This window comes from Malania oleifera, chromosome 5 (genome assembly GCF_029873635.1).
Source record: "Malania oleifera isolate guangnan ecotype guangnan chromosome 5, ASM2987363v1, whole genome shotgun sequence".
NCBI lineage: Eukaryota > Viridiplantae > Streptophyta > Magnoliopsida > Santalales > Ximeniaceae > Malania > Malania oleifera.
The window spans coordinates 42,448,610-42,592,788 of NC_080421.1; the positions used below are offsets into that span (position 1 = coordinate 42,448,610).

At 37.6% G+C, this 144,179-nt stretch overlaps 1 protein-coding gene across 5 annotated transcripts; it reads right to left on the reverse strand.

Moving 5' to 3' along the window:
• Positions 1-46,418: 46,418 nt before the first annotated feature.
• On the reverse strand, positions 46,419-96,590 carry LOC131154809 (transcription initiation factor TFIID subunit 11). 5 transcript variants are annotated; one of them, XR_009136670.1, is made up of 7 exons: positions 96,282-96,590; positions 95,037-95,373; positions 67,864-67,951; positions 50,026-50,125; positions 48,907-49,072; positions 46,945-47,061; positions 46,419-46,784 (listed from the first exon to the last, which is right to left on the reverse strand). XR_009136670.1 is itself a non-coding variant. In XM_058107572.1 (6 exons), the coding sequence occupies exons 2-5, from the start codon at positions 95,363-95,365 to the stop codon at positions 48,945-48,947; spliced, it is 645 nt and encodes a 214-aa protein (XP_057963555.1). In that variant the 5' UTR covers positions 95,366-95,373; positions 96,282-96,585; the 3' UTR covers positions 46,419-46,784; positions 48,907-48,944. The 5 variants fall into 5 exon arrangements, 2 of the variants coding, with proteins under 2 accessions (XP_057963555.1, XP_057963556.1); XR_009136669.1 differs by having other exon boundaries at positions 46,945-49,072; XR_009136671.1 differs by lacking the exon at positions 46,945-47,061 and having other exon boundaries at positions 48,907-49,085; positions 96,282-96,569.
• Between the last annotated feature and the right edge of the window lie 47,589 nt (positions 96,591-144,179).

Here is a 144,179-nt window from a genome sequence, read left to right on the forward strand (position 1 = left end):
CCCTTGTTAATCAAAGTCCCCCCAAATCATTTTTATTGCAAAAGTCTCTTCTTTGGGACAAAATTTTTCAAACAAATCTCTCCAACTCTCTTCCATTCTTTTATTTCAAAAATCCTTTTAAAAAGAGAACATTTATTTTTGGGCATTCGTATTGTTGATCCTTAGCTTTTACTCTCACTTAAGTTTTGTTTTGAAAATCATCTTTGAGAGTATTACTTGGGTTTCTCCCTATTATTTTAATAATAAATATTATTGGAAGAAATTATTTATAGCACAAATATTTTCTTAAACTTAAAATCCCAAATTCTCTAAATATTTTAATTTGCAAAAAACTTTGTTGGAGAACATATTTATAATATTCACATATATTTTTTTTGTGCATTAACTATTTGAAAAACTCCCTTACTCTACTGAGCATATTTCATATTATATTAGAGTGCATTGTAGAACTTTAATGTGTACATCTTTGTTTGTATTTTTAGAAGCATTATCTTGTACAAAAATATTTTTATTGTACCGGTTGGGTTCAGCCCGTTAATTGACTTGGGGAGTCTCAGCCCCGTAAGTGAGACTGATTCGGTTCAGACCAAAAATTGATCTGGGGTGTCTCCGCCCCATAAGGGAGACCAGTTGGGCTCAGCCTGATAATTGAGTTTGGATTTACCTTGCCCCGCAAGGAAAGGTTGTAAATGGCTTCTACTCCGCCTATTTAAGTGAGCAGGGATAGTGGAATCCTTGGGGGGTATGCCCAAGGCGAGGATGTAGGCTGGTTTGGTCGAACCTCGATAACAAATACCTTGTTTCACTCACTCTCTTTCTCATTTAAATACTGAACTTTAAATCTGCATATGTGTATGCTTGTTTATTCATAGTTCTAATTATTTGCATGCACACTTTTATTTAAATGAGATATGCAGCACGTGTATGTTCACACTCATAACTTAATCATTTTACATACACGTTGTAATATAAAATGAGATATGATATGTGGTGAATTGACATATGTTTAAATTAGTTAAAAAATTTTAAAACCCAATTCACCCCCTCTTGGGATCACACCATTTCCAACACTCTCACTTTAATCCTTTATTTTGAAAATCATTTTTAGAGAGTAAAGCTTGAGTTTCTCCATATATTTTTCTTGATAAATATTTTTGGAGAAACCTTACTTAGCTTGTGAATCTTTGAGCATCTTCATTACAAGATTCAAAAGCTCATTTTGTTCTTTATTGCAAAAATTTATTTTGAGCAAAACCTAAGCTTCTCCTACACTTACGTTGAAATATATTTTAGGAGAAAATCTTTGGTTAAGTCCAGAGAACCTTGAGTATATATCCATCTATATATCTTTGCTTGAAAGGTCTCTTACTCTTTGATATTGAGAAAATCATTTTTCATGCTCTTGGTTTCAATTGAAAATTATTTTTGAGAGAAAAATATATCTACTCTACTGGGTTTAACTTCATATCATTAGAGAGTGCATATAGAACTTTAATTTGTACATCCTTACTTATTTGAGAAGCAATTTATTTGTACAAAAATTTTATACTTGTAATCGATTTAACTCCACCCGATAAGTGAGTTAGGGAGACTTTGCCCTATAAGGAGAAACGGTTTGGCTCCGCCTTGTAAGTGAGTTAGGGAGACTCCGCTCTGTAAGGAGAAACGGTTTGGCTTCGCTCGGCAAGTGAGTTAGGGAGACTCCACCCTGTAAGGAGAAACGGTTTGGCTTCGCCTAGTAAGTGAGTTAGGGGGACTCCACCTTATAAGAAGAAACGGTTTGGTTTCGCCCAGTTAAGTGAGTTGGGGAAACTTTGCCTAATAAGGAGAATTGTAAACAACGTCGCTCTGTCCGATTAAGTGAGCAAGGTAGTGGAATTCTTGGGTGGTTTTTCCAAGGTGGGGACATAGGCAGGATTGACCAAACCTTGATAAAAATATTGTGTCTGCATTCTCTTGCCTACTCTATTTAATTTCCGCACTTTATATAATTTCTGTACATGTATGTTTGATCATTTATTGCATTGTTTGCTTTATATACATGCTTTAAATATTCGTGGGATTTTAGATTGTATAGAAAGACCTTAGGTCGTGTAATACTGCTTGTGAATTTTTTTTTTAAGAAAAAGGGTAAATTGATCTATAATTTTTAAATACCTAATTCACCCTCCCTTTTGGGATTACGTCATAACTGTCAGGTCATTCAACATCCCCCCCTATGCAATATCTTCTTTTTGTGGCTTTAACTCAATTCTCAAGTTATTTAACTGTGTTATGAAATGTTTGACAAAAAAATGGCTATCAACAACATGTACCCAAGCTAATTATCCAACAACACTAACAAAAACCAGGCTAGCAACTCTGTTGAAGTCCATTGGTCCTAACCATGTCCATCTCTGACCTTACTGAGTATCTTTTCAGCTTCTATATGCTTCCTCCTTAGCAGCATAGAAAGTCAATCCACTAAATCCTACAAGATAACCCATGATAAGTTATCTTCTACTGTTATCTTGGCAAATGAGTTGGTATTGTCTAGGCAATTAAGTGTATGATATTCAACTAGTATAATATATATACATTATAAATTGATTGATACAGTGTCGTTTGGTATCAGTATTAAAAATTATGGAAAGGAGAACTTAAAACTAGAAATAAAAACTAAAATCCAAAATTAGTAACTTGTTTGGTTAATATTTTTAAAATTAAATCGAATTTAAAACTTGATTAAACAAATATTCATTTAGTCCTTAAATAAAATAATAATTAAAAATATATGTTGACCCTATGGGTTATTCTCAGTTTTGATAATGACAAATACTCTGGTATTTGATGACTTTCAAGTTTGTATGTAGGATTATACTAAACTGGATCACATTGACAGCATGTGGTAACTTGAAGAAAAGGAAGACCCCGACATATTTATTTGTTGTAATTTCTGTTTGGGTCTATAATCTTAATTAATAAAAAGTTTGTAATAATTTGCATATCATGCATGTAGGACTATAAGCTCAATACTTTAGAAAGATCTTAGGGATCACCCTTCGGTCGACCGTTGCCGGATTTTTTTTGGGTAGACCTCAAAAAGACCTAGACTGACCTTAGGTCTCCCATGCAATGCATAAAAGTGTGCCTTATTAAAACTAAGTTAATTATCATATGAATCGGGACAACATTTTAAAGTAAAAAGGACCAAAAATTCCCAAATTGGAATGTTTGGTCAATCAAACTCAGTTACACTGAGATCCTCGGTCGACCGAACCCCTACCTAGTCAATAAGTTGACCGCTCGATCGACCGACCAGAAGTATATAGGCAAGCCCTGGTCGACTGAATCTTCTTGGGTCAACAAATTGACTGCTCGGTCGACCGAACAAGATTATATAGGAAATGCCCTAGTCGACCGAACCCCCACGTGGGAAATGCCAACCGCCCGGTCGATCGAACCTCTTAGTTAAAAATGACCTGGTTGACTGAACTGCACGGATTTGGAAATCGCCTTTAAAACCTTCAATTTTGGCTGACCATCCTTCTAATTCAAATTTCTCTCGGTTGACCGAACCCAGCCATTCGGTCAACCAAACCTTAAGTTCGGTCAACTGGTGCTCTTAGGTTGGCGAGAATTACCGAGGTTAAAACACAGTTAAAATTTATTAACCTTAGTTAAACTTTTTCTAAAATGACTAATATGTCTTAGACGGTTATAATTTTGGGGAATTCTATTTATACCCCCTTATTTGCAAAAATTAGTAATGGATTAGCAAAATCATTAAGCCAAAATTCTCTCAAAATTTTCAAAACCTATTTGGCTCATACTACTCTCATTCACTCTCATACACTTATTCCTTGATTATCCAATTATTGTGAGAGTTTCTAGATTGCTTGTCCTCCATTCTAAAAAGCCTACAACTTTCATTTGAAGTTTGTATTGTTTAATTTTTATCTTGAGAGTTAGGCTAGAGCTGTTCCCACTGATTTTATCAAATAAATCTTGTGTGGGAAAATTCAGTAGCTTGATGGTCTTTGCATTGATATTGCAAGATTCCTTAGGCTTATATTTTGTGTGCAAAAAAAAAATATTTTACGAGCTCGTTTTCAAACAACTCTTGTGCTTGCTACATTGAAAAAAATATTTTAGAATTTGTTTGAATATTATTGTTAGCATTTTTGATACACTGATCTGACATTGAGATTTGGTATACTTGTTTTCAAAGAAGCATTTCCGTGTACACAAAAATTTACATTTGTTGTATTCTAGGTGTGAGCCTGAAAAGGGAGACTAACCATGTTGAATAGTCCCGGATTGACTTAGACCCGGTTAGGAAAGTTAGGTGCACCATTTTGGTAAAGTGTAAGTTGAGGTCAACCCCGTGAATTGACCTGATTGTAATTGGTGCTGCTCCACCCGTTAAGTGAGCATTAATGGAATCCTTGGGCTTGCGAGTTAGAAGCAAGGACGTAGGCATAGTTGGCAGAACCCCGATAACATATCGTGTGTCTATTTATATTTCCGCAATTTATATTCCTGTACGTGTATGTTATTGAATGAATGATGCGCATGATTTAAATTTCTACATATTATACTTATCCGCGCATTTGAGATTACATAGACAGACTCTAGGTTATGTACTACTGCAAATGTCTGGTTAAACCTAGGGAGAAATTTTAAATACCCAATTCACCTCCCCTCCTATGAATACACCAAAGCTAACAATAGATAATTAAAATAATAAAAGAACAAAATATACAAACTAAAAATATTATAATAAAAATAATAATTATTATAATTATTTTATTTGATTATTGTATTCCAAATTCACTTTAGAAGAATAATCTTATTGTAGACGACAATCTAAAAATATTCAAAATATTTAGTAAATGACCTTTATTATTTTTTATTTTTTTGAAAATTTATGGACATTTTTATTTTAATTATATTTTAAAATCATACAATCACTCTATTTTAATTTTTAATTAAAATTATGAATAAAATTAATTATTTGATCCAAAAAAGTTAATTCTAGATACAAAATATTTTAGAAACAAGTTGTCAAAATAAATGAAAATAAAAAATTTGATTTTTAGTTTTTTCGTACACAGTTGAAAACTAACAACAAAAACATAAAACTGATAATGTAAACAAACATGTTTTTATAAAATGTTTCTTCACTGTACATAAATGGAATAGAAAATAGAAAAAAAAAATAATGACAATAAACAAACCCTGCAATTTTCTTATGAGGACACTATTTTGATGTAATATTATACTATATTTACTAATAGTTCAAAATGTTCTTAAGATTCCAAATTTAAATTTGAAAATAAGGGAATACTTTGTAATGCCTAGTGGCTCGATATTGGCAAGTGAGGCATAAATTGGGTGTAAAGTAAAATTTTCAAGCTAATTTAATTAAAATAATATGCAAAAGCATTCCCACATTTTAGAGATTGAATAGGAATTTAAATCTTAGAAATATGTAGATAAGGGAGACGACAAAATGTGATTTTATAGTAATTTGATCACATATAACCAATGTTGAAAGTGTGAGAAAAAAAATAATACTTCTGACATTAGTAAAGAAAACTCAGTTTTAGAAGGGAAAAATAAGTTAAAAGAGATTGCAATCCTATTTTATTTTTTAAAATAAATAAAAATAATTATGATTTAGAAAATGATAATCTATAAATTAGAGAAAATGAATTCAGAAGTCTAATGGTACATAAGGCAGTCACTTCGACAATTGAACACTAATGCCATCATTTATTGAGAGTAAAACACTAACTATCATTGAATAATGTGTTTACACAAAAGAGATTTTCAAAAAAGTACGGTGCTTTCTACAAAAAGGGGCAAATATTGAGAAAATATTTTCAATATGGTTTTTGGATGTATGGGGAGCAGCTGATATGAAAATGAACCATCTTGTGGCCCATTATATGACTAGCAATAATGATTGTATCTTCTAAGTTTGAAGAGAAAGAGAATTAAATATTATTTGTTTGTTTCTCTTATCCCAAGAATATTACTAAGAGAAACTTCCAAGAACTAACTAATATATGAAGAGATGGGTCGCTTAATATGTACTTGAGGATAAAAATCACGGCCATTATTCGACCATATTAAGAACCACTTCAGTTTTTTTTAACTTTAAGAAAGAGATTTTGAAATTCATTATGAAATAAGAAGGGATAAAATAAGGATTATGCTACTTGAGCAACCCAATTCTTAGGCTCTTTCTATTTAAGGGGCCTCTTCTCTTTCTTTCTTTGTGCCTTTTTTTTTTTCATGTTTGACATTATTGTAATCACTCTTGAACATTAATGGAACTAAATTTGTTATTTTATTTCCTTTAATTTTTGTACGCCTTCTATCTTTTTTGCACTCTCACCCATCTCCACACTAGCTCTAGGCCCATGTGAATTTATGAGGCTAAAAATGACTTGAATAATTTTTAACCCCAGACCCTTTTCTAGGATCATGGCCTTTGGGTTGTGAGGCTCAAAATTGCTTTGTAATTTAAACCCTCTCCAAGCTTATGGCCTTGGGGATTTTGTGAAGCTCAAACCCCTAAGTAATTAACTCCCTCTCCAAGCTTATGGCCCTTTGGAATTTGAGAGGCTTGCGATTTGTGTTAATTAGATAGTTGAAGTTTGGGCCTCTAGGGTATGTCAATATACCACTAGTTGGGATCACATTTTTGGATGAATTTCTAGGCATCCTTTTGCAAGTTTAATGTTTAATGTAAATAGTCATTCCTTTTGTTCATTGAAATTTATGAAAGGAATGAAGTAAATACCCAAAGGCCATGAGCCTTGAGAGGTGGTTAAATTACTTGAGATGTTTTAAGCCAGCCATGAATCTGGAGTGGGTTATTACTTAAGGCATTTTGAGCCTCATAAAATCCCAAGGGCCATGAACCTAGAGAGCGACTTAAATTCTTAAATCATTTTGAGCCTTGTAATTCGAAGGCCATGATCCCAAAAAAAAGGGTTAAAAATTATTCAAGGAATTTTAGCCTCCCAAGTTCACTAGGGCCTAGAGCATGGAGATGATGAGAATGAGCGACAAAAAAGGCATACGGAAACTAAAAGTAAATAAATTTAGTTCCATTAATGTTCAAAAGAAAGTTGGTGGTGCGATCAAGAAGTTAAAAAAGATGTTAAGACAAAAATAAGTTGTTATAAAATATGACAAAAGTGTAGAAATATAGAAAATCTTGAAAGAAATAAAGAAGCGAGAAAGAATGCAAAAAAACTATTAGTGAAGCTAAACAAAGAGTTTATGATACTTGGTAAGCTAAACTAGATATAAAAGAAGGAGAAAAAGACATTTATAAACTTTTTAGAGATAGAAAAAGAAAATGTAAAGATTTAGGTGATGTGAAATGTATAAAGGATGAGAATGATAATGTCTTAATTAGAGAAAAAGATATAAAAGAGAGGTGGCAAAGATACTTTGATAAGTTGTATCGATGCCCATTTTAACCTATAGGGTATTACTTAGGAGAATTGATACTAATAGATCTTTAAAAGGGTTATTCTCAATGGAGATGGTCCTTCAAGGGACTCGTGCATCTTATTGGATTTAATTGGGGGCTCAAGGAGTCTTTTTGGGGTCTCAAGGGGCCTCTTTGAAGCTTAAAAAGACTCTTTGTAGTATGAGGGGCCCAATTGGGCCACAAGGGACCTAATGTAAATTAAAAAAGGATCATTGTAGTCTAAGGAGCCCAATTGGGCCATAACTATGGGTACAAGAGCTCAAATATGTGAAGCCCCAGAGCATAACGGAGGTCAAGCTTGCCTCCAAAGACACTTTTGTCCCTTAAATTATTTTAAGAAAACCTTAACTCCTCCTTATTGCTTGTAAATAGGAGGGAGGAGAGCAAGGAAAGGGGGATCCAAATTAGAGAGAAAGAGAAGGGGGTAGGGTTTAGAATAGAGTCCAGAGAGAGAGAGAGAGAGAGGGGTGGCCACATAAGAAGAAGGAAAGGAAGAAGAAAAGCTAGGGCTTCAAACCAACAAAAAAAGAAGAAAAAAAAGAAAGCACACATAGGAAAATCTTCAAAAGGTATGAGTTTTCATGCTAAAGTAGTGTTATTTTTTGTTTAGATTTTGATTCTTGAAATTTGTTTGGCTTCTAGTTTCTGTGTGTGTTCGAGTTAGGGTTTGTATGGGGTTTGAAACAACTATATTGAGGAGAGGAGTGGATGGTGGCAAATGGGTGTTTCTTTATGCAAAAGTTAGAGTTCTTTAGGCTCTTTTTTTGGTTATGGCAACACGCATAAGTTGCTGTGTGCGCTGTGCTTGGGGGCTGATAGTGTCTAGGGTTTATTGTTTTCTTTTACAACAAGAAGCTAAGGTGTAGGGGGAGGTTATGCGGTTGTGACAACATGCACAATTGTTGTAGGTCACAACAGGGGTTGCTGCAAGAAGAACGGCGGCTGCAACTAAGAAGAACTAGGGTTTTTCGTGTGTAGGGGGCAACACAAGACGGTTGTTGGCCCTCATTTTTTTTTTTTCTAGTTCCATAGGTCTATAAATACCCACAAGGGCAGCTACTGGTCGTTGGTCTTTATGGTTTTCTAGGGGCTATTTTACAACAAATAAAGGGGGTAGCTTGTGTCTGTATCACCCCAAAAATTTTGGCTATATATATCCATAGAATATTCTAGGGACTTACACAAAATCTCTCTTCTAACTCAAATACCTACCCTACAGCTAAGGCAGTACTTAATCCTCCTCTATCTCGGAACTCACTCCGCTCGTCTGTCTAGATTTTCTGAAGTGTTTGAATTCTAGGGTGAGACACCTCTCAGTTAGTGGGATAGATTAGCATTAGTGTGTGGCACATGAGTTCTATTGTGTTATAAACATATACCGTACATAATTAACTGCATCTTATAAATCAAGTAAATTTGTTCTGTATAAATATGAAGAAATCATATTTCAACATAGACATACTATGTCATAATAAATTTTTGTATGCACATAAATCTGTATAATACTAAAATTTCTATATGCATATAAAATATTTGCTATATCTGTATAATACTGAAATTCTCCTCTGGATGGATAGTTAGCTAATATCATGTATTACCCCCACATGATTGGGTTATGCAGCTTGTGGGCGGGACTTAGCAATGGTTGGCCTACCATGCTAAGCCAAAACTGGCCAGCCTGTAAGTCTGTAAGTACGATTGTCCTGGCCAACCTGCTCCAAACTACTAGGGGGCACACTACTACACTAGGCTTAATCGATTATCCATACACCGACACTCTATTTGAGACATGTGGTGGCACTAATCTGAACTGATAGCTACAGTACCATGCTCTGAAACTAAACTAAACCATCCGAGTTCTGCTAACATATAGTACATTTCATAAATAACTGTAATGTAACTGTTTCATGGTTCTGTGTAAAATATGTCATAATAATGTTTTCGAATAAACTGCTATAAATATATGTAGTCACAGCATCTGGGCCGGTTGAAATATCATGACATCTAGACTGATTGAATTATCATGACATCTGGGCTGACTAAATTATCATGGCATTTGAGCTAGCTGAATTACCATAATATACTAAAAATATCATAAGTTCTGTACTGTTTATAGATTTTCTAAAATTCATTATAAAAACATGCTTGTTCTATGTAACTATAAAATAATCTGACATGCTAATGTCTGTAATAAAGTATTTGTATTTATGCCACTCAAGTGAGTGCTATTTTATAATTTGTTGGTTGTCTGTGAAGATTATATTTTTTCTAAGAAATAACATTAAATCTGTTTCCATAAATATGAATATCCATATAATTCATATATATATAATTTCTGAATTAAATACTATATTTTAAACAGTGAACTTTCTGAAAATTCGTGACATAATCTATCCCCTTACCTGTTTCCTGGAACTATGCTTGCAAGGAATTCAATACTTTGCCTACGACGCCCGCACAAAGCCTGTATCCATAAACCCTAACTCAATCAACTTAACCCCAGAAAAAATGGCCATTCAACATACCTAGGCCCACATATTACCAATAACTAGCTAAACTTTTAAAAATAATCTCCTTACCCTCGTTTTGGAGTGGTGCCTGAAATGCCTGATTCTCAAAATTAGTCTGGTTAAATTGCAGAGAACATTGCCAGGATCCCGAAATGGTGCTCCTTCTTCAATTTAGGCTTAAACGAGCGAGAAAATGAAGAGAAAGAGAGAGAGAGAGAGAGAGAGAGAGAGAGAGAGAGAGAGAGAGAGAGAGAGAGAGAGAGAGTTGGTCATAGCCCTAAGAGAAAGAAATAGAGAGATTTGATTTCTAAACAAATAAAATCACTTAAACCATTTATATAGGGTTGCTGGTGTAGGGGAAATTGTTGAAAGTTTCCCTGAAACTGTCGACAATTTGGTCTTTTAACCAAGTCATTTTCACTGATTTACTGTTATTGAGCCGCAGTAATTACAAAACCGTCGACGATTTTCTGCTTCCCCCACCAAACTATTGACGATTTGGTCCACACCAAACCAAAATTCTCTTTTTCTTTATTTTTCTTATTATTCCCATTTTATGGGTTGCTTACTAAAGTGCTAAGTTACTCATTTTTATTCATAACTTTCATTTGCTCTCTCTCTCTCTCTCTCTCTCTCTCTCTCTCTAGCTTGGGAAGTTTCCGCAAGTGCTCTCCGGTCCTCTCTCCCTTCTCCTGACACATAGGTCATCGATCTTCGACGGATTCGTGCGGTTAGGTTTTCGTGGTTTTAAAGGTTTTAGGCTATTTCTTCAGGAACAGGTAAGGAGATTATATTATGTTAGTTGTTTTTGAATTATGGACCGATTAAATTGCAATTTATGTTTACAGAAACAATATATATTATTTTTTGAACAAATCGAGTATATGGAAATGACTGTTTGGACTTTTATATGTTTTTGGGGAAAATTAATGTGAATGGTTTGAACATCTACTATTTTCAATAAAATATGTAGTTTGAGTGAAATAAAACCCTGGAGATGCTCATACCTCTGTGTTTAGCTACTTGTATACTTTCTCAAACAGTTTACTTTATTTATGATTTATTAGGTGAAAAATTGTGTGGCATGAGTATGGTTTAATTGGCATAAATAAACAGACTATGTAAACTACTGTTATGTGACGACTATAAGCTGATGTGAGAAATGATGACTATAAGCCGATGTGAGAAATGACGGCTATAAGCCGATATATGATGTGATGGCTATAAGTCGATATTTGATGTGACAGCTATAAGCCAAGATTTAAGATGCTTGTTTTATACCAAGACAGAAAAATGACAGAATTATGAACAACATATGTTTTATATATATTTATAGAAATAAATTATGATTTCCGTATTATTATGTAAATTTCTATATATGATTCTAGAACCTTGTGGATATGCGATGTGATATTATGAGCACGATATCGTAGCTATGTGTTGGTAGTGAGTGCAATCACACGAGGATGAAAGTGTGATATAGGATAGTCAATTGGAGACCTAGGTACAACACTACTCCGAGGTAGTTCAGGGGCCCCATCTGATGCAGTTCCAAGTGACCCTTTTGGGTAGGCACAATCGTACTTACAACCTTTTTCTAACTTAACTATGGTCAGCTAGCCATATGTTGAGTCCAGCCTTCGAGCCGCACAACCCATCATGGGGAAGCATATCTTATGAGTATGTGATAGCATGATGACACTAATTCAGCATTCCAGGCTATGTCTTTTATGCATATATGGGAAACTTTACTATTTATGGGCTATAATGAGCAAATAGTACAATTTAAATGCCATATCTTTATATATAGTGAAATAATGGAAGTTTTATATTCACACGGGAACTCATGCTAGCCACACATTGATAATAATATAATCCGTCTTACTGAGAAGTGTCTCACCCCATTATACAAATCATATATCAGGTCCTTCAGGGAATCGTGTCTAGCTTACTATGAGGCAGGGATTAGACTTTTGGGGGTGATAGAAAAAGCTGGTGAGCCACCAGATGTTACCTTTTGCTATTTTGTTGGGTTGTATTATATAGACAGGTAGTTTTATGTATGTATTTAGGAACAGTTAGAACTCTAGTAAAGTGTTTTGATGTTTTAGCATCTTCCACTGTATGGTTTTTAATTCCAGTAATGACAGGTGCACTCGGGATTCCTTGGTTAGGGCAGGTTGCAATATATATATGTGGTATCAGAGAGTATTTTAGGTATTTTAGCAAGTTAAATTTTCGGGTTGCTACAAGTGGTATTAGAGCCTAGGTTACCAGGTTCTGCATGTAACGCCCCGACCCTCTACGTGGGCCCGGAGTGCTACTAATCCATTCATTTACCTGATAATCCACATACTAATATCATGTAAGTAGCGGAAAACATAAATATAATCTCCAATTGTATAATACCAAAGTTTACTATTCCTATCCATAATCTAAATTAACTATTCACCACCTGTACTCACATATATATATATATATATATATATATATATATATATATATATATATATATATATATATATATATGTCTCCAAAACATTACCCACAAATACCAGTAATCTCAACCATCCATATCTCAGAAAACTTAAAACATAAAATATAAAACATAAATTTATACATTTCAAAATTAACATAAAAATATACCCTTTTCTCTTTCTATTTTCCAAAAATGCTATAAAACCTCGAGCTCCCTAAACTTGATCTCGAGGAAATCCTAAAAAAGATAAATTCATATTCGGGTGTTACAAATCTCAGTAAGGGAAGAAACAATATATTTAAACAGCGTGTGGCTAACATGAGTTTATATAACAACATAATTTAATATTTCAAAATCATTAAAATAAATTTTGAAATCATTCTCTGAACCTAATTAATCACATGCAAAATATTTAACCCACGAGATTACCCAAGGATAGGGGTGATTACCTGCCCATACAAGTAGCACCCCTCTGATATATTTGGCAACTCGAAGGTCACTACTGAAGCATATTAAGGCACTCACCTTACTTAGTAAGCCCTCAAGTATTAAATTGATCTTGTACTCATAGAGTTCAAATAAAGGTTTACCAGAAAATATAACCTATTTACTTAATTCCCCAAATCTCACTTTGGCTTTGGAGTGGGGTCTAGAAAACCCAAATTGAAAATTTACTCCAGCCAAAATAATGACGATCGCGACTAGGATCCTGTAGTGGTGCCCGATCATCGATTTGACGGAAGATCTAAGGAGAAATTGAGTAAATTGGAAAAAGATACCTTACCCTAGGAATGATACCTACACCGCTCCTACGACAAATATGCTCTAATAGAAATGTTGGTGGCGGAGTTAGGAATCTAGCGGTACCTTCCGTTTTACGATTGGTCGAACATTCGCCAAGAAATGAGGAAAGAGAGAAATGGAGACGGAGGAGTGAAATGAGAAACTAAAAGAGAAAAGTAACATCAAATAAAATGCAAAGAGGCAACTGAAGGAGATGGAAATGAATTTCAAATTGAAATCCAATCCATCCTATTACATTTAATATATATTATTTTAATATTATATATATATATATTTACTTTAACTTATATTATATAATAACCTTATATATATATATATATATATCTTTATTTCAATTTTTTTTCTTTTCCACACTATTTCTTTTATTTTTTAATTAATTAATTAATTTAATTTAATAATAATTAATTAGTTAATAATAATTATTTTATTTTATTTTTTGGGTCTTTACATTCTCCCCTCCTTTAGAAAATTTCGTCCTTGAAATTCGCTACCCAATCATTGTTCACATTTTTCTACCCGATCATTGTTCACATTTTTTTTAAAAATTATTAACTAACTATCTCACACTATCTAATACATATCATTATATAAATTCCTATATTATCCATAATTAAATAAAACTATCATTTATTTAAACATAAACTCATACATGCCCCCCTTGGCAATATTTACCTAAGTCGAGATCAACAAGTACACTCGTGCTTGTACACCTCTACCTAGAGGTACTTACTAGTTTACCCTAATACTATAACCTCTGAAATCAACTAACCAACCTCATGCCACACTTTTCCATATACTCCAATTTAAATATCAAACACCCAAGTTGACTATAAACCGTTAAACCACAACACCTAAATTATTCTTCTTCAAAGATTTTTCTCCTTAAATCAACCAACCTAACCATTGAATTCAAATTCCAAGTTCTAATTTCTCTGCTCGGAAACATCACCATCAATGGATTTATCATGATTTTCTGAAACTAGCGACTTCTTCAGAAAAACACAGGAGACTATCAAGGGATTTCTGCCCCTAAGCTTACGAAACACAACTTAGAATTCCTAACGGTATCTTAATCTACTCATCCTTATCCTTATCGAAACTCAATCCTATACTATGGTATAAATCATTCCTAACCTAATACTCTAATATTTCCATAACCAGGCGATGTGAATTTAATCACACTTCCAGTTGGACATTTCTCTGATACCATCTGTGACGCCCCGACCCTCTATGTGAGCTCGGAGTGCTACTAATCCATTCATTTACCTGATAATCCACATACTAATATCATGTATGCAGCGGAAAACATAAATATAATCTCCAATTATATAATACTAGAGTTTACTATTCCTATCCATAATCCAAATTAACTATTTCTCACCTGTACTCACATATATACATGTCTCCAAAACATTATCCACAAATACCAGTATTCTCAACTATCCATATCTCAGAAAACTTAAAACATAAAACATAAAACATAAATTTATACATCTCAAAATTAACATAAAAGTTTACCCTTTTCTCTTTCTATTTTTCAAAAATGCTATAAAACCTGGAGCTTTCTAAGCTCGATCTCTAGGAAATCCTGAAAAAGATAAATTCATATTTGGGTGTGACACATCTCAGTAAGGGAAGAAACAATATATTAAAATAGCATGGGATTAACATGAGTTTATATAACAACATAATATTTAACATTTGAAAATCGTTAACATAATTTTTGAAATCATTCTCTGAACCTAATCAATCACATGCAAAAAATTTAACCCATGAGATTACCCAAGGATAGGGGTGATTATCCACCCATATAAGTAGCACCCCTCTACTTTGATACATTTGGCAACCCGAAGGTCACTACTGAAGCATATTAGGGCACTCACCTTACTTAGTAAGCCCTCAAGTATTAGATTGATCTCATACTCACACAATTCAAATAAAGGTTTACCAACTAAGGCCCCAAGGATAGAAAAATCTACCAGTACATACAAGTAAGTTCCCTCTACCCTAGTATGTTATGCAGTCACTGCCACATTTGAAGTTACTAGCACACTCGCCTTTCTCAGCAAGTCCTCAGGCGAAGAGTATGCCCCGCCAATCGTAACATGTTCTACGAGCATAGATACTTCTAATATCATAATACGTTATTCTTTCTGTCATTATTTAACCATTCACATATGTTCATGGTCATAGCTTAAACATTGCATTGCATTTCATTTTAAGTGACTCTTTCGTATTGACATCGTTCACATTTCACATTTCATTCCATTTTCATTTCATTCCATTTTCATCTCATTCATTCGTACTACAATCGTTCTTTAGCCGTCATTAGCTAGTCCGCATAGAAATGCGCTAAAATCTACTAACGCAACTTATTTTATCTGTCATCAATTAGTCCACCTAGAAATGCACTAGAATCTGTTAACACAGCTTTCAGTTGTCATACATTAACATGGTTGCATTAACATACACAAGCAACATGATTCATATCATATTTCATTCTTAATGCTTTACTTACTTAGCTTGCATCTCATACATTTAACATATATTTGCACAGAACTTACCTTTACTCATGCCACACAATTTAGCAATATAATTCATACATTGCCTGTAAAATAGGCCAACCAACATTTAACGTTTATATACTGAAAATACCTTTCATTTCTTGCATAATTATCTTGAAAATATTTTTCACTTTCATCAGTTTATTTTCGTATATACGTATCTAATAAACAACCCTAAACTCTAAAAAACATAATTTAAATGGTTGACATTTTAAACCCATACAGACACATATACACGTATATATAACACAATTTATTTTTCATTAAATTCATAAAAATTCTAGTTTAATATATATTTTTCCTCTTACTTGATTTCTTGAACTACGCCAATAAGGACCCCGAAAAATAACTGCGGTGCTCACCTGGACCCTGAATAAAAAATCCTAATTCCATTAAATCAACCCTAAATAAAATACTATTTTAACATTTCTTAAGCCCATAAATTCTAAATAAATAATTATACCCTCAAATATAACCAATTTACTTAATTTCCCAAATCCCACTCTCGCTTTGGAGTGTGGCCTAGAAAACCCAAATTGAAAATTTAATTCAACCAAAATGACGACGATTGTGACTAGGACCCCATGGTGGTACCCGATCGTCGATTTGGCTAAAGATCTAAGGAGAAATTGAGTAAATTGGGAAAAGTTACCTTACCTGAGGAATGGTACCTATGTCGCTCCCACGACAAATTTGCTCCAGTAGAAATATTGGCGGCGGAGTTAGGAATCCAGCGGTACCTTCCTTTTTATGATCGGCCGAATATTCGCCAAGGAATGAGAAAAGAGAGAGACGGAGACAGAGTGAAATGAAAAACTGAGAGAGAAAAGTAACATCAAATAAAATGCAGAGAGGAGGCTGAAGGAGATGGAAATGGATTTCAAATTGAAATCAAACCATCCTATTACATTTGATATATATTATATTAATATTATATATATATATATATATCTACTTTAACTTATATTATATAATAACCTTATATATATATATTTATTTATATATCTTTATTTCAATTTTTTTCTTGTCCACACTATTCCTTTTTGTTTGTTTAATTAATTAATTAATTTAAAATAATAATTAATTAGTTAATAATTATTATTTTATTTTATTTTTCGGGTCTTTACACTACAGACTATGTCGGATGATATTACCAGAGTATAGGTTCAACTTGGATGAGGCTAGGAATGGGTAGAATAGGAATTTTGAGTTTTGCTTAGTAAGCCTAGAGGCAGAATTTCCTTTATGGACTTCTGTATTTTTCTGAATCAATCGATAGGTTCAGAAAACCACGACAATGCATCGACGGTTTAGTTTCCAAGTGGAAGGGTAGGAACTTGGAACTAGAATGGGAATATGAAATTGGTAGAGTATGTCGTAAATTAGGGGAGAAAATTTAGGCTGATATTTGGAATTTATTTAAAGTGAGCATTTTAGTGTTATAATTGCACCAGACATACTAGGATATTATAATTCTAAATTCGTTTTGGTTTTATCTTTAAGATGGATCTCAGGGATAGTAACGCTATCGCTGGAAGGAGTAGCAGTGAGGGGGCTGCCCATGAGGGTGGCAGTGATTCTATAGTGGCGCTTTGGGATTTCTCCCAACAATTTATGGCTGAAGTTATGTGGAGTTCTCGGGGGCAGGATCATCCCACTATTGAGTTGAGAGGTTCTATCGACCAGTTCACTCACTTGAAGCCTCCTACCTTCGCGGGAAGTACTGACCTGATCCTTGGGAAGAATTGGATTCGAGAAATTGAAAAGATCTTGGTCGTACTACAATGCACAGATGAGTAGAAGGTGCTCTATACCACGTTTAAGCTGATTGGAGAGGTCAAGGGATGGTGGGAACTGGGAAGCGGTAAAGCTGCTAGAGGATCAGAGATTAGTACCAGTGGTAATGACGTGGAGTTGCTTCAGAGAGGTTTTCTTTGATTGGTATTTTCCAGCCTCGATCAGAAAAGCAAAGGCAGAGGAGTTCCTGAACCTGACTCAGGGACAGCTGACTATTCAGTAGTACGCCACCCGATTTGTGGAATTGTCACGTTTTGCTCCCTATATGGTACTTGATGAGTCCACGAAGGCTTGGAAATTTGAGAGGGGTTTGAGGTAGGAGATTATAAAGTAGGTGGCTATATTATAGGTGCAGGAGTTCACTACACTAGTGGATAAGGTCACTGTGGTAGAGGCGAGCCTACAGGGAGATGTGGAGGTTTAGAACCCAAAGAAGAGGCTAATGCCTTCTAGTTCTCATAAGGGTGCGAGGCAAGGTCCTTGGATGAGGTATGGTAACGACAAAGGCCAGCGACGGGATATGGATGGTAGAGCATTTTAGGATACCTCATCATACCCTGTTTGCCCCACATATGGCAAGAGGTATTTGGGAGAGTGCAGAGTGGACTAGGTGACTTTTTTTGGTGTGGTAAGCTTGGACACATGGTGCAAGATTGCCGCGCAATGTTGAATTTCGCACCTCCACAACATCAGTATCGGGGTGGTAACTAGGCATCTCGACGTGGTTACCAGAGGGGCATCGTCCTAGCGCAGATGTACTCGCTTACGCCGGGAGATGCAGAGAACGCTGGCGTGGTGACAGGTACTATTTCCATTTTGTCAAATAGTGTTGTAGTGTTGTTTGATTCAGGTGCGATGCACTCTTTGTGTTTTGGGGATTTATTAAATTGTGTAGGGTAGAAAGAAAATTGTTAGATGCCGAGTTAGAGGTGGTCACACCGACAGGGGAGGTGGTAGTATGCAGCAAAGTGATTAGAGACTACCCAGTGGAGATTCAAGGGAGAATGCTGCCTGCTAACTTGATTGTTTTTGACATGCATGGTTTTGATATCATTCTAGGGATGGACTAGTTAGCATCCAGTTACATGAGTATTGATTGCCACAGGAAGGAGGTAATGTTCAGACCTCTTGGGGAACAGGAGTTTAAATTTGTTGGGTCGTGTGTGCGCTCTGCACCACAGATTCTTTCAGCCATTCAGGCAAAGAGGTTACTCCTAGAGGGATGCCAGGGGAGCCTAGAATTTGTGAAAGAAGCACTGAGGGAGGAACTTAAACTAAAGGATATCCTCGTGGTAAGAGAGTTCTCAAATGTTTTATGAAAGGATTTACCAGGATTGCCTCCTGATCGCGAGGTGGAATTTTCCATTGAGTTGCTTCCAAGGACAGTGTCAATTTCTAAGGCTCCATACAGAATGACTCCAGCTAAACTAAAGGAGTTAAAGGAGCAACTGTAGGAACTTCTTGAAAAAGGGTTTATCAAATCGAGCGTATCACCTTGGGAAGCACTAGTGTTGTTTGTAAAGAAGAAGGATGAGTCGATGAGGATGTGCATTGACTATAGAAAGATTAACAAAGTGGAAATAAAGAATAAGTACCCATTACCCCGAATTGACGATCTGTTCGATCAGTTACAGGGCACACAGGTCTTTTCCAAGATTGATCTGTGATTCGGGTATCATCAGGTAAGAGTTAAAACAGAGGATGTACCAAAGACAGCCTTCCGTACTAGGTATGGCTCCTACGAATTTCTAGTTATGCCTTTCGGATTGACCAATGCTCATGCGGCATTCATGGACATGATGAATAGGGTATTCCACGAGTACTTAGATCAATTTGTGGTAGTATTCATCGATGACATCCTGATTTATTCAAGGAATCCTGAAGAGTATGCAACTCATTTGAGGTTGGTACTTCAGGTACTTAGAGGGAAAAATTTGTTTGCAAAGTTCAAGAAATGTGAATTCTGATTAGAGCAAGTGGCATTTTTGGGACATATAGTATCCAGAGAAGGTGTCTTAGTGGACCCGAGCAAAATAGAAGCGGTAGTTAATTGGGCGAGATCGAAGAATGTGCATAAGGTTAGAAGTTTCTTGGGTTTGGTAGGTTATTACGGCTGGTTTGTAGTGGGATTTTCTAGACAATCTGGTTCGTTGACATGACTCACAAGGAAGAACACGAGGTTCAAGTGGACTAGTGAGTGCAAGCAGAGTTTTTAGGAACTGAAGCAGTGACTAGTTATTGCCCAAGTTTTGACCATTCCATCAAGAGATCATGGATTTGTGATCTACAGTGACACATCTAAGAAAGGACTCAGGTGTGTCTTAATGTAGCAGGGAACGGTTATTGCGTACACTTCTCACCAACTCAAGGAGTACGAGAAGAACTATTCTACCCATGACATGGAATTGACAGTAGTAGGCACTACCTGTATGGTGAAAGGTGCAAGATCTTTACTGATCACAAGAGTCTTAAGTAATTTTTCACTTAAAAGGAGTTAAATATAAGGCAGTGGAGATGGCTTGTGTTGATAAAGGACTATGACTGTACCATTAGTTACCACCCAAGAAAAGCTAATGTGGTAGTAGATACTTTGAGTTGAAAGTCAGTGAATGCATCAGTCTCAGTAGTTGGAATTCAACATCGAATCAGGATGGACCTGGAAAGGTTGGGTGTGCAGTTAGTGGAAGGAAATCACCAGGTATTCATTGCTAGCCTAGTAGTGCAACCGACCTTAAGGGAAAGGATCAGGGCAGCTCAGACGAAAGATGCATAGTTGGTAGAGATTGTGAATGGAGTACAGGATGGGTTGAAGGCAGATTTCAATGTCTCAAGCGACGGGGTGTTGAGATTTCACACTAGGATATGCGTACTGAATGATACTGAGATTAAATGAACCATCCTGGATGTTGAATTAGGTGTAATCCCAAGAGGGGGGGGGGATGAATTGGGTATTTTAAAATTCTTTAAAACCTATTTACCTCTTAGTCCCTATAGTAACCCGACCTCGAAAAAAAAAAAAAAAGATATTTTGGAGAAGATATTTTGAAAAGAGATATTTTGAGATATTTATATATTAATATCTTGGAGGAGATATTTATTTAGATTACTTAAGGGCTAAGTTAGGATTTATTCTATAAATTCTCTTATTCTCTCTCATTCTCTCATTCTCTCTCTCTCTCTCTCTCTCTCTCTCTCTCTCTCTAAGATCATTCACCGTTCGTCGTCCGTTTCCAAAAACAGAGGATACTGCGTGGATCAGAAGAGGAAACTCTACACTTTTAGTAGATCAGATTGTCGTTTTGGAGAGTTTCGGGTTTTCCCAAGAATCGAGGTAGGAATCTGATCCTAATTTTGGTTGGATATTTAGATAGCAGTAGAAAACATAGTAAGGTTATGTTCTATGGTTTTTGGTTTTCGGGATCTCGGGTTGTCGTTTTGAATCGTTTTCGTATGAAGTTTCATTTCAAATATAAGGTAAGGGGAATTTGATTACAACAGCATATTTGAAAAACTAAACCGCTGAAAAACTAGTTTATGTTATTATTTATGATTTAACTGCTTATTTGTGAAATTCTACCGAACAGAGATGCCGGTTTGACGATTTTACGATTTTTGGTAAAAACGAGGATTTTGATGTGTGATCTCCAAATTTTACAAATATTGTTTATTTGTATTTACACTATAGTAGGAGATGCTCAAATCCTTTATTTATTCAGTTAAACAATGTATATTGAATTTCTATCATTTAGCGGGTTTTTGTATTAAACTTGTGTGATATATGTTGAAATGGAAATGAATGTATTTTCTATACTACTGATATAGAATATGGGAATGAAATTCCAATTTTTTATACTGACAATGTGATAAACAGAGGTAGGCTGGTGATACACCGAACTGCATTAGTAAACAAAGAGGGGTAAACTGAGTGGAAAGACGCCGGTTTGAACCCGCTGGAATTATTTCTATACTATTGATATAGATTATGGGAGATAAAATCATATTTGTATAAATTGAATTTATGATACACGGAACCACAGCTTGAGAGTCCCGGGAGGGTTGAAAAATACTTTCTTTGCAGAGTTGAAATAAACTACTGTTATATGATACGGCACGATATCACAGCTAGATGTACACGTGCAACCACACGTATTAAACGATGTGGGTACCAAGATGGTCGGCTAGCAGGGTGAAACCATTGGCTGATATTGGGCCAATGGGGGCAATCGGATCGTATGTAGGTACTCGACAGTGCCTGCACGAACAGGGCATTGGACGAGTATCAGTGCACAACTCGGGCCATGGGGTAAAACTGGTCATAGGGATATTTTGCTGTTGGTCATCTGATAAATCATTAAATGGTCGAAAGACAGATGTGAGAATTTTGTAATATGAATAATGATATACCTGATGCATTACTGTATTAAAAATATTTGATTTATATTCTAAATGTTGAATGAAAATATGCATGTATGCAGTCACACACTGTTGTAACTCCTTCTTCCTTACTGAGAGGTGTCTCACCCTATCTTACAACCTTTATCTTCAGGTCCGTCCGTGCGTTGGTCCTAGTAGATAAAGGGACTGGGGTGGTTATTTTGGTTAGCTTACGTAAGCATCTAAATTTTGTACTACACTTGATGAAAGTTTTTTTTTTTTTTTTTTAGGGTTGTAATATGACGATTACTCTAAGTCCGAATGTATGTAAATTATGGATGTATTAGTGAACTCTGGTATAAGGTTAGTAGTAATCCCAATGGATGTTTATGTTTTTCCGCAACATTTACATCATGATTATGTATGTTTTACACCCGTATGTCCCTGTTTAGGGCGGGTTATTACCATATCTTGAACAGGTATAGGTGTTTGATGTATGTGAGTGACACCTGAGTCTGTGTAAAGGGTTGGGTCGTTACAGTCCCTCCTTCTAAATTTAACAAATTAGATGCAAGAGTTTGAGGCTGATTTAAATTTATTTTATCAATGAATCCTTTTTACCCAATTAAGTGCGTGTGGAGTTATTCATTATACATGTGCAATATGAGTAATTAAATGCAATGCGAAAAATAAAAAGATAAGGGAAGAGAGAATGCAAACACGATTTTATGAGGTTTAGCCAACCCGGCCTGTGTCCTCGCCTTGAGCAACCCACTTAAGGATTCCACTATAATCCCTTGCTTCTTAAATGTGGATGGAGCTTCCCTTACATCCGCTGCTTATAAAAGGTACAATTTCCTTATAATCCGCTACTTACGAGAGATATAGCTCTCTCCTCAAACCTGGTTCACAACCTGAACCTTGATTACAACATAATATCAAATCTGCAAAATACTCAATGTAGCTCAATACCAAAATGAAATCAAGATTTGTATATGAAGTCCCTTTGTTTTTCTAAGTTGATTTGCCCAAACTTGATGAGTATGAGCTGAAGTGCAGGTAATCGTATAGCAATATGTTCAAGTTTCTCAATTTTCTTTCAAAAAGATGTTCTATTCTCTTCTTCTTTCAAAAGTCTTAAGCACTAGGGTTTAGATGTTCAATATATAGGTGTCTTATCATTAGAATCATTCCTAACCATTGGATCAAAGAAATAGCTCATGCGTTCTCTTATTAAAAATTAAAATTTTAAACTTTCTTGCAGGTTCAGACGACTGAGGTTGAGAGCTCAGATGACTAAAGTTCCATAGAGCTTCAAAAAATTAACCTAGACATAGGGTCAGACGACTGAAGTTGGGGTTCAGTCTTCTGAAGTGTCGGGTTCAGATGACTGAAGTCTGAGTTCAGTCTTTTGAGGTTCTTCTGCCAGGTTCTATGTTTCACCGTTAATTCTTCAAGCGACTGAACTTAATCTTTGATCTTCTAAAAAAATTCTTCAGATGACTGAGCTTAACTTCGGTCTTTTGAAGTTGCAACTTCAAGCGACTAAACGTTGAGTTCGGTCTACTAAAGTGACCAATTTCAAAATTTTTTCTTTCTAGTTTAAAATTCTACTTTGCTCTCTTTCTTGGCTTTTTTATAAAAATATTTTCCGCGGTTTTGAAAATATATATAAGTCCATAGATATCCCCTAATGATGTTCATGAAATGCATGAGTCCTGAGGTCATTCTAGGGTATATATTGAGCCTCAAATTAAATCATATGAAATGTAAGTACATTTAGTTCTAAATACCCATTCCCATGATGATATTGAACTTACTGCTTGCATCTTCATTCTTATATTCTTTTAATTCCATGGATTGTGCCAAGATATGTAGATTTTACCAAGATGTGTATGATTTAATCTTCATGGCTTTCATGACTTGTTATCCTTCTGTGCATGCTAAATATAGTTCCTGTTCACAATCTCAATGCACATATTAAATACCAAGTGATTTGTCTTTATCAAAACCGGATTAGACTCATAGAGTTAACACTGGAAGAGGCACATCACTCTCTATATAAAGTGCATCCAGGGAGCACAAAGACGTACAAAGATCTGTGAAAATCTTTTTGGTGGTCTAACATTAAAATAGAGATTGCCCATTTTGTTGAGCAGTACCTAATAGGGGTGAGCAAACGGTCGGTTCGGTTAAATTCGGGTAATTAACCGAATTAACCGAAAAATTTGGTTAAATAAAACCATTAACCGAACCGACCGAATTGACGATGGAAACCAAACCGACCCCGACCGAATTGCCCATTCGGGTAATTCGGTTAACCGATTTTAACTGAAATCATTTAAAATTAATTGTTAGAAATATAATACAATTATAAATTTTTTTTAAAACCAAATCTAACTTAATTAAATACCTTATTTATTAATTTTATTAATGAAAATAATATTTTACCGTAAAACAAAGAATCGAAATATGTTAATTAAACTCCTTCATGCACTTGCATAAGCAAAATTTATATTCATAAATTATATTTAAAATCTAATTAATTAGTAATTCGGTTAATTCGGTTAACCGAAATTTTTTTACCCTTAACCGAACCGAAACCGATTAACCAAAATTTTGTGGAATTATAACCGAATCGACCGAACCGGGATTTTTACCCGAACCGAGCCGACCAATTTCGGCCGGTTAATTCGGTTAATTCGGTTTTCACCGAATTTTGCTCACCCCTAGTACCTAACGTGTCAACAAGTGAAGGCCGAGCACTAGAGGTCAGCAGGACTGTTGCAACCATTTCTCATTCCTAAGTGGAAGTGGGAGCATATTTCCATGGACTTTGTTATGGGATTGCCATCGGCACTTCACGGACAGAATGCTATCTGGGTAGTTGTTAACAGATTGACGAAGACTTCCCATTTCATTCTGGTTAAATTCAGTTATTCCATAAATAGGTTAGCAGAACTCTATATGCAAGAGATAGTCAGATTGCACGGGGTGCTTGTATCCATCATTTTAGATAGGGACCCGCGGTGTACTTCCCAGTTTTGGAAGAGTCTACAGGAAGCATTGAGAGCTCAACTCACTTTCAGTACTGCTTTTCACCTGCAAATTGATGGTCAGTCAGAGAGGACCATTCAGATCTTAGAGGATATGCGGGCGTGTGTACTGCATTTCGGGGGTAGTTCGATTAAATATCTGCTGTTAGTTGAGTTCGCATACAATAACAATTATCAGGCCAGTATCGGGATAGCATTATATGAGGCACTGTATGGTTGACGGTGCCGATCTTCATTGCACTGGGATGAGGTTGGTGAGTGGCAGATTTTGGGGCTGGAACTTATTTAGCAGACCTCTAAGAAGGTCCAGCTTATTATGGAAAGATTTAAGACAACACAAAGTCGGTAGAAAAGCTATGCAGATATACACCAGTGAGAGTTAGAGTTTGAGATAGTGGATGCCATATTTTTTAGGATTGCTCCAATGAAAGAGGTAATGAGATTTAGGAAAAAGGGGAAGCTAAGCCCTAGATACATTAGGCTATTCGAGATTCTGGAGAAAGTTGGTCCGGTGGCATACATAATAGAATTTCTCCCAGCATTGTCTAGGATTCACGACGTGTTCCACGTGTCCATGCTAAGGAAGTATGTTTTGGATCCTTCGCATGTGATCAGTTATGAGTGTTTGGAGCTCAGGGACACTTTGGAATATAAGGAGATACTAGTACAAATCTTAGACTATAAGGAACAAGGGCTACGTACTAAAGGATTCTGCTTGTAAAGGTGCTTTGGCATAATCATGTAGTGGAGGAAGCATCATAGGAATTAATTACAAAGATACGTCAAAAGTATCCACAACTGTTCAGAGAAGCTCTGCACTAAATAGGTAAGTAGAACGATAGGTAAGTGTGGTTTTGTACATAGGTTGCTTAGAGTAGGCTTGTTAGCTTCATCAGCTGTTGTTGTTTTGTTCATGGTTGGTATTTGGGAGGGTTTTGCATGGGTATTGTAATCTCTCGAGAAAGCATGTGCAACCACGATATTCCTCTGCCATAAGTGAGGGTAATTAATAAATTTGGGATAGGGCTGCTATGTGGGTGGCCGCCGACTTTTCTTAGAGTTGGATTAGCAAATCAGTAATCATTATATGGATGTGATGGAAATCAGTTAGCAAATTTCGAGGACAAAATTTTTGTAAGGAGGGGAGATTGTAGTAACTCGAACTAAGAAAATAAAGAAATAAATAAAAGAAAAGAGAAAGGAAAGGAAAAAGAGGAAAGAGGGTTTGGCTAGGACCCAATCGTCGCCAATTTTGTTAGGATCAGAAAAATCATCGCTGGTTTTGAGAGGATCAGAAAAACTATTGACGGTTTTCTCATAGGTAAACAACCTAGAGTTGTTTAAAGGCCAAACTGTCGATGGTTTTGTCAAGCCTAGAAAAACCGTCAACAATTTTCCTACGGGTCTACATACTTAAGGGCTAAGTTACTCATTTTTGTTCATAGCTTTCATTTGCTCTCTCTCTCTCTCTCTCAAAGTTAGGTTTTGACTCTCTCTCTCTCTAGCTCGAGAAGTCTCCGCAAGTGCTCTCCGGTCCTCTCTCCATTCTCCCGGCACGTAGGCCATCGATCTTCGGCAAATTCGTGCCATTAGGTTTTCGTGGTTTTGAAGGTTTTAGGTTTTTTATTTAGAAACAGGTAAGGGGATTATATTATGTCAATTGCTTTTGAATTATGTACTAATTAAATTGCAATTTGTATTTACAGAAATAGTATATATGATTTTATGTACGAATTGGGTATATGGAAATGGTTGTTTGGACTTTTATACGTTTTTGGGGAAAACTAACGTGAATGGTTTGAACATCTCCCATTTTCAATAAAATATGTAATTTGAGTGGAATAAAACCCTGAAGATGCTCATACCTTTGTGTTTAGCTACTTGTACACTTTCTCAAACAGTTTACTTTATTTATGATTTATGAGGTGAAAAATTGTGTGGTATGAGTATGGTTTAATTGGCATAAATAAATAGACTATGTAAACTATTATGATGTGACAGATATAAGTCAATGTGAGAAATGACAGCTATAAGCCGATGTGAGAAATGACGACTATAAGCCAATATGTGATGGGACGACTATAAGCCAAGATTTGATGTGAAGACTATAAGCCGAAATTTGAGATGCCGATTTTATACGGAGACAGAAAATGACAAAATTATGAACAACATATGTTTTATACAGATTTATAGAAATGAATTATGATTTTTGTATTATTATGTAAATTGCCATATATGATTCTAGAACCCTGTGGATATGCGATGTGATATTATGACCATTGTATCGTAGTTATGTGTTGGCAGTGAGTACAATCACACGGGGATGGAAATGTGTTATGGGATAGTCGATTGGAGACGTGGGTGCAGTACTACTCTGAGGCACTTCCGGGGCCCCATCCGATGCAATTCTGGGTGACCCTTTAGGATAGGCACAATCGTACTTACAACCTTTTTCTGACTCAACTATGGTCGGCCGACCATATGTTGAGTCCAGCCTTCAGGCCACACAACCCGTTATGGGGTAAAGCATGTCGTATGACTATGTGATATCGTGACGACGCTAATTCAGCAGTCCAGGTTGTGTCTTTTATGCATATATGGGCAAATTTACTATTTATGGGTTATATTGAGCCAATAGAACAAATTAAATGTCATATCTTTATATATAATGAAATAATGGAAGTTTTATATTCACCCGGGAACTCATGCTAGCCACACATTGATAATAATATAATCCGTCTTACTGAGAAGTGTGTCACCCCATTATACAAATCATATTTTAGGTACTTTAGGGAATCGTGCCTAACTTACTACGGGATAGGGATTAGACTTTTGAAGGTGATAGATAGAGCTGGTGAGCCATCAGCTGTTACCTTTTGCTATTTTGTTGCGTTGTATTATATAGACAAGTAGTTTTATGTATGTATTTGGGAATAGTTAGAACTCTAGTAAAGTGTTTTTATGTTTTAGCATCTTCCGTTGTATGGTTTTTAATTCCAATAATGACAGGTGTACCCGAGATTCCTTGGTTAGGGTGGGTTGCGATATATATATATATATATATATATATATATATATATATGTGTGTGTGTGTGTGTGTGTGTGTGTGTGTGTGTGTGTGTGTGTGTGTGTATGTGTGTGTGTGTGTGTGTGTGTGTATGTGTGTGTGTGGTATTAGAGAGTATTTAGATATTTTACCAGGTTAAATTTTTGGATTACTACACTACTTATAATTTAGTGTCTAGCGATTGATTTTCTATCCCACATAACTTGATATACCCCATAGATACAAAATAGTGTGTGGCCCCTGAATCAAATAAAACAATACCTTTAATTGAAAGCATGGTAATAAAACCTGTCACCACATTGCTAGCTGCCTCAGCCACCCCTGGTACCAGTGCGTAGACCTGCGCTTGCACGGTATTCCTCTACTGGTCATCTCAGGGTGCCTAATTGTTTCCCCAGAATTGTCTAAAGGCGAGAGCATTGCTTGGCTGCACATGACAATCTTGTGCCAAGTGAACCGGTTTACCATACTAATAGCAGGTATTCTTTCCCACTCGGCACTCACCCATGTGCCTCCTGCTACAACTAGGGAAAATAGGATTAGTTAGTTCGCCCTGAAATCCATGGTTTCCTATTTCCTGCCTTTGTCCCTCACTGTATCTACCTCTCCTTTATGGGCCCCAGCTAATACTTGCCTAAAATCCAGGAGGCGTGGGCCTCTTCCTCTAACTCTGCACCTCGACACCCCTCTGCCTACTCATCTCTGCTACGACAGCCCTATCTACCAATTTTGCAAAAACTTGCACCTTTAAAATAACCACCTGTTCATAAATTTCTTACCTCAAGCCTCTCTCAAATTTTCTTGCCTTTTTTTCCTCATCTGGGACTATGTATGGGGTAAAGCGAGACATCTCAACAAACTTTGCCGCATACTGCTGAATTATCAGGTGCCCCTAGGTCAGATTCAAGAACTCCTCCATTTTAACTTCTCTAGTGGTGGTAGGGAAATATCGGTTGAAAAACATCTCTTTAAACCAACTCCAAGTCATGGCTATAGGTACTGGTCTCTGCTCCTCCAAGAGTCTCACAGCAGACCAGTCTCCCCTGTTAGTTTGAATGTGCCATACAAAACTCTCTGTTCATCAGTGCAGTGCAGCACTGTCAGTATTTTTCTCAATCTTTTGGACCTAGTTTTCAGCCATAATCGGGTCTGCAATCCCTGAAAAGGCCAAAGGATTCATCCTGGTTGTAACACCCTAGAAAATTAATATGCATGGAAGTGTTAAAAAAAAAAATTAAATAATTAAATTTATTAAATAATAATTATTAATTAAATAATATAATATATTAATATATTAATTAAATAATATAATATAATATAATAATAGTAATAATAATAATATTATTATTATATATATATATATATCTTTCTCTTTTAAATAGCTTTAGGAGGTTATAACATTACAATCTGAGGAGCAGCGCCCCCCCAGACGCGTCTCTCACTCTCCGTCTCTCTCCTCGTATTCTCTCTCTCTCTCTCTCTCTCTCTCTCTCTCTCTCCTCGATTTTCTTGACCAAACAGGCGCCGATCGAGAAACGAAAGATACCCCTAGATTCCATTCTCCGCCACCAACATTTTTACCAGAGTGGATTTATCATAGGAGTGATGTAGGTACCACTCCTACTGTAAGGTAACCTCTCTCTCTCCTCAATTTTTCCTTAAATCTCTAGGAAAATTGAAGATCGGACACCACCATAGGGTCCCAGGTTCGATCCTTATCATGTTAGTTGGAATAGATTTTTAATTTGGGTTTCCTAGGCACCACTCCAAGGCTAGGATAGGGTAGTGGAAATATATCTGTTAATTATTTTTAAAGTTTAATTAGTATGGGAGTGTGTGGGCTTAGGAAATGTTAAAATAATTGTAATTCTGGTGTTGAGTTAATTGAATTGAGAAAAATATGATTTTAGGATTTTGAGTTCTATACGCCGCGGGCGTGGATCTATAGTTTTTAGCAGGCTTCTTAGTAAGCAAGTAAGGGGAATAAATTATACTAGTTATTGAGAACTATTAGTTGAATTAATACGTGAAAATGAGAATATGATATTTTGTCTGAAATTATTATGATACGAATATCAGAGAAAATTGTGTGACATATGATTTATACTGAATTGTGATGTTTTGGGATTTGAAATATGGGAAATGATGAAAAGTGGTAAATAAAATTGTTTTATTGAGAATGATAAATTATGTTGTATCAACGTGTATTTTACTAGGAAGTGATGAAATATGAAATATGAATATAGAAATTTTTTTTATGATAAATAAGGAAATATAAAATGATGATATGTTTTATTGAGAAATATTGAAATACATGAAATGAAATATGTACTGAAATGTGAATACTGCAATGTAAATTTTGCAATATGAATACTGAGTTGTGAATATTGAAATGTGAACACTGAACAGCATGATTTATGAGAATTATGAAATTATATGTTTACTCAGCTATGTTATGATCAATGTTTTCCAGTATGTGAAATGTACTATATATCTACTATAGTATTAAATATTCATGTTGTCACACAACTGAATTTAGTTTATTTTCCCTTACTAAGAGGTGTCTCACCCTAGCTTAAATAATTTTCAGGAAACCTAGAAAGACCAGCGGATTGAGGCCGTCGTTGAGTTAATTGTGCTACCCCGCTAGGAGGGTAAGTTTGAAACTAGGATCAGGAGATTTTTGTTGTGAAATCGTAGATATATTTTTGAATGTTTTTGAGATCGTATATAAACACGGTATTATTGTGGATTGCAGTTAACTCTGGTATTATGCACTATATGGTTTGGTGAATGTAATTTATTTTACTGCTGCTTAGGTTTTCGTTGTGCATGACAGGTGTGTCCCCATTACCCATGAGTTCGAGTTGACTATATTATATATGATTTATTATGTAGTAAGTTAAGCAGGTCATTACAGTTTGGTATCAGAGCCTAGGATGCTAGGTTCTGTAGACTCTAGAATACATTAATAATGATACCAGGGTATAGGATAAGGGAATTTGAGGTCTGGTTTTGTAGTCTAGATGTAGGACTTTTGTGACGGTTTGTGTGATTTTCCTAGGGTGACGATTTCAGGAAAACCATGGTAAACTATCGTTGGGTTAGGTATCTAGGTTGCAAGATTGAACCTTGAATCTAGATCAGGGGTGATAAATTAGTTTAAGATGTAATATATTAATTAGATGACATGTTACGATGATAGGGTCCTAAGTTAAGTTTATTGTCTTTCAGGATGGACCTTGGAGGTAGTAATGCCTATGCTAGTAGGAATGAGGGTGTTGGACCCTCAGGCGCTGTAGGTGGTGATTCAGATGCAATACTGCATAGCATAGCACAACAAGTTAAGGTTGAAATTGCTAGGAGTTCTAGAGAACATGGTGGTCCATTGGTAGGCCACGACAGCTCGATTGAGAAATTCTTTAAGATGAATCCTTCGACTTTCTCGGGAGGAATTGATCCTACAGTCGCTAAAAACTGGTTGCAGAATATTGAGAAAGTGTACTGAGGAGTAGAGGGTGTTGTTCGTTATATGTAAACTGACTGAAGAGGTCGAGAGATAGTGGATAGCAATGAAACTTATAGAGCCATAGAGGACAGTACCTATGGAGATGACATGGAAACGATTTAAGGAGGTTATTTTTTGACAGGTATTTTCCAGCCTCGTCCAGGGAAGCTAAGATTGAGGAATTCCTGATTCTGAAGTAGGGACAGCAGATGGTGCAACAGTACGCGGTGAGGTTTATTGAACTATATCGCTTCACCCCGTACATCATTATGGATGAGACGAAAAAGGTACGACAGTTTGAAAGAGGTATAAGGAAAGAAATATATAAGCAGGTGTTGATACTAAAGTTGTAGGATTTTACTGAGTTGGTAGATAGGGCCACTATAGCAGAAATTGGAGAGCGGTTGGAAGCTGAGGAGCAGAGACAGAGGAAGAGATCCACTCCGTCTAGTTCCCAATAGAGGTTTAGTCGTGGTTTGTGGAAGAGAGGTGGCTACTACAGAGACCAGAGGCAGGAGACAAGGAATCGTGGTTTTTCCAAGGTATGCAGCCACTTCTAGCTTGCTCGACTTGTGGGAAGAGGCACCTGGGGGAGTGTCATGCCGGGCGAGTATTTGCTACCAGTGTGGGGAGCCAAGGCATGTGATGAGAGATCGTTAGGCTCAGATTGGTGCCGTTCCCACTCCTAGACTTGTTGGAGAAGGCTATCAAGCGCCACGTGGAGGCCAGTAGAGGAATATGGCTCCAGTTAGGGTTTTTGCTTTGACGTTGGGTGATGCTGAGACACTCGACGATGTGGTGACAGGTATGGTTAATATGTTTTTATTTAAAGTTATTGCATTATTTGAATCAGGGGCCACACACTCTTTGGTGTCTATGGGGTGTATTAAATTATATGAGGCAGAAACACAGTTACTAGATGTTGAATTGATAGTGACTACACCAACTGAGTCAGTAGTAAGGTGTAGTAGGGTGCTTCATGGTTGTCCAGTTGATATTCAGGGGAGAATTTTATCTGCTGATTTGATAGTGCTGAACATGCATGGGTTTGATGTCATATTCGGCATGGATTGGCTAGCAGCTAACTTTACTAGTATAGATTGCCATTGAGAGAATTGATATTTAGACCCCCAGGAAGACCAGAATTCAGATTTATAAGATCACAAGTGCAATCTTTACCTCAGATGGTTTCAACTGTCCAGGAGAGAAGACTGCTCTTGAATGGTTGTCAGGGATTCGTGGCCTTTGTGAAGGAAAGATTAGGGAATGAGTTGAAGCTCACTAGTACGCTAGTAGTGAAATAATTTACAGATATTTTTAGAGATGAATTACCAGGTTTGCCACCTGATTGTGAGGTAGATTTTCCTATTAATCTACTTCTAGGTACAACACCGATCTCTAAAGCACCTTACCAAATGGTGCCAGTAGAGTTGGCAGAATTAAAGAATCAGTTGCAGGATTTGCTTGATAAAGGTTTTATACAACCTAGTGTATCTCCGTGGGGAGCTCCAGTATTATTTGTGAAGAAGAAAGATGGGTCCATGAGGATGTGTATAGATCATAGGGAAATTAACAAAGTGACAATAAAGAACAAGTATCCTCTACCCCGTATAGATGAGTTTTGACCAGCTCCAAGATACACGGGTGTATTATAAGATTGATCTTGGATCAAGCTACCATCAAGTAAAGGTAAGGGCAGAAGATGTATCGAAGACAACCTTCAGGACTAGGTATGGGCATTACGAGTTTCTTGTTATGTCGTTTGGTCTGATGAATGCTCCTGTAATATTTATGGATTTGATGAATAGGATTTTCCATCCATATTAAGACTAGTTTGTTGTTATTTTTATTGATGATTTGCTAGTTTATTCGAGAAGCTATGAGGAGCATGAGATACATTTGAGGCAAGTTTTACAGACGCTCAGGGAAAAGAAGTCGTATGCCAAGTTCAGTAAATGTGAGTTCTGGCACGAGAAAGTTGTGTTTTTGGGGCACGTTATCTCAACGAATGGAATTTCTGTGGATCCTAGTAAAATTGATGCGGTAGTGAATTGGGTTAGACCAAGAAATGTCCAGGAGATCTTGAGTTTCTTGGGGTTGGCTGGTTATTACTGTCATTTGGTTAAGGGATTCTCAGCTTTATTAGGGCCTCTAACGCGACTAACTAGGAAGAACATCAGATTTGAATGAGATGACAGCTGTGAGCAGAGTTTTCAAGAATTGAAGTAAAGGCTAGTCATAGCACTAGTACTGGTCAGATGGTAGGGTAGTAGCGTATGCTTCTAGGTAGCTGAAAGAGTATGAGAAGAACTATCCTGCCCATGATCTTGAATTAGCTGCAGTAGTACATGCATTGAAAATTTGGAGGCATTACCTGTATGGCGAGCAATGTGAAATTTTCTCCAACCGTAAGAGTTTAAAGTATTTCTTCACTCAGAAGGAATTGAATATGAGACAGAGAAGGTGGTTGGATCTAATTAAAGATTTTGATTGCACTATCAGTTACCACCCAAGAAAAGCAAACGTGGTAGCAGATGCATTAAACAGGAAATCTGTAGGGCCAGCGTTGACAGCTATGGAGATTTAGTATCCGATTATAATGCATCTGGAGAGACTCAGCATAGAATTAGTCGAGAGTGACCCTCAGGCATGTATTGCTAGTTTAGTGGTCCAGCCAACTCTGCAGGAAAGGATTAAAGTTGCACAGAAGGAAGAACCAGAATTAGTAGAGATGATGGTCAGAGTACAGAATGGTCAGGGAGAGGAATTTTGCTTTTCAAATGATGGAGCCCTGCGTTTCCATTCCATATTGTGTGTTCCAACTGATGCTAATATCAGGAAGACCATTTTAGAAGAGGCTCATAGATCTTTATACATGGTTCATCCCGACAGTACGAAAATGTATAGGGATCTGCGAGAGTTTTATTGGTGGAGCAGTATGAAGAAAGAGATCACTGAATATGTAGCACAGTGTTTGACGTGCCAGCAGGTAAAAGCTAAGCATAAGAGGCCGTCAGGTCAGTTGCAGCCGCTATTTATCCCAAAGTGGAAGTGGGATTATATATCCATGGATTTTGTTTCAGGACTACCATCGAAATTGCATAGCCAGAAAACAATTTGGGTGATTGTAGACCATTTGACTAAGAGCACCCATTTCTTACCTATTAAGATCAACTATTCCCTTAACCATTTGGCGGAGATTTATATTTAGGAGATAGTTCATTCTCATGGAGTGCCAGTATCTATAGTGTTAGATCGAGACCCGCGTTGCACGTCACATTTTTGGAAAAGGTTGTCGGAAACTTTAGGGTCTCAATTATCTTTTAGTATGACATTCTATCCTCAATCTGATGGGCAAACTGAGACGATGATACAAATATTAGAAGATATGCTTTGAGCATGCATGCTAAACTTTGGGGGTAGTTGGACTTAGTTTATGCCGCTGGTAGAGTTTGGGTATAATAATAGTTATCAGGCCAGCATTGGTATGACACCGTTTGAGGTACTGTACAGTAGGTGATGTCGTTCTCCTTTATATTGAGACGAGATGGGTGAGCGGCGAGTTGTAGGACCAGAGTTAGTGCAGAAAGCGTATGATATGGTTCGGCTCATCAGAGATAGAATTAGTGCAGCTCAGAGCCGACATAAGAGTTATGTCGATAATCGCCATAGAAAATTGGAATTTGATATTGGTGACCATGTATTTTTGAAAATATTTCCGTTAAAAAGGGTTATAAGATTTGAAAGGAAAGGTAAACTTAGCCCTACGTTCATCGGTCTATTTGAGATTCTAGAGAAAGTGGGGCTGGTTGCCTATAGGTTAGTTTTACCACCTGTGTTGTCCAGGATACACAACGTATTTCACGTTTCCATGTTGAAGAAATACGTTCCAAACCCTTCTCATATAATCAGTTATGGTGAACTAGAGCTCAGTGATTCACTAGTTTATGAGGAGGTACTAGTATAGATTCTAGATAGAAGATAACATGAATTACGTAATAAGAAAATTCCTTTAGTAAAAGTTTTATGGAGAAATCATGTAATAGAAGAGGCGTCTTGGGAGCTTGAGGAACAGATAAGACGAAAATACCCACAATTATTCCAAGAAGTTTAATTATAACCAAGTAAAGTATAGACAGTTATGCGGTGTTTTTTTTGCAGGTACTTGTAGTAATTTAGTTAGTAAGTAATATTTTAGTTTTGGGGAAAATTTTATTTTATATATGTAATCTCCCAGAACTTGGAATTTAACCATGGTATTCCTCCACCATAAGTGAGGGTAAGTAATAAAATAAGTAGACCGTTTATTTTTCTAAAGGAATGATGAATCATATGAATAGTAAATTTTGAGGACGAAATTTTATAAGGAGGGGAGAATGTAGAGACCCGGATAATTATCATAATTCAATAATAGGAGAATGAGAGAAAAAGAATTAAAATTTGGAAAATTAAACAGGGTCTCATCGACGAACATAGGGGATTCATTGACGAGCACACATGAGGGGCTCGTCGACGGGGACGTGTCTCGTTGATGAGAGGATACTGAGGGGCTATATTTCAGTTCTAAATTTCATCGACGAGGAGTAGGCATTCGTCGACAAACTTCCTTCTTGACCTCGTCGACGAAGTGACATGGCTCGTCAATGAAGGCCAATGTATAAAAAGCCTAAACCTCATTTTTCAGCCATAATTCATGCAAAAAATCCCTCTCCTGTTCGTCTCTCCCACCTTCTCTCTAAGTTTTCGGGTTAGATTCTTGCCGGTTCGATGATCCGAGGCCACCACGACATTCTTGGGAAAGTTCTCTTCAAGTCTGCCGTAGTGAATCGTTGGTGAGGCTGCCTTAAATTTCATCCCAAATTCAAGGTAAGACCTTTTATTCAATATTTGGTTTTACCATAGTTATAAGAAATGTAGTACATAGAAAAATACTGAAGTTTTGTTTTGGGGGATGTTGTTTTCAAAGTGTTGAACGGGGAACCCTGTGGGTGCAGGACTAAAATTTCATAAGGGCTTTTTCAGTTGTCAGGTGAGGGAAGAAACTAAAGTAGTAATTTTTCATGAAAATTATTATTAAAGTACTAGTAGATTTATGTTCAGAAAACATGTATTATATCTGAGTATTTTTTGGGTAAATGCATATTTGGGAAAATACTGCTATTTCACCGAAATGCATGTTTTTAGTATAAAATGCCATAAAATATGATTTCACATTAGAATGTATGATTTTATTCAACATTGTGTGGTATGAATATTATTTTACGCAAATTGTATCATGTTAAGGTAATTTTACAGATAAAGTATATTACAGTGATTTTCAGGAATTATGGAATAATGCAGTACATTATGATTTTAGAATACATGATAAAATATATATTTATTTAGATTAATATGTATGAAATGTTCGGCGCAAGGCCGTGATTGATAGCTGGCGCAAGGCCGTGTATTATGTATGATTTCGGCGCGAGGTCGTATTTATGAATGATTTCGACGCAAGGCCGCAAATATGAAAGTAATCGGTGCAAGACCATATTTATTTATGTTATTACAGAAAATGCTATCAATCTATTTACGTTAAATAGTATATTATCATATATTATATGTTATCAAAACCCAGATGATTGTTCATTTCAGTTTCAGGAGCATGGTACCGTAGCTATATAGTTCAGATTATTACAGTTCAAACTTGTGCTAACCGCCCTTGCAAGAAGAGGGGGTGGGAGATGGATAGTAGATGTGGCTTTTAGTGTAGAGTTGTAGACATCCACCTGACAGTCCGGACCAGGGTGTGGCAGGCCCATCGTACTTACAGACATTTTTGACGCGGCGGTGGTCAACCAACCATTGTCGGGTCCCGCCTTCGGGCTGCACAACCCGTTATGGGGGTAATACATGACATCAGATAGCTATACATCCTGGGTAAATTTCAGTATTATTAGTTATATCAGACAATTCGTGAATAGTATGATTTATGAGAATTATGAAATTATATGTTTACTCAGCTATGTTATGATCAATGTTTTCCAGTATGTGAAATATACTATATATCTACTATAGTATTAAATATTCATGTTGCCACACAGTTGTATTTAGTTTATTTTCCCTTACTGAGAGGTGTCTCACACCAGCTTAAATAATTTTTAGGAAACCCAGAAAGACCGGCGAATCAGGGCCGCCGTTGAGTTAGTTGTGCTACCCCACTAGAAGGGTAAGTTTGAAACTAGGATCAGGAGAATTTTGTTGTGGGATCCTATATATATTTTTGAATGTTTTGGAGATTGTATATAAACACGGTATTATTGTGGATTGTTGTTAACTTTGGTATTATGCACTATATGGTTTGGTGAATGTAATTTATTTTACTGCTTCTTAGGTTTCCGCTGTGCATAACAGGTATGTCCCCGTTACCTACGAGTTTGGGTTGATTATATTATATGTGATTTATTATGTAGTAAGTTAAGCAAGTCGTTACAATATCTGTATAATATTGAAATTTTCCCCTAGATGGATAGTTAGCTGATATCATGTATTATCCCACATGATTGGGTTGTGCAACCCATAGGCGAGACCTAACAATGGTTGGCCTGCTATGCTAAGACAAAACTGACTCATCTATAAGTACGATTGGCCTAGCCAGCCTGGTTTGGACTGCCAGGGGGCACACCACTACACTGGGCTTAATCAACTATCCATACACCGCGCTCTATCGGAGACGTGTGGTGGCACTAATCTCAACTGATAGCTACGGTATTGTGCTCTGAAACTAAACTAAGCCATCTGAGTTCTGCTAACATATAGTAAATAACTATAATATAACTATTTCATGAATCTGTGTAAAATCTATCATAATAATGTTTCTAAATAAACTGTTATAAATATATCTAGTCACGACATCTAAGCCTGCTGAAATATCACGACATCTGGGCTAGTTGAAATATCATGGCATCTGGGCTAACTGAATTATCACGCCATCTAGGCCTGCTGAATTATCACGGCATCTGGGCCGGCTGAATAATCACGGCATCTGGGCCAGATGAATTATCATAATATACTGAAAATTTCATAAGTTCTATACTGTTTATAGATTTTCTAAAAATTCGTTATAAAAACATTCTTGTTCTATGTAACCATAAAATAATATGACATGCCAATGTCTGCAATAAAGTATTTATACTCATGTCACATAAGTGAGTTCTATTCTATAATATGTTGACTGTTTGGGAAGATAATATTTTTTCTGAGAAATATTATTAAATCTGTTTCCATAAATTTGAATATTCAAATAATTCATATATATATATATATATATATATATATATATATATAAAATTTTTGACTTAAATATTGTATTTTAAACAGTGAACTTTCTAAAAATACTTGACATAATCTGTCCCCTTATCCGTTTCCTAGAATTATGCTTGCAGGGAATTCAATAATATGCCTATGGTGCCCGCACAAAGCTTGTATCCATATACCCTAACTCAATCAACTTAACCTTAGAATAACGACCATTCAACATACCTAGGTCCACATATTACCAATAACTAGCTAATGTTTTAAAAATAATCTCCTTACCCTGGTTTTGGAGTGGTGCCCGAAATACCTGATTCTCAAAATTGCTCCAGTTAAATTGCAGAAAACATCGCTAGGATCTCGAAATGACATTCCTTCTTTGATTCGGGCTTAAACCAAGCGAGAAAATGAAAAGAGAGAGAGAGAGAGAGAGAGAGAGAGAGAGAGAGAGAGAGAGAGAGAGAGAGAGAGAGAGAGAGAGAGAGATTTGATTTTTAAACAAATAAAATCACTTAAACCCTTTATATAGGGTTGCTGGTGCGGGAGAAACCATCTATGGTTTCCTTGAAACCATCGATGGTTTGGTTTTTTAACTAAGCCGTTTTCACTGATTTATTGTTACTGAGCCATGGTAATTACAAAATCGTCGACTGTTTTTTGCTTCCCCCACCAAACCGTCGACGGTTTGGTTTACACCAAATCAAAATCCTCTTTTTCTTTGTTTTTCTTGTTATTCCCATTTTCCGGATCGCGGCACTTTCCTTTTGGGGGTTGTTTTAGGGTTAAAATGGAAGCCAAAGGAAGGCTTCTAAGGTGCTTGGTGGCTATTTAGAAGGCTGCCATAGTGCTGCAAACAGTAACACAACCAAAGCCGCAAAAGTAATAGGGGGCTAGGCTTTGTAGTTGGCTTGGCAATGGAAGAAGGTTATGGATGCATGGTTGTTTTAAGGGCTGCTTTAGGTTTATTTTATGGCAGCTTAAGGAAGGTTGTTAGGGTGTTTCGTGGCCATTTTAGGGGCTGCAACAGTCCTGCAAATAGCATCAACAGCAGCAGCAGTAAGGGTTGCAGAAGGCTGGAGTTTAAGGTTGGTTGGTAGGGTTACAAGGAAATAAATACATGGCTTGTTTGGGAATTGTTTTGAGCTGCATAGATATTAGGATTAGGCTTCTTTTTTTATTTTTAATTTTGTATGATTGAAACCTTTCTTTGATCTTGGATTGATTAACATGCCCTTCTTAACTTTGAATAGATGCATGGAGGTAACTTGATTTTTCTAGTTTGAACACTAATGAAACTTTACATGTTTTGTATGCACAAATCGTCCTTTATTTTGCTTATTGAATAAATGAAAGGAGCATAATTATGAATTGGTTGCTGCCCTTGTGATTAATTTGGTGACTTATAGGGATGTAATGTATTCCCTTATTTCTTACTTGGTGAAATATGGCTTTAAAAGGTTCTCATGAGATGTATATAATTGATTTTATTAATGAGAGCTAATTGTGAACATTAAAAATTTGTTTCAATCATGAATTAAAATTTTTTTTCTCACATCATAGGTAATCTCTAATGTGCTTTAGATTGTTTGTGCTTTCTCATTAAGAGTATGTACTGTCCTACCCCCCTTTATGTTAGCATATTTGTCGGCCTCCAATTTTGTTTTAAGACTTTAATTTGATTAATGATGGGATGGTCAGGGGAGTCTCAATGTATGGTACTCTCCCCTTTCTCAACCCTAGGCATGGGGCATGTGCTCTCATTAAACCCGTATGGGTGAACAGAGTTGACATTTGCACCACAAGATTAAAGAGAGGAGCGAATTTGGAATCTTCTCTTCCTAAAGGAAAAATGTCTTAAAAAAAAAAAAAAAACTTTTTCATATTAACAACTTTCCAAAACTTCTCTTTTGAAAAAAATTTAAAACTTTCCTTTTCCAAAATTCTCAAATCCTTACCTTTAATGGCTGATGATGAATTTTGTAGTTTTTCAAAACTTTCGTTTTTATCAAAATTGAAACTTTCCTTTTTTTTTTTTTTTTTTTCAAAAGTTCAAATCCTTTCTATTAATGGACACTAAAAGTTTAGTAGTTTTTTTTTTAGAAAAAAGACATTCCATTTTTGTCAAAATAAAAACCTTCCTTTTTAAAAAATGTCAAAATCTTTTTTTGTAAATGATGATTGCCTTACTTAAAGATGCTCAATCCAATCAAAATAAGTGACACATCCAAGATTCCCAAGCTTTCAATTAGAGAGTTCACTAAATCCCTACATTAAAACCCTGATTTTCAATTAGATATTTTCAAAATCCTCCATTAGGGAGTGACTCTATCTTGGCATTAAAACCCTGGTCTCCAAGTTGGGATTTTCAATCTCCAATCAAGGGTTGACCCTATTTTACATTAAAACCTTGATTATAAATTGACTCCATTTTTGCATTAAAACCCTAATTATCAATTAGGGATTTTCAAAATCCTCCATTAAGAGTCAACCCTATCTTGACATTAAACCACGATAGTCAATCCAAGATTTTAAATCTTCATAAATGATGGATTATTTCAACTCTTTATCAATGCTTGGTGTCAATCAAGGAATCCTTTACTCCATAAACATTAATTCCTTTATTTTCAATCCCTTATTCAAAATTCAAACTAGAAACCTCATTCACATTATCCAATCCATGATTGAAACTAAAACTTTGATGTTAAGGTTTTCTAAATCATATTTTCAAAGGAATGAATTATCTTTGAATCTAAGGCAATCAATTAAAACCTTTTTTCATTATCTTTTTTTTTTTTTTGTTCAAAACTTAGGATATTATGAGGTCAATTCCTCTATCAAAAAAGAGTAGGTTAGGACTTTTAGCCCTATTTATTTGGACTCTTGGACCGTGATTCTTCATTGGATGATCAAAGGGTATTTTCCTTCCTTTCTCCCTATTCATTTTTATTTCTTAATTAGGATACCCATACACATAGCGGTAATCGTTTTTCGAATGGGTGTTGTAGGGTGCTGGATGGCTGATCCCCCTTAGAATGGTTGGTCTACCACCTTTCCTACACACAAATGTACCCTCGAACCCGTTTTTTTTATAGACTATAGACCTCTTTAGGTTTTTTTTTTTCCATATAGAAAATAATTAAGGTGGCAACTCTGCATTTTCTATTTTTTTTTATTTGAGTCTATCCCATCCCCCATTTAACTATCTTGTTTGGGGATTGCCATGCATAAGCAATTCCCCACTCGTCGGTGTATCCTAGACCAAAGTCATGTGTCGACAAGTTGTTTAATGAAGACAAAAATGAAAGACTAAACTTAGAAGTGACAAATGAAAAGAAGATTGAAAATAAGAGATTTATTAGCAAAATTAGAGTCCTATTATAGTCCTTAAAGTTAGGATGACATTAAAAAAGATGAAAGTGGGAAATCAATAGGACCAGATAAAATACCAATTGAAGTTTGAAAATTTTTAGGGATGAAGGAATTATTTGGTTAATTAATCTATTCAACACTGTTATAAAAACCAAAAAAATGCCAGAAGAATCGAGGAAAAGTAAGTTAGTACCTTTATCGAAAAATAATGGCGATATTCAAAACAATAATAATTATCATGGAATTAAGATTATGAATCATAAAATGAGATTATGGGAAAGGGTAATTGAACATAGAATAAGCCTAGAAATGAAGAGTTTAGAAAATCAATTTGGTTTTATGCTAAGGAGATCAACGACATAAGCTATTTATTTTTTAATAAGTTTAATGGAAAAGTTTAAGGAAAAGAAGAGGGACTTTCATATGGTTGTTATTGACCTAGAGAAAGCACATGATAGAGTACCTAGAGAAGTTCTTTAGCGAACCTTTAGAAAATAAGGGGATTTGCAGTAGATATACTAAGGTCATTAAGGATATCTATGATAGAGTTGGGACTAGCATTAGGATTGTAGGAGGGGTATAGGGGTATCTAGAGATTTTCCGATCATAATAGGTGTATATCAAAGCTCTACTTTAAATCCTCATCTTTTTGCTTTAGCAATTATTGAACTTAATCAAAATATCCAAAATGAGATTCCTTGGTATATGTTGTTTGCAGATGATATTGTGTTAACTGATGATAGTAGGAGTGAAGTAGAATCAAAGTTAGAACTTTGGAAGACATATTAGAGTTTAAATGGTTTAGGATAAGTAGGACTAAGACAAATTATATGAAATGTAATTTTGTTAAGGCAAGGAGTAGTAATGAGAGTAGATTAAACTGGGTAATCAAGAGATTAAAAGTACTAATAGATTCAGATATTTTGGATCTATCATGCAAGCTAAAGGGAAAATTGAAGAAGATGTGGTACATAAAATTAAAATAGGTTGGGTAAAATAGAGGAGTGCGTAAGGTGTGTTGTGTGATCATAAAATACCCTTAAAATTAAAAGGAAAGTTTTATAAGACAACTATAAGGTCGACTATGTTATATGACTTTCTTAGTTTAGTCAACCGAGGTCAAATGACCTTGCGATGGTTGGCCGACAAAGATCGACCGAGACTTTTAATTAAGCCCAAAAACATAGCGTTGGTCGACCAAAATTTTTGTAAACTTCGTTTTAGTCATAATCTTTAGCCCTGACCAGTTAGTTATTTAAGAAATGAGTTTCTGTGTAAAGTGTTGGTCCCTAGGGTCGGTTTATGATCATTTTGAGCTTACATCGACATCATGCATGCCATGCAATTATTACAAACCAAATTAAAACAAAATGCAATACAATTGAAAGCAAATGTCTTCTTCTATCTTGCTCTTCAATTCCATGGAATGCACCAGATTGATGTGACCTTTAAGTTCCTGCCGACTTTCATTTTTCGGTATCTTATTCCTATGCTGAAATGAAGACTTGTTCACGCACTAAATACACAAATAAGATACAGATGCTTTGTTAGCACCAAAACAAGGACTAGACTCAAAAAGTCAACATATTATTTACATGATGGTTACCCATCCCATATACACAAAGAAAGCGGTTATAGGAAAGCCAAATTCCTTGAACAAGCTTAGCTTGTGACGTTTAGTGATGATATAAGCCTATGTTGGATGGTGCAAAAATGGCAAGGTTGATATTAGGAAGTCCACTTTGGATACTTCATGACTTTTTTAGGTGAAGAGGCATCATGGCAATATACTATAAAAAGTGATGCTTTCTCTATGATTGAGGTAAGAAAAATTTAGGCCTGACAGTCAAAATGTTATCCATCTCATTAAAAACCCCACATTGCATTTGAGATTGAGGTATGTTGATGTCATTTATCACTAGATTCAAGATGCTTTCAAGATAGACTTATTAGAACTAGAGAAAAACCATATTGATTAAAATGAATTCAATATTTGTCCTTGCCAATGGGGAAAAAATGGTTGTTTACATGAAAGTGGCATGCTTGGTGGAATTCTTCACATAGGCATAAGGGGATGTTTTTTGAGTGGTGTCCCGCCCATGTGGTAGGACCCACCTTCTCTAGCAACATTAAAAAAAGGGAAAGAAAAGTCATAGTGATTAGTGGGATTACATAGGAACTTGCCATACAATTATATAGTTGGTTAGAATGTTTTGTAATGTATGTTGGGAGCAAGAAGTGAAGAAAAAAGTTTTGAGTTTTTGTTCACTATATCTACATCTTTGAATCCAATTAGAAGGTCATTTGAAGCCTGACTTAGATGAAATATTAGTATGTTGCTCTCGATAGTACGGATATTATTTCTACCAGACTTGATCGTCCATCGATATTCTTGTTTGCTTGCTGAAAATGCCTACTTAGTGCGACCTTTTCTGATTTTTTTTTTTTCTAAAATCCACATTAGGGTTACAAATATTGTTGTTATTCAAGTGCTTACACACTATTGAAGATCTTACATGTTGTCTCTTTTTGAGTTAATTTGTGGTTGTTCATGTATGTTTGATTTATGTGATTTGATTGCTTGGTGAATGATCATCTCATTTAATTTGCACAAAATTTTTTAGTCCCTGCAATTTTGGTGGCACTCCAATATACTGTAATTCATAGATTCAAGACATCTTGACTATTCAAGGTGTTTCATTTGTTGTAAATTTTTGTTACTAAAGGATAGGACAATTGCAGCAGAAAATAAGACCCAAAAATAAAAATTGTGCAATTTAAAAGAAATACCACAAGAAAAGTCACTAAGAATCCTATATGGAGCAAAGCAAAAAGGAGAGGAAAACTAAGAGATGACATAATGAGAGCTTCTTTCTTCAATTTTCGGCTTTTTTTGTTAGCTCGTCTTCTAGCCTATCTTTTCTCAAGAGAAAAAAATTAAGTCGTTCTAGTCCTCCCTGGCCAACATGGTCCTCTCATCAAGCCTTTTCAACCAATGAAATTACACCAAATAATTTCATGTGGCTCCCACCTAATAAGGTCCACATGTAGTGGGAGTGGGACTCACTTAGGGTGACCTCTTGGAATAGGTCCCATGTGTATTCACTTGTCAAGTCCACGTGTAGCATAACGAGACTCATTATTTGAAGTGATTTTATTAATTGAGAATGTATGATTAGCCGTCCCTCAAGAAGACCTAATTTTTTTCTCACCTCATACATAACTTAAATTCTGTGTTTTCAAATTTTGACTCTTTTAATTATATTTTCCAGTCAGAAAGCAACAAAATTAATGAAGAATTTTATTTATTCACATAGCACAGAGAGAGAGAGAGAGAGAGAGAGAGAGAAAAGAGGGAGTTATTCGAAAGAAAAGGTACCTCCCTAAGCACAGCAAAGCTCACTCAACAAAAAGTGACAGTTGGGAGTTGGAGTTGATTCTAAACTCAGACTTCACAAACAAGCACCTTTCTCTGGTTTTTCTTGAAGGAATAAGGTTGAAGATTGCTGTCGGGTCATCTGGGTTTTTCTGGCATCCGCAAGGTTATCAAGCGATTTCACCAAACACTCAAAAAGAGAGGTTGCCTGACTAGCAATAGTAGCGCAAAGTGAGCCTGACAAAACTAAATTATCAAGTTTAAAAAAGGATGCAAGTTAATCAAGCCAAACCTTCTGCATAACCCAACTTTGTTCACTCGAGTTTAAGCAAATGGAAAAGCTTTCTAAGTTCAAATTTTACAGTATTACTTGAGAGCATAATTGAATTTTATCAATCTTTTTTGGTATTTTATTATTTTTCATATTATGTAAGTAATCATGTCCGTAAACCCCTTTACTAGAATGTCTAATAAATACAATATTATATATTTTATAAATGTGTTCAGTATTATTTTAGTCTAAGCTTCAATTCCAAGATCTTGCAGTAAAAGACAATTTCAATTCTACGATGTTACAATCGAGAAAATTTCACTTACTGGAGTGGGCTTTGAGTTTGGAACGTTCTGAATCAAGTTTAGGTACCTCATTGTGTCCTAGGCATTTTTTTTTCCCACTCTTGTAGTTGAATTTGTATGGATTTAAAAGAAATCAAATCGTACTCCTAATTTCATGCTCCCAAATGTAAGATAAGAAATAAATACTGTTGGGTTCTTAGCAATATTAACTCAAAACATCTGAAATGCCATTTATGTCAGAGTAGGCTAACCAGCATTTCAGAGGGGACCCTTCTTTCATGATGGCTACTCGCAATCCCAACTGCATGAGAGAGAGAGAGAGAGAGAGAGATGTAGCAGTTTTGTGGTCATAACAGAAGGCCCGCGGGGATAGTCTTTATATTTACAAATACTTTTGCTCAAAGAAACAACCAGTTTAACTTCATTCAGAAGGTAGATACACAGAATGGCAAACCCAGACTGGCCTCTCTCGACAGCAGGCTGCAGCAGTTGTTGAAAGCCCAAATGCTGACCCATCTAAGAACCAAAGCACTAAACAAAATTAGTACCCAAGAAAGTAACAAAAAAAACTGCATATGGATTACAAAATTCTTATTTTTACTTATGTTTTGTCTGTAATTTATATGTACGCAGATGAAAACAGAATACACAAGACAGACTCGGGACAGCTTTCTACCCATTAAATCAACGATTGAGACTCTTCAAGAAACTAATGGGATGGTCCTTGATATCTGGTTTCTTCGAGAAGAATCTCTGAGTTGCCACTTTCCACACAACCCCAATACTAGAGTACCTTGTCAAAAATTACAACATATAAATTTATTGGGTACAGCTCATCTATTAGGCATTACATGTATTCAAATCATGTTATTACTCCAGACTCTAGAGTTCCGGACGAGATTTTGTTATTCTACAAGAGCATTTTCTTTTTACCCTCAGTCGTCCACACCTCCAAGATCTCCCCATGAACTACACTCATGCAGAACTACAATGAATCCTACAAACAAAATGATCTACTGACAAAAACTTTAATGCGGTCATTAAGCAGGAGGAGATGGAAGAAGAAATATATAGTGGCACCAAGTAGTTCAGTTACAAAAAATTAAACAATGAACTTAACAAACCCCCAAGAAAGCAACCCAAAAAAGAATTCAGATGCTAGAACCAAAAATAAAATCTGATAAAAAATAGAAAGACCCTTCTAATCCGTACACAAATAAGAGGTAAGTCCACAGATGCTGTCTTCTGCGCCCCGTGTATTCTCCTAATATGAGGGGCTCGCTTACATCATTACATCCTCAGACAATGGGATAATCCTCTCATCCTTCTGGCCAAAAAAGGATCAAAAGAGCTCTTGATGTAATCAATCATAAATGGCACTTCAAAAAGTTGCACAGTTGGCAATACAACACTTTGCTGCTATTTAGGAAGTATGCACAAGGGCAAACAATTACTGTATCGCATTGGGATAATCCTCTCATCCTTCTGGCCAAAAAAGGATCAAAAGAGCTCTTGATGTAATCAATCATAAATGGCACTTCAAAAAGTTGCACAGTTGGCAATACAACACTTTGCTGCCATTTAGGAAGTATGCACAAGGGCAAACAATTACTGTATCGCATTCTGACAAAGAAAATATGCACATACACACTATTACCATATCATATTCTATCAAACAAATCAATCCCTCAATGATACAATTCCAATTTCCAAGCTATTAACATGCTGTCACCCATTATTTTGCTTATGTCATTATTTTTGGCCTTCTGTTTTTTGGTTTGTTTGTCAAGTTTTGCAGGGCTCTAGACATTTAGTAGTCAACCTCTTAAGCCTAAACCATGGCAAAAGCAATGGAACATTCAATACTGCTTATGATTTAAACACTTCCAACCCAATTATTTTGTGAAGAGCACAACAATGACAAGACAGTCCCAGAATGAAAGTAACATCAATTTGTACCTCCTAACACTAAAGCAATGTCCCTAAATAATGTGAGGTTTTATTCTCTCCAGTGCTATCCTTATAAAAACTCCTACATTATCAAGTTTGTTTAGTTTCATTGAGATCTTGCTCCAAAAATATAAATTCATTAATATCTGTTATACGCTGTCTGGATAAGTTATTGTCAGAGTTTACAACAAAATCGCAGCTCAGGTTTGAAGGACCTCTTAATTGCACATAAGAACAGTTCCATGTCTTCTAACATGCAAAAAAATGACACTTGTACTTACTTGAACTGTTTATTATTATTTTTAAACGATTTTACTTCGGTTTCCAATGCTTCAGTTTGTTCCCTGTAAAATTTCTCAGCTAAAAAATATCAGTCAATAAGCCACTTCAAAACTCCTTCAGACAAAACAACCAAGCAGATATTGTTTCAATATCTAAAACAAATAGATACTAACTGACCATAAAACTATAGTACAATCAGAAGAACATCTGCCTTCCTAAATTCACAGGAGCACACAGGTGTATGAGTTCAAGTCCAGCTATGCTGCGGTATTCGAGTGGGGAAAGATGCCAGCCCATTAGCCGTCCCTTAAGGTATTTAACTTAACAGCTTTAAATATGTAGAGGATGTGAGCAATATGGAAATGCAAAACACACATTTGGATGCCAAATGGTCAACAATAAAAACCTTAAGAGTGAACAGCTACAGAACTCCCTCTTGTTGATTTATCGGAAAAGCCGTGGCACTGATCTCTTTGGCACTTTGCCTTCAAGCTTTAATCTTCTGTATGCTTCTCTGATGTGGCAGGGCCTGATTGGTCCAGTCTCCTTTCTCTCTGCCATGACCATTCTAGCTGCAAACAACACCTCAATAGAAGATAAGCAGAGGTTAATCTAGACAAGTTCTGAATAATTGGATTTTAACGCCAGTAAGCCAAGAACTAAATAATTAAAGACCGTAAAACAATTTACTACCGAATTTAACTGAGGATCATGTTGTTGCAACAAAATACGAGTATAGTACAGTTCAGTCATTCCTTCTTCTTTTCATACAGGTATAGGGTCAGTCCACCCCCCCACCCCCCCTTTTTTTTTTTTCCTCAACTTCTCCTTTTTAAAAATAAAAGCTGGGTCTATCATGTTTGGTAAATAGCTTTTCCAGTTTTTTAAAGCTAATTTTTAGCTTTTTGGGGGAGCTTTAAAAGTTAGGAATTTGAAGCTTATAAAAGCAAAAAATTGACTTTTTTGTTGGAAGATAATTTTGTTCCATGGATGTCCATGATAATTTTTTAATATTACAAAATTACCCACTCACCTCCCCCCACCCTCTCTTGCCCATATTTTTTTCCTTCTTTTTTCATAAAATAAAAAACGTAGGATCTATATTGGTAATGATATTGTTTTACACAAATAATTTTTTTGATAAATAATTTAATAACCATTTAAATCATATTATTCATATATGTTAATTTCATGTTATTCATGTTTTTGATAAATAATTTAACAAAAACACTCATAAATTGGAATACCTTTTTAGTCATTTTAAACATTTCAGTCAGCTTATAACTTTTTTTATCAAACACTCAATACCAGCTTTTTGTTTTCAACAGCTCCTTTTTCACAGAGGGGCCAAACAACTTTTGCAGTTATTTGAAAAGCTCCTTTTCATCAGCTCCTTTTAAAAAGTCACAGAAGGGCCAAACTAAGCCATAGTCCTTTTTAATTCCCTATTGTTGAAATTTTTAAGAGTATATATCATACTGAAATTGTGATTCTAACACCAAATTCAGAAAGTTAGCATGCATACCTGTTTCAACAAGCTCACCAATAAACATTTTTGCTATCCCCGAAACTACAATTGTCATGGGTACAGAAATTTTCTGGCTTCCAGTTATGCTGGCTAACAGCTGCATTGACATCAGCAGGGTGTTACTGATGAAGTTCAAATAAGATAAAAATGTTTTAATTCATGCATAAACTCATTAAAAGCTCAAACAAACGTATTAACAACTTGTATCTCCCAAAAAGAAAATTTTAGCTCAACAAATGCCTGCCAGCCACAGAGGAGAGGAAGCCTATTTCATAATTCCTTTTTTTTTTCACTGCAGCATAAGATGCATAATGGCTGATGCTAAAAATATGCTGCCCTTTGAAGCCACCATCTTAGATAAGAACATATGAGCCAACAAGTTGATAGCTACTGAAAAGCTTTCCTCATGATGTCGTCCTCTGCTTCCTCTCTCTTCTTCTCTCACATTGCCCTCTTTCATTGTTCCATCCCTGTCATAGCAATCCACAATGATTGCTATCATGAAACAGGATCTTTGGCAGTGGTCCAGATTAAAAGAAAACCATTTGGTTTGAGGTTAGAAAGCAAAAAATAGGTGGTTCTGTTGTTTTGAATAAGAGTGCAGCAAGGACTAATTCAGTGAGGACGCTTCCGTTGTGATACGATCGATTTTGCAGACTTTGATCCCATGGTCTAGGTTGAGTGTTTCATTGAGAAAAGATTTGGCTGCTTCAGTTATGGAGTGGCAATCAGGCCAAGTCATGTTAGATTTCTTGAGATGGGAAGCAGGTCTACTAATGGCAAGGATTGTTCAATCTTCACTCCTTGAGGTCCGAAAGGAGGTAATTGGACAAAACTGAAGGTTTGCAGGGTCTGGTAGGTTTGTGTGATTCAGATGGCTCCAAACTCAGCATGGACAGAATCTTAGAGAAGAATATTGTCAGTGGAGCAAGGTTGTGAAGGCATGGTTTTTAAAACCCCTGTGTTAGTCAGACTAGTCATTAGTGCTTATGCTCCTCAAGTTAGCTTACAGAAAATCTTAAGAGACAAATTTGGGAAGATATTGATAGTATTATACAAGGCATACCAGGGACTAAGAAAATATTTATAGGAGGAGATCTGAATGGACACAATGGAAAAGATAATAAAAATTATGAGAGGATACATAGAGGATATGGATATGGAGACAAAAATGAGTCTGGGGAGATGATCTTAGACTTTGCTATGTCATATGATTTTAGTATAATGAATACTTGCTTTCAAAAGAGAGAAGAACACTTAATAACCTTTAACAGTGAACAAAATAAAAGTCAAATAGATTTTTTTTTTTAACTAGGAGGGTAGATTGTTTATCATGCAAGAATTGTAAAGTTATTCCAGGTGAAAGCCTAACCACACAACATAGAGTCTTAGTGTTAGATATATGTATTAAAAAATGGAAGAAAAATGATAAAATAAATCAGTGTTGGAGAACTAGATGATGGAACCTAAAAGGAGAAAATATAATAAAATTTAAAGATAAAATGATCAAAGATGGGGATTGGGCCTTAGAGGATGGGATACATACAAATACTCTTTGGAATAGATTAGCTAGCTCTATTAAAAAGATGACAAAAGATATTTTAGGTGAATCAAGGGAAAGATTCTCGAATAGCAAATAAAATTGGTGGTGAGATAAAGATATACAAAAAATCATAAAGACAAAAAGAATTTGGTATAAAACGTGACAAAAATGTAGAAACAGAGATAACTTAAAAAAATATAAGGAGACAAGAAAAGATGCAAAAAGGGCCGTTAGTGAAGCTAAATATAGATCATTTAATAGTTTGTATGATAGATTAGGTACAAAAGAAGGGGAAAGAGATATGTTTAAATTTACTAAAGCTAGAGAAAGGAAGAGCAAGGACTTAAGAAAGGTAAAATGTATAAAAAGTGAGGATGATATTGTCTTGGTTAAGGACGAAAATATTAAAGAAAGATGGTGAAGTTACTTTAGTAAGTTGTTTAATGAAAACCAAATAGAAGGCTTAAACTTAGAATTGTCAAATGAGGAAAAGACTAAAAATATAAGATTTATTCGCAAAACTAGAGTTAACAAAATTAAGTTTGCACTAAAAAAGATGAAAAATGGGAAAGCTATGAGACTAGATAACATCCCAATTGAAGTTTGGAAATGCTTGGGTGATAACGAAATTATATGGTTAACTAATTTATTTAATACAACTGTAAAAACTAAGAAAATGTCAGATGAATGGAGGAAAAACACTTTAATACCTATATACAAAAATAAAGGAGATATTCAAAATAGTAATAACTATCGTGGAATTAAACTTATGAGTCATACCATGAAACTATGGGAAAAAGTAGTTGAACAAAGATTAAGGTTAGAAACGAAGATCTCAGAAAATCAATTTGGTTTTATTCCTGGGAGATCTACCACATAAGCTATTTATATTTTAAGAAGATTAATGGAAAAATTTAGGGAAAAGAAGAGGGACTTGCATATGATATTTATTGACCTTGAGAAAGCATATGATAGGATACCTAGAGAAGTTCTATGATGGGTTTTAGAAAAAAAGGATGTATGTTGTAGGTATACCGATGTCATTAAAGATATGTACGATGGAGTAATGACTAGTGTAAGGACTATAGATGGAGAAACTAGAGAATTTCCAATTACCATAGGTGTACATCAAGGATCTGTTTTAAGTCCTTATCTTTTTACTTTAGTGATGGACCAATTGACTAAGAGTATTCAAAAGGAGGTTCCATGGTGTATGTTGTTTGCAGATGATATTGTATTAATTGACGAAACTAGAGACAGAGTAGAGGCTGAGTTAGAATTATGGAGAGAAGCGTTGGAATCTAGAGGCTTTAGGATAAGTAGAAATAAAATAGAATATATGAAATGTAATTTTAGTAATGATAGGAGGAATATTGGAGACAAAGTTAAACTTGATGATGAAAAAATAAATAGCACTTGTAGATTTCGATACCTTGGATCTATTATGCAAGCAGAAGGAAAAATTGAAGATGATGTAATGCATAGAGTTAAAGCAGGTTGGTAAAATGAAGAAGTGCTTCAAGTGTGCTATGTGATCATAGAATACCCTTAAAATTGAAAGGGAAGTTTTAGAGGACAGCTATAAGACCAACTATGCTATATGGATTAGAATGTTGGGCGACGAAGAAACATAATATCCAAAAAGTAAAAGTTGCCGAGATGAGAATGCTTAGATGGATGAGTGATATAACATCGAAAGATAAATTAAGGAATGAACATATTCATGGTAAGTTAGGTGTAGCTCCTATAGAAAATAAGATAAAGGAGGGACGACTCAGATGGTATGGACGCTTGCAACGTAGGCCTTATAGTGCACCTATGAGGAAAAATGACTTTAGTTATTGTGGGGAGCAGTAGAAGGGGTAGGGGTAGACTTAAAATAACTTGGGAGGAGATAGTGAGTAATGATCTAATATCCTTGAATCTATCAAAAGAAATGGTCAATGATCGCATAAATTGGCGTAAAATGATTCATATAGCCGACCCACTTAGTGGGACTAAGACTTACTTTTGTTGTTGTTGTTGTACTTATTAGCCAATTTGAGTAAAATACCTTACTATTATTGTTTTTTTTTTTTTTTGGGTGGGGGGAGGGGGTTGGTTGGAAAGACGAGATGCCAAAGAAACTCAATGGTGAATGGAGTGAGAAGCCTTCCGTGATACCAAATTAGAATGTTGGTAATTTTTATTTTTTTTTTGGGGTAAAATATAATGTTCTTCCTTATACTTTGGTGCATCAAAAGTCTTCCAAATTTTTATTAAATATAAATAGAAGATATAGACTCTGAAGCTTTGAGTCAAATGATCATCTATTCACCTTCTTAAAATGAGCTGTAAAAATAATTGAATGGGGTGGGAAGCATTCAATGATACCAAATTAGAATGTTGGTATTTTTTTTTTTTTTTTCTGGTCAATTATAATGTTCTTCCTTACACTTTGGTGCATTAAAAGGCTGTTCCAAATCTCTATTAAATATAAATAGAAGATACAAACTCTGAATCTTTGAGTCAAATGAACATATATTTATCTTGTTAATGGTAATTTATTCATTTAGCATTATTATTATGTATTAGAGTTTTGTTAGTCATTTAGCATTATTATTATGCATTAGATTTTTGTTAGTAATAAGTGTTGAGTTAGAAAGGGTATTGTGGTCATTCTCATTGTACTTGACAAATATTATATATATAGGGAGAGAACTATCATTAAGTTTGGGTCCTTCCATTTCACCCAATAATTCAACATGGTATCAGAGCAAGATTCTGAGAATCCTAATTGTCGCAGCCACCATCAAACGGAAGCCCAAAACCCAAAATCTGCTGCATGTCTACCATCGTAGAAGAATTTTCAGCAGCACTATACCCCTGGAAAAAATAGCCAGCAGCTGGCAGAAGCCAGAGAAGTTGCAGGAAAATTCCTGGGCAACACTGCCAGCTCAGGTACACATGATCTATAATAGATTTTGCAAAAACAGCACCATAGTCACCCACAGACACTGCCGATCTGCCCACTACTGAAATCTCATCTCCAGCAGCTTTTCCCACGCACCCTCACATGCTGGTCGAAGGCTGCCAGGGCCGACCTCACGCACCGGCACGTGAAGTTTATTGAAGCATGTTTCTGACCTGAATGCTTCCAGCAGGGCTCGAATCCCTCTAAACAGATTATAGAAGTTTTTTCGTGACTTTTTTGTTCAAAGATCTTACTTTTTTAGTTACTCATTTACGACATCCGAGAAATGGTTGTTTATGCTTCTTGAAGCTGTTTGTCAATGTTTATTGAGTTTATTGAGCCTGAAAGTGGTATTTGTTGTGTTTTTTGATTGGTACATTGTGGGCTTGTGGTTTGCATCAGTTGTCAAAGGTTGTTTATGTAGGGGTCAAGTTGGTGAATTTGAAAAACATGGTGCCTGCTGGACCCCAACAAGTAAAGTCCATCAGCACCATATTTTTCAAATTCACCAATTCGACCTTCTTTCCTAATTCTGCTTTTATTCAGTATCTGAAGACGAGGAAGACGATTGACACGAGACATGAGGCTGATGGACTTTACTACTTTGAGTCGCTCTCTTCTCCTATTGCCTATAGTGTTGCTGTCACACCACATCAAATCCGTTGTCGCCTTGGTCATCCATCATTGGACAAGTTAAAACGGCTAGTTCCTACTTTGAGTTCCATGTCTACCCTTGATTGTGAGTCTTGTCAATTAGGAAAGCATCATCATGTTCCCTTTGCCTCCCGAGCCAATAAAAGAGTGGTTAGACCTTTTTTGTTAGTCCATTCTAATGTTTGAGGTTCTAGTCGTGTCACAACAAAGTTGAGGTTTCGATACTTTGTCACTTTTGTCGAAGACTATTCCAAAATGACTTGGTTGTATTTGATGAAAATAGCTATGAGTTATTTAATATCTATTTTGCCTTCTATTCTCAAATAAAAACTTAGTTTGATATGCTAGTTTGAATACTTCGCAGTGATAATGTTAAAGAGTACTTCAGTACTCAATTCATTACCTATATGACAAACTCTGGTGAGATCCATCAGTCATCTTGTGCCCAAAATCCACAACAAAATGGAATTGCGGAGAGAAAAAATAGACATATTCTTCAAGTCACTTAAACCCCTTTCTGCCCCCAAAGTTTTTTGGGGTGATGTTGATCTAACTGTTCGCTCTCTCATCAATAAAATGCCATCTTCTGTCCTTGGCGATAAAATCCCATAATCAATTATCTTCCCTAAGGCTCCTTTGTTCTCCCTTCCTCCTCATATATTTGGTTGTGTCCTTCGTTCATCAATTAAATCCAAGAAGGGATAAATTGGATACTCGTGCTATCAAATGTATTTTTCAAGGTTATTCCTATACTAAAAAAGGATATAGATATTACAGTCCCACTTTACATCGATTCTTTGTCTCTGCTAATGTCACCTTTTTTGAATCTACACCATACTATTCTGATTCCTTAAGTTTTGTCGACCTTGATAAGTCTTTTTCTCTGCCTAGCCTTCTTGATCCTTATTGATTTCCTTCGTCTAGTCCTCTTGCATCTTCATCCAGTTTGAGTCCTCATTGCTTGGATTGTCCCAATCTGCAAGTGTACACAAGACGACTCAAGGGAGAAAGCCTCCTCCAGCTTCCACTTCTATGCTTCCAGCTTCCTTGTGATCCTCCTATTGTTGTTCGAAAAGATAAGCGTACTTGCACCCAACATCCAATCTCTAATTTTGTTTCTTATGATTTATTGTCACCCTCGTACTACTGTTTTGTTAGTACCCTATCTTCTATTGCTCTTCCCAAGTTTATTTTTGAAGCCCTATCCCATTCTGGATGGAAGAATGCAATGATAGAAGAGATACATGCTCTATAAGATAATGATACTTGGGACTTGGTACGTCTTCCTCCTGATAAGGCTATGGTAGGTTGTCATTGGGTGTATACTGTGAAGGTTAATCCGAATAGTTCCCTAGTTCGATCGAAGGTCTGCCTTGTTGCTAAGGGATATACTCAAGTATATGGCTTGGACTTTTCAGACACGTTCTCCCTTGTAGCCAAACTTGCCTCAGTATGTTTGTTCATATCCTTAGCCACCACCTCTCATTGGCCTTTATACTAGTTAGACATGAAGAATGTTTTCCTTCATGGTGATCTTCTAGAGGAGGTCTATATGGAGCAACTACCTAGGTATGTTACTTAGGGGGAGTTGGCTTAGTGTGTCGGCTCAAGAAGTCACTATATGGTTTAAAACAATCTTTGAGGCATGATTTGGTCACTTCAATGTTGTAGTACTTAAGTTTGACCTTCAATGGTGTGCAGTAGATCACTCTATTATCGTCATACTCCATCTGGAAGGATTCTGCTTACTATGGATGATATTATGATTACTGGTGATGATGATCAAGGTATTCAGAGCCTAAAGCATTTCGTGCACACTAAGTTGCAGACAAAGGATTTGGGACCATTGAAGTACTTCTTGGATACATAAGTATCGAGATCTTGTACCCGAACCATCTTGTCATAGAGGAAGTATGTTCTTCATCTTTTGGATAAGATTGGACTGTAAGGATCCAAACCCGTTGATATACCTATGGATCCTAATAGCAACCTAGTGACAGATATGGGTGACTTGTTGCCCAACCTAGGAAGATATCAAAGACTTGTTGGAAAGTTGAATTATCTCGAAGTCACTCAGTTGGATAAATCTTTCTCAATGGGTGTTGTGAGTTAGTTTCTTGACTCTTCAAGAACAACTCACTCGGATGCAGTAATTCATATCTTAAGATATCTTACAGATGCACCTGGAAGAGATCTCTTCTATCAGGATCAAGGTCACACTCATATTCAGGAATATACTGATGCATATTGGGTTGGATCATCTTCTGATAGAAGATCCACAACCGGGTATTGTATCTTCGTCGGTGGCAATTTGGTATCTTGGAAAAGTAAGAAAAAATTGTGGTGGGCAAGTCGAGTGTTGAGTCAGAGTACAGAGCTATGGCACACACTACATGTGAGCTTGTTTGGTTGAAGAACATGTTGAAAGAACTAGGTTTTCCACATTCTCAACCTATGGAGTTGATGTGTGACAATCAAGTTGCTATTCATATTGCCTCCAACTTGGTCTTCCATAAGTGGGCAAAGCACATTAGGCTTGTACAAAAGCTCATTAAAACCACTCATGTGAAATATGAGTTTCAGCTTGCTAATTTGTTCACTGAAGTATTGGGAGGTGCTCGTGTGAAATTCATTTGTAACAAGCTCGAAGCATATGATATATATGCTCCAGCTTGAAGGGGAGTGTTAATAGTTATTTAGTCATTTAGCATTATTATTATGAGTTAAGAGTTTTGTTAGTAATAAGTGTTGAGTTAGGGTATTATGGTCATTCCCATTGTACTTGACCTATATTATAAATAGAAGGAGAGACCTATCATTGAGTTTAGGTCTTCCATTTCACCCAATTATTCAACATACCCTTTTAAAATGAGCTGAGAAAACTTGATTGTCTATGATTAACTATAAATAATATATAAGAATGCGTCCAAATCATCACCATCACCATCAATATTATTATGATTATTATTGCAGCAGTGCAAGTGGATGTGATCAACTGATTCAGCATTACCCAAAACAAGAAGCAACTATTAAAAGGGGAGGTCCCTTTTCTTTTTGTAGGTTATCAATTGTAAAATCTTTCCAAGAGTACCATGCAAAGAAGGCAACCTTTTCTAGATAGGTTTCCAAAGGAAGTTTTTATTGGTTACAACTGAGGAGTGAGATTCCAGTGATAAGACCGGATTGTAAATCTACAAATTTTCTAGGCCCCACTTAGCAATAGTAGTGTTCACACATTGAAATTGCACAAACTATTGTAAAAATCCTTAATGTGGTCAATTTCCCAAACATTTATTAGGGTGAATGTTACAAAAAGATCCTTTAATTGGTAACTTGAAGTTGCTTACTGATAAGAGCATACTTATCGCAAGCCAAACTAAAAATGGAAGGAAATTTGGAATCAAGGGCATATTTTATATCATGTGCTATGTACATTTATTATTTGCTCCTAAATATATAAACCAGCACAACTTGGTCTATTGGGTATCCCATGCATCATCTTCCATAAGGTCCTAGGTTCAATTTGTGCAGCGTTGAACTTTTTTTTTTTGTGAAGGAGCCCTACAATAGTCTTGGCCCACCTTTAGTGAGGTATTGTCTACTTCGGCCTTACTAACATCACCATTTTGTCCTACAAAAAGCATCTCACGTCGTTTGTGGTCGAACTATCCTCATAAGCCCAAGATATCCCTCGTATACATTTGGTATGGGATTGAGACAAACTATCCCTTTGCATCTTCAATGCCCTCATCAAAGCAGCCCACACCCCCATGACACATCAATGTAGGGTCCACCCACACGACAGTACCCAAGGATGGCTCTGATATTAAATATAACAATCTCAACCAAACCCTGGTGTGATATTGTCTGCTTTGGCTCACTAGCCTCATGGTTTTGTCTTATAAAAGGTGTCTCACATAATTGGAACTCAAATCATCCTTGTAAACTAAAGAACCCTAAAACATGTCCGATGTGAGGTGAATGTTACAAAAGATCCTTTGATTGGTAATTTGAAGGTGCTTATTGATAAAAGCATCCTTATTGCAAGCCAGGCTAAAAATGGAAGGGAATTTGGAATCAAGGGCTATATTATGTGCTATACATGTATTATTTGTTCCTAAATATACAAAACAACACAACTTGGTCTACTAGTATCCCATGCCTCATCTTCCTTAAGGTCCCAAGTTCAATCCTCATGTGTATTGTTGAACTTTTTTTGTGCAAGGAGTCATGTAATAGTCTCGGCCCAACTCCAATGAGGCATTGTCTACTTTGGGCTTGCTAGCCTAATGATTTTGTCCTATAAAAAGTGTCTCAAATGGTTGGAGCTCCAAACATCCTTATAAGTCCAAGATTTCCCTCATACATATTTGGTGTGGAATCGGGATGGGCTATCCCTTCCGATCTTTGACGAGCTCGTCAAAGTGGCCCACACCCCTATGTGGGAACTACTCTAAGTGGAGTCCACCCACATGTTAGTACCACAAGGTGGCTCTAATACCAATAGTAATAGTCTTGACACAACTCTGGTGAGGTATTATCTGCTTTGGCCCACTGGCCTCACTGTTTTGTCTTATGAAAGGCGCCTCACATAGTTGAAGCTCAAACTATCCTTATAAGCCCAAGACCCCTTAGTCCACATCCAATGTAAGATCATGATAGGATGGGTTGACCCAACTGATCCACCAAATTTGCTTGAGTCAACCAAGTTTTTCTAGGTCAAAGCCCGTTCAATGCAACTATAGTTCAAGTAAATAACCTAGACCAGGAAGGAAACCCATTTCTTTGGGTTCGAAGTTCAAAAATTATGCATGATGGTCGCAAGTGCTTTGACTTTGTCTACTTGCGGATGGTTACATGCAATTTGAAGAAATCGTGGAGCTTTCTAGCAAGCAGGAAGTTTGGCAGGTGTAGGTGGTTAGCTAGGGTTTTCAAAGGGCAACACAAATGACATGACTGGGAGAGCTATCATGAGCTGGAATGGGTCTGGGATGATTCAAGTTTTGGACATGGATGTTGTATGAGTTGGGTTGTGGTCCAGCCCAACAATAGGTTATTAATTGAAATAGCAAAGCCCAAGAAGTCCAAGTCTACTTATTTTGCTAGGCTAAGATCTAACAATGTTAACAAGTTTTGACTGCCAATTTTCTGTCACAAAAGGTAGGTCGCCACATTCAAAACCCAAATGATTCAACCTGGAAGATCACCAAATTTAGAAAACTGCAACGGTCAATATATATGTCTGCAATGAGGAGTTGTCTCAGTGATGAGCTAGCAGAATGTGAAGTGTGCAAGATCAGTAGCAGGTGAGACCCTTAAGGGCGTCCAGGTTCATAAATAATAGTGGAAGTGATGCATAATAGTAAAAAGGAATTAAACACCTCACAAAAGGAAGAAGAGGAAGAAGAGGAAACTACAACTGGGGGGAAAACTCATAGTAGTTTTCCACTTTCAAATTCGCAAAAACCACCTCACATGTATTTTTTTTTTCTAAAGAAAAATTATAAGAAAGCTTAAAGATACAAGAAAATTACAAATAAAGCCCTAAAAATATACAAGAAATTACAAATAATCCCTAAAAAAGACACAATTACTACAAATAAATGACCAAATACACACAAGCCTACTACTAATTCAGTTAAACACAACCCAACAATCCCTTATAAAGCACACTAGCTGCAAGAAAATGACTACAACAAGCACCCTATTCTTTGAAATTGGTTCCCAAATTGGGTCAAAGTGATCCATTCAACTACCCGCTTCTCATCCTACGACAAATCCTCTTTTTTTGAAAAGAACTCGACTTCGTTCACAGGGGAAAACACCAAGGAGTCTATCAACATGGAAAGAATCATCTCATTTCATAAGAAAGGAAGAAGGGGTGCGCTTCAATGTAGTGAGTGGAAGAGCTCAATATGAGGCCAACTTACACTTGTTGGAGAAGGTATTAATAGAATGGTTCGAATTGTCCTCTCTTTTGAGAAGGTCTTTCATTATATAGGCAAGTCTGCCAATTATGCAAGGAAACTTAAATCTGTACATGTTAATTACACAGAGTGATCTTAGGAAGCTATATATGGTAAGCCAGCTAATTTACATAGAGTAATTTTAGGAAGCTATACATGGTAAGCTAAATCTCCTCTCCTATTTATGAAAGTATATACAACCTAGATTAATAGCTATTAAAAAGGCATAATTTATGGCCATCTATTGACATCCCCCCTCAAATTGATGCGGGTTATCCATAAGCATCAATTTGTTTGTAAGAAAATTATGTCGTTGCCGTGTGAGAGCTTTGGTGAAAATATCTGTCACTTGAATATTGCTAGAAGCATGAGGAAGATAGATAGTCTGAGCTTCAAACGCCTCACAAATGAAGTGGCAATCAACCTCAATATGTTTAGTGCGTTCAGGGAAGATGGGATTGGCTGAAATGTGAATGGCACTAGTATTATCCACATGAAGAGACGTAGGAGTTAGGACCACCTGGAGAGAAGGCCAAGTTCAGCCAATAGCCCTCAGAGCCAATGTATCTCAGCGCAAGCTTGGGACATGGCCCTATATTCAGACTCAGTAGAGGACTTAGAAGCATGGTCCTGTTTCTTGCTTTTACAAGAAATAAGAGCCAAACCAAGAAACATACACCAACTCATAGTAGAACGTCGAGTGTCACTACATCCGACGTAATCAGCATCACTACATGTTACAAGATCAAGTGAAGTACCAGAAGGATAGAAAAGTCCCCGCAAAGTTGCGCCATGGACATAGCAAATGATTCATCGAACTGCAGCCATATGAAGGTGCCAAGGAGAAGCCATGAACTGACTAAGCTGTTGGACTGCATAAGAAATATCAGGTCTAGTAATTGTAAGATAGACCAAGCTGCCAACCAGCGTATGATAGGCTACAAGGTCTGATAACAAGTCACCCTCTTCTTTGTGCAGCTTGAGATTAAGTTCCATGGGAGTATCAAGAGGGGTAGAGTCCTGGAGACCAGCAGCAGCCACCAAATCCTAGGCATGCTTGTGCTGTGACAGAAAAATACCATGTGAACCAGCAGTGATTTCTAGACCAAGAAAATACGTAAGAGATCCCAGATCCTTCATGCGAAAAGACACCTGTAAATACTGCTTTAATTGGGAGATCAGAACCGAATCAGTACCCGTGATGATTATGTCATTAACATACACGAAGAAAATGACAACACCAATCTCAGTTTTGCAAAGAAACAAAGATGCATCATACTTGCTTTATGAGAAAAGCAAACTTGAGTAGGGTAGAAGTAAATTTCTCATACCATGCAGGAGGGGCCTGTTTGAGACCATACAAGGAGCAATGCAACTTGCACACTGCCGAAGTAGGGGTGAAAAGTAAACCTGCAGGAGGACGCATATAAACATCTTCTTTGAGATCCCCGTGAAGAAAGGCGTTCTTCACATCCATTTGGTGCAAACCCCAATTTTGTGAAGCGGCAATAGCCAAAATTGTGCGGATGGTGGTAATTTTGGTCACCGGAGCAAAAGTTTCCTTGTAATTTACTCCATATTCTTGATTATTTCCAAGAGCTACTAAGCGGGCTTTATACCTGTCCAAACTACCATCAAACTTAACCTTAATAGAATAGACTCACTTACATCCGAGTGGAGTCACACCTGCAGGACAATCCACCACTTCCCAAGTCTTATTAGCTTCAAGAGCACTACCATTGGCTGTTTGAATATGTGAAGAGCCACAATATTCTCTGACATTACTTAAACCATGGAGAGAATTAGTCATATGATTAGAAGCACCTAAGTCTAAGATCCAAGAGGGGTATGAAGAACCAGTACCCTGAACACCCAATGCTGAAAATGCACTCACAATCATTTCTTGCACTGTTTCTCGAGTTAGAAAAGGTGCTGGAGGCTGTAAAGCAACAGCAGAAGTTGCAGCAGTAGCAGCAGGCATAGCTGGCTGTATGTCACCAGTAACAACAGCATGATAGACCTTGTTGGAGCGTGAAGGAAGAATAGTAGAGTCCTTAATAATGTGCCCTGGTTGCATGTAGTAATTACAAAATTTCTGAGGACAGTTAGGGGCTATATGGCCATATTTCGTGCAACTATAGCACTGTGTGGTGCTCATGTCACGACCCTTCCCCTTGCCATGAGCAGCATAGGCAACTGATACAGTATTAGAAGCAACACGAGACTGTTCCATAATATTCTGAGTATTGAGGCGTTGTTCCTCACACGAGCTCTCCAGTCGAAACAGGATCTAAAGTCAGGCCTCAATTTCATTAGAAATTGGTCTCTTTGGCTGGTTTTGTGTACGTGTTGTACTGTCGCCAATCCTGCCTCCAATCCTTCTGCAGAGACCGTGGCTGTAACAAGGTCAGAATAGTCATTCCATAAAATCAGAAAACCAGAGCAGTAGTCTTGAACTGATAGCTCCCCTTGAGAATAGTTAGCAATGGCCAACTCAAGCTGGAAGCGCCTAGCATTGTTGTCTTGGTTATAGACTTGCCTGAGATAATTCCGAATAGCCTTTGCAGACCTATGACGATGCAGAGAAAGAATCAGATGTGGCTCCATAGAACCAAGAATCCAGGACATGATTCGATTATCTTTGGCATCCCAAGCTGCCTTGTTGTCCACAGACCTTTCCTCAGTAGATCCCCCTTTGCTGCTGCCATCTATGTCCCCACAGCTCTTTACCCTTGAGAAAAGTCTCCAATTGAAACTCGCAAGCAGCATAATTTTTGCAAGTGAATCTGACAAACATTATCTGACTTCTGCATAAGTACCGAGGCTATGACTGAGAAAACTAGGACTATGATTTCTTAGAGAATGGCTCTCATACCAGAACAGAATGGTTCGAATTGTCCTCTCTTTTGAGAAAGTCTTTCATTATATAGGCAAGACTGCCAGTTATACAAGGAAACTTAAATCTGTACATGTTAATTACACAGAGTGATCTTAGGAAGCTATATATGGTAAGCCAGCTAATTTACATAGACTGATTTTAGGAAGCTATACATGGTAAGCTAAATCTCCTCTTCTATTTATGAAAGTATATACAACCTAGATTAATAACTATTAACAAGGCATAATTTATGGCCTTCTATTAACAGATATAAGAATTTTCAATAGCATTATGCTTACCTGTCCTATCAACCATGGACAACCCAAATGGATATGATAAATCTTGAAAGGAAGGATATCACAATGCATTGTCCCCGTAGTTGAACAAAACTTAAAGGTAAGCAAGTAACAAGATGGACCTTGATATTGGTATAGTTGACCCATGCAATCTCGTATGGATCAGGATGTGATTCAACCTTCAAATTTAACTTCCTTACAACTTCTTTAGAAACTACATTTGTATAGCTACTAGGACCAACAACCAAAGAGGCTACTTATGAAACTACTTGGGTTTTGAAAAATGTTGGTTGTTCAACCATGTAGGAGGCAAGGGTAGGCTAAAGCCCTAAACAATCTTTCACATTGCCATCTTCATCTAAGCCACTTAGGACTTTTGTCTCAACCTCAATTACTAGGATGGCATCATCAACTCCTTTTTCTGTAATTGCCAGGACTTGGTTAGGACATTGTGTTGCTCGATGTCCAAAATCTTGACATTTGAAGCACTTGATTGCAACCTCATAAGTTGTTCCAAAGTGCTCTACATTTGTCCAAATTGCTCAGCTGACTTCTCAAGCACAATTCATACTTGTGATCCTCTTAAACCAAAGATGTAGCTCTAAGAGGTATACGCTATATATAGTCCTCTAAGTTGCAACATTCATGAGATCCTCAACCTTTTCATGTAACATTCATGGCATCCTCGACATTTATGGAGTGAGATGACATGTAACAAGCTTGGAGGCAATAGCTGGGTTCAATCCTTTTGTAAGAAAATCTATAATCACATCCTCTTTTCATTCTATGTTGGCATGGAAGCCAAATGATACAACCTACTAGCGTAATCTCTTTCTTTATTTCTTATCTTCTTGCTTCAAATTAAAGAATTACACGTAAACATGTTGCTAGTAATTGTAAGGTACAAAAACTCCTACACGGCTTGTTCCATCTCATCCCATGTCATGATTTCACCATATCCCCTCCTTCCGAAGATCTCTTGCTGTTTAAACCACCAAATTCAAGCAGTTCCCTTCAAATCAATTCAGCCAAATACAATACTCGAGCCTCATTCATTTCATACCAACAGAAATAGTACTCCAAAGAATACACCCAATCATCAAATTCATCAAAAGAACCATTATCGGTGGTATTTTAAACTTCCAATTTAATCCCTGGATTCAAATGAAAATTTTCGTCACTGCACAACTCAAAAGTGTGGACTGCAGCAGCAGCTATGCCACTTTCTTATCTGCTAGGAAAATTAATGAGCCTTTTACCCAAGGTTGCTACTTCAGCTGTTAGCCTATACGAAGCATTATCCATGTTCTGTACCCTACCAGCCAACAACTCCACTTTGGAGGATAACTCAACAATAGTCACCACATTTCTGATTATTTGCAAACACATACACCATAACTTCATATCACGAATGACCCTAAACACAATTTTTCAACAATCCTGATATTCATGCAAAATCACATACTTGCTCAATATCTCAAGAACTATCTCTGATTACCTTTAATATTGAGTATCATGCAGAACTTAAACAAATCCACTTACAAAACTCACAAAATGGAGCAATAGAGTCTACTTCTTGATGGTGGGGTGGCACAATTGACTCTCCAAAATGCAGATAGTAAAGTCCAATTTGTAACAATTCAGATAAAAATATCAAGTGTGAAATTAAAATATTGTGTCTAGAATTGAATTATTACACTGCAGTTTAAATTTTCAGGTGCAGGATTCAGTCATTCACCAGCATGTGGGGTCTGTACGCCACTAGCGAAGGTCCTCCAGCTATAATCTTCTAGCTGGAGGCAGACCTAATGTTGAAGAATGTAATGGAGGTGGTGATGTGTCAGGAGAACTCCAGCAAGGCTAACACAAGGAGTAGTGGCAATTAGAGCTTCAGCCAGCATGTGAGGGCTCTCCTGGTCATTGCACCATAATGAAATTTTGGGGGAGGGATTTTAGAGGGGTTCTGTTTTTTTTATGGGGCTGGAGTCGTCGAAGTGGGATGTCAAAAAAACAGAGTTTGAAATGGGCAAACATTGTAATTTTGGAGAAAAATTGCAGTCTTGCAGATGATGAAAAATGATTGTCTGGTTTCTGTGAATCTGTCCTGGGGCTCTAATTGAATGGTGTCTGGTGTTCTAGTGTTGGACAGTGATCTCAGCTGATGGCTTTGATGGTAGCAACATGTTTTGGGAAGATGGCTATGGCGTGGCGATTGTGAGTTGTTCTGATACCAAATGATACATAACAGACTTAACAATATAGAGTAATTACTGCCAAGGGAGAAATTGGAAGAGAAACAGTGAGGAGAAAGGGAGAGAAAGAAAAACACCAGAAGGAGAAGATAGAGATGGGGGGAAACTCACATTTAATTTCCACTTTCAAATTCACAAAAACTACACTGATATAGCTTTCACGCCCTATTTATAAGAAATTCTAAAGATAGAATAAAACTACAAATAAATCCCTAAATAAATAAGAATTACAAATAAATGCCTAAAAGACACATTTATTACAAACAAAGCCCCAAATACACATAAGCATACTACTAATTAAACTAAAAACACATAACAATTACTAACTAACTATATTCAGATTTAGGACCAACAATCTCTCGACCCTTTTCTTTGAAATGGTTTCCTAATTGGGTATAAATGATCCATCCAATTAACCAGCTTACCATCCTACATCAGGAAGCAAATCAGAAAGTGCCAGAAAACAAGTCCCTCTGCCAAGGTCTAGTAAGGTTTCTGCTCAGTGAAAGGCTATGCAAGTGGGTTTTGAGGCACACAAAGCTTTTGAGGAAAACAATATAACCAGGAGGCGTGTACCATACCACTAAAACTTTAAAGAGAAATTATGATGGTAGTTATATTCTTCTGAAGATCAAAGAGATGGATTAGAGAAGAAGATTACCAAGGGCTGTCTGTCAACGGCAAGTAAAAAGTGGAGGGATGTAATAAGGAAAGCCAACTTTGATAGCAACTTTGCATGCAATGGACATTTATTATTAAATACATTTCGTGAGTAATATGTGTACGCTTTGGATTCCAAAGATTTAGGGAGTGACATTTCCCACGAGGGGTTCCATCAGGTGCCACACTCAAAAACGATGATACTTTTGCCGTTTCCTCCAATCTTTTGAGGTGCAGCTAAGTAAGAAGGATATTGAAGCTCAACAACTGATTATAAGATCAGTTTGTGGTTATTTGCTCCCAATGGACATGAAGTTAGGATGGATGGTGATAAGAGCAAGATGAAGAAAGATGGATGTGAATTAGATAATTTAAAGTGCTTCAATTGGCAATGGCAGAATTCTTCTTTCTTGTTTTTCATTTTTTCTCCATTTTTGGCTTATTTTTTAGGACTGACCATCCTCTTTTTGATTGTAGTATTTTCTTCTTGGTTCTCAACAAATTTCATTTGCTTAAAACAAAAAAAACAAAAAAAGGCTGATTGCTGCTGGACAAAGAAAAACAAATATTTTCTTGAGGAAAATAAAGAAAAATATTTACAGAAGACATTGCAAGCAGATGAAGAAGCCTTACCCTTTTCATGTTTGCTTTCTGAAATCCAGACCTTCGGAAAGATTCATACCTACTCATCTGTTCTTCCGTGAATTGTGATAGAATAGCTCTGACAGAAACAAAATATGTGAACAGTTTAGAGAAACATGTTTAGTGATGATTCCCACGCCAAAAAAAATGTCTAGTTAAGATTCATTACACATGATATAATTTAGATAGACATGCCCAGTGATCATTCATTACATGGGTAGAAAGAAAATAACAATTGGCTGTCTCAACTTCCTGTGCAGAACAGCCATTTGTTGCATATCAAAAGGAAACTAGACATATGTTGTTTTGCATAGCATTTGAAAACAGAATGGAGAAAAAAAAAAAATCCCATTGCATATGATACTTGTATTCTTTTAAGCTTAAGAAAGAGAAACAAGGTGTAGAATCACTGCATTTATACAGCACTTAAAATCTATTTTGGCTATTCGTAGCACATTATTCATCAGTCAGCTCCTCATCATGAAAACAAATTTCTTATTTTATTTCTAGTAAATGATGAGTAAAAATTATATTTTGATGGAGAACGCAAAGGTTACTAAAATTAGTCATTCTTGTGCCAGTTTTGCTAAAGCTCACAATGTCAATGCCCACCAAGTTCTTGGTAAAGGAATATGGACCATTTAAGTAGGCCTAGCAAAATACACTACATGTACAACAAGAGTGCATTGGTGCCAGGGAAGGGAGAGAGAAATAATTTGAAACACCCCTATCCGCCTCTCTCTCTCTCCCCCTCTCGTGAAACAGATCTTCTCCCCCTCTCTTGCATACCCTTCAATAAAGCCTGGTGTGGGTTACGATGAACTGAGCGATTCAGATCAAAGAAAAATCCTTCAATTTGCATTTAGGACCAGGGCAAGAAGAGCTCATCTTTGCTCACAGAATTCCGTTCATTACAGATGGGTTAGGTTATCAGAAGAGGCTATATTGTGGTTCATTGATGGGTTGTCAGTTTTTGGTTGCACGGAGAGGGATTCTCAGAGCTTTTGCAAGGGTATTACAAATTACTGGTTGCTGATCAGGTGGACAAAGGTGGGAAAGTTCCTGGAGTTAGGGTTGTGTTGGAAACATAAGAGATTTTCTGTGTTCATTCCCAGCATCGCGAAGGGTGAAGGATGGCAAAGCTTCGCAAATGTTTTGTGCTAACGGATGAGTTACAGAAAGATTTGGGTGGTGTAGTTGCTGATGGTCATCCAGGCTTCAGAGTTCAGATCATGGAGGCAGGTCATGCTGGAAGGCAATAAAGGTGAAGGCAAGGGTTGCGATTGTTAAGATCTTTCTGGAGATCGTAGTATTGTAGCTGAAAGGGAAAAGAGGTGCTGTAGGTGTGGTGGTGTGTTTCAGACGAACAAAGCTGGGCTTTCAAAGTCAACAGTCACCGCTAACCAGCCAGAACTGACTGAGAAGGCAGCTAGGGTACAGATGAAGAATGCTGAACTTTTGAAGACAGCAATCATTGTTAACCAGTCAAAATTTCCTGAGAAAGAAGCCAGGGTTCTGACAAGGGATATTGCTCTTCTCAGAGATTGCTAGGGCTGCATTCAGGGGAGGGATGTGAAGGGACATGGGCTAGGAGGTATGTTTTTAGTTTTGGACATGGCCTAACTAATAGAAAAGAAGGGTATTTCTTTTTTATATAAACTGGGTCATTTACTTGAGCAAGGCCAACACTTAGGTATATCTGAGTTGGCCTCCAACAGAGGAGTCTAAGAGGGATCTTCATTCCTTGGGCTCTATACAGAAGGCAATGGCGAAAGTCAAGATGCTGGACAGGGAAACGGAGAATTAGATAAGTCACTGCCGTATTTCAAGAATGGCAAGGACTAGGAAACGAGCAGTGGGAAGGAGGATGTTAGACTTCACGCCCATTTTCCAGCACACCAAATTTTGAATCGGCCAGATCAAATTCTGGAACATTTTCAGGATATTAATAGCTTAGAGTTAGAATTAGACTATGGTATTAAAAATGTAACTAGCCTGGAAGAGTGTTCAAAAAATGGGGAGGTAAGATGTAAAAAGCCAAGAGCAGTTATGGGGGAGATTGATGCTATCTTTGTCCAAATTTTGACTGATTGGACAGTAGTAAGGCATATGCTTGTAGGAAGGCAGCTTGTATGGGTGCTGAGATGAGGAAGGTGTTGGATAAGAAGAAAGAAAATCCTTGTGTGACAGGGGCAAAACTTTTAAGGAGAGACTTAATAGAAGAACTTAGCATAGTAAAAGACACTCTTACAAAGGAGGTTGGGTGTAGCAATGGGGCAAGAAAAGAAAAGGAGGTGAAGAAATGGGGGGATTTTTCACACTCAGAAAGTGATGATTTGAGTGAATATGACAGTGGTAGGGGGTTGTTGTTGGATGAGATTAGAAAACAATTTTGGTAGGTTTTTGATTCTTGTGACAAAGCAGGGGATTTATCTTATGTTCATCCTGCTCCATTGGAAGGTTTGAAGAGTGTCTATTTTTTAAAATGATGGTTTGGTCAACAATTTACAGTGTAGGGATGGAATATTGCTTACTCCCTTGGAGGAAATTCCCAAGGAGGGCTTAGAAGCTCAAGATCTTTTGGATAAGTTGAATTTAAAGTTGAGTGATATTGGAGGAAATAAGGCTCGCTTGGGTGGTGGCAAAAGTCATAAATTGAAGGGTCAAAGGGAATTAGTGAATTTGAAGAGCTCTGTAAATTAAGATGGAAGGGATCAGAAAAGGGGTTTTCGTGGTTAATTTTATCTAGTTTCATGGTTTTATCTTCAGTTTTTTTTTTTTTTTTTTTTTCTTTTCTGTTATTTTGGTGGACTCCTTGTCTCTACACACTTTCTTTCATTTCTCCTTATCTAATGAACTTTCTTTTATTATCAAAACAAAAAAGTACCATCTATTGAGGGCCTTCAGGCAAGGTTATGGATAAAGTTGTGGAGATTTGTTGTTGAGAGGCTCTTTGTGGATGTTGATAGGGGGTGATGTTAGGGATAGATTCAAGCGGATGGTGTTAGGGTTTGATAAGAATTTCTTATATGCTGTTAGATTGGGAAGAAATTATACATATAAGTAAAATCTCCAAGCATAAAATGTTTTATGGTGGGGAATGGCAGAATGTGTAATTAGGGTTATTATATTTCATATTTGATGCAGTGGGAGGCCTCTAATAAGGGAGTCTCAGGAATCTTTAGAATCTTGGAAACATGAATGCTTTAGTGGACATGTATTTGGAGTTCACAAAGGCTAGGGACTACATGGAACCCAAGGTCACTAAGGTTATGTTTGGTTTGTGGAAAGCCTATTCCCACGAATAGATTAGTTTTAGTAGGTCAGTTACAATTAGCTATACAAGAAATTATGTTGTTATAATAAAGAAAATAACAACGTGAAACAATTTATGAGTCCATAATAAGGAATAGACAAGGAATAACTATTCCCAAATTTCATCATGGGGATGTTTATTCCTTTCTTATTACAAGCTGAATGAAATAATTAGGTATATATAAGGAATAGTATTCCCTTGATTTCCAAAATTTAAACTATATTCCATCTTATTCCAATGAATAGCTATTCCACTGAACAGAACAAGAAAGCATTGCTGGACTAGAGATGGACACAGATTCTAGTAATAAGTGTAAGAAGTGGATGTTTCAGGGACCAAATTGAAAAATTCTTTTAGGGCAGGCCTCAGATTGTGGTTTATATTGTAAGAGAGGTAAGAAGTGCATCTTGCTTGGAAAGACCGATGCTAAAGAAACGGCTATTAGATGGGTGATTCCCCCTTTCCATTGAAGTAGGGAAAGCGGGGTGAAAGCTCTAAGCCCGCATCTTCAGCTTCTATTGGAGGGGCAGCGGATCCATTCCATTCGAAGGGGGAGCAGAGCAGCAAGAAAGTGTCCACTCGTTGGTGAGGCAAACCAGGAATTCTTCAAATCCTCCACTCAAGGTGACTCATTTTTGTGTAGACATCTGCTTCAGGAGCCATTCTCACCCTAGATAATTAGAGGATCTGATGTTAATTGTTTCTGCATTGTGTAAACCATGGTTTTAAATCGCGGTAGCAGGTACCATAACATAACGGTAATGGGTGTAACGCGAAGCAGGAGTAATAGATGTTAAATAACGGGAAGCGGGTATAACGGCTGTGAATTTTTTTAAGCACGCACAACCTTGTGCATATTAGCTTACTTGTATGTGTTAAGCTTTTAGCCCATCGTAGAAAGAGTTTTAGTGTTTTTTGGATCCTTTAGTTCGTGTAACTAAGTTACTTGGTAAGGGCAACAAGTTTACATTTGTTTTAAACCACCATTGATAGAAAAATTACATGTGTGTGCATATTTATACTTCTCATTGTTTTTTTCTGTGATAAATTCTTATGTGTGCTAAATTAATTAATAAAACAAAATACATTATACACTCCATTAATCTATTAGACACAGAAGACATACAAATCATACAAATATAAAATAGTTAGAAAAGAAAGAAGGTTGAAGTTGAAAAATGTAGAACATAAATATCACATTACTAATATTATCAAAATAAAATATTTTCCTAACAAGTTAGTATTTTCAAATTGTTAATTAATGCATCTATTGTTAGTATTTAAAGAAATAGTAAATTTTGTATCATTGTCATCCTCGTTATAATCTTTTCCCCCTCTTGCCACTAGGTATATTGAGAATGATATATGAAAGAGAGGGAAAAAGTGAGAAGAAAAAGTAAAAAATCAAATAATTTTCTGGTGTAACAATCCAGTAGCGATTACATAACGGCCATAGCAGCCTTCACGTAACAGTTGCGGTCCGTAACAGCAACTAAGGCTGTGATTTTTTTCCCACCAATTTCGCGGTGTGTAACAGTATCGGTAACCCAAAAAACCATTACATAACGATGTTACGTAACAGTCGCAGCCTTTATTTAAAACCACGGTGTAAATAGTCTTGCAGGAGATTGTCGGCCACTTATTGTTTCAGTGGCATGTTGCTATTGATGTGGTGTTCCTCAGTTTTCTGTATGTTTGGTATTGAATGGATTCTGCAGAAGATCAATATAGAGATGTTCCCACGCTGCAGAGGGTGTGACAATATGGAAAAAAGGAAGGCTTGGGAATTTATCCGGCTGTGATATGTGAAGTATTTTGGCATGAAAGGAATTGTAGAGCTCCGGAGGACCACAACTTCCTTTTTCTTTTCTTTCCTTTTTTAATTCTTTTTGACAACAAAAGGGTACGATTCCATTAAAGAAAGAATGTACAAAAAGAAGAGCGAGAAACCTTCCTAAAGAGAACAGAAAAAATAAATGAAAAAACAACAATCAAACCAACAAAGATAGCCAATACTGTTGGATGTCAGAGAAGCTCACTCCTTTTAAGGCATCCCGAACCAACACACCAGAGCGAAGCTAAGTAATGAACCTTATCCCAAAACAAAGAAATATTCAGCTTCTTCCCAGAAAATGTGTGTGTTATGTAATGACATCTCCATAAAGCTACAGCATCCTTATTTCTACCCAAGGCCAGAAAAAGAGATACCAAGAAATTCTACATTGTGTCTGCGCAGACCCAACTTTCTCCCAATAAACCAAAAAACCTGTTTCGCATTTTTCCAAGCAAAAACACAGTGCAGAAAAATATGAGAAGCTGTTTATGAACTGTTAAAAACTCCGCCTGTGATGCACTTAGTGTCCAAATTTTTTTCACACACAGCTGGTCCCAAGCCTGGGTAAAGAGGGGGATTGCATTGGGTAGCTGATAACCAACGTAAAATTTGTCATATCACTATAATATCAATCTTGACCGAATATTCACTGAGGCGTCCCCAACAATCAATGCATTGCACTTGTACCACCCAGGTGTAGCAAAAAGTGGGCGAGGGTGGGTGTCACGGGCTAAGCTTGTTCAGGGCATTATGCTTGCCTATGACCGCTTATCTCGTGTGTTTGGGATGGGTTTCCATCATGTAAATACTAGTGTAGGGTTATTTTCTAGTATTTCTTTCATTGTAAGCCAAATAAGGCAGTATGACTCCTCGGTCACTTTGATGTTTCCTAGTGCTAGAGTGAGAATGGCCTAGAAAGCTCTTTAGGGGAGGGTGAGTGTTCATCAATCATTGTAAAACTCACTAGCAATTGTCAACGTGCTTAGCCTACTTGCCTCCCTCGCTAAGTACAACATGTCAACGGAGGATTTGTTAATGAATTACGTTTGCTTCAATATTTACTGCTTGGTTGCCACGGTTTTCATGAATTGATTATTATTTCCGCTGCTATCTGATTGAATGTTAATGAAAGTGTTCCGTGGATGAATGTTGGTAAACAAAAGGCTGGCTAGTTAAGCAAGAGTGCTTTAGCTAGCGCCGCACGGCCCTTCACAACGGTGTGAAAAAGGCGGACCGTGACATTTGGTATCAGAGCCCAAGTCGGTGACACTTGGTGAGAGCCCAAGGTTGAGTTGCTACGTGAATTCGATTGCCTTCGTTGTTGGGTTTGGAAAGCTTTGGTAAGTGACCATGGCACCAAACAATGCTGAGAGGATCAGCGTGCTGGAAGCACAGGTTGAAGAGTCAACCAACACTATGGCCGCGGAGGTGGCCCAGATGAGAGAACTTGTTGATGAAGTGAGGGGATCACAAAAACATCAAGCAGGTTTGATAGGCGACATGTCAGAGGACTTTCGCCACACGGTGGAAACTTTGCAAGCCCGGATGGCAGATCTGGATGCAAAGGTAAATGTGATGGTTCTTGCTATGGGGAACTCCAACACTCCGGGAGTTAGCAAAACCAAGGTGCCAGAACCCAGGACGTATGGGGGTGCCCGAGATGCCAAGGAGTTAGAGAACTTCTTGTTTGATGTGGAGCAGTACTTTCGCGTTGTGAGGATGGCCTCAGAACAGGCAAAGGTGGATACTGCGACCATGTACTTGGTTGGTGATGCCAAACTGTGGTGGCGTACCAAGTACAGAGAAATTGAAAATGGAAACTGTGTGATTGATAGTTGGGCAGACTTGAGGAGAGAGCTCAAGGCCCAATTCTTTCCTGAGAACGTTGAGTATAATGCAAGGAGAAAACTGAGAGATCTCAAGCATACGGGGTCAATCAGTGACTATGTGAAACAATTTTCTGCTTTAATGTTGGATATTCGGGATATGTCGGAGAAGGACAAGTTGTTCTATTTTCTAGAGGGGATGAAACCGTGGGCAAGAACTGAACTTCATAGACAAAGGGTTCAAGACTTGTCAACTGCACAAGCGGCTGCAGAACGCTTGACAGACTACGCTGGTGATGAGACCACTTCGTCCAAACGGTTTGGCGGAGAGGGAAACGGTGGAAAGTCTTTCAAGAATGGCAAACCCAAGAGTGGGGGAGCCGACCCTAATTCATCAACCTTACAGGAAGCTTCGTCGTCTCGAGGGTTCAACACACCCAATGGAAAGGGGAAGAGTAAAATTGAGTGTTTCTTGTGTCGAGGTCCTCATAGAGTTTTTGAGTGCCCTCACAAAGCATCACTTAATGCCTTACAGGCTTCCATTGTAGAACAGGCAGTGGAAGACGATGGGGAAGAGGATGAAGCCCCGAGGGTGGGTTCAGTGCGGTTGGTGAACGCATTGGAAAAGCAGGCCAAACTACCGAAAGTTACACGAGCAAAAGGGTTAATGTTTGTGGACTTGAGGATAAATGGGAAGAGTACTCGCGCTATGGTGGATACGGGAGCTACTCATAATTTTGTTTCGCAGTTGGAAGCAGGAAGACTCAACTTACCCTTAGAGAAGGATACAGGACGCGTGAAAGCAGTTAACTCTGTAGCCCAGCCTACTCTGGGAGTAGCCAAGCAAGTGGCTATAAAGCTTGGACAGTGGGAAGGTCATGCGAATTTCACAGCAGTTCCATTGGATGACTATCCAGTCATTCTAGGAACGGAGTTCCTAATGGGGACGAGGGCAGTGCTGATGCCTTCGGCTGGTTCTCTGTGTCTGATGGGAGATCACTCGTGCATGGTGCAAGTCGTTGCAACGAAAGGAGACGAAGGGAAGTCCCTTTCAGCCATACAACTCAATGAAGGATTGGGTCAGGGTGAGCAGACACGTCTAGCCACGGTGGTGGTAGACAAAGAAGTAGGCCAAGAGCTGGAGCCTACGCCCATCCAAGCGGTGTTGGATGAGGATAAGGAGGTGTTGCCGGATAAGCTGCCTCACAATTTGCCTTCACGACGGACTGTGGAGCAAGAGATCAAGTTGTTATCAGGAGTGAAACCACCTGCTAAAAGGCCATGTTGGATTGCGCCTAGAGAGATAGTAGAGTTGGTGAAACAGCTTGATGAAGTGGAAGCGGGATGTGTTCGCCCTTCCAAAACACCGTTGGGAGTATCGGTGTCGTTTCAGAGGAAACATGAAGAGCATCTACTGAAGGTGTTCGACAGGCTGAAGGGAAACAGTCTGAATTTGAAGAAGGAGAATTTCTTTTTCGCTCGGTGGAGCAACAAATTCCTTGGTCAAGTCGTTGAACAAGGTCGTATCCGGAGGGGTATGGAGAAGGTAAGGAGGATTCAAGAACGGAAGATCCCCACGACAGTGAAGGAGTTGCGTTCCTTTCTTGGCCTTACTAGTTTCTACAGGAAGTTCGTTAAGGGGTATTCGCGGAGAATGACTCCAATGACAGGACTACTGGGAAGGTATTATTGGCCGCACACGCGGGATGATGTGGTTAATTATACCAAAACTTGTCTCACTTGCCAACAAGACAAGGGGGAGCGGAAGAAGTATGGTACTTTCATGGCCGCACCAAAGTACTGTTCGGCAGAGGGGACGACACAATTGTTCCTTGTGACCATTGTGAAACTTTGGGGTTTTCCCCAAGTTATTATTTGTGACCAAGATTTAATGTTCACTGACAACTTCTTAACAGGGTTTTTCAGGATATTCAGGTCACATCTTGACATCTCTTCGAGTTATCATCGACAGACAGACGAACAGATGAAGAGATTCAGAGAGCTACTAGATGAGTACTTGTGCCATTTTGTCAACGACAACCAGAAGAATGGCGTGCAACTACTTCATGTGGCTCCATTCTGTGGCAACGCCCAAAGGCGCTCAACTACCAACAAGAGCCCTTTTGAGCTTGTTATAGACCAGCTGCCGCTGTTACCTCACACAGTGGGCGAGCCGTACAGACGAAAGAGTCCTAAGGCATACATCTTCACTAGTGAAGGAAGACAGAATGCAGACTTTGCCCAAGCCTATCTGGAGAAAGCTTTTGAGCAGATGAAGAAGTGGGCAGATCAACCGAGAAAACCGCAATTTCATGTCAATTGCCTCAAGCCATTCAACGCCAACACCAATGACCTGAGCAGAAGTCAGTCAAACAGCGCAGAGTTGAAGACAGTGCAACCTGACAGACATGATGTTGAAGAGATCCTTGCAGGCAGAAAGTTCATATCCTCAAGGAAGAAGCGGCAGACATTCCTAGTGAAGTGGAAGCGCCTTGATGACAAAGAAATCAGCTGGATTTCTGCGGAAGATATTCAACTGTTCGTGGACAAATTTGAAGTGTACCTACCGCCAAAAGTCTACGAGGACGTCGACCGCATAAGTGGGGGAGAATGTCACGGGCTAAGCTTGTTCAGGGCATTATGCTTGCCTATGACCGCTTATCTCGTGTGTTTGGGATGGGTTTCCATCATGTAAATACTAGTGTAGGGTTATTTTCTAGTATTTCTTTCATTGTAAGCCAAATAAGGCAGTATGACTCCTCGGTCACTTTGATGTTTCCTAGTGCTAGAGTGAGAATGGCCTAGAAAGCTCTTTAGGGGAGGGTGAGTGTTCATCAATCATTGTAAAACTCACTAGCAATTGTCAACGTGCTTAGCCTACTTGCCTCCCTCGCTAAGTACAACATGTCAACGGAGGATTTGTTAATGAATTACGTTTGCTTCAATATTTACTGCTTGGTTGCCACGGTTTTCATGAATTGATTATTATTTCCGCTGCTATCTGATTGAATGTTAATGAAAGTGTTCCGTGGATGAATGTTGGTAAACAAAAGGCTGGCTAGTTAAGCAAGAGTGCTTTAGCTAGCGCCGCACGGCCCTTCACAACGGTGTGAAAAAGGCGGACCGTGACAGTGGGCTAGGTCATCGCCCCAAAGCGACGCGCTTTGTCGGTGCCCGGTGTCACGAGCTAAGCTTGTTCAGGACATTATGCTTACCTGTGACCAATCTCGTGTGCTTGGGATGAGTTTCCATCATGTAAATACTAGTGTAGAGTTATTTTCTGCTAGTAGTGTCTTTGTATGCCAAATAATGCAGTATGACTCCTCGGTCACTTTGATGTTTCCTAGTGCTAGGATGATAATTACATAAAAACCTCTCTAGGGGAGGGTGAGTGTTTATCAGTCATTGTAAAACTCACTAGCTATTGTTAATGTGTTTAGCCTACTTGCGTCCCTCGCCAAACACTCGATGTCAACGGAGGTGTTGTTAATGAATTACGTTTGCTTCAATGTTTACTGCTTGCTTGCCACGGATTTCATGAATGCTTACTGTTTCCGCTACCATTTGATTGAATGCTAATAAAAGTATTTCGTGGATGAATGTTGGTAAACGTTAGGCTGGCTAGTCAAACAAGAGTGCTTTAGCTAGTGCCGCACGACCCTTCACAAGGGTGTGAAAATAGTCGGACCATGACACTTGGTATCAGAGCCCAAGCTTGAGTTGCAACGTGAATTCGATTGCCTTCGTTGTTGGATTTGGAAAGCTTTGGTAAGTAACCATGGCACCAAACAATGCTGAGAGGATCAGCGTGCTAGAAGCACAGGTTGAGGCAAAAAAATACTGTGACTGCGGAGGTGGCCCAGATGAGAGAACTTGTTGATGAAGTGATGGGATTACAAAAGCATCAAGCAAGTTTGCTAAGTGAGATGTCAGAGGACTTTCGCCATACAGTTGAAACTTTGCAGTCGCGGATGGCTAATCTGGATGCAAAATCAATCTGACGGTTCTTGCTATGGGGAACTCCAACACTCCGGGAGTTAGCAAGACCAAGGTACCAGAACCCAGGACGTATGGGGGTGCCCGAGATGCCAAGGAGTTAGAGAACTTCTTGTTTGATGTGGAGCAGTACTTTCGCGCTATGAGGATGGCCTCATAACATGCAAAGGTGAATACTGTGACCATGTACTTGGTTGGTGATGCCAAACTGTGGTGGCATACCAAGTACCAAAAGATTGAAAATGGAAGCTGTGTAATCAATAGTTTGGCAGATTTGAAGAGAGAGCTCAAGGCCCATATCTTTCCTGAAAATGTTGAGTATAATGCAAGGAGAAAACTGAGAGATCTCAAGCATATGGGGTCAATCAGGGAATATGTGAAATAATTTTCTGCTTTAATGTTGGATATTCGGGATATGTCAGAGAAGGACAAGTTGTTCTATTTTCTAGAGGGGATGAAACCGTGGGCAAGAACTGAACTTCATAGGAAAAGGGTTCAAGACTTGTCAATTGCACAAGCTGCTGCAGAACGCTTGACTGACTACGCTGGTGATGATACCGCTTCATCAAAATAGTTTGGCGGAGAGGGAAACATTGGAAAGTATTTCAAGAAAGGCAAACACAGGAGTGGGGGAACCAACACTAAATCATCAACCTCAAAGGAAGCTTTGTCGTCTCAAGGGTTCAACCCACCCAATGGAAAGGGGAAGAGGCAAATTTCGTGTTACTTGTGTGGTGGATCTCACAGAGTGAGTGAGTGTCAACACAAGGGATTACTCAATGCCTTACAAGCTTCTACTTCGGGAAAAGGGGTGGAAAGCGAGGAGGAAGAGGATAATGCCCCGAAGGTAGGTTCAGTGCGGTTGGTGAGCGCATTGGAAAAGCAAGCAAAAACACTGAAAGTTACACGAGCAAAAGGGTTGATGTTTGTGGACTTGAGGATAAATGGGAAGAGTACCTACGCTATGGTGGATACGGAGGCTACTCATAATTTTGTTTCGTAGTTGGAAGCATGGAGACTCAACTTATCCTTAGAGAAGGATATAGGACGCATGAAAGCAGTTAACTCTGTAGCCCAGCCTACTTTGGGAGTAGCCAAGCAAGTAACTGTAAAAGCTTGGATAGTGGGAAGGTCATGCGAATTTCACAGCGGTGCCATTGGATGACTTTACAGTCATTCTAGGAATGGAGTTCCTAAGGGGGACGAAGGCAGTGCCGATGCCTTCGGCTGGTTCCCTATGATTGATGGGAGATCACTCGTGCATGGTGCAAGTCGTTGCCACGATAGGAGACGACGGGAAGTCCCTTTCAGCCATACAACTCAATGAGGGATGGGGTCAGGGTGAGCAGACACGTCTAGCCACAGTGGTGGTAGACAAAGAAGTAGGCCAAGAGCTGGAGCCTACGACCATCCAAGCGGTGTTGGATGAGGATAAGGAGGTATTGCCGGATAAGCTGCCTCACAATTTGCCTTCACAACAGACTGTAAAGCATGAGATCTAGTTGTTATCAGGATTGAAACCACCGGCTAAAGGGCCATGTCGGATTGTGCCTCGAGAGATAGTAGAGTTGGGGAAACAACTTGATAAATTGGAAGTGGGATATGTTCACCCTTCCAAAACACCGTTGAGAGCATTGGTGTTGTTTCAGAGGAAACATGAAAAGCATCTACGGAAGGTGTTTGATAGGCTGAGGGGAAACAGTCAGGATGTGAAGAAAGAGAAGTACTCTTTCACTCAGTGGAACAACAAATTCCTTGGTCATGTGGTTGAACAAGGTCGTATCCAGAGGGGTATGGAGAAGGTAAGGATGATTCAAGAATGGAAGATCTCCACGACAGTGAAGGAGTTGCGTTCCTTTCTTGGCCTTACTAGATACTGCAGGAAGTTCGTTGAGGGGTATTCGCGAAGAATGACTCCAATGACGGGACTACTGAGGATGTATTATTGGCCGCACACGCGGGATGATGTGGTTGATCATACCAAAACTTGTCTCACTTGCCAACAAGACAAGGGGGAGCGGAAGAAGTATGATACTTTCAGGGCCACACCAAAGTACTATTCGGCAGAGGAGACGACACAATTGTTCCTTGTGACTGTTGTGAAACATTGGGGTGTTTCCCAAGTTATTATTTGTGACTGAGATTTAATGTTCACTGAAAACTTCTTGAAAAAGTTTTTTAGGATATTCAAGTCACATCTTGACATCTCTTCGAATTATCACAGACAGACAGATGGACAGATGAAGAGATTTAGAGGGCTACTAAAGGAGTACTTGTGCCATTTTGTCAACAACAACCAGAAGAATGGCGTGCAACTACTTGATGTGGCTCCGTTCTGTGGTAAAGCCCAAAGGAGCTCAATAACCAACAAGAGCCCTTTTAAGCTTGTTACAGGCCAACTGCCACTGTTACCTCACATAGTGGGCGAGCCGTACAGACGAAAGAGTCCCAAGGCGTACATCTTCACCAGAGAATGGAGACAGAATGTAGAGTTTGCCCGATCCTATCTGGAGAAAGCTTTTAAGCAGATGAAGAAGTGGGCAGATTAGGGGAGAAGACCGCAGTTTCATGTCAGCTGCCTCAAGACATTCAACGCCAACACCAATGACCTGAGCAGAAGTCAGTCCAACAGAATAGAGTTGAAGACAGTGCAACCTGATAGACGTGAAGTTGAAGAGATCCTTGCAGATAAAAAGTTCATATCCTCAAGGAAGAAGCGGCAGAAGTTCCTAGTGAAGTGGAAATGCCTTGATGACAAAGAAATTAGCTGGATTTCTGCAGAAGATATTCAACTGTTCGTGGACAAACTTGAAGTGTACCTACCGCCAAAGTCTACGAGGACGTCGACCGCATAAGTGGGGGAGAATGTCACTAGTTAAGCTTGTTCAGGGCATTTTGCTTGCCTGTGACCACTTATCTCATGTGCTTGGGATGAGTTTCCATCATGTAAATACTAATGTAGGGTTATTTTCTACTAGTAGTGTCTTTGTATGCCAAATAAGGCAGTATGACTCCTCAATCACTTTGTTCCTAGTGCTAGGATGATAATTACATAAAAACCTCTTTAGGGGAGGGTGGGTGTTCATCAGTCATTGTAAAACTCACTAGCTATTGTCATCGTGTTTAGCCTACTTGCCTCCCTCGCTAAACACTCGATGTCAACGGAGGTGTTGTTAATGAATTACGTTTGCTTCAATGTTTACTACTTGCTTGCCATGGCTTTCATGAATGCTTACTGTTTCCGCTGCCATTTGATTAAATGCTAATGAAAGTGTTTCGTGGATGAATGTTGATAAACGATAGGTTGGCTAGTTAAACAAGAGTGCTTTAGCTAGCGCCGCACGGCCCTTCTGAAAATAGTCGGATCGTGACACCTGGGTACGGTGTCAAATATGCAACGCTTCCTGCATCATTTTGGACGTGCGCAGGCAAAGAAGCTAGTTCAAGAAATTAAGATTAGATTAGCAACTTGGAATATAGGGACACTTACAAGTAAAAACATGGAAATTGTGGACACAATGATTAGAAGAAAAATTAATACTATTTGCCTTCAAGAAACTAAGTGCGTGGGGGAGAAAACTAGAAAAATTGATAAATCAGGATTTAAACTTTGGTACACTAGAAAAGAAAAATATAAAAGTAGGAATTATTGTAGACAAAAACTTAAAAGATAGTGTTGTTGATGTAAACAGAATAGGGGATAGAATTATAAAAGTCAAGATGGTATTAGGCCAAGAGATAATCAATATCATTAGTGTTTATGCTCCTCAAGTAGGCTTAGCAAACAATCTTAAGAGACAATTTTGGGAAGATATGGATAGTTTTATACAAGGCATACCAAGGACTGATAAAATATTCATATGAATTGTTGATCTAATAGGTCACACCCAGTTTTGATAATGACAAATACTCTTGGTACCGATGTTTGTACTGAGGCTTGCATGCAGGTTCACCTTATGCGTATATTTGAATTGAAAGACATATCATGATAGCGTACGGTGATCAAGCATAAGAATGAAGATATTTGTGTTGTATAGTGTACACCAATGGCTTGTAATAACTTACATCATGCATGATAGGTAGGTATGCTCCACATAGTGCACTAATTCCCCAACATCACTTAATATATCAGGGGAGTTAACTGAAGCAAAATTGGACTTAAATGAAAATTTTGTGAGAGGTCGAGCGACCGAACCATTGGTGTTCAAAACACCTCGAGCGACCAAACAATGGACGGGTCAACAAGTTGACCTATGTTCAGCAGACCAAACCAAAATGAACACATCTTCCACGGTCGACCAAACCTGTGTCAGGTCACTTTTCACAAACCCAGGCGACCGAACCTCACGTTCATTTTACCCTTGGGAGATCGAACTTATGAGTTCGGCATACCGAACTTTAGACCAGGCGACCAAATCGCGGACTTTTGAGGAATCGCCTCTGTTCGGCAAACCAAACTACTTTTCAGGCGACCGAACCTCAAAAACACTTTTTCAGCATTGTATCTGTTCGTGCACCCGAACCTTGGATCGGACACCCGAAAGCTCTCGAGTTGTTTATTTTTACCGAGGTAATTAGGGGTTAAAAATGGGTTAAAACTTTAAACTTGTGTTAAATCTTTTCTAATAATACTCATTAAATCCCCAACGGTCATAATTTGCCCCTTGCCTATATATATACTAGCTCATTTGCAATATTTAGCAAGGGATTAGCAAAAATCATTAAGGTCAATTCTCTCAAAATTCCAAAATTCTATTTTACCCTATACTACTCCCACACACTTCAAAACTCAAATTCCTTTGATTATCCAAGTGTTGTGAGTGTTCTTAAAGTGCTTGTGCTTAATTCTCATTTGCTCATACTTTTAGTTGTTGTGATTTATTGATTGATTTTATAGAGAGTAAAGCATTAAGTTCTCCCATTGATTTTATTTGATAAATCTTGTGTGGGAAGACTTAGAGGCTTGTGGTTCTTGCATTGTCATTGCAAGTTACCTTAGCCCATATTTTTGTGTGCAAAAACTGTTTTCAAGCTTGCATTCAAACATCCCTTGTGCTTGGTATAGTGAAAACATATTATTGAGTTTGTTTGAATCATCTTGCTAGCACTTTTTTTTTTAACCCTAAACTGATATAGTGATATTCAATACTGTGTTTCAAATCTTACTTAGATATACACTCTAGATCTTGATTGTTTATCCATACTTGATTGAGTGTTATTACATATTAAAGCACCGAGCATACTTACATATCATTCGTGCTTGTGTTATTGCTTGAGCTATACTGGTGTACATATCTGCTTTTGAAGAAGCATATTTCCGTGTACGCAAAATTTTATACATACTTGTTATATTCTAGGTGTGGGCCTGAAGAGGGAGAGTAGCCCTATGGAATAGTCCCGGATTGGCTTAGACCCAATTAAGAAAGCTAGGTGCACCATCTTGGTAGGATGTAGATTGAGGTTAACCCTGCTAATTGACCTGATTGTAAACGGTGTCGTTCCACCCGTTAAGTGAGCTGTAGTGGAATTCTTGTGCTGGTGAGCCAAGGCAGGGACGTAGGCACTTTGGCCAAACCCCGATATCATATTTGATGTCAGTTTATTTTTCGCACTTTATTTTCTGCACTTGTATGTTTATTGGTTGAATATCTGCTTGGGTTTGAAACTGCTTAGACTACCTCCTAGATTGTGTAATACTGATTGTTGGATTAGATAAACCTAGGCATAATTTTTTTTATCTCCAATTCACCCCCCTCTTGGAATTGCACCAAAGCTAACACATAGGAGGAGATATGAATGGACATGTTGGAAGGGATAATTAAGGTTATGAGAGGACACATAGAGGATATGGATATGGGGACAAAAATGAGCCTGGGGAGATGATGTTAAACTTTGCTATATCATATGATTTTATTGTAATAAATACTTGCTTTAAGAAGAGAGAAGAACACTTAATAACCTTTAAAAGTGGACAAAATAGAAGTCAAATTGATTTTTATTTTAACTAGGAGGGTAGATCGTTTATCATGCAAGGATTGTAAGTTATTCCAAGTCAAAGTCTAATCACGCAACATAGAGTCTTAGTGTTAGATAAAATAAACTAGTGTAATAGAACTAGGTGGTGAAACCTAAGAGGAGAAAATATAATAAAATTTAACGATAAAATGGTCAAAGATGGGGATTGGACTATAGAGGATGAGATAGATACAAATACTCTTTGAAGTAGATTGACTAGCTCTATTAAAAAGATAGCAAAGAGATTTTAGGTGAATCAAGGGGAAGATTCTTGAATAGCAAAGAAAGTTGGTGGTGGGATAAAGATGTCTAGAAAGCCGTAAATACAAAAAATAAGAATTTGATATAAAACGTGGCAAAAATGTAGAAACATTGATAACTTTGTAAAGTATAAAGAGATGAGAAAAGATGCAAAAAAAGGTCATTAGTGAAGCTAAACACACATCATTTAATAGTTTGTATGATAGATTAGATTCAAAAGAAGGGGAATGAGATATATTTAAACTTGCTAAAGCTAGAGAAAGAAAGCATAAGGACTTAGGAAATGTAAAAATGTATAAAAAGTGAGGATGATATTGTCTTGATTAAGGACGAAGAGATAAAAGAAAGATAGTGAAGTTACTCTAATAAGTTGTTTAATGAAAACCAAATAGAAGACCAAAACTTAGAATTGACAAATAAGGAAAAAGAAAAAAAAAAATATGAGATTTATTCGCAAAATTAGAATTAATGAAGTTAAGTTTGCACTAAAAAAAGATGAAAAATGGAAAAGTTATAGGACTAGATAACATTCCAATTGAATTTTGGAAATGCTTAGCTGATAACAGAATTATATGGTTAACTAATTTATTTAATACAATTATAAAAACTAAGAAAATGCCAAATGAATGGAGGAAAAGCACTTTAATACCAAATACAAAAATAAAGGAGATATTCAAAATTGCAATAACTATCGTGGAATTAAACTTATGAGTCATGCGATGAAACTACGGGAAAGGGTAGTTGAACAAAATTAAGGCTAGAAATGAAGGTCTCAAAAAATCAATTTGATTTTATGACTAGGAGATCTACCATAGAAGTTATATATCATTTAAGAAGATTAATGGAAAAGTTTAGAAAAAAGAAGAGGGGCTTGCATATGGTATTTATTGACTTAACGAAAGCATATGATAGAGTAGGGAAGTTCTATGGTCAGTTTTAGGAAAAAAGGGTGTATATAGTAGGTATACTGATGTCATTAAGGATATGTATGATGAAGTAATGACTAGTGCAAGGACTACAAATAGAGAAACTAGAGAATTTCCAATCACCATAGTTGTACGTCAAGGATCTGCTTTGAGCCATTGTCTTTTTGCTTTAGTGATGGACCGATTGACTAAGAGCATTCAAAATGAGGTTCCATGGTGTATGTTGTTTGCAAATGATATTGTATTGATTATTGAAACTAGGGGCGGAGTAGAGACTGAGTTAGAATTATGGGTAGAAGCTTTGAAATCTAGAAGCTTTAGGATAAGTAAAAAATAAAACAGAATATATGAAATGTAATTTCAGTAATGGAAGATGTAATCTTGGAGACAAAGTTAAACATGATGATGAAGATATATATAGAACTTGTAGAATTCGATACATTGGATCTATTATGCAAGCTGAAGGAGAAATTGAAAATGATGTAATGCATAGAGTTAAAGTAGGCTGGGTAAAAAGGAGAAGTGATTCAAGTGTGCTTTGTGATTGTAGAATACCCTTAAAATTAAAAGGGAAGTTTTATAGGATAGCTATAAGACTAGTTATGCTATATGGATTAGAATGTTGGGCGGCGAAGAAATAGAATATCCAAAAAGTAAAAGTTGTCGAGATGAGAATGCTTAGATGAATGAGTGGTATAACACTGAAAGATAATTTAAGGAATGAACATATTCGCAATAAGTTAGGTGTAGCTCCTATAGAAGATAAGATAAAAGAGGGACGACTCAGGTGGTTTGGACACGTGCAACGTAGGCCACATAGTGCGCCAGTGAGGAAGAGTGTGTTAGTTACTATGAGGGGCAACAGAAGGGGTTGATCTAAAGAAGTCTTCAAAAGTATTGATGAGGTCCTATTTAAGAATGTCCTAATTAAACTAAAAAAAGGATAAGGAGAAACCATCAGGGACAGGCGCTTTTTCATCATTGCAATCTCTGATTGCTCGGAGGATTTCAGCTTCTTTGAAGGATCTCTTAAGCCACTCCCCTTCCTCAGCCAAGGTATTCCCACCGATTTCTATGCTTGAAATGGTGTTTAACCTGTGTTGAGTGTTTCAGTCTAGTGGAAAAATTTAGTGTTTTGATCTCCCTCCTTAAGCCATAAGGCTCTAGATTTCTATCTCTGGGTGATCTCTTCAAGGCAGATGATCTCTGACAACTCCTTCTTCAGCGCTACCCTTTTCTTCTTTCCTTTGGTACTAAGCCCTTGACCCGTCTCCTACTCATCAAGATCCTCGATGCCATTAAGAATGGCGGTCTTTTTTGCTTGAATATTTCCGAAGGTGCTTTTATGACACACTTTGAGCTTTTCTTTCAACCCCTTCAATTTTGAAGCTAGTACAAAGCTAGCGTTCCCTCAACCTGAAACGAGGACCACTAGTTCTTTTCAAGGATCGCACTTCTTCTCTTGATTTGATATGGGAGAACTTTAGTAGCTTAATTTGGTTTTCTTGTTGAATTGGTTTTCTTTTTCATTTTTATTCTTTTCCTTTATCGTCCTTGTACATTCTTCTTTCTCAATAAATTTCTTTTTACATCTAAAAAAACTTTAGATAGAATATGGCAATCTTTGGGTTGTGTCTCACATAAGTTGTAAAAACAATTCAAAAGAAATGCTCATGGTTAAACATCAAAAGAAGTACATATAGGGGAAAACTCGATGTAAAGTTACTATTACAATCTATCCGTACTATAGAAAAGCACAAATAGTGTAAATCATTTTGTGAACAAAAATATCCTTTTCTTTTGAAAATAAGACTAAACATTCATAAAAGAAGTAAATTGTATATTACATATAGAAGTATGAATCGTATAAATCATTTTGTGGACAAAAATATCCAAATTTTTTAAAAGAAAGAAAATATGTTCCTAAAGAAAACTAAATTCAACCAAACCAGGTAAAATTACATTTAAAATGTCTAAAAGTCAACAAAAATTAAAAAAAAATTCATTTGGTTCAAATATAAAATAAACCAGCAATACATATCTACATATCCATATCTATACTTCCATACTATAAATAAAGTATGAATGAGGTAAATGTGACAAAAATATTCTCATATTTTAAAAGTAAGACAAAATATTTTTAAAGAAATAAAATCAGCTAAAATTAAACTAAATTACATTTATAAAATTTATTTTAGATATTTATATGCTCGTACCAAAAGAATGAAACTCTACTTGGTTAAGATCAAAATAAACTAGCAATGTATATGCATATCACGTATAAATGTACAAATACTGAAAATCTTTGTAGTCAAAAATATTATCATCTTTATATGGTAAGAGACATAATTTCTTCAAATAAAAAATTCAATAAAATTAGATAAATTTGTTGACCTTATAGGTCATATCCCGTTTTGATAATGACAAATATCTTGGAATCTAAACTATGCCTTGAATTTGTAAACAAAACCATACTTTGCACGCATGGGTACGAACACGGTGGAGGCCATAAAGAACTGAATGCTCACATTATATATGGTGGCGTTTGGAGAAGCAAAGGAAATGAAGACCAAATAATTTTGAATGGTATTTGTTGTTTAATTCATTTGGGTCTGTAATATTAATCATGATTTGTAATAATTAATGCATTGCATGCATGATAGGATAGATAAGCTCAATGACCATAGTTTGACCATAGGGAACCACAGGACCGTTGGGATTACCTTTGGTCGATCGAAATCGGATTTTTTGGACTAAATGCTCAAGGCCATAGATTGACTTTAGATCCCTAAAACATCACATAAAAAGTCCCCTATAACTCAGAAATTATACTTATGTGAATAGGGATGACTTCAAATGAAAATCAGGACTTAAAATGACCATTGAAAGGTACTCGGTCGACCAAACCAATTTAGTTATACTATACTTGGTCGACCGAACCACTGTTGACTGAAAAGATTAAGCCTGGTCGACCGAACTTGTGCAGTATAAATGATACGGTCGACCGAATCGTACGGAAATCAACATTTTGACTTAGTATGGTTGACCGTTCAGTTTTGAACACAATGTCCTCGGTCGCCCGAACTGCCACGTGTCTAACACCCCAACTGTTCGGTCGACCAAATTTTCAGTTCTATTTGGCCACAGTCGACCGAATTGTATGAATAGCCGACCAAACTCTTTGTTGATTGACCGAACCTCGAACTGTTCAAAATCGCCCGAATACAATCGACCATATTCTCTGTTGAAAAACTCCACGGTCGACCGAAGCTCATAAAGTGGTCGACCGAACCCTTAGTACGGTCAACCGAAACTCTAGGATTGCTAAATTTTTACCGAAGTTAAATCAGGGTTATTTTTTAATGACCTTACTTAAACTTTTTCAGAAATACTGAATGAGTCCCGAACAGTTATATTTTTTGGAGTGTCTATATATACTCCCTCATTTGATTTAATTAGCAACTGATTAGAAAACATCATTAGCAATATATACTCTGAATTTTCAAATACCCATTTTTCACATACAAGCTTACTACTTCCATTCTTACTCATCCTCCTTGTTAAAATCATTTAGTAAAAGTGTTCTAAAGATCATACTACAAGCTTACACTCTCATTGCTTGTATTTGATTGAGATTGATTTTATTGAGAGTAAGCTTTGAGTTTTCCCCTTGTGATTTTGTTCATAAGTCATCTTTGGGAAAATTCTCTAGAGCTTATGAGTCTTGCATTATTGTTGCAAAACTCAAGAGCTCGTATTGTGTTTGTTTGTGAAATATTTATTACAAACTAATTTCAAATATCTCTTATGCTTGATTTTTGAGAAAAACATTTTTGAGATATTTGCTTGTGTGCTCAAGATCTTTGATACTACACCTTGTAATTGATATTGTTATCTTGATTCAAAGATCCTAACACATAAACTCTCACATTCTGGTCGCTATACTTGCATTACTTTGAGAGTAGTCATCTAATCTACATTGAGCTTATCATATCCTATCATAATGTAGTATATTGGTTATACTGGTACAAATATGCTTATTAGAGAAGCGCGTATTTTTGTACACGAAATTTGTATTGATTATTTGTTGTATTCCAGGCGTGGCCTGAAGGGGTGATAATCTAACCCGAAAAAATTGTATGTAAAGGTTGAGGTTAGCCCTAATAATTTGACCTGATTGTAACCGGTGCCGCTCCAACCGTTAAGTGAGTCGTAGTGAAATCCTCAGGCTTGCGAGCTGAGGCGGAGATGTAGGCAGTATTGACCGAACCCTGATAACATATCTTGTGTCAATTTTAAATTTCCGCGCTTAAATTTACGCACTTGAATGTTGTTATTTTAATTACTATGAATGTTTCAGAAATACTGTGATTGTTTCAATTGTTACATTTTTGCTCAGTTTGATTTCTGCTGAATTGGTTAATACTTAGAAAGACCCTAGGTTGGGAAATACTGATTGTGATTTGAATTTAACCTAGGAAGGTTTTAAATTTCCAATTCACCCCCCTCCCCCCCCCCCTTGGGAATACACCAATTCCAACAAATTTTACATTCATAAATTTTACTTTAAGTAGGTTAAGTTTTGAAACCAAAAAAAAAAATTGACTAAAAAATAAAATAACACAATAGTATTATAAATGCTAAATAAAAGGTATATTCCAACAAAAAAAAAAGATAAATTCCTCTTGCGTCTTCTAAAATTATTGCCAAGTGTCTAACATTATTTACATAATTAATAACATATTTCTAAAAAATAAGCTATGGAAATAAATTATACACCTAGAAGCACCCTCCAAATAATAATTTTAAAATTTATAAGAAATTTTGAAAACTCACTAAATTGACAAAGATTTTAGGCAGAAAATCAAAATTTAGAAAGCACAATAAGCTATTTTCATGTAAAGAAAACATATATTGCAGATTTTTAAAAATAAAAAAGAAAGAAAAATGTGTGTGTTTGTGTGTATATATATTGATTACCATTTTTTTTTCTATAATGGTTTATAAATATTAAAATTCAATACTTCACATGGTTTTAATTAGCACATGTTTGTTATATATCATATCCTCTCTTTTTTTGTGTGTCATTGTATCTATATGGTGTTGATATAGCATCTTGTGCCCATATTATATTTTTTTTTCATTATAGACAAAATATAAATCTTGGGGTAAAAGACCCTGGTCTCCCCTTAAGAAAAAGATAAGGACCTCTCCTAAGGTTTCAAAAATCCTAAGGACCTCTCTTGAGATTTTTAAAGATTCTGTAGACCTCCCTTAAGGTTTGCAAGAAAAATACAAACCTCCCCCTTATATTTGGCAAAAAAAGACAAATTTTTTGAAACTTATAAGTGCGCAAAATTCAAATGTCAAGGGAAATCTATGCAATTTTTGAAATCTCAGGAAAGGTCTCTAAAATTTTTAAAACCTCAAGGGAGGAATTTGTCTTTTTGCCAAACTTGAAGGAAGGTTAGCGTACAACAACAACAAATCAAGCCTCAAGTCCCACTAGGTGGGGTTGGCTACATGAATCCTTTTCCGTCAATTTACACAATCATAGGCAATTTTATCTGACAAATTTTGGGGATGTTAGTGTCTTTTTCCCTAAATTTTATAAATAACATTGAATATTCATAATTTAATATTTGTAAACTAAATTATATACGACAATATATAATTAATTGTTAAAAAATTTATCTAAACTATATTAAGAATTATAAAAATATTTTATCTGAGGTTAGTCACATGCAATGCACGTGATATATATAGTAGTCAACGCAAAGTTACTAATCAATGTAAAGTAACTTTTCTTTTCTTTGAAGATCCATTTTTTTCCTTTTCAATGCAATATTATGACCATAAATCAAGCAAGAACCTTTTTAAACATTAAAATTACATTTTTTTGTCCTAAAAAAATGACCCAAAAAAAAGTGGAAGTGTACGTGTCAACTGTCAAGTGAAGGTTGACCATTTATTTTTAACTTTACCTATCATATTTTGTCAAAAATTACGTAGGGATTAAGTACTAAAAGTTCCATTCCAAAACAACTGCTTTTCACTCATTTTTTGGGAGGTCAAAGAAAAACTTCCTAACTATAAGTCATGCCAACTGCAAGCCCTAAACTATGTTAGCAGCCCAAAGTGAGGAAAGCTCAACCAAATTCAAAAGGCCTCTGATATTCACAAGAACAAATTCCTGATATCATCTCAACTCAATTCTTGCATCAACATGGCTCATCTGCTAAAGACTTGAGCACGTCAAGTAGCTCCCATATATGCCTCCATACAACCTCCTCAACATATTCCATTCATATCTAAGCAGGTGGCCAAAGGTACCATAAACAGATCTCCAGAGGCTCATGCAATGTCCATGAAACTAGAAGAATCGATACAATTGAAAACAAAGTGAAACATATTATTATAAATATCTAGAAGCTAGAAATCAAGAACACAAAACATTTTCGGAACACCTTTAACTTTCCACACAATCTAGTCTGAATCACTGTTGTTGAGGCCAAACAATAACCATTGGCCACTGAAATCTCCACTTCCTACAAAGCTTATTTGTCATTCTTTATGCTCAACAGCATTGGTAGATTGCAATTTCTCCAACACATCTTGTTCTACAAAATGTGCACAATCTCCTTGATGACCATGGAGCCCAAAACCCTTATTTTACAAAGAAAACAGCCACTGCATCAAGAACGTAAGGCTTAAACTTTTGCATCCAAGGCATATTTGGGTACTTCACAAGAAGAGAACTCATAATACATCTAAGACTATTTTGCAAAATTAGTCACAATCTCCACCCCATCTGTGAAACTTTTTTAAGATAGAAAAAGAAGACTTGTCAAGAGAAAGGAGAAAACATGAAGCTAGAGAATAAGGCATCCTCCCAGAAAACAAAAAGGAGAACAAAACGCCCTCCACCAGGGCATACCTCCAATCCCACTGCAAATCATCCCAAGAAATTCCCCAAAATCCCCAAAATATATAGCCCAAAGGAAGATACAAGCCCAACCCTATCCTAAATCAAAGGTGGATAGTTGAATTTATCGTAGGAGAACCTATCATTTCTCTACGACCACAACATCCAAAGGCTGCCAAAACAAGCACAGCTCCAAAAAATCTCCCCTTTCTACCCCTGCCAAACCCATGACCATAATCATAAAATTTTCCCCACCGCACAAATAGCCACATCTTGCCAAAAACACCAAACCAATTACTCTGGAGGTGCCTAGCAATGTCACGATGGAGAAAACTTGGGAATTATTCTCCTGTGAAGATTTGCAAATAACAATTCATCCATGAGAATGATTTCACACTTTTGCAAGTTGATCTCCAATTGGTGACCATCTCAAATCATGTTACAAGTCAGAATACCCAATTGCTCTCACAAGGTTATAAAGGAAAACAGCAGTGCCAGTGTAAACACAATGAGTACCACATTAGTCTCCCTCAACCACCTCAACTTGAAAATGTTTAATAATTCGTCCATCATTGTCCCATCAAAAACAAATTCCACTCCACTCCACAATATTGAAGGTTAAAGAAGATAAGAGTATGGATCCCCCTGTCAAGCCCACCTAACTCCAAATGATCACACTAATTCACCAAGCAAAGATTATAGAGATACACCAACAAATCCACCTCTTCGACTCCTTGACAAAATCCACAGGAATCCCAAGCTCAAGTTGGGGTAGGTTCTTTCAAGATCCAACTGCAAAAGACTCGTCGCCCACTTATAATCATGAAATCAGCAGCAATCGAAGTTGCAAATTAACTTGTTTCCACGTTTTTGAAATACCAATAACCAATTACAAAATGTACTACGCCTTCACTATTCTTTTGAATTATCTTTTTTCCCTTGTACGTAAGCAGCCCCACAGGGGAAGGGGAAATTTTTTTGAATAAGAGAAAAAATTTATTAAGAACTGAAACTATGTACAATAGGATGAGGACAAGGTGTCCTCAAAGAATCAACAACCAAAAAGAATACAATAGAACTGCCCTCCAATCCCTTTGAAGGTTGACAACAATAATCCACAGAAAAAGTCAAAAGAATAAGCCTAGAAACAGGCCAAGAACACCACTATATCCAATAATAAACATCGACAAGTGATCAACCTTCATGAGGCACAGGCCAAGCCAACTGAGCTATCCCTAGGAATTTTAATTCAGGTTATCTTGCATAAGATAAATTTACTTAGAAGTATTTTAGCATTACTTATGCTTCCTCCTAACTTCTCAAATTAAATCAAATTTTCTCCTATATTTGAAGGAAAAAAATGCAAAAAATCACGAATTCCAACCATGTTTCACATTGAAAACAAGCATCATAGTCATAACTCATAACTGAAATAAAGCTAAGTCAAAGCTAAAAATTGTGAAGCTTAAGATGGATTTTCAATGCTTATACGTGCTCTCAATGAAACAAGTCTTTATTTGAAGATAAACTGCATTAGCAGTCTGTGCACATACCAATAATGAGAGGGTTTATAAGTCTGTAAAATAGGTACACTCTCCATTAAAACATTTTGGGCTGTCTAATTTGTGATAGTTCAATTTGAAAGCAAAAATTACCATAAATAGCTCTAGTATGATCTTCTTCAAAAACAACAGAGAGAAAATAAACGGAAAAAGAAGCATTCTCTGTACCCTCCTATGTTTCTAAAGCTAATAAATGGGTAAAAATAAAAAAATAAATAAACAACAACAACAAAACCAAGCCTTAGTCCCACTAGGAGGGATCGGCTAAAATAAATAAATAAAGCTTTGATTAAAAAAAAAAAAAAAAAGTTGCACCAATATTTCATAGCTACATTGATGCATCAATTCATTATTCGTCATAAAAGGTATTAGTAAAGTTTTTTCAAGCAAATCATAAAAATTTGAGATGGAATAATACCATGAAAAGGATAACAACGATAGTAACAACAGTATTACATCTGGATCACCTCTAGGAAGGAAATTTGAACAAGTCAGAAACTTACTGCATCTTGGCCATTTTGTCAGGGTCACCACTGGATGGGAATTTTGCAAGCTCAACATCCACATTCTCCTCCTCATCATCATCGTCATCCTCTTTGGTCTTGCTTGTGGGTCTAGTGGCACCAGCCAAGACAGTTGGAGCTGTAGCTTTTGAAGGATTTGCAGTATGACTGTTGGCATTCATGTCAACATCACGCTGATTATCAGTAACCATTGCAGCCTGAGTTTTAGATTCTATCTCATGAAAGGCAGTGGGGGAATCAGGTGGTGAATCCTCCTGTTCCTCAAAAGCTACTTCAAAAGGATCCTTAGACTGCTTCATAGCCTTCATTGTTTTATCTGCATTCCAATGAGATATGCAGTATGCACATAAATTTCTGACAATTACTTGACATTATCATCAACTTCACAATATTGTTCTCTAAATTTTTTTATATACTACATACAAAACCACAAATAAAAGTTTTCAACACATTTCCTATCTCAAGATGACAGCCACAATATATATAATTTCCAAATGACATCTAATGCTTCATTTCTTCAATTGCCAGATTTATAAACAATTTATGAAACAACAAAAAAAAAATGCTGCACTCAATAAAAATCAGCCTTATGGGGACACTGATATGACACAATATGGACACCGCAATACAGTGATTTCGTAAAAACAAGGAGATAACACCCAGGATACGTCAGTTAATTGATATTGAAATATATATATATATATATACATGTTTTACCTTTTAAATGAAAAATATTTAGGTAATAGGCATATTATGATCAATTTATCAAGTTAACCAAATTAAGCAAAAAGCAACTAAGCTAAGCAAGAGAGCAGTGACAGCAGTCCAAGTTCCATATTTTCATAGTTCAAAAACATGATAACAATAATAATATTGATAATTTCATTACTATGATATTAATATTAAATTATTGATATCAATATATCAATATCGCCATCCATCAATTTTTAAAAACAAAACAAATATTCAAAAACTAGGCGTTGGGCCCGTGGGGGAGGATGGGATCGCAAGTACACTCTGAAGATGCATTCTTTGTGCTGGGGCAGTCCCCCTTTTAACTTTTGATTTTTTGAAACACCGAAACATTAACATCAATTTTGCATTCAACCATTCAAACACTGAAATTTTTTTGCTCGGACACTTCAATAGTTCCAAAATAGAAAAATGTAAAAACACAGATAAGGAGATGAAGAAGATGGAGGGAAGGAGAAGGGATGAACTCACGTTGTGCAAAGAAGAGGCTTCGAGACTTCCAGCTGGGAGGATGGAGCCGCGAGTACTAGGGTGAGATGTCCGGCGAACAGGGAAGGGCTCAACCAAAGAAAAGCCCTCGAGCCTTCGACAGAAGCCACGATCACCGTCGATGAAGGCTGAGATGCCCGGCGAAGGTTAGGCGGCTCGGACAGAGGTTCAAACTTCGAAGGCCTGGGAGGCTGGAGAATGGGGTCGCGTGCGCTTGGGTTCGAGTCATTCGACGAAGGACCTGGGACGGACCGGCTCGTCTATGCTTATCTCATTACCTGACTCCGTTTTTTTTTTTTTTTTTTTTTTCCCCATGGCTAAGCAATATTCGGTGAAAACCGAATTTAGCGATCTAACCAAAGAAGTTCGGTTAAATCGGTTCGCTTTAAGAGTATTTTTTTTTTTTCAATCGAAATAATCAACGAATGTATAAAATATTAATATATAAATTATAAATATACATGTAAATAAGTAAATATATATTATAAATATTTATTTTATAGTGAATAAATATGGCATACTGAAATTTTTTTAGTGAATTTGATTAATGTACTGAATTCACCATACGGGTCTGATTACATCCCTAAAGAAATATGTAAAGTTTAGTATCAAATGTGTCCGAGCATTTTTATTTCTTGTTCGATCGTTTCATTTCATGTTCGAGCGTGTCCAAAATTGAAAACAACAAATATATTTGAGTTTATTTGATATTATTGTTGTTGTTTTTTTTTTTTTTTTTGTTCTTTTAGAATGTGAAGCAGGAGTTGTTTGGCATCACTGCCAAAAATTAGAGAAATGAAAACTAAGAATCAAAAATAGAAACTAAAAACTTGAAATTAGCAACCTGTTTGGTTAACACTTTTAAAACTAATACAAATTAAAAACTTAATTAAAAAATGTTCATTTTCATCTTTAAATCAAATAATATTATAAAAATATAAATAAAATAATGAAATTACAGGCACTACACATTAAAAAAATTACTATAATAAAAATAAAATTTATTGTAATTATTCTACTTTCAAATTTTACTTTACAATAAAAATTTTATTGGACATGACAATTAAAAATATTAGAAGTATTTTGCAATTGGCATTATTACTATTTTTTAAAATTTACATATATTTTTCTTTTAATTATATTTAAATTCAAATGATCATTTAATTTTTTATTTTAATTTAAAAGTGTATAAAATGAATAATTTAATCTAAAAAAACTATTTCTAGATATTAAAACTTTTGACAACATGTTATCAAAATAATTGAAAATCATAAAATCTGATTTTCAGTTTTTTTAGCAAACAGACGAAAACTGGTAACGAAAACAGAAAACTCACAAAATAAACAAATGCATTTTTGTAATTTGTTTCTTCACAATGAAGAAATAGAAACATAAAAAAAGAAAGCAGCAATGACACCAAATAGACCTTTGATTATGTTGCATTTAGTTGTTTAGAAAACCCAATGAAAAATGTTTCTTTTGTTTCGATAAAATATGGAAATCACAAAAATTGGTTTTCAATTGTCTCCAAAAACATGATGCGGTAGTCGTTTTTGAAAAAATGTTCTTAGGATCACACGTCCAATTCTCCCAAGTTTTCAATCTACCATCTTGCATCTTTTTCCCCCTACACATAGCAACTCTTAAATACCACCTAGCATATTTGTGTCACATCCCCGTCATCCATCTTCGGTGCCATCAATCACTTCTGGCAATATGGCTAAACTCACCTTAGGACTCGCTAGCAAAACAATAGAAGAAGACCATATATAATGATAGACAATTGAAGGCATGCTTCTTCCACAACAAATCTTTACCCATTTTGTAGCTGATTATTGCACTGTCCAAACATAGGAAGACAACAACAAAGGATGAAGAACAACACAAGAATTTACGAGATTTGGTAAAGAATTACCTACATCCTTAGGCATCAGCAATCAATCCACTACTTCCAAAAAATTACAACTTAGGCAAATTAGAAATACCCTAAAGTACAGATATTATTTATAACTCTTCAAATGGAAGGTGTGTTTACAAATGATGTGCAAAGGTATGTAAGCTTGAATTTTGTAAACATGGTATTCTGGGAAAATAGGTAAGAGTGAAATTTGGCACTGCAACCTACTAGACTGAAGGTATTTTAGACTACATCGACACAAATGCATCGGGGCCTACCAAAACTGCTTCTTTGGGTGGTATGCATTATTTTGTCACTTTTGTTGATGATTTTTTTTAAAAGAGTTTGGGTGTATGCTATGAAAAATAAAAATGAAATGTGTGATATTTTCCTTAAGTGGAAAATATTTTTTAAAACTTAAACTGGCAGAAAGATCAAACGGCTCAGATCAGATAATAGTGATGAATACACGAGTGATCTGTTTATGAAAGTATGTTAAGATGAAAGTATTATTCAACACTTTACAGTTAAAAATACACCACAACAAAATGGGGTGGCAGAGCGCATAAATCGGGCTTTACTAGAGAAAGTTCAATGTATGTTGTCTAAAGCTGGGTTGGACAAAAGTTTTTGGGTTGAGGTTGTTAGGTATGTGTGTCATCTCATCAATCGTCTACCGTCGTTTGTTATTTAGGTGGAAAACACCCTATGAGGTATGGTCTAAAAAACCTGCTAATGATTATGATTTTTTACATATATTTGGTACTCTTGCTTATTATCAAGTTAAAGAATCTAAGTTGGATCCTAGAGCCAAGAAAACAATATTCTAGGGGATTAGTGCAGGAGTAAAAGGATACCATCTTTGGTGTCTCAAGATGAAAAAAAATGATTCTAAGCAGAGATGTGACTTCTGATGAACTTGCAATGATAAAGAAAATAATACGTAAGGAGTTACTTGTGACACCCCAATTTTCATACCAATTTTTTTTTCATTACATATATCCACACATATTAGCCACGTCAACCACTAATACCAAAGTACATAACCCTACCTGCAAGTGGGTACCAGGTGTAAGAACCCGTACAGTGATATATGCAATAATAAATAAAGAAAAATGTAGAATTGTAAATTGAGCAAGCTTCGTCGACAAAGCCAGAGTTCGTTGACGAAGGCCTTATGATGCTCGATGACGAAATCCAGGAGCTCGTCAACGAGGAGAAGCCGAGAGGTTTTGGGAATTCAGAAATCTCAAGCTTGTCAACGAACTGTCTTCATAGACTCGTCGACGAAGATGTCATCTTGTCGACGAGTTTGGCCAAGTCAAAGGTGCTATAAATATCCATTTGGGTTGCTTCTTAGCTAAGAAATGTAAATTCTCTCTCTCTTTCTCTAAGAACTCGAAATACTCTCTCTCTCTCTCTCTCTCTCTCTCTCTCTCTAGATTTTTTCGTCGTACATTGCTAGAATCGTCGATCCGACGTTACCACGAGGATTAGAGAAGGAATCTCTTCAAGATTTGTGGAACGGATCTTCATTCCGAGCATTTTTGGGTTTTGGCTTAAAATCGAGGTAAAACTCAGTTTTCAATTCTATTTTAGTAGTTCTGTAAGGAATAAGATTGTGAGTAAGTTTTGTACTATGCTTTATAGGTTTTGGGAACTCGGTTCGCTGTTTAGGGGCCGTAGAGTTCGGAATTTGTTGTTTGGGGAAATGTAAGGGGATTTTGTTTATGTTGATTATTTTCGAAATTGGACTCAGTAGAACTGTGGTTCATGGTCCTGTGTGTGTTTTGGTTACTCATTTGGGAAAATTTAACGGATAAAATTATGGGTTTTTCATATTACAGTTTTGGGAAAAAGGGGGCATTGAGTTGCATCTCTGGTTTTGTTAGAAAACCATGAATATATTGTGATATATATTATGTTATAGGGATGGTCATGCCTTGACTTGTTTGAACTGTATATTTTTGTAAAATCATGGTTTTAGATTACCAAATGAGTGTGGTTTGTTTGGTTATATGAACATGCATGGTTGTGTTTTGCTGAAATGCAATAGGAACGGGGTTCCAAATTGTTCCAAGTTGTGAAAGAGTGTCCGGCTCTATATCTAAGGGTGTAAAATATCACCTGTCATGTGTGGCAAAAGTGTCTGGCTCTATATCCAAAGGCGTGAGCCTTACCAGCTGATCACCAAAGGGTGTGGATCCACTAGTTGTACCGGTACGATGCTATGGGTCTAGGACTACGCCATGTGTTGGGGGTGTTCCATGCTTTTCCTGGAATGACAATTTGAGTAAAATTATGGCAAACCATTGATGATATTCGTGTCAGTGTGATAGGACAGACCTGGACCCGTGAGGTGGTAGTTAACATGATTAGTTGTAGGTAATTGTGTTAACCGTACGTGTTATATGAGTGTTAATGGATTCCTATTGTGTTTTCAGAATGGAGCCCAAGGATAACAACTTGGGAAGTGGCTCCGAGGAGATGACGAGTGATGAGTCTCCTTCCATGCCTCGAGGTTTGATGAGGCAAGTCATGCAGAAGATCGAGTGAAGTGTTAGGAGACGCGAACACTCTCCTACGTTTGCGGGGTGCACTATTGAGAGGTTCACACGCATGCACCTTTCGACGTTCTCAAAAGGATGTGATCCGATGATAGCAAAGGACTGGGTTGAGAAGATTGAGAGGATCTTGGAGGTCCTACATTGCATGGATAGGAAGAGAGTCCTCTATGCTACCTTTCAGCTGTCTGGGGAGGCGGGTCGATGGTGGATTGTGGTGAGTCTGTTGGAGAAGCAGAGAACCAGTCCTATAGAGATGACATGGAGCCGTTTTAAGGAAGTGTTCTTTGAAAGATACTTCCCAGCTTCCACACGTGATGCTACAACGGATGAGTTTTCTACTCTGACTTAGGGAAATATGACGGTGCAGGGGTATGCTGTTTGGTCTATAGAGCTATCCCGTTTCACACCGTGTTTGATCTCAAAAGAGTACAAGAAGACTTTGAGTTTTGAGAAGGCCTTAAGGAAAGACGTCCGCAGGTTAATGGGGATGTTGTAGATCCGTGAATTTTCAGTTTTGGTAGATAAGGCAACTGTGATCGAGACCGACATCCGAGAGGATGAGGTGGATCAGGAATCGAAGAAGAGGCTAGTATCTTCTAGTTCTCAGTTGGATCTCGCCAGGGATCATGGAAGAAGAGGAACAGGGGCTTGAAATACTGTTAGAATACCGAGCATCAGAGTTCTCAGGTGAGTCAGTTAGGTGATCGTTGTACCAGGTGCCATAGATGGCATAGAGGTGAATGCCAATCGTTTGGGGGTAACTTCTACAACTTTGGCCAGTTAGGTCACATGGCTTGGGATTGTCACGCACCAAAGAGGGGTACACCCGCTTCAAGTTAGAATCGGGTAGTAATTAGGTATCCCGGGGAACTTATCAGGCGAACACAGCTCCAGCAAGGGTCTACTCACTTACTTCAGCGAATGTTGAGCATGCGGGGAATGTGGTGGCAGGTACTATGATGTTACTTTTAAATAGAGCTGTGGTTTTATTTGATTCGGGTGCAACCCACTCCTTTATATCTATTAATTTTATGAAACTGTGTAGGGTGGAGACCCAAGTCATGGATGAAGAATTGTTTGTAGCTACACCATCGGGGAGTGTATCTTTCAGTAGGAGGATGATAGGAGACTGCCCAGTGGTAATTTAGGGGAAGTTGCTACCGGCGAATCTTGTGGAATACAATATGTCAGGGTTTGATGTCATACTGGGGATGGATTGGTTATTCTCTAGTTATTCTATGATCAAATTTCGTAAAAAGGTGGTGGTGTTCAGACCTCCTGGGGAGCAGGAGTACGAGTTTGTAGGATCGTGTGTGCGTTTGACGCCACAGGTTTTATCGGCACTACAGGCAAGGAGGTTACTCTTGGATGGATGTCAGGGGTACCTGACTTGCGTGAAGGAACCACCGCAAGATGAGTTAAGGCTCAAGGATATTCGAGTGGTTAGCAAGTTCTCGGAAGTATTTCCAAAATATTTACACTGTTTACCTTTGGATCGTGAGGTGGAGTTTGTGATAGAGTTGCTGCCTGGCAAGGCACCGATCTCTAAAGCTTCGTACCGAATGGCTCCAGCAGAACTTCAAGAGTTAAAGGAGCAGTTGCAGGAATTACTAGACAGGGGCTTCATTCAATCTAATGTTTCGCCCTAGGGAGCTTTAGTTTTGTTTGTGAAGAAGAAGGACGGGTCGATGCGCATGTGCATTGATTATCGTGAGATTAATAAGGTAACTATGAAGAACCATTACCCATTGCCTCGTATCGATGATCCCTTTGACCAGCTACAGGGGACGCAAGTCTTTTCAAAGATCAACCTATGGTCAAGATATCATCAGGTGAGGGTTTGATTTGAAGATGTTGTGAATACTGCTTTCCAAACCAGATATGATTCCTACGAGTTCTTAGTCATGTCGTTTGGGTTGATGAATGTTCCGGCAGTGTTCATGGATCTTATGAACAGGGTTTTTCCATGAGTACCTAAACCAGTTTGTGGTAGTGTTTATCGATGATATCCTAGTATACTCGAGGAGTTCAGAAGAGCATGAAAACCATCTAAGGTTGGTGCTACAGATTCTGCGGGAGAGGAAGTTGTATGCCAAACTGAAGAAGTGTGAGTTCTGGTTGAATCAAGTTGCATTCTTAGGCCATGTGGTGTCTAAGGACAGTATCTCAATTGATCCTAGTAAGATCGAAGCTGTGGTTAATTGGGTGAGGCCGAAGAGTGTGCACGAGGTTTGGAGTTTTATGGGACTAGCGAGTTATTATCATTGGTTCGTGAAGGGATTCTCTAAGTTGTCTAGGCCTCTGACCGGTTGACCAAGAAGGGGGTGAAGTTTGAGTGGACCAATGATTGCTAGCAGTGCTTTCAGGAGTTGAAGCACTAGCTAGTTACTGCTCCGATTTTGACCATTCCTTTTTGGGATGGCGATTTTGTGATTTATAGTGACGCGTCTCTAAAGGGTCTAGGGTGTGTGCTTATGTAGCATTGTAAGGTAATAGCATATGCTTCTCGAAAACTCAAGGAATACAAGAAAAATTACCCTACGCATGATTTGGAGTTAGCTGTTGTTGTATATGCATTGAAGATCTGGCGACACTACTTGTATGGTGTGTAGTGCGAGATTTTCACTAATCATAAAAGCCTCAAAAAAATTTTCACGCAGAAGGAATTGAACATGAGGCAAAGATGGTGGCTTGAATTGATTAAAGACTACGATTGCATCATTAGTTATCACCTGGGAAAAGCTAATGTAGTAGCTGATGCATTGAGTCGGAAGTCGGAACATGCGGCAGTATCTGCAGTTGTGGCTCAGCATCACATTAGACAAGATCTGGAGAGCTTGGGTATGGAGTTGGTGGCCAGTGACCATCAGGCTTTCATTGCTAGCTTGGTGATCTAGCTGACTTTGTTTAAGCGTATTAAAGCTGCGCAAGCTAGTGATGCAGAGTTGATTGAAATTGTGGGAAAAGTATAGTAGGGGTTGGCTACGGAATTTAACCTCTCTGAGGGAGGTGCGTTGAGGTTTGGGACCAGGCTATGTGTTCTGAATGACAACGAGATCAGAAAGACGATTCTAGAGGAAGCGCATCGTTTTTTGTATACGGTACATCGTGGTAGCACGAAGATGTATCGGGACTTGCGTGAGACCTTTTGGTGGAGTAGTATGAAAAGGCAGATTGCTCAATTCGTGGAGTAGTGTCTGACGTGTCAGCAGGTGAAAGCTGAATATCTAAGGTCGGCAGGGCCGTTACATCCCTTAGCTATTTTGGAATGGAAATGGGAGCATATTTTCATGAACTTTGTGACCGAATTACCGCCAGCACTTCACGGGCAGAATGCCATTTAGGTGATCATGGATAGGTTGATGAAATCTGCTCACTTCTTACCAATGAAGGTTAGCTACCCTTTGAGTAGGCTAGTAGATTTGTACGTGCATGAGATAATTAGAATGCATGGGGTACCAGTGTCCATTGTGTCAGATCGAGACCCGAGGTTTACCTCTCATCTCTAGACGAGCTTGCAGGAAGCACTGGGGACGAAGTTTACTTTCAGTATAGCGTTCCACCCCTAGATTGATGGGCAATCGGCGAAAACAATACAGATCTTGGAAGATGTGTTACGGGCTTGTGTGTTAGACTTCGGTGGTAGCTGGATATAGTTTATGCCACTGGTAGAGTTCGCCTATAACAATAGCTTTCAAGCGAGTATCGGGATGGCACCATTCAAGGCTCTGTATGGTCGGAGGTGTCGATCTCCTCTGTATTAGGATGAGGTTGGTGAATGTTGGCCTAAGTAGGCTTTTCAATCAGTTTTGGTGATAAAAAACAAAAGACATTTTAATTTGGAATGGTTGAGTTATGGTGTTTCAGGTTTGACAAGAAAACAAGGATCATTGTGGACCATCAAGCTACATAATCTATCAAGTGATCCAAATGAAGCTCAAAGCAGCACTATATTGATCAATACATGGGAAGCTAAAACCAGCTCAAGCTAACATCCAAGGGATTTCAAAGCAAATATAAAGTGGATGATTTCAAGCTTAGCATATAAGGTTTTAGGAAAGAAAAATGTAAGTACTTCAAAGTCAAAATATCTATTGAAATATCTTTTGAAGCTCTTTAGGAGAATTACTTGAATTAGAGACCTAATTAAATTCCCTGGAAAATGTTTTATAAAAGAATAAAGAAAGAGAGCAAACCATTTTTTAAAATGTAAATTAAAAACCAGAAAACAATCTATTCAAAAGACTGAAGTTCTGTTCAGAAGCCTGAAGTGACAACTTCGGAAGATTGAACTTCAAGTTCGGTCATATGAAGAATTACTTCAGACGTCTGAAGAATAAGTTCAGTCATTTGAAGATTTATTGGTGAAAGAAAAAAACTGGCAGAAGTCCCTCAGATGATTGAACTCTAACTTCGGTCCTCTAAACTTGACTCTTCGGTCATCTAACCCTTGACATCGGTCATTTAACCCTGCATCCAGTTCAAATTTTTCAAAGACTAAGGAACTTCAGAAGACTGAACTCGAGTGTTCAGTCGTCTGAACATTGTTAATGGGCAAATTTTTCAAAAAAATTATTTTTTAAATATAAGTTGCTTGGGCTCCAAACTTTTTGAAAACTTGGGAAATACTCCAAGTAAACTTGGGCAATAAGAAAACTCTTTTGAATGCTTATAAATACATGGTTTTCCAAATCAAAACTCACCAAGTATTGAAAAATCTGCTATAAGCTCTGTTGCTCTCAAAGTTCCAACTTGCTCATCTTTTGCAAACTAAAAGTGCTGGTGTTCTGAGATCATTGATCATCAATCCCTGAGATATACTTGTTGATTTCTCATCTGGAGAAAAGGGAGTTTGGTGAATTCTATTCTTTAAGCTTCAAAGTGTATTTCATTATTGATATTTAACTTTTGAAGTATATAGATTTGAATTGTACTAACTTGCTCTTTGTGTGAGCACTCTTTGTACACATCCTCTTATGGTTTCTCTTGTAGATATTGGACGATTCTAGGTTGTTGGATTGTTGATTGAACGAGTCATCGTTTGGAGAGGCGGGCTTTAGCCTATTTGAAGGAGTGCTTGTAAAGGTTTTGTTCCGCTCGGTAAAGGAACTACGATAGTGGAATCCTTTGGTGGTTTGCCAAGGGCGAGGACGTAGGCTGTGTTGAAGCCGAATCTCATAAAATCTTTGTGTCTCTCTCTCTTCCTTACTCTTTATTTTTTGCACAACATATTCTTGTGTATGCTAAAATGCAGGTTGCACGGCTTAACAATCATATTTAAGGAAGACTGTTGATATTTAGAAAGTACGTTTTAATTAACCGTTTGCAGAAACCTTAAAGAGAGTACATTAGTTAATTTGCGGAAATCTTAATCAAGAGAAGCACAAATAAAAATTTCATTCAAAGCAGGTTGCAAACATCCACAGGGCAGCTGACAAAAGGTTTAACAAATCTTGCATGTTTGTTTGAATTTTATACTTTCATTTTTTTGGATTGTGTGTTTAAATTTTCAGTATCTTGTGGTGTGTTTTGGTTGTGGTTATTAGTTGATGATTTATTTTCTTGTTGTTATATTAAAACAAGTTAGTAGTCAAAAGAGGTTAAAATTTAAAATAAACCAATTCACCCAACCTCTTGGGAAAGCTATCCTAATTTTAGTGAATGTTAGGTGTTAAGACCTAAACTTGTGCAGCAAGCATCTGATGATCGCTCCGATGAAAGGAGTGATGAGATTCAGGAAGAAGAGCAAGCTGAGCCCGAGGTTTATCAGACCATTCGAGGTTCTTGAACGAGTGGGTCCAATAGCCTACAAGATTGCGCTACCCCTAGGACTCTCAAGGATCCACAATGTGTTTCACGTATTCATGTTGAGGAGGTACGTGTCAGATCCATTGCATGTTATTAGTTATGAGGACTTGGAGATTAGGGATACTTTAGCATACAAGGAGGTACCTATTCATATTGTGGACCGTAAAGTTCAGAAGCTACATACCAAGGACATACCGTTAGTGAAGGTATTATGGCGGAATCACGAGATTGAGGAAGCTTCCCGAGAATTGGAAGCAAAGATACGCCGGAAGTATCCACAGTTGTTCTGAGTATGTGCGTTACCCTACTATGATATTGGGATAGGTGGTTAGTAGTTGGGAGTGTTTGTTACTATGAACTCCTAAAACAATTCATGTATGTAACTACGGTATTCCTCTACCATAAGTGAGGGTATGTATATATTGTGATGGGGCTACATTGTAGTAGTCGCCAGTTCTTTCTAGAGTCAAGTGTGTGTGTTTGTTAATGTGAATGAGTTCGTGAATGAAAGATTACAAATTTTAAGGATGAAATTTTTGTAAGGAGGGGAGGTTGTAAGAACTTGAATGGTAATATATGCAATAATAAAAAAAGAGAAGGGTAGAATTGTAAATTGAGCAGGCTTCATCGACGAAGCCAGAGTTCATCGACGAAGGCTTTATGATGCTCGGCGATGAAATGCAAGAGCTCGTCGATGAGGAGAAGTCGAGAGGTTTTGAGAATCTAGAAATCTCAGGCTCGTCGATGAGGTCACCGTCTCGTCAATAAACTGTCTTCATGGACTCGTCGACGAAGACGCCATCTCATCGACGAGTTTGGGCGAATCAAAGGTGCTATAAATATCCATTTGGGTTGTTTCTTAGCTAAGAAATGAAAATTCTCTCTCTTTCTCTCTAAGAACTCAAAATACTCTCTCTTTCTCTAGATTTCTTCGTCAAACATTGCTGGAATTGTCGATCTGACATTACCACGAGGATCAGGGAAGGATTCTCTTCAAGATTTGTGGAACGGACGAGCATTTTTGGGTTTTGGCTTAAAATCGAGGTAAGGCTCGATTTTTAATTTTGTTTCGGTAGTTCTATAGGGAATAGGATTGTGAGTATGTTCTGTACTGTGCTTTATAGGTTTTGGGAACTCGGTTAGCTTTTTAGGGGCCGTAGAATTCAGGATTTGTCATTTGGGGGAAAGGTAAGGGGATTCTGCTTATGTCGATTATTTTCGAAATCAGACTCGGTAGAACTGTGGTTCACAGTCCTCTGTGTGTTTTAGTTACTCATTTGGGGAAGTCTAACGGGTAAAATTATAGGTTTTTCATGTTACAGTTTTGGGAAAAGGGGGCATTGGATTGCATCTTTGGTTTTGTTGGAAAACCATGAATATATTGTGATATATATATATATATATTATATTATAGCGATGGTCGTGCCTTGACTTGTTTGAATTGTATATTTTTAGAAAATCATGATTTTAGATGACCAAATGGGTGTGGTTTGTTTGGTTATATGAACATACATGGTTGTGTTTTGCTAAAATGCAATAGGAACGGGGTTCTGAATTGTTCTAGGTTGTGAAAGAGTATCCAACTCTATATCTGAGGGTGTGAAATATTACCTACCATGTGTGGCAAGAGTGTCCGGCTCTATATTCGAGGGTATGAGCCTTACCGACTAATCATCGAAGGGTGTGGATCCACCAGTTGTACCGATACGATGCCATGGGAGTCTAGGACTACGCCGTGTGCCGGGGACGCCGTGTATTGCGAGCTGACTTCAAGCCAAAGGGTGTGACGACACTAGGTTATTTGATCATATGTGTGTGCGTGATATGCACTGTACTAGAACTGTTTTGTGAAAATACTGGAATTGCATTGAACTGTGTATGTTTTATGTCATTATAACACTCATATGCCACACATCAATATAACTTGGATCTACCATACTGAAAGGTGTCTCACCCCTATTGTACATACATATTTTTCAGGTCCTTCGAGTAACCGGAACTAGCGTCCTTGTGTTGGGAGCATAGTGGTCAGTGTACTGCGGGAAGTACTTGAGTAAGAACTAAGACTGTATCGAGTTGTCTTTTTGGGGTTTTTGACTGACACCCGGGTGTATGTTTTGTATTATGGAGCCCCAACTCCTTTTGTTTAGACTCTAGTATGGTACAAGATATGTATAGAAAGAATATTTTTTCGCTGCATATTTGTCATGTATATGAATGTGTATAGGGTTTACGGGAACCCCATGAGGTCAGACCCTCATTCATTATGGTGTATCATTGGAATTTTGTATGATACAGGAATAGATTAGATTACTTATTCACCCCTGGGTCCCATTACCGGGTTCAGGGCGTGACACCGGGTATACATCATACACACATACATAATCCTAACAGCAGAAGTCATTTCATATTCATATACACATCCCACAATGAATACGCATACCAGAGTACAAAATCATCCATAAATACAAGTTTCATACAAAATCTCTAGGGAAGCCAAACCTACCTAGCTCAAAATACTCACCCTGGCTACTCAGGGTATCTGCTCCCCTCTATCTTGGAGCTCTATCACTAGGTCTATCTTGGTTTTCTGAAATATTTAATTTATTGGATGAGACACTGATTACGCGCTTAAACTGCGTAATTAAGCGTTTTAATTCGAGAATTAGGGCTTATATTTTTAATTAAATGCCTAATTATTCACCCCTGGGTCCCATTACCGGGTTCAGGGCGTGACACCGGGTATACATCATACACACATACATAATCCTAATAGCGGAAGTCATTTCATATTCATATACACATCCCACAATGAATACGCATACCAGAGTACAAAATCATCCATAAATACAAGTTTCATATAAAATCTCTAGGGAAGCCAAACCTACCTAGCTCAAAATACTCACCCCGGCTACTCAGGGTATCTGCTCCCCTCTATCTTGGAGCTCTATCACTAGGTCTATCTTGGTTTTCTGAAATATTTAATTTATTGGGTGAGACACTAATTACGCGCTTAAACTGCGTAATTAAGCGTTTTAATTCGAGAATTAGGGCTTATATTTTTAATTAAATGCCTAATTACTCTAAATCTTTTAACAAAGTGTCCTATTTACAATCTCTAAGCTTTATTGAGCAATTTATGAATTTTTGGCATTTTTTTATCGCAAGAAAATTTTCAGGAGCTAAAACTGGTATCATTTCATAATTCATGAATAACTTTTGTGTACGAGCTCCAATCAAGACGAATTCTGGAGAAAGACAAAGAGATTATCTACAACTTCCGTGTTTTTAGTTTTAAGAGAAACGAGCTTCAGCAGGGTCAAAATGGAGCTCGTTTACTAAGAAAAAAAAAAGAAGAAGAAAGAAGAAAAAAAAATAACATAAGTAATTCTGATGTGACCCGGCCATACAGGCAGGGTTGGGTTGCTTATCTGGGTCATAGGGTGGCCACCTTCCCCTCCCTATTTATCTCTTTTCTTTCTCCTATTCTGGGGTGCCCCCGCGCACCCTCACTCTCCCCTAACCTTCCTCCTGCTCTCTCTATCCCTTTTCCCTGCTCCTTCTCTCCCTAACTCCCTTCTTCAACTTCTCTCGATTCCCTTCCCCTCTCTTTCAGTTTCTCTTTCTCTCTTTGTATCTCGAGCTTCTCTTTTTCTTAGTTCTTTTCTTTTCTCCCTCAGTCTCTCTTCCTGCTTCTCCCTCTCCTATCTACCGCTTTACCAACTGCTGGCCAGCCGAGACTCTTCTCTCTACTAATTGCTGCACAGCTCCATTGCTCCTCTCGAAGACCTCCTTTGCTCCGACCAGACCACACCCGAAGCTCCTACTACTTCAGTTGCTGCCTCACCATACTGCACAGCCACTATAACCCACACAGCCACCCGAAGACCAGGCAACACCAACTCCAGACCTCCACTGTCGGCCACACAACCACTCGAAGCCCGCAGACACTAGCGATCTCTACTCCATGGCCAGTCACCAACCACCTGCTAGCTCCAACACCAGAATAGCCATCCTCCACAGCTCACAGAATGAGATAGCAACATCGCAGCACTATCTCTTCTCTCTCTTTCTCTTTTAATTTTTTTTTTGTATTGATAGTTGGACATGGTTAAAATGTTATTAAGGTTTGTTTTAGATTTTAAATAATTGATTAAGGTGTTTTATTATTTGATTTCATTATTAGATTAAAGTTGTTTTTTTTGTTTGCTCAAATTAATTTCTGCTTGATTTTATTCGGTCTTGTTTCTTGAAAAAAAAAAAAGAATAAAATATAGAAAGAAAAAAATTTGTTTTTGTCTTTGGGAAATTAAATTAGTTGTTTTTTGTTCAAATTTTTTTTTTTTGTTGAAACTCGATTTAGTTAGGGTCAGTTTTATTAAAGTTCGTATTTTGATCGTGTCTAGTTATCATTTAAGTCGTTAACAGTTTAATTTTGGTTCAAGTTCTTGATTGCCCTTAAATTGCGATTGTGGTTCAAGTTCTTGATTTTGTTAAAAATCTTGTTTTTATCATCTGCGTTTATGTTTGAGTGGGTTTCATTATTGCGTGTTTTCATTATGTATTAAAGTTACCGTCTTGGTTAACGTGTGTTCCGGTGTCTGCCTATTAGACATAAATTTTTCATTCTTGTCATTTAATTCAGTGTATGCTAGGATTAGGATTTAAATTATGTGTTCGTTTAATTTGTTTAAAGTAAATCTGAAACAACCTTGAAAATCTCGAATCTGAACTAAGTTCAGTAACCTTTTATTTTTCGATTGGAAAACGTAAAACTTGAGATTAAAAAGCATTCCCTGAGGAGACGATCTGGCCCTTGGGCTGAATATTACACGACGTAACTCCTATACTTGGGATAGCTTTCGAGTTGCTCATTTTTCAAGTGAGTTAAGTTTTTGGCGCCTTTGTCGGGGAATGTCGGTCTTAGTATCAAATTAGTGTTTTCCTCATCATTTTAATTATTCTTTTGAAAAAGAAAAAGAAAAAAGAAGAAAAAAATAGATTTTTGAAAAAAAAAAATAAATAAATATGGCTGCACCTGCACCACGCATGATGATGGACTTTTTGCAGCTTCAATACACCACTGCACCATCTATCACAGTTTTATTTAATGAAGAACTTGATTTCATGATGCAGCGTGGGAGGACGTCATTGCTACCCTAGTTCTATGAGACGGAATCTGAGTCCCCTTATCAGCACCTGACAGAGTTTGAGTCAACTTGCAATATGTTTTTCTCTCATGTTAGAATTTATGAATATACTAGACTGCGTTTATTTCTTACTTCTTTGTAGGATGGGGCACAGATGTGGTTATATTCCTTGAGACCTCACTCTATCACTAATTGGACTGATATGGAGCATGAATTTCTGTATATGTTTTGTCCCTCATAGAACTCAATTTTTATAGGAACAGATTATTCAGTTTATGCAGCAGGGTGACGAGACATTTCAGGCTTGTTGGGAGCGATTCAAGGATCTGTTAAGTACTTGTCCACATCACGGGTTTGAATCATGGAGGTTAGTTAACTATTTTTATATTGCTCTTATCCCTGATTGCAAGCACTTTGTCTAGACCATGTGCAATGGAGAACCCTTTAGCAAGGATCCAGATCAGGTACTATCATTCTTTGATTATCTATCTGAAAGTGTCCCACAGTGGAATACATGATACAATCAGGCACCCATGACAATACACCCTATCAACACAATCAGTGGTGGAGATACATATGAGCCAACATTTTACCCATACACCCTTCCACCTCAGTATTAGCCACAACAGATCCTTTAGAGCTATGCGCCATTAGGATTTCCTGATGATAGCATGACACAGATGGCGAATATGCTTCAACAATTCATGCAAATTCAGATAAAACAGTCTACTCAGAACTTGAATGAATTGCGGGATGTTGTTAATGTGATAAGAACGCAGTTGGATATCTTAGCAAAAGAGAAATTTCTAGTGGAACCTTAACCTAGTCCTTAAGAATACTAGCAGCAACAACATCAAATACATAATGATTCTCTTGAGACTTCGAGAAGCGGGAAAGAAGTTCCCCAACTTGAGATGCTTATCGCTAGACAACCAGTTATCTCAGCACTAGAAGTTATAGCTGAAACAGAAGAAGTCAAAGAAAAACTAGAGGAAGCGGACCCAGAAGTGGAGCAGTCAATTAATGAAGAGATTGATACTAATAATGAGTACCAACCTGTGCTACCTTATCCTCAAAGCTTGGCAACTGTGGAAGCGTCACTCCCGACTGAATTAAAGGTCAAGGAGCCCAATGCTGAAGCAACTCCCTGCAGTGGTAAGATGATTGGTACACCCAATAAAGAGGGTGAGTAGAATGGTGAATGTTTAAATTTCAAGGAACCAGGTAAAACCCTAGTTCGTAAAGAAGTAAATTTTCTAAAAAAAGATGCTGAATAATGACCCTATCTTGTTAAAACAAGAAAGTCGATCTGCACACTTATTGTCTGGTATTTTGAAGAGTATTAATTCATTTAAGGCTGACTTTCGTGTAAGTATGAAGATTGATTCATGGTGGCGGCTCAAATTTGGAGATCCGCTAGTTCAATTATAGACCTGCACCCACTAGACGAAATTCCTCCAGAGCCTCCGCCAGACAAGTGTGATGTTTTTCTTTCCCTTCTTTTCCTTTTGTTTTACCTTATTTTATTTTGAGTTAATTTTTAGGTACATTTTCTTCTAGTCCAGTTTTTATTTTCCATCACTTCTCCACCCAAGTACGCTTTATTTCTCCCGTGCACAGTTTTTCTATTTCCCCTATGCTTTCACATTGAGGACAATGTTCCACTTTAGTTGGGGGGGGTGAGTAGTTGTATGTGACATTGTGCATGTATACTTTCTGGGTTTTATATATTGTTTGAAAAAAAATATATAAAAAAATAAAAAAAATAAAAAATAAAAAGGAGAAAAGAAAGGAAGAGTAGTGAGGAATTACATTGAATTATGTCATGATTAACACTGACTCATATCCTTCACATACTTGTATATAACCTAAGAATTACACACTTGAGTCATTTATGCGTAGTTTCTCTTTATATGATTTTGTAACTCCATGAAGAATTGATTGGTAGTATACTCGTGTTAAGCTGGTTATATAATTTCTTGTATTTACACGGCTTCTCACAAGGCTGAATAGACACATTCATGTGATTCATTGCACTTAAGGTTCCTTGTGAGCACTTAGGGTTCCTTGTGAGCACTGAGAGAACACCCATGGCGACTATGACACCTTGTGAGATATCCTTGAGCTATTTATCGTCCTTTTGAGCGTTAACATTAAATCAGAGTTCATGGAACTCAATTTTTTTTTCTTCTGGATGATTCTTTATACACTAGTCTCTGTTTTTGATTTTCTAGCCTAGAGGTGACACCTAGTAGGAAGATAGAAACCTAGGTCTTGTAGCCTACTCAAGATGTGAAGGTCGAGCCACCCCTAGAAATAGACTTAGTTCATGGACCACTGTTCGAGCTTAATTCTCGTTGATGGTATGAAGATAACAAAAGAAGTGTAATGATTGTCCTAATTAATTAAGAAAAGACAGAAAATGAAGAATGAGCAGAAGAAAGAATAAGAAATAGAAATACATATGAAATGAAATGCTAATGCTTCCTCAACATAAATACCACAAAAAAGTCAAGGACACGACACATGTTCTCCACGTATGAAGATTCTTCAATCGGTTAATGCCTTAGATGTATTCACAACAAGTTTGTGAATAAGTTGATCTAGGGTGGTCTCAGTTGGATATGGCGAGTAGGGGAGAAGATGTTAGGGTGAAGGACTCGACACCTCATAGATAGGCTAGATCCTTCTCAGACTAGTCCACTCCATATACTTAGCATTTGTTCCTTTCAATATGTGGGATGTTGGATTGCGACACTCCTCCTCACATATGACGAGTGAACCCATTCCTTTTGAGTGTTCTTGAGGATATATCACTTAGGCCAAGTCAAAATGACCGTTCTATAGGTGTCCACTAGTATCCTAGGTGTAATGAGTCACACACATCACACACACCTCAAGATTTCTCCTATTTATACTCGAACTTATATGATCACACTAACTCTGAATCGTACAGCTGATTAACTTCATGTGAGTATACTACTTTTAATTGCTATATAAATGATGAAACTTGCATGAGTGACGTGCCTCGGAGTTGTGTGTGCTAAGTGTGAAATTCAGTTATATTCTTATATGTGAAACGGTATGATTGTGATTACATGTGCATTAATTTTATGTTCATTAGAGTTCGTAATTATGGGCACGACCCTGAAATTCATTCACGTTATTTGTTAGAAACTAGCAAAACATTAGTTGGGGGGGGGTGTGATTACGCGCTTAAACTGCGTAATTAGGCATTTTAATCTGAGCATTAGGGCTTATATTTTTAATTAAATTCCTAATCACTCTCAATATTTTAAAAAAGTGTCTTAGTTACAATCTCTGAGCTTTATTGAGCAATTTATGAATTTTTGGCATTTTTTTTATCATAGGAAAATTTTCAGGGGCTAAAACCGGCATCAGTTTGTAATTCACGCATAACTTTTCTGTCTGAACTCCAATCAAGATGATTTGAAATTCTGGAGAAAGACAAGAAGATTATCTACAACTTCTGTGTTTTCAGTTTCGAGAGAAACGAGTTTTAGTAGGGTCAAAACAGGGCTCGTTTGCTAAGAAAAAAAAAAGAAAAGGAAAGAAGAAAAAAAAAAGAAAAAAAATATAACATAAGTAATTCTGATGTGACCCACCCATGCAGGTCGAGTTGGGTTGCTTATCCGGGTCGTAGGGCAACCACCTTCCTCTCCTTATTTATCTCTTTTCTTTCTCTTATTTTGGGGTGCCCCCGCGCACCCTCACTTTCCCCTGCTCTCTCTCTCCTTCTCTATCCCTCTTCCCTGCTCCTTCTTTTCCTAACTCCCTTCTTCAACCTCTCTCAGTTCCCTCCCCCTCTCTTTCAATTTCTATTTCTCTCTCTATCTCTCGGGTCTCTCTTTTTCTTAGTCCTTTTCTTTTCTCCCTCAGTCTCTCTTCCTGTTTATCCCTCTCCTCTTTGCCGCTCTACCAACTGCTGGTTAGCCAAGACTCTTCTCTCTACCAATTGCTGCATAGGTCCACTACTCCTCTCGAAGACCTCCTCTGCTCCAGCCAGACCACACCCGAAGCTCTCGTCTACTTCAATTACTGCCTCACTAGACTACACAGCCACCAGAACCCACACAGCCACCTGAAGACCAGTCAACACCAGCTCTATACCTCCACTGCCGTCCACACAGCCACCTGAAGCCCACAGACACCAGTCATCTCTGCTCCACGGCTAGTCACCAACCACCTGCTAGCTCCAACACCAGAACAGCCATCCTCCACGGCTCACAGAACCAGACAACAACATTGCAACACTATCTCTTCTCTCTATCTCTCTCTCTCTCTCTCTCTCTCTCTCTCTCTCTCTCTCTCTCTCTCTCTTTTTCTTTTATTTTTTTTGTATTGATAGTTGGACATGGTTAAAATGTTATTAAGGCTTATTTTAGATTTTAAATAATTGTTTAAGGTGTTATATTATTTGATTTCATTATTAGATTAAAGTTGTTTTTTGTTTGTTTGTTTTGTTTGCTCAAATTAATTTATGCTCGATTTTATTCAGTCTTGTTTCTTGAAAAAAAAAAAAGAATAAAATACAGATAGAAAAAAAATTGTTTTTGTCTTTGGGAAATTAAATTAGTTGTTTTTTGTTCAAGATTTATTTATTTGTTTAAACTCGATTTAGTTAAGGTCGATTTTATTAAAGTTCGTATTTTTATCGTGTCTAGTTATCGTTTAAGTCGTTAACAATTTAATTTGGGTTCGAGTTCTTGATTGCCCTTAAATTACGATTGTGGTCAAGTTTTGAATTTTGTTAGAAATCCAGTTTTTATCGTCCGCATTTATATTTGAGCGGGTTTCCTTATTGCGTGTTTTAATTACATGTTAAAGTTACCGTCTTTAGTTAACGTGTGTTCCAGTGTTTGCCTATTAGACATAGATTTTTCATTCTTATCATTTAATTCAGTGCATGCTAGGATTAGGATTTAAATTGTGTGTTCATTTAATTTGTCAAAAGTAAATCTGAAACAACCTTGAAAATCCTGAATCTAAACTGAGTTCAGTAACCTTTTATTTTTTTGATTGGAAAACGTAAAACTTGAGATTAAAACGCATTCCCTGAGGAGACGATCTAGCCCTTGGGCTGAATATTACACGACGTAACTCTTATACTTGGGATAACTTCCGTACTGCTCATTTTTTGAGTGAGTCAGACACATCTTAGTAAGATGGAATAAATTATCTATAGTGTGTGGCAATATGAGATTCATTATATCATAACATATAAGCATAATAGTGTTTGTGTTTTCTGGGAAAATACATCTTTTCACATTTATCATCATACAGATATACAAGATAAGAATTCAAAAGTTTTTACTTTCATTTCCAAAATCATTCAATATAACCCAAATTTACCAGGGAAGTTCCTGAGAATAGGGAAACTTACCTGTCTATACAAGCAGCTTCCCTCTGCCCTGCTATCGTTTGCAGTCTAGCCCGATTAACTCGGGTTCAACTGCAACTGATACTTATTAGAGCACCCACCTTACTCAGCAAGCCCTCAAGTGGTGTGTTTTACTTTGCTTTAATTATTTATTAACTCATGCTATTCATTTCCCATTTCATTCTTGTTCCCATTTCCATGTTCATCTCCATTCTCATTTCATTTCCAATTTCCATTTTCATTATCATTTTCCATTCCCTTTTCATTTCCATTTCCATATCTAGTTCGCGAGTGTCACCATATTGAAGTATCCGTATCTGTACTCATGGCTGCTCTGAGGATCTCGCTCCACGTCATGCTTCCCCCATGAATAGGGTTGTGCGGCTCGAAAACTAGACCTAACCGCAATTGGCCACCCTGGTTAGGTCAAATATCATCACATATCTCATATCTGTAGTATGACTGACTGACCAAAGCCCTAATCCAGACTCAGGGGCCACAACAACTTTGTAACAACCTGCTTAGACTATATATATATTTTTTATAATAATAATATCCAATATAATTATCCTGGAAAATCATAATCAACCTGGACCCACGAGTACTAGGGAAAGACCTGAAATACAACACAGATTCCTAAGCAGCAGGAAACGTGAAATCATATACATATCAAATTGTCCAGCAAACACAATATCAGAGTTTTACTACAACTGTCATAAAAATACACATATACCAAAATATCCAAAAGTGGCCTAGGGTCACCACCCAAAAATTTGTCAGGCTCTAACAACAAGACTTACCCTTTAGATAGGGTAAAACAGTTGAACTGTAACGCTGTGTAGCTTTATCCGCTCTTCTATCTGAGGCTCCTAAAATGTTCATATAATTTGGGGTGAGACACCTCTCAATAAGGGAAATAAACTAATATTAGTGTGTGGCAACCTGAGTGTTTTCGTATTATACATATATCAGTACATAAACATACTTGATAAAACTATCTGTATCATATCTAAGAGAAACATGCTTTATCATATCATGGTATAACATACTGAATTTCTAGACTCATAAATCATCTTATATAACTATATATAGAAAACATCCTCGATGGTTAGCTGCCTGGTGTCATGTCTTACCCCCACATGACTGGTTTGTGTAGCCTGAAGGCAGAACCTAGCAATGGCTGGCTGACCACGTTAGCTCAAACAAAAGTCTGCAAGTATGATGGGTCTGCCCCTCTTGGTCTAGACACCAGAGGGACGCGTGCACTACAATAAATCACATTGATTGTTGATCTCCCATTGCTCCATACGACAAGTGGTAGCACTAACATAAACATGATCGTGATCATATAGCTACGGTACCGTGCTTCTTGAAAGCCTAAACCAAGCACACTAGGTTCTGATAACATATAACGTATTCCCAAATAATGATACATGACTATTACATAATAATAACTGTCAAGTTAATATTTTCATATAATTTTGCATAACATATCATAAAAATATTCGGCCCTTATGCCAGTAGTTCATATAAAACCCTTGGCCCGTACGCCAACATATCATATAAAAACCTCGGCCTATACACCGACATATCATGTAAAAACCTCGGCCTGTACACCGATATATCATATAAAATCCCCGTATCATTTTAACATTTTCCTAGAAGTAGTAAAAAAAACATACTTACTTTGTAAATATAATATTTCATCATCATAATTTCCATGGTAAATATTACTCATGCCACACAGAAGAGGTTTTAAACATATTTTTGATCAACAACATTATTTCCAACATAATTCTGCAATATATATATATATATATATTTACGTGAAACTAAATGTTGTAAAATAGTAATTTCATTTTCATAAAATCCTGACTTAGTTTATCCCCTTACCTGATTCCTAAAAAGCCCCTACAAAGTCTAGTTTTACACTCGCAAGGTTCCCCATTCAACACCCTGAAAACAATATCTCCTTGAACAAAACTTCAGTATTTCTTCGAGTACTACATTTCCTACAACTAGAGGAAAACCAAAAACTAAATAACAAACATTACCCTAATTTTGGGATGGAGTTCAAGTCAGCTCCACCAATGATCCACTCCAGCAGGCTTGAAGAGAACTTTCCCAGTAGTATCGTGGTGGCCTCGGATCGTTGAACCGGTAAGAATCCGGCTCAAAATCTTAGAGAGAAGGGGGAAGGGATGAAAAGGAGAGAGAGAAAGAGAGAGAGAGAGAGGGTTTCTTTGTGTGATTTCTATAGAAAAATAAAGTTTAGACTATTTATACATTTGTACTCATCGATGAGCCACGTTACTTCATCGACGAGACCATAGAGGTAGTTCGTCGATGAATCCTTATTCCTCATCGATGAAATTCAGAGTTGAAAATAGTCTTTCAGTAACTTCTCTTCGACGAATGCTTCGCGTTTTCCCTTTTCTCCCTCTTTTATTATTTAAATACCATAATTCTTCGGGTCTCTACATTCTCGCCTCATAAAAATTTCGTCCTTGATATTTGCTATCTATATAATTCATCATCCCTTGAGGAAAATAGTCAACTTATTTTATTACCTTCCCTCACTTATGGCGGAGGAATATTGTGGTTACATTCAAAGTTTTGGGAGATTACATATATAAAATAAAATTCTCCCAAAACTAAAATACTACTTACTAAATAAACTATTACTTATACTGAATAACTTGCAAAAGAAACATTACATAATTACTTTCACTTTTCTAATTACAACTGAGCTCCACTAAATAAATGTGAATATTTCTGCCTTATCTGTTCCTCGAGCTCCCAAGATGCTTCTTCTATTGCGTGATTTCTCCATAGGACTTTTACTAAAGGAATCTTCTTATTATGTAATTCTTGTTCCTTTTTGTCTAGAATCTATATTGGTATCTCCTTATAAACTAGTGAATCACTGAGTTTTAATTCACCATAACTTATCACATGAGAAAGGTCTGAGACGTATTTCCTTAATATGGAAACGTGGAATATGTCGTGTATCTTGGATAACACAGGTGGTAAAGCTAACCTGTAGGCAACTGACCCACTTTCTCTAGAATCTCAAATGGGCCAATGAACCTAGGGCTAAGTTTACCTTTCTTCCCAAATCTTATAACCCCTTTTAACGGAGCTATTTTCAAAAACAAATGGTCACTGATATCAAACTCCAACTTCCTGCGGAAGTTATCGGTGTAACTCTTCTATCAGCTTTGAGTTGCACTGATTCTGTCTCTGATGAGCTGAACCTTATCATATGCTTGCTGTACTAACTCTCGCCCCACAACTCGCCGCTTACCCATTTCATCCCAATATATAGGATAATGACATCTTTTGCCATAGAGCGTCTCAAATGGTGCCATGCCAATGTCGGCCTGATAACTGTTATTGTATGCAAACTCCACCAGTGGCATAAACTAGGTCCAACTACCCCCAAAGTCTAGCACGCATGCTCGAAGCATATCTTCTAATATTTGAATTGTCCTCTCAATCTACCCATCTGACTGAGGATGGAATGTCGTGCTAAAAGATAACTTAGACCCTAGAGCTTTTTATAAGCTCCTTCAAAATTGTGACGTGAAACGTGGGTCTCGATCTGATACTATAGACATAGGCACACCGCAAGAACAGAAGATATCTTGAATATATATCTTTGACAGTCTATTAATGGAGTAGCTGATTTTGATGGGAAGAAAATGGGTGGTCTTGGTCAAATGATCTACAATCACCTAGATTGCATTCTGGCCATGCAATGCCGATGGCAGCTCTGAAACAAAATCTATAGATATGTGATCTCTTTTCCACTCTGGGATAAAAAGTTGCTACAACTGACTTGCCAACCTCTGGTACTTAGCCTTTACCTATTGGCACGTCAAACACTGCGCTACATACTCAACCATTTCCTTCTTCATACCACTCCACCAATAAGACTCTCGCAAATCCCTATACATTTTCATGTTGCTGGGATGAACTGTGTATAAAGATTTGTGAGCCTCTTCTAAGATGGTCTTTTTGATATCAGTATTAGTAAGAACACATAATCTAGAACGGAACCGTAAAACCCCGTCATCTATGATACTAAACTCCTCTTCCTGACCACTCTGTACTTTGACCATTACCTCTACTAATTCTGGATCATCTTTCTAAGTAGTTTTAATCATTTCCTGTAGAGTAGGTTGCACCACTAAATTGACAATACATACCTGAGGACCACTCTCAACCAACTCTATGCTGAGTCTCACCAGATCCATCATGATCGGATACTAAATCTTCATAGCTGCCACTGCTGGTCCCAGAGACTTCCTACTCAACGCATCAGCTACCACATTTGCTTTTCTTGGGTGGTAATTGATAGTACAATCAAAATATTTAATAAGCTCCAACCACCTTCTCTGTCTTATGTTCAATTCCTTCAGAGTGAAAAAGTACTTTAGACTCTTATGGTCGGAGAAGATTTTGCATCACTCGCTATATAGGTAATGCCTCAAATTCTTCAATGCATGTACTACTGTAGCCAATTCAAGATCATGGGTAGGGTAGTTCTTTTCATACTCTTTCAACTTCTTGGAAGCATACGCTACCACCCTACCATGCTGCACCAATGCACAACCAAGTCCCTCAAGGATGCATCATTATAGATAATATAACCTTTACCCTCTGATGGGATGATCAGCATTGGTGCCGTGACAAGCCTTTGCTTTAGTTCTTGGAAGTTCTACTCACAGCTATCATCCTATTCAAATCTGGTATTCTTCTTAATCAGTCATGTTAGAGGCTCTGATATTGTTGAGAATCCCTTAAAAAAATGATGGTAATACCCAGCTAGCCCCAAGAAACTCCTAATATCCTGGATGTTCCTCTGTCTAACCCAATTCACAACCGCATCAATTTTACTAGGATCCATAGATATTCCATCCCCCGAGATGACATACCCGAAAAACACAACCTTTTTGAGTTAGAATTCACACTTGCTGAACTTGGCATATAACTTCTTTTCCTTAAACGTCTGTAAAACCTGCCTCAAATGCGTCTCATGCTCCTCATAGCTCCTTGAATAAACAAGTACATCATCAATAAAAACAACAACAAACTGGTCTAAATATTGGTGGAAGATTCTATTCATCAAATCCATGAATATTGTAAGAGCATTCATCAGACCAAACAACATAACGAGGAATTCATAATGCCCATATCTAGTCCTGAAAGCTGTCTGCAAGACGTCTTCTGCCCTTACCTTTACTTGATGATAGCTTGATCTAAGATCAATCTTAGAATACACCCGTGTACCCTGGAGGTAGTCAAATAAATCATTTATACGGAGTAGAGGATACTTGTTCTTGATTGTCGCTTTATTAATTTCCCTGTAATCTATACACAACCTCATAGGCCCATCTTTCTTCTTCACAAATAACACTGGAGTTCCCCACAGAGATACACTAGGTCGTATAAAACTCTTATCAAGAAAATCTTGCAACTGATTCTTTAATTCTGCCAATTCTGCTGGCGCCATTCGGTAAGGTGCTTTAGAGATCGGAACTGTACCTGGAAGTAGATCAATAGGAAATTCTGCCTCATGATTAGGTGGCAAGCCTGGTAATTTATCTGGAAAAGCATCTGTAAAATCCTTTACTACTAGCATACTAGTGAGCTTCAATTCATTTCCTGTCATTTGCTTTACAAATGCCATGAATCACAGACAACCACTCAGAAGCAGTCTCCTCGCCTGAATAGCTGAAACTAACTGAGGCGGGGATTGCACTCGCGACCCTATAAACCTAAATTCTGGTCTTCCCAGAGGTCTGAAGATTACTTATTTCAAACGACTGTCTATGATGGCGTAATTGGTTGCCAACCAGCTCATACCAAAGATTACATCAAACTCGTGTATGTCTAATACTATTTAATCAACTAGTAAAATTTTTCCCTAAATATCAACTGGATAGTCTAGGAGCACTCTACTACACATCACTACTGACCTTGTCGGTGTAGTTACTAATAGTTTGGTGTCTAACTATTGTATTTCTAGCCCACATAATCTAATACACTCCATAGACACGAACTAATGTGTGGCTTCTGAATCAAACAATACAATAACTTTAAATGAAAATGTGTTAATCATACTTGTCACCACATCGCCGGCTATCTCACCATCCCCAGACGTTAATGCATAGACCCTCGCTAGAGCTACATTCCTCTGCTAGCCACCACGGGGCGCTTGATAGCCTCCCTAGTACGGTCTGGGAGCAGGAGCGATATTTGGTGGTGTAGGGCAGTCTCACACTAGATGTCCCCATCTATTGCAGCAATAGCAGACAACTCTCTCCACTTGACACTCTCCCCAGTGTCTTTTCCCAAAGTCTGACAGACAGGAAAATTCTGCATTGCCCGAACCTCACAACCTCCAGTCTCCGGCCTCTGTCCTCTGCCATAGTTTCCTCTCCTACATTAACCCTGCCTAGATCTCTACTGGAAACCTGAAGGTGCAGATCTCTTCTTCTATCCCTGCTCTTCTACATCCATATACTCACTAACCTCAACAAAGGCTGTTCTGTTGACTAACTCAGCAAAGTCCTGTATCTACTACTACCTACTTGTATATGCCTCACCTCAAACCACTTTCAAACTGTCTCGCCTTCTTTACTTCATTAGGAATAATATACGGAGTGAAGTGAAATAACTTTATAAACCGCACCGCATACTGGTGGACCGACTGCTATCCTTGCTTCAGATTTAGGAACTCTTCCACTTTAGCTTCCCTTACAGTGGCTAGGAAATATTAGTCAAAGAATAATTCTTTAAATCGATCCCATGCCATAGCTATTGGCATTGTCCTCTGCTGCTTCAGAAGTCTCATAAAAGTCCACCACCTCTCGGCCTCTCCTGTCAGTTTATAGGTGGTGAAGAGGACCCTCTGTTCCTCCGTACACTGTAATACGGCCAAGACTTTCTTGATCTCCTACATCCAATTCTCGGCGGCTGCAGGATCAACTCCTCCTGAAAATGTTGGAGGATTCATCTTGGTAAACTTCTCTATCATGCACCCATGGCTTGTAGACAAGCCTCCATGCTCTCTAGAGTTCCTAGCAATCTCAGCCATAACCTACTGAGCCACGTTGTGTAGTACCACATCAAAATCAGTCCCGCCTGCACTCAAGGGCTTTGCACCATCACTTCCGCTCGCATGAGCACTACCTCGTCCAAGGTCCATCCTGAAAAATAATAAATGTGATTGAGAGACCCTATCCTTATAATTTACTCGCCTAACATAATCCTTTATCTTAACATCTTCATCTTATTTCTAGATCCAGTCTTACATTCTAGGAACACAACCCGATAATATTTTACTATAGTTTTCCTGAAATCGTCACCCAAGGAAAAGCACAGAAACCACCATAGAAGTCCTACCTCTAGACTATAGAATAAAACCTTAAATCCTTTTCCTATACTCTGGTATCGTTTCCGCTGCACTCTAAAGTTTATAGAACCTAACAACCTAGGCTCTGATACCAAACTGTAACGACTTACTTATTATGCCATATTTTTTTTTTTATAATAATAATATCCAATATAATAATCCTGGCAAATCATAATCAACCTGGACTCTCGCGTACTAGGGAAAGACCTGAAATACAACATAAATTCCTAAGCAGCAGGAAACGTAAAATCATATACATATCAAATTGTCCAACTAACACAATACCAGAGTCTTACTACAACTGTCATAAACATGCACATATCCCAAAATATCCAAAAGTGGTCTAGGGTCACCACCCAAAAATCTGTCAGACTCTAACAACAAGACTTATCCTTTAGACAGGGTAAAACAGCTGAACTCTAATGATGTGGAGCTTTATCCGCTCTTCGATTTGGGGCTCCTGAAATGTTTATATAATTTGGGGTGAGACACCTCTCAGTAAGGAAAATAAATTAATATCAATGTGTGGCAACTTGAGTATTTTCGTGTTATACATATATCAGTACATAAACATACTTGATAAAACTGTTTGTATCATATCTAAGAGAAACATGTTTTATCATATCATGGTATAACATACTGATTTTCTATACACATAAATCATCTTATATAATAGTACTTAGAAAACATCCTGGATGGTTAGCTGGTTGGTGTCATGTCTTACCCCCACATGACTAGGTTGTGTGGCTCGAAGGTGGGACCTAGTAATGACTAGCTGACCACGTTAGATCAAACAAAAGTCTGTAAGTACGATAGGTCTGCCCCTCTTGGTCCGGACACTAGAGGGACGCCTGCGCTACAACAAACCACATCGACTGTTGATCTCCCATTGCCTCGTACGGCAAGCGGTAGCACTAACATAAACATGATCACGATCATATAGTTAAGGTACCGTGTTTCGTGAAAGACTAAACCAAGCCAACTAGGTTTTGATAACATATAACATATTTCCAAATAATGATACATGGCTATTACATAATAATAATTGTCAAGTTAATATCTTCATATAATTTTGCATCGTATAGCATAAAAATCTTCAGCCCTTACGCCAGTATTTCATATAATACCCTCGGCCCATACACTGACATATCATATAAAAACCTCGGCCTGTACGCTGACATATTATATAAAAACCTCGGCCCGTACACCGATATATCATATAAAATACCTGTATCATTTTAACATTTTCCTGGAAGCAATAAAAAAAACATACTTACTTTGTAAACATAATATTTCATCATCATAATTTCCATGGTAAAAATTACTCATGCCACACAGAAGAGGTATTAAGCATATTTCTGATCAACGACTTTATTTCCAACATAATTATACAATATATATACCTGAAACTAAATGCTGTAAAATAGTAAATACATTTTCATAAAATCCTGACTTAGTTTATCCCCTTACCTGATTCCTGAAAAACCCCTACAAAGTCTAGTTTTACACCCGTAGGATTCCCCGTTCAACACCCTGAAAACAATATCTCCCTAAACAAAACTTCAGTATTTTTTTGAGTGCTACATTTCCTACAACTGGGGGAAAGCCAAAAACTAAATAACAAGCCTTACCTTGAATTTAGCATGGAGTTCAAGTCAGCCCCACCAATGATCCACTCCAGCAGGTTTGAAGAGACCTTTCCTAGGAGTGTCGTGGTGGCCTCAGATCGTCGAACCGGCAAGAATCCGACCCACAATCTTAGAGAGAAGGGGGAAGGGACGAACATGAGAGAGAGAGAGAGAGAGAGAGAGAGAGAGAGAGAGAGAGAGAGAGAGAGAAGGTTTCCTCATGTGATTTATGCAGAAAAATTGAATTTAGACTATTTATACACCTGCACTTGTCGACGAGCCACGTTACTTTGTCGACGAGGCCACGAAGGAAGTTCTTCGACGAATGCTTATTCCTCGTCGACGAAATTCAGAGCTGAAAATAGCCTTTTGGTAACTTCTCGTCGATGAGACACATGTCCTTGTCGACGATCCCAATAAGCCACTTCATCAACGAACGCTTCACGTTTTCCCTTTTCTCCCTCTTTTATTATTTAAGTACCATAATTCTTCAGGTCTCTACAAACTCTACTATATGACTTAACCTATTGTCACGCCACACGCTCCATGAGCTCGTGTGGTTGCACTGCTCCACTAGCAACGGTACCGTGCTCTTAATATCATAACCTATCATTAGGGTTTCCATATTCATCCAGCAGGGTTATCGCTGCCACATACCAACAATCATTATGTGGTATTGGCATTTCATCCATCACATGTCTGTATTTCCCATGCGGAATTCCACATTTCATTTCTCACAATTTAGTATTAACATTTCAGAATTAACGGTGCAATATTCACATTTCACATATTTACATTTCTCATAATCATATTTCACAATTTCATATTGCAGAATTAACATTGCAATATTTTTATTCCCATATTCACATTTCTTATCATCATGTTTCACATGTTCACATTTCTCATATTCATATTGCAGAATTTTGCATTGCAATGTACACATTTCAAAATTAGTATTTTCAACACATTTATCATTTCAATAATACTTCCTCAGTTCATGATTCATTTCACCACATTTTATCATATAAATATCTCTTTTCACAAATATTCAGTATTTCTCAAAACACATTAACATATTTCACATTTCCTCATTTTCTCAGAAAATGCATTTCCTACATATTTCACTTTCATCATTTTCCTACAATTCAACTCTCATGTCATAACACATTTCAATATGTAAAAACTCGAATCGTGATATATGGATTTATTGTATAAAAGAGGAAAAAAAAAATGAAATTCTGCAGACTTCTTCGACGAGGCCATAATTTGTCGACGAAGGTAGAAGGCTTTTCGTTGACGAAATTCAGAGGTTTGTCGACACGAAAAAGCTGAGGGGTTCAGGAAAATTTAAATATCAGGGTTCGTTGACGAAATCGCTACCTCGTCGATGAAATCCCTAAAGGCTTCGTCGACGAGGACACCATTTCATCGACGAAGCCCCTCGGGTCAAAGGCTTATAAAAGATCTTTGGGGGTTGCTTTGGGGCTAAGTTTTCCCAAAAGCTCTCTCTCTCTCTCTCTCTAAAACTCTCCTCCTCATTCTCTTTAGATTCCTTCACCGATCATTGCTAGAATCGGGAAACGAAAGTTACCACGAGGATCGTGGAAGGATTCTCTACAACTTCTATGGATCAGAATCTCGTTTCGAGCATTTTCGGGTTTCAAGGCTAAAATCGAGGTAAGGCTCGGTTTTCATTTCTAATTCGGTATATGTATAGTTGTATAGATTGTAAGAATGTTTTGTACTATGGTTTAATGATTTTGAAGTCTCGGTTCGTAGTTTTGAGGGCCGTAGAGTTCGTAGTTGGGATTCGAGTTAAGGTAAGGAGATTCTGTTTATATCAGTCCATTTTTGAAATCAGGATCGGTAAGCCTGTAGGCTACGATCATATGTATGTTTTGACTACTTATTTAGGGAAATCTATCAGGTAAAAATGTGAGATTTTCGGGTTATAGTTTTTAAGAAAATTGGGGATTTCGGGTATCATCTCTATTTTGTTTGAAAAATGGTTGGTTTTGTTGAAACTATATTATTAAGGTGATCGTAATCCATATTTGCATAAACTGTATACTTGAGATTGTAAATGATATGATTTGCCGTAAACCAAATAAGTGTGGTATGTATGGTTGTATATATTTGTTCCAGGTATTTGTAAAACAGTTATGTGGCGGCTAATTACCGTACGCTAAAATGTATAGGGACGTGAGTTTCAAAATGATTCCAGATTTTGTGAAATCGGCTAGTGGCGGCTAATTACCGTACGCCAAAACAGCTATGTGACGACTTATTTACCATACGATGTGCCATGGATCGGTTAACTACCATAGGCAAGAGTGTCCGGCTCTATATCCAAGGGTGTGAAATATCCCCAGTCTAATTATGGTTGGTCATCGAAATGGTGTGAGCTATATGCTACATCGTATGAAGCAATGGATTCACTGTGAGCCTAGGTCATCGCAGCATAGTTTTGCATGTGGCAATGTAATTGGGGTGAGACTAGGTGACCTTGTGTAGTTGCGTATGTAGCAATGTAATCACTTTTGGGCCTGAGTCGTAGATCTTCGCAGTTACATGTGTAGTAATGTAATCGCTGTGAGACTAGGTGACCTAGTGTAGTTGCGTATGAGGCAATGGATTCACCATTGGGCCTTGATTGTCACAGCGTAGTTGCGTATGTAGCAATGTAATCACTGTAAGACAAGATGACCTGGTGTAGTTGCGAACTAGTGTGACGACACTGACCATATGTATGTATGTATGTTGGGTATCGTATGAATTGGAATGGTTTTCTGAAATACTGGAACTGTATGGAATTGTATGAAACTGTACGAATTGTTTCAAACTGTATCGTATGTAGAGTGTTATGAAGTATGTAAAATGATGCTGGTATGCCACACACTGATATAAACTATTTTCTTCCTTACTATGAGGTGTCTCACCCCGAATGTATATATAATGTTTTTCAAGTCCTTTAGGCAGCGGTAAGTAGCATCCTAGAGTCCGAAAGCAAGGGGTGTCATAGCTACTACTAGTACCTTTTAGGTACGAGTTTTGGTATCCAGGTTGTCAATATAGTTTTGTGGACACCCAGAGTATGTGTTGTAATTAGGGGAATGTATATCCTAGTTGTATAGACTCTGGTATGATACTGTTATTGCATAAAATACCGTATTCTATTGTGTATTATGGATGAGTAGGGATGATTATGTGTATGTATGTGGGCATCCGTTTTAGGGATGATTGTGTGTATGTATGTGGGCATTCGTTTACCCTATGGGGTTGGATCCCCTTTATGTATTGTATCATGTATGTTTAAATTTGATACAGAGACAGGTTAGGTACTTAAACTCATACCTGGGGCCCATCTGCGGGTTTGGGGTGTGATAGCTTGGTATTAGAGCTAACCAGGTTGTTAGGTCTTGTAGATTTGGTTAGGAGTATTGATGTGTACATACCTGAGTATAGGATGTAGGAAATGGGTAGTATTGGGTGAGGGTTGTTCTGTTGCTAGACGAGGATTTGTCGGCGGTATTTCGTGTTTTTCTTAGGATGATGATTCTAGTAAAGGCAGGGTAGACCATTGACGACTTTCGTGTCGGTGTGACGGGACAGGCTTAGACTTGTGAGAGTAATAGTTGACATGATTAGGTGTATGATTGTGTTAACTATGTACGATATAGTAATTCTAATCGATTCCTATTCTATTTTCAGAATGGAGCCCAAGGATAATAACTTGGAGAGTGGCTCCGAGGAGACGACGAGTGATGAGTCTCCTTCTGTGTCTCGCGGTTTGGCGAGACAGGTGATCCGAGAGATTGGACGAAGTGTTAGGAGATGCGAGAGTTCTCCTATTGATGCGGGGTGTACCATCGAGAGGTTCACATGCATGCCCCCTCTGACATTTATGGGAGGACCTGATCCGATAGTGGTGGAGGATTGGGTCGAGAAGACCGAGAGGATTTTGGAAGTCCTCCACTACACTGAGAAGCAGAAGGTCTTGTATGCTACCTTCCAATTGACTGGGGAGGCAGGGCGATGGTGGATGATAGTGAGCCTACTAGAGAGGCAGAGAGCTGGTCCATCTAGTATGACGTGGGGTCGTTTCAAGGAGGTATTTTTCGAGAGATACTTTCCGGTCTCCACTCAAGATGCGAAGGCAGATGAGTTTTCAGGCCTAGTACAGGGTACTTTGACGGTGCAGAGGTATGCTTCTGGATATATCGAGTTATCTCGATTTGCACCGTACTTAGTTCCGAATGAGTACGAGAAGGCTCAAAGGTTCGAGAGGGGTTTGAGGAAAGACATCTGCCGTCTTGTAGGGATGCTACAGATCCGTGAGTTCTCTGTCCTGGTGGGTAAAGCCACCATAGTTGAGACTAACCTTTGGGGAGATGAGATAGTGCAAGTTCAGGGGAAGAGGCCAATATCTTTTGGTCCTCAGAGTGGTCCTCCGTAGAGTAAGTAGTAGAAGAAGAAGAATTACAGCTCTAGTTATCGGCAGAACATCGAGCGGCTGACTTCTCAGGGGGATCCATCCTCCGCACTGTGCACCAAGTGCCATAAATGGCATGATGGTGAGTGTCGGCCATTATGGGGTGTTTGCTATAACTGTGGCAAGTCGGGCCACATAGCAAAGAGCTGCTAGGAACCGAGGAAGGATATGCCTGCACAGAGCTAGAACCATGGGAGTAATCAGATGCCTCGAGGGAATTACCAGGCAACCACGGCTCCGGAGAGAGTATATTCACTTACTTCAGCAGATGAGGAATACATTGGGAACGTGGTGATAGGTACCATGTTATTGCTTTTGAATAGAGATGGTGTTTTTTTTTATTCGGGGGCAACCCATTTGTTCATATCTGCTAGTTATATGAAATTATATGGGGTGGAAACCTGTGTGATGAATGAGATGTTGTCTATGATTGCGCCGATTGGGAGTGTAACGACTTGTAGTAAGATGTTAAGAAACTGCCCAGTTGTAATTCAGGAGAGACTGCTACTGGCAAATCTTGTAGTATACGACATGTCAGGCTTTGATGTCATACTAGGAATGGATTGGTTGTTCTTTAGTTATGCGGTAATTGATTGTCGTAGGAAGGTAATAGTGTTCAGACCTCCTAGGAAGTAGGAGTTTGAGTTCGTGGGATCGTGTGTGCATTCGACACCACAGATTTTATCGGCATTACAGGCAAGGAGGTTACTCTTGGATGGTTGTTAGGGGTACCTAGCTTGTGTGAAGGAACTGCCGTGGAATGAGTTGAGACTCGAGGATATTCGGGTGGTCGACGAGTTTCTAGATGTGTTTCCTGATGAATTACCAGGTTTACCTCCGGATCGTGAGGTGGAGTTTGCAATAGAGTTGTTGCTTGGTAGGGCGCCGATCTCTAAAGCTCTGTACCGGATGGCTCCAACATAACTTCAAGAGTTGAAGGAGCAGTTGCAAGAATTACTGAACCAGGGTTTTATTCGACCGAGTGTTTCACCCTGGGGAGCTCCAGTATTATTTATGAAGAAGAAGGACGGGTCGATGCGTATGTGTATTGACTACCGTGAGATTAACAAAGTGATGGTGAAGAACCGTTACCCTTTACCTCGTATAGATGATCTTTTTGGCCAACTGCAGGAAACGCAGGTCTTTTCGAAGATCGATCTACGGTCATGGTATCATCAGGTGAAGGTTAGATCTGAGGATGTAGCGAAGACTGCTTTCCGAACCAGATACAACCACTATGAATTATTGGTTATGCCGTTTGGGCTGACCAATGCACCGGAAGTGTTCATGGATTTGATGAACAGGGTTTTCCATGTGTACCTAGATCAATTCGTAGTGGTATTCATTGACAACATTCTGGTATAATCGAGGAGTACAGAAGAGCATGTGGAACATTTGAGGTTAGTGTTACAGATTTTGCGGGAGAAGAAGCTGTATGCTAAGCTGAAGAAATGTGAGTTCTAGTTGAATCAGGTTGCTTTCTTAGGCCACGTGGTTTCTGAGGGTGGTATCTCTGTCGATCCTAGAAAGATCGAAGCTATGGTCAACTGGGCTAGACCGAAGAATATGCAGGAGGTTCGAAGTTTTCTGGGACTGGCGGGTTACTATCGTCGGTTCGTGGAGGGATTCTCTAAATTGTCTGGACCTCTGACATGATTGACTAAGAAAGGAGTGAAGTTTGACTGGACTAGTGATTGCGAGCAGTGTTTTCTCGAGTTGAAGCACCGGCTAGTTACTACTCCAGTATTGACCATTCCTTTGGGGGATGGGGATTTTGTGATTTATAGCGACGCGTCCCTGAAGGGTTTGGGATGTGTGCTTTTACAACAGGGTAAGGTGGTAGCTTATGCTTCTCAGCAACTTAAGGAGTATGAGAAGAATTACCTTATGCATGATCTGGAATTGGCTATTGTAGTATATGCTCTAAAGATCTGGCGACACTACCTGTATGGTGTTTAGTGTGATATTTTCACTTACCACAAAAGCCTCAGGTACTTTTTCATGCAGAAGGAGCTGAATATAAGGCAGAGGCGGTGGCTAGAATTGATCAAGGACTACGATTGCATGATCAGTTATCACCCAGGAAAGGCTAATGTGGTAATAGATGCGTTGAGTCGAAAATCAGAACATGCAACAGTATCTACAGTTATAGCTCAACATCATATCAGATAGGATCTGGAAAGCCTTGGCGTGGAGTTGGTATCTGGTGATCATCAGGCTTTCATTGCTAGCTTGGTGATTCAACCGACCTTGTTTGAGCGTATTAAAGCTACGCAGGCTAGTGATGATGAGTTAGCTGAGATTGTAGAGAAGGTACAGCAGGGTTTGGCTGTGGATTTTGACATCTTTGACAGAGGTGTATTGAGGTTTGGGACCAGATTGTGTGTTCCAAAGGACGAGGAGATCAGAAGGACGATTCTAGAGGAAGCGCACCGTTCTCTGTATATGGTACATCCGGGTGGTACGAAGATGTATCGGGATTTGCGCGAGTCCTTCTAGTGGAGTGGTATGAGGAGAGATATTGCCTGGTTTGTGGAGCAGTGTCTGACGTGTTAGTAGGTGCAAGCTGAACATTAGAGGCCGGCAGGGCCGTTGCAGCCTTTGCCTATTTCGGTGTGGAAATGGGAACACATTTCTATGGACTTTGTTACCGGATTACTGACAGCGCTTCACAGGTAGAATGCTATTTGGGTAATTGTGGACAGGTTGAAGAAATCTGCTCACTTTGTACCAATTAAGGTTAGCTACCCTTTGAGTAGGGTAACTGATATGTACGTGCATGAGATTGTGCGAAGGCATGGAGTACTGGTGTCCATTGTTTCAGATCGGGATCTGAGGTTTACTTCTCGATTTTGAAAGAGCTTGCAGGAAGCATTGGGGATGAAGCTTACTTTCAGTACAGTGTTCCACCCCCAGACTGATGGATAGTCGGAGAGAACAATATAGATCTTGGAGGATATGTTACAGGCTTGTGTATTGGACTTCGGTGGTAGTTGGATTCGGTTTCTGCCACTAGTGGAGTTTGCCTATAAAAATAACTTCCAGGCTAGTATAGGGATGGCAACGTTCGAGGCTTTGTATGGTCGGAGGTGTCGATCTCCATTGTATTGGGATGAGGTTGGTGAACGTCAGGTTTTAGGACCTGAACTAGTGTAGCAGGCGTCTGAGAAAGTAGGTTTGATCCGGGAGAGGATTAGATCGACTCAGAGTCGGCAGAAGAGTTATGTAGATGTTTGCCACCGTGAGTTGGAGTAGGTGGGGGGTAAGGTATTCCTTAGAATCGCTCGACGAAAGGAGTGATGAGATTCGGAAGGAAAGGCAAGTTAAGCCCGAGGTATATTGGACCATTTGAGGTACTTGAGTGAGTGGATCCGGTAGCTTACAGAGTTGCACTACCCCTAGCACTCTCAAGGGTCAATGATGTATTTCACGTATCTATGTTGAGGAGGTACGTGTTTGATCCATCATATGTTATTAGTGATGAGTCTTTGGGACTTGAGGATACTTTAGCATATGAAGAGATACCTGTTCAGGTTTTGGACCATAAAGTTTAAAAGCTTTGTACCAAAGAGATACTGTTAGTGAAGGTATTGTGGCTGAACTATGAGGTTGAGGAAGCTTCTTGGGAACTAGAGATGGAGATACGCCAGAAGTACCCACAATTATTTGAGTTGTATTTGGATAGCAGGGTGGTATGAGTATGTATGTACGTATGTAATCCTCTGTTATCATGTTGTATTTAATGGTTAGTCTCAGGGAGAATCCTGTGATATTGTAAGTTCCTGAGACCGTGTATGTATGTGACCACGGTATTCCTCCGCCATAAGTGAGGGCATGTATGTATGTATTGTAACAGGGCTGCATATAAATGGCCGTCGTATTCTCTAGAGTATGTATGTATGTATCGTGACGGGGCTGCGTATAAATGGCCGCCGTATTCTCTAGAGTGAGTATGTATGTATCATAGAGGGACTGCGTATAGATAGTCACGGTTTCACCTCAGAGTAGGTATGTATGTAGTAGTATGAATGTGTTCGTAATAAGAGATTGCAAATTTTGAGGACGAAATTTTTGTAAGGAGGGGAGATTGTAAGAACTCGAACCGTGATATATGGATTTATTGTATAAAAGAGGAAAAAAAAAAAATGGAATTTTGTAGACTTCGTTGACGAGGCCATAATTTGTCGACGAAGGTAGAAGACTTTTCGTCGAGAAAATTCAGAGGTTCGTTGACAAGAAAAAGCCGAGGGGTTTAGGAAAATTTAAATATCAGGGTTCGTTGACGAGATTGCTACCTCCTCGACGAAATCCTTGAAGACTTCGTCGATGAGGACACCATTTCTTCTACGAAGCCGCTCGGGTCAAAGGCTTATAAAAGATCTTTGGGGGTTGCTTTGGGGCTAAGTTTTCCCAAGAGCTCTCTCTCTCTCTCTCTCTCTCTCTAAAACTCTCCCTTCTCCTTCTCTCTAGATTCCTTCACCGATCATTACTAGAATTGGGAAATGGAAGTTACCACGAGGATTGTGGAAGGATTCTCTACAACTTCTACAGATCAGAATCTCGTTTCGAGCTTTTTTGGGTTTCGGCTAAAATCGAGGTAAGGCTCGGTTTTCATTGATTCGCTATATGTATAGTAGTATAGATTGTAAGAATGTTGAAGCTTTTGAAGTCTCGGTTCGTAGTTTTGAGGGCCGTAGAGTTCGTAGTTGGGATTCGGGTTAATGTAAGGGGATTCTGTTTATATCAGTCCATTTTTGAAATCAGGATTGGTAAGCCTGTAGGCTATGATCATATGCATGTTTTGGCTACTTATTTGGGGAAATCTATCATGTAAAAATGCGGGATTTTCGGATTACAGTTTTTGGGTATCATCTCTATTTTGTTTGAAAAACGGTTGGTTTTGTTGAAACTGTATTATTAAGGTGACCGTAATCCATATTTGCATAAACTATATACTTGAGATTGTAAATGATACAATTTGCCATAAACCAAATAAGTGTGGTATGTATGGTTGTATGTATTTGTTCCAGGTATCTGTAAAAGAGCTATGTGGCGGCTAATTATCGTATGCTGAAATGTATAGGGACGTGGGTTCCAAAATGATTCTAGGTTTTGTGAAATTGGCTAGTGGCAGCTAATTACCGTACGCCGAAACAACTATGTGACGGCTAATTGTTGTACGTTGTGCCATGGATTGGTTAACTACCACAGGCAAGAGTGTCTGGCTCTATATCCGAGGGTGTGAAATATCACCAGTCTAATTCCGGTTGGTCACCGAAGTGGTGTGAGCTATATGCTACATCGTATGAAGCAATGGATTCATTGTGGGCCTAGGTCATCGCAGTGTAGTTTTGCATGTGACAATGTAATCAGGGTGAGATTAGGTGACCTTGTGTAGTTGCGTATGTAGTAATGTAATCACTATTGGGCCTGAGTCGTAGATCTTCGTAGTTGCATATGTAGTAATGTAATCGCTGTGAGACTAGGTGACCTAGTGTAGTTGCGTATGAGGCAATGGATTCACCATTGGGCCTTGATCGTCTTAGTGTAGTTGTGTGTGTAGTAATGTAATCGCTGTGAGACGAGGTGACCTGGTGTAGTTGCGAACTAGTGTGACATTGACCGTATGTATGTATGTATGTATGTTTGGTCTCGTATGAACTGGAATGGTTTTCTAAAAATACTGGAACTGTATGAAATTGTGTGAAACTATTTGAATTGTTTCAAACTGTATCGTATGTACAGTGTTATGAAGTATGTAAAATGACGCTGGTATGCCACACATTGATATAAACTGTTTTCTTCCTTATTGAGAGTTGTCTCACCCCGAATGTACGTACAATATTTTTCAGGTCCTTCAGGTAGCGGTAAGTAGCATCCTAGCATCTGAAAGTAAGGGGTGTCGTAGCTATTGCTAGTACCTTTTAGGTACGAGTTTTGGTAACCAGGTTGTCAGTATAGTTTTGTGGACACCTGGAGTATATGTTGTAATTATGGGAATGTATATCCTAGTTGTATAGACTCTGGTATGATGTTGTTATTGTATAAAAGACCGTATTTCGCTGCGTATTATGGATGAGTATTGATGATTGTGTGTATATATGTGGGCATCCGTTTACCCCACGAGGTCAAACCCCCTTTATGTATTGTATCATGTATGTTTAAATTGATACAGAGATAGATTAGGTTTCTTAAACTCATACCTGGGACCCACCTGCGGGTTCGGGGCGTGACACAATATCATATATTTCACAGGATAATTCTTTTATCCCAGTTTAAACATTTTCCAACATAATTCATATGCCACACAAATTTCATCTGATATTTATATTATATATAAACTTCAGGTAAAATATCATGTACCATTTTCACATATTTTTCAACCCATAATTTCCATAAAAACGCTGTTGTTGAATTAGGTGTAATCCCAAGTGGGGGGGGGGGGTCAATTGGGTATTTAAAATTCTTTGAATCTATTTACTACTTAATCCCTACTTATATATATTTAGCAAACCAATCTTAGGGGTTTATAACAAACAATAAATTCAATTTACCAATGAGTTCTTATTACCCAATTGATTATGTGCAATGTTATTCAACCTACACATGCAATATGAACAATTTAAATGTAGTGCTAAAAGTAAAGAGTAAAGGGAAGAGAGAAGACAAACATAGTTTTTACGAGGTTCAGCCAACTCGGCCTACGTCCTCACCTTGAGCAACCACTCAAGGATTTCACTAAAATCCCTGCTCCTTAAATTGGGACGAAGCTTCCCTTACAATCCGCTACTTATAAGAGGTACAACTCCCTCCTACTCCGCTGCTTACAAGAGATACAACTCTCTCCTCCAAAACCGGTTCACACACTGAACCATGTATACAATAGAATTTGTAAAAACACTCAAAAATGCTTTCAAATAAAAGCTCATGAGTACAATTCAAATTCCTAATATATTAACATATGATTAAACTTGAAGCTCAGAATGTTTGAAACGATGCAATCGTTTATGTATGATATGCTTCCACACTCAAAATTATTTTTATCAAATCTCCCAAAAATATTTATATGAATCACTATTTTGGAGAACTTAGTTTAAATCTTTGAATACAAAAATAGCTTTGAAGATTGCAAATATTGACACACACTTTGTCAAAAACAATATTTCTCTCAAGATTTCAATCTTAATGTGATCTTGGTAGTATTTTCCCTAATGCACATATATATATATATATATATATATATGTATCTATATGATGAGAATACCAAGGATCAAAAACTTAATATATGATTTTCAATAAATATCCTTCAATATGTATAGATATAGTTATGCACTTCTTAGGATATCTAATCAACTAGTTTAGAAGTAATCAAAATATCACATCTTTAACTTTGAAAACACTTGAATGATTACTCTTTAAACAATGGCCAAATAAAAAACTTTCTCAAGTATTCAACTAGTCAAAAACAATCTTTATATGATTATGAAAATAAAACTCAAAATCAAATTTCTATAAAGATATTCAATGATAGAAGTTGATATGAGAGTCTTTTGAAAAAGCTAAAAGAATCAATGTTGACTTTTTGAGTCCAATCCCTGTTTTGATGCTGACAAAACACATGTTTCTTATGTGTGTATTCAGAATGTGAATAGGTCCATTTATTTAACACACACATAAGGAAACAGCGATGGAAGCTTGTAGGACTTAAAGACTATACGATCAAGCATTCCATGAAGTCAGAAGAGCAAAAGAAGAAAGAAGAAGACGAAGACATTTGTGTTTTATGTAATTGCATTTAATTTTTATATCTTTGGTATGTAATAATGCATGCATTTGCATGATGTGTATGAATGCTCAGAATGACTGTAGATAGACCCTAGGGACCAGCACATCTCACCAAAAACCTTTTTCTAAATAGGCTAAAATCATACAAACTTTTTGGAATAGCTTTAGGGTCAAAATTGGGGCTACAACGAAGTTTACAAAAACTTTGGTCGACCGACACCGAATTTTTTCAGTGTCCTAAAAAAGGACCTAGAAATGACCTTAGGAAACTCACTCGTGCATACCCATACTTGGTCATTTGAAATAGGGTGATCATTTGCTCGAATAGGACCAAAATGCACAAAATGTGCACATTTCGTTGACCGAAATGCACAAAATGTGCACATTTCGTTGACCGAAATGCACAAAATGTGCACATTCGATCGACCGAACTACCATGCACAAAATGCCTCGATCGACCAAACTCGGACTAGGTCAACTAGTTGACCACATCCCGGTCGACCAAATCAGGTTAGTTCAAAACACCTGGTCTACCGAACCCCTTAGGGGTCAACATTTTGACCACCTGGTCGACCGAGCCAAATTTGTATACCAACTACCTAGTCGACCGAGGGTCCTCGGGAGATGCCCCAATAACCTGGTCAACTGAACCTCTTAGTTCAAAATGCCCCAGTCGACCGAACCTCACAAATTTGAAAAATCGCCTCTTTCGATCGACCGAACCTTTAGTTCATTTACACCCTGGTCGTTCGAATCGCGCTAATTTGAAAAAATAGCCCTTCCTGGTCGACCAACCCTAGAGTTCAAAATTGGCCCGGTTGACTGAGCCATATGAACTTTGGTCGACCGAAAGTATTCTGGTCGACCGGTGCTCTTGGGTTGGAATATTTTTTAAGTGTTTAAAACATTATTAAATTTAATTAAACTTTTCCAAAATATCGAGCGTGTCCCCAACGGTCCCATTTTTCACAAACTCTATAAATACCCCCTCATTACTCCAGATTAGCAACTAAATTTCTCTCTAATCCTTGGTTAATCAAAGTTCTCCAAAAATGCTTTTAATTGTTTAAAATCATTCTTTTGGGGCAAAATATTTTAATAAAACCTCTCCAACTCTCTTCCACTCTTTCATCTCAAAATCACTCTTGAAGAGAGCATGTTTATTTTTGGGGCATTTATTTTCACATGCATACTCTCACTTATGCTTTATTTTTGAAAATCTTTTTGAGAGCATAACTTTGGTTTCTCTTGATTGTTTTCATGATAAATATTTTGGGAGAATTTATTTAGTGAACAAATATTTATCTTGGGCTTAACTCCTAGATTCTCCAAGTAGTTTTTCATTTGCATAAATCTTTGTTGGAGAACATGGTACACATTTTTCATACACATTTTATTTGTGCAATATCATTGAAAGAGCAAAACTCTAGGTTCTCCTATATTTTCATCGAAATACCTTTTTGGAGAAAATCTTTTATTAGGATTTAAATATAGTTAAGCACCCTTACTCCCTTAAGCATTATTTCATATCATTGGAGTGTATGTTTTTATGAGCTTAGCGTGTACATCTTTGCTTGTATTTTAGAAGCATATTTTATGTACAAAATAGTTTTATTGTAACGGTTCGATTCAGCCCTTTAATTGAACTGGGGAGTCTCAGCCCCGCAAATGAGACCAGTTCGGTTCAGCTCTGAATTGAACTGGGGAGTCTCAGCCTCACAAGTGAGACTAGTTTGGCTCTGCCTAGTAATTGAGCTGGGGTTTTCCTTGCCCCATAAGGAGAGGATGTAAAAGGCTTTTTGCTCCACCCGGTTAAGTGAGTAGGTATAGTGGAATCCTTGGAGGTAAGCCCAAGGCGGGGATGTAGGCTGGTTTTGGCCGAACCTCGATAACAAATTGTGTGTCTCTCTCTCCCTATCTCATTTAAATTACTGCATTTTAAATTCAGTATGTGTATGCCTATTTGCTTACTATTGTATTCAATTGCATGCACACATTTACATTGAATGAAATACACGTGTATGCATGAACCAATAGCGTAATCATTTTACATACGCGCGTTTAATATTGAATGGGATATGATATGTAGTGAATAGGAGAAATGTTTTAAATTAGCCGAAAAGTTTTAAATGTCCAATTCACCCCCTTTTTGGGATCACACCAATTCCAAAAATCAACCAAACCTTAATACCAAGAGGAAATAAAGTTGTGTGAATGAAAACCCCTTTGATTTCCGGAGTAGATTTTCCCAAGCTTGATAAGTGTAAGTTGAAGTGTAGGCAATCGTATAGCAAAGTGCTTAACGTTCTCAATTCGCTTTCAAAAGGTGTTCTCTTTTCTTCTCATTTTTCTTGGCATGCAAACTAGGGTTTAGATATTCAGTATATATAGTGTCTTACCCTTAGAAGTGATCTCAACTGTTGGATCATAAGATAGCTCGCGTGTTTGCTCAACAAAAAATTACATTTTTAATTTTTCCCGCAAAGTTCAGATGACTAAGGTCAAAGGCCTAGACGACTGAAGTCATTTTTATCCTTCGAAAAAATAGCCTGGACACAGGGTCAAATGATCGAGGTCAAAGGTCAGATGACTGAGGTCAATGTTCAGTCATCTGAGGTGCTTCTGCCAATTTCTATTTTTCATCCAAAAGTCTTCAGATGACTGAGCTTATTCTTCAAACATTTGAGGAAATTCTTCAGTCAACAGAACTTAAAGTTCAGTTATCTGAAATTCCTAATTTTTGCATATTTACTTTCCAATTCAAAAATCTAGTTTGCTTTCTTTCTTGACTCTTTTATAAAAACATTTTCCAGGGTTTTGGCATTATTTCTAAGTCCATGAATGTCCCCCTAATGATGTTCATGAAATGCATGAGTCCTAAAGTCATTCTAACGTATATGTTGAGCCTCAAATGAAATCATATGAAAATGTAAATACATGAGGTCTAAGTACCCATTCCAAAGATGTTCTTAAACTTTGCCGCTTGCATCTTGATTCTCGTACTCTTTGAGTTCCATGGATCTTGCCAAGATATGTATGCTTTACTTTAAAGCTTCCATGACTCGTTATCCTTCCATGCATGCTTAATATAGTTCCTATTCACAAACTCAATGCATATATCAAATACCAAGTGATTTGTCATTATCAAAACTGGATTGGACTCGTAGAGTCAATAACTACTATAATTTATTCCCCTTACTTGGCTTATTGAGATGCTCACAACAAACACCCAATTTTGATGATCCTTGACGTTCCCAACTCAAAAGCCTAAAAATCATATTTTTACCAAATCAATCAACTCATTTCCCACAACAATTTCAGAATAATACTACCTATATTTCAAATACTCCAAACAACTCATGGTACCCTTAAATTTCTTACTTAAATTGATTTTGGGATGGTGCCCAAGTTGGTCTAACCAACAATCTACTCCAGCAGACTTGTAGAGAATCTTCCCAAGAGTAGCGTGGTGGCTTCCGATTGTCAAACCAGCGAGAATCAAAATCGAAAATGAAGAGAGAAGGTAGAGGAGACGATTTTAGAGAGAGAATGGCTGCATGAAAATTTCGCTGAAATCCCGAGGTTGGAGTATTTATAACATGCGGATTTATCGACGGGACACATCACCTCATCGACAAGTCTATGAAGGAAGTTCTTCGACGAACTCGTAACCCTCGTCGATGAAATTTAGGCTTTGCTAAACCCCTCTTAGTAAGTTCTTGTCGATGAGACTGGAGTCCACGTTGACAAGGCCAAGAAGGCTACTCATCGATGAGCGCTCTGTTTTCACCGATGAGACCCTGCTGAGTCCCTTTTGAAAAATCCTTTTCTCTCCTTTCTTTTATTTACTTCATTTTTATAATTCTTCAGGTCTTTACATTCTCCTCTCCTTATAAAATTTCATCTATGAAATTTACTATTTGTATTGAACACCATCCTTTGAGGAAAAATTGGCTACTTATTCTATTACTTACCCTCACTTATGGCGGAAGAATACCATGGTTATAAAGGGGTTTTGGGAGATTACAACAATTGAAACAAAATTGTCCTCAAAACCATTAAAATTTAAACACTACCTAACCTATATTATACAAATTAAATTACATACTTTAACCCTAATTCCCATTGAATAGGTGCAAATATCTTTGGTGCATCTACTCCTCTAACTCTCAAGAAGTCTCCTCTACTACATGGTTGCGCCACAAAACTTTTACCAATAGTATAACTTTTTGTACTCAACTCCTGTTCTTTCCAATCCAAAATCTGCACTGGAATTTCCTCATAAGACAAGGCATCATTGAGTTCCAGTGCCTCATATCTAATTACATGGGAGGGATCTGGGATGTATTTCCTCAATATTGAAACGTGAAAGACATCATGGATTTTAGACAAAGCAGGTGACAAAGCCAACCTGAAAGCAATTGGACCCACTTTCTCTTGAATCTCAAATGACCCAATATACCTAGGGCTCAACTTACCCTTCCTCCTGATTCTCATAACACCTTTCAACGGTGCGACTTTTAGGAACACATGATCCCGTGTGTCAAAATCCAACTCTCGCCAATGAGTATCAGCATAACTCTTCTGTCAGTTCTGTGCTACACTAATTCTATCTCTAATGAGTCTAACTTTTTTCTTGAGTCTGCTGTATCAGCTCTAGACCCAATATCTGTCTCTTACCAATTCATCCCAATATAACGGGGATCAGCACCTCTTGCCATATAATGCCTCAAATGGTGCCATCCCAATGCTGGTCTGAAAGCTGTTATTATACGTAAACTCGACTAATGGTATAAATTGCAACCAACTGCCTCCAAAGTCCAGCATGCATGCTTGTAGCATATCCTCTAATATCTGTATCATCCTCTCTGTTTGTCCATCTATTTAAGGATGAAATGTAGTGCTGAATGATAACTGAGAACCCATGGCCTCTTGAAAACTCCTCCAAAAATGGGATATGAACCGTGGGTCTTAGTCTAAAACTATGGACACAGGCACACCATGCATTCTCACTATCTCCTAAATATATAACTCTGCCAATCGGTTTAAGGAGTAGTTAACTTTAATAGGAAGAAAATGGGCAGTCTTCGTAAGTCGATCCACCACTACCCAAATGAAGTCCTGTTCGTGAAGCGCCGGTGGTAACTTAGTGACAAAATCCATCACTATATGCCCCCACTTCCACTCAAGAATATAAAATGGCTGCAATGACCCCGCTGGTCTCTAATGCTTAGCTTTCACTTGCTGGCATGTCAAATACTGTGCTACAAACTCAACAATCTCTCTTTTCATTCCGCTCCACCAAAATGAATCTCAAAGATCCCTATCCATTTTAGTGCTACCTGGATGTACCGTATACAAGGATTAGTGCGCTTCCTCCAAAATCACTTTCTTAATCTTAGGATCGACAGGTACACATAAACTGGTACGGAACCTCAAGGTTCCATCATCTGAGATACTGAAATCTTCCTCCAAACCATCTTGTACTTTCTCTATCAGCTCTATTAATTCTGCATCACTCCTCTATGCTACTTTAATTCTTTTCTATAGAGTTGGTTGCAACACCAGATTGGCGATAAATGCCTGATGGTTTCCCTCCATGAGTTCTATCCCCATTCTTTCCAGATCCATATGAACCAGATGCTAAATCTCCACTGCACATACTGTGGCACCCACTGATTTCCGGCTCAAGGCATCAGCCACCACATTAGCCTTTCCCGGGTGGTAAC

Coding starts and splice junctions, on each gene's coding strand:
- LOC131154809 (XM_058107572.1), bottom strand. CDS start 95,365: ATGAAGGCTATGAAGCAGTCTAAGGATCCTTTTGAAGTAGCTTTTGAG. Junction 50,126..67,863: donor AGAAAGCAAACATGAAAAGG/GTAAGGCTTCTT, acceptor ATGTCAATGCAG/CTGTTAGCCAGCATAACTGG. Junction 49,073..50,025: donor TGGTGAGCTTGTTGAAACAG/GTATGCATGCTA, acceptor TGTTGTTTGCAG/CTAGAATGGTCATGGCAGAG.